Here is a 136,955-nt window from a genome sequence, read left to right on the forward strand (position 1 = left end):
CCTTTGAAAGATCAGTATGTGCTGTTAACCACTAATCTGTCTCTCCAGTCCCTTAAGTGGTTCTTCCCACTCCCAATACCCTGAGACAGGGTTTTGCTGTGTAGACATGGCTGTCCTGGGACAAAGCCATGAGCCCCTCTGCCTCCTGAGTGCTGGATTTAAAAAGCATGAGTCACCATGCTCAGTTCCTTAGTTGCTTTAAATTAATTTCTTTCTTTTTTAAAGCTGAAATCTTGCTATATAGCCTAGATTGGCCTCAAATTCACAAAGAGCTGCTTGTCTTAGCCTCCCAGTGGCTATGACAGAAAACATGCACCATCACACATAGACAAAACTGTAGGTTTCCATTTTTTCAAAACCTACTTTCATAAGGGTTCCTGGGCTGGAGAGATGGCTCAGCAGTTAAGAGCACTGACTGCTCTTCCAGAGGTCCTGAGTTCAATTCCCAGCAACCACACGGTGGCTCACAACCACCTGTAATGGGATCCGATGCCTCTTCTAATGTGTCTGAAGACAGCGACAGTGTACTCACATACATAAAATAAATAAATAAATCTTTTAAAAAGAGAAAGAAAGTTCTTTGGGGGCAATTCCGATCTTCGTCGTCAGGATATCAGCAGTGCAGTCAGAGACACAAATCAGCAGCTGTGGTCCAATCCACTCAGCAGACACCACACGCCAATCAGCTGTGGCTTCAGCTGTGGCAGCTCAATCCAGAATAAGCCTCGAGGCTCCGACAGACTGGCTTGATTCTGAGAAAGTGGCAAGCAGTAGCTGGAACAATATCACAAGAAGTTCTTCGGTGAGTTACTCTCTGCAAAGGCGTAGCAGGCAAAGATCAGCAACAAGGTCCAAGGCCGACCCGTGCCAGAGTGTGGTCAGCGGAGCCCAGCGAAGTGGTGGGAGGCAAACCAAAGCAGGAGCCTTGTCCCACCGTCTGTGGTCATATTTATAGTCTACCTAAACATCTCGCATCCTGTGTCTGCTTCAGCAAAACATCCTTTCACCTGTCTGCCCCAACAAAACATCATTATGACCCGAGGCTCCAAAGGAACCAGAAATTCCCACTTCACGAAACACATCTGCTTCTAAAGGCATTGTCCTTAGAAAACGTGCTATAATGACCCTGTTTTTGTAGGGATGAAAGGACAAGGTTCATGTGGCTGAGGTTAACCTTTAGCTCCTGATCCTCCTGCCTCTACTTTTGGATTTCTGGGATTACTGGCATGCTCCCTCACTGGGCAATGCTGGGGTTCAAACCAAGGGCTTTATGCAACCTAAGCCCTCTCCCAGCTGAGTCACACGCCCAGTCCTAATTCTCCTCTTTGTAAAAGGAAGGAGGAGGAATGTGGCTGGCTGATCTGATGTCTACTGTTCTGCATTGATACTGTGTTTCATACCCAAGGCTCAGTCTTCCTGAGTGTCCATAGGCTGATCTTTAAAACAGGAATCACCATTTAGGAGCCTCCTGCACTCACAAGGAGACAAAGCTCTGCAGAAGTGACTACGGCTGGGGAGATGCTCCAGATGTAAAGCACTTGCTGAGCAAACCTGCGGACCTGAGCTTGGATTCCCAGAAGCCATAGTGGGGCTCCAACCCCAGAGCTACTACACCAAGATAGGAGAATCCATTCATATTCTCAGAGTAGGACTGGAGAGATGGCTCAGTGGTTAAAAGCACTGACTACTCTTCCAGAGGTCCTGAGTTCAAATCCTAGAAGCCACATGGTAACTCACAACCATCTGTTATGGGATCTGATGCCCTCTTCTGGTGTGTCTGAAGACAGTGACAGTATACTCATATAAATATAATAATAAATCTTTTTTTTTAAAAAACCCTCTCAAAACAGCTAGCTTAGTTTACACAGCCCAGAAAAGCAGATTCTTTCATCAAACAAGATGGAGGACAAGAACCAACACCAGAAGTTCATATTCACACACACACACGAAGATGAAAGAGAGGAAGGAAGGCAAAGAGGGAGAGGGAAGGAGAGATGGGGGGAAGAAACAAGATAGGTTGGAGAAAAGGCTCAGAGGTTAAGAGCATTGATATTCCAGAGGTCCTGAGTTCAATTCCCAGCAACCACATGGTGGCTCACAACCATCTGTGATGGGATCTGATGCCCTCTGCTGGCCTGCGGGCACACATGCAGGCAGAATGCTACATACATAATACATCTTTTTAAAAAAAAAGGAAAGAAAAGAAACATGATTTGGACTGAGGGTATAGTTCATTGGTGTAATTTCATTTTTTAATTTTTAAGAATACATACCTTATATTTGTTTACATATTTGTGAGTATACACACAGCACGAGAGCAGAGGTCCAAAGATAACATGGGGGAGTAGGTGCTAACCTTTGATTGAACTCCAGTCATCAGGTTTACTGACAAGTGCCTTTACCCACAGAGCCATCTCGCCAGCCCAGTGGCAGAATTCTCAGTAATGCCTACACTGTGGGAAAACGTTGGCAGTTTCTCAAAATGGTAGAGCACTTGCCCAGAGTGTGTCAAATCATGGTTTCTATCCCTCTATGCTCTACACACGTGTATACATGTCATCCAGTGTGAGTTTATGTGCACCGTGTGTGGCAAGAGGTTTCTGAGGCTATGGAGAGTGTCAGGGCCTCAGGGACTGAAATTAGAGGCAGCTGTGAGCTGCACAGTAGGTAGTAGGATCCAAGCCAGAGTCCTATGCAAGTCCTCTGGTCTCCAGTGCCCTCTCCCTCCCTCCCTCCTTCCCTCCCTCCCTCCCTCCATTTCTCCTTCCCTCCCTCCATTTCTTCCCTCCCTCCCTCCCTCCCTCCATTTCTTCTTCCTTCCCTCCTTCCCTTCATTTCTCCTTCCCTCCCTCCCTCCATTTCTTCTTCCCTCCCTCCTTCCCTCCTTATATTCCTCCTTCCCTCCCTCCATCCCTTCCTCCGTCTTTGTTTTGGTTTTTGTTTGTTTGTTTGTGTTTTGAGACAGGGTTTATCTGTGTAGCCCTGGCTATTTCTGGGTCTCACTCTGTAGACCAGGCTGGCCTCAAACCCTCAGACATCTGTCTGCTTCTGCCTCCCCAGTGCTGGGATTAGAGGCATGGGCCACCACTGCCAGGCAAGCAGTAACTTTTAACCACTCTCCAGCCTCCATCTCTTGCACTTTAAAAACAAACAAAAAACAGAGTCTGCATACAACCAACCTAGAAAATCCCCAAATGTATTAAGTTGAATGAAAATCATCAGATTCACAAGCCTACATACTGTGTGATCTATCTACATGCTATTCTGAAAAGGGCAAGGATAGAGGGCCCATTGCATGCATGTGGTGCACACACAGACACACAGGCACATACGCATACATATATAATTAAATAAAGGATAGATACATAGATAGATACACAGATACATAGAGGGTAATACGAAGAGTGGTCACCAGGCATTGGGAGAGAGGAGGACTGAAGTAGAAAAGTGGGTGAGGACATACTGGGGTCACTGAGTTGTTTTTACCTTGACTGATAAGATAGCACAGTAATGGTCAGAACTCTGTCAGAAGACTGACCTATGGTGAACAATGCCTTGGGGATCTGTGAAGATGTGTTTACATTCAATGTATACGATCTGTTTATTCGGGCTGGAGATATGGCTCAGTGGTTAAGAACACTGGCTGTTCTTCCAGAGGTCCTGAGTTCAATTCCCAGCAGCCACACGGTGGCTCACAACCATCTGTAATGGATCTGATGCCCTCTTCTGGTGTGTCTGAAAAGACCATCAGTGTGCTCATATACATTAAATCTCTTTTTGTGTACGTTTGTTGGATGTCTGGACATGGCTATAGAACTCCTTCTGGTCAGTGGACCCTGAATCTGGATACGGCCTTTTGAATGGCTTTCATGCTTTCGCAGATACAAACTGTATTATATGACAGGCAATTGTGTTTAACTGCTCTGTCCTGAGAAGGTTCAGAGAAAAGGCTACTCTGTTAATAATATTTAGTATTGCTTACTGGAATTTATTGACATGTTTTTCTGATCATGTTATTCTGAACTCAAATAACCTTCCTTGGATCATTGCTTTCTTTGTTACAACCCCATGTTTTAAAAAGCACACTGAAACTGAGGTGGGTTTGTCTACCACATCAGACTCTAGTCGGCCCCATTCTTTCAGGTCCTCAGACCCCAGGTCTGGCAGACAAGATCTGTACGGGTCTGTGAGAATCGACAGTAGCTGTATGTATTTTCCAAGTTCACAGAGCTGTGAGCTGGAAAAGACTAAATTCCATCCTATGAAATTATATTTCCTTCACTATAACACTCCCTGAAAGCCTTATTTACAAAACTGTCAAGTCATGTAAATCAGGATGAAAATCGTGTGACTGTGATTTGTTGCAGAAGCAGAAGGATCAATCAGGTGTGCGGAGAAGGAAACAGTGGAGACACCAAACCGGAGCTGCCTGGGAAGATACCTGTCAAGTGGCTCAGAGTCCTTGACAAGTTCTGTGCTGTGTAAAATTTATATCAACAGAAACAATAAAATTAAAACCACCTGTAAGCAATTTGTATGGTGGTGGGCTTTTTTTTTTTTTTTTTACATAAATGGTAACAGGTTATATATACTCTTCTGTGCCTTAAAAATGAGAGCCAGGCAATGGTGGTGCACAACTTGAATCCTAGTGCTAGGAGGCAGAGGCAGGCAGATCTTGGAGTTGGAGGCCAACCTGGTCTACAGAGCTAGTTCCAAGACAGTCAGGCCTACATGGAGATCCTGTCTTAGGGGTCAGGGTGGAGCAAGAACAGTCTATTTAGTTTCTTGGGCAAGGCTTCTGGAACCTACCCCTTTACCACAGGGTCACATCAAGAGCAGTAATAGTCACATTGAACCATCACTAATTCGATGTCCAACTGAACTTAACTAGACTAGGTAGCATCAGAAAAAACGAGAGGGCGCCAGAGGCTCAGTCCTGAGGGTTTCCTTCCTAGGCTCTGTCCAAAGATGGATGAGCATCTAGAAGCACATTCAGAATATGACCGAGACCCATTATGTTTCTGAATGGAAAGTCTGGAGCTGGAGAGATGGCTCAGTGGTTAAGAGCACTGACTGCTCTTCCAGAGGTCCTGAGTTCAAATCCCAGCAACCACATGGTAGCTCACAGCCATCTGTAATGGGATCTGATGTCCTCTTTTGCTGTGTCTAAACAGAGAACTGCTGTAATCATTTACAATAAATGAATCTTAAAAAAAAAGAAAAGAAAAGAAAGAAAGAAATCTTAAAAAGAAAGAAGGAAAGAGAGAAAGAAAGAGAAGAAAGGGAAAGAAAGGGAAGTCCAGATGGGACAGGAGATACACTGTCATTACCTGTACCCAGCTGGGCCAGACATCTGCCATTCCAGCCCTCTGAATCCCAAGGCTGCTGCTGACGTGCTTACTGGATTTGGGAAACGCTGGCGTTATGCCAAGGATAGATGCCAGGCCAGGCTCCAGCAGCAGTGGGGTGGGGTGGGGGTGGGTTGAGTTGGGCACAGCAAACAAAGGACAAGATGTTCCTGGTGGCCAGAGCAGTGTAGTAGTAGATGGCCTTCTCCCAGTAGAGAGCATCCAGGAGGGGCAAGAATTAGAGATGAGACCACCTATCCTGCCTCCATTACTGCCCCCAAAATATAGAGTCAACAAAGGAGAAACTGATGTCTGGAGTGGATAGGTAAGAGTCAAGTTCAGGGGTCTGGAGAGACGGCTCAGTGGCTAAGAGCACTGGCTGCTCTTCCAGAGGTCCTGAGTTCAATTCCCAGCAACCACATGGTGGTTCACAACCATCTGTAATGGGATCCGATGCCCTCTTCTGGTGTGTCTGAAGACAGCTATGACATACTTATATATAATAAATAAATCTTTTTATATATATATATAAAAGTGCACACTACCACATACTTGTGGGTTCATGGGCTCACCTCAGAGCCTCCTACTTGTCAAGAAAGCATTTTACCAACAGTTATCTCCCTGACCCAGTCTCCCCCACTTTACTGGCAGAGATAGCAGAATACCTCCCTTTTTGGGTAGGCAGGGGTTGGTTGAGACAGGGTCATGCTAACCCTCCAATGCACAGAGATCTGCCTACCTCTGCCTCCCAAGTGCTGAGATTAAAAGATGTGTGCCACCATGCCTTGTGGGCCCTGGACTTAGCATAAACTGGCTCGTTGTGACTCTCTGACAACTGCATGGTCTTGAAAGTTGTCAACCAGCAAAAAGAGGTTTTGGGCTCTGGTGAGGAGCCGGAGGGAAGATAGAGTATGAATGGGGTTATCCTAAAGCCCTTAGGTAAACACAAGTTACCAGTTCACCTTCCTAGAAAGTAAGACCCAGAGATTTGAATGAAGAGTCTCAGGCCTTTCTCCCCACAAAGATGTCAGTTCTCAACTGACTGTGGTTCTAAGAGCCTGGGGCAGTCATAAGCCATAACTCCTCTGTAATAAATACTTAGCTTATAGCTCCGACAAGCGCTCCGCCCCCTACCAGCCCCACCTCAGCTGCCAAAGCATTACTACTTACAAACAGCACAAATAGAACCATACCATGTAGTCCAAAGACTACATGTCATCTCGTGGACACCCCTCCATTTGGTCCCCCACCATGCTGTCCCCTCCCCATTCCTAAGACGAAGATATTACTGTAGGTCCCTGACTTGGCTAGCCGGGCTCTCACTATGTAGACCAGGTTGAACTTGAACTGTGGGAATCCTCCTGCCTGACCTTCTGTAGAGCTGGGATCAAAGGCATGCTCCTGACTGGCTGCTCCCATTTTATAGATGAAGAAACTGTGGCTCCCGGGCTTGGCGACTCTCCACAGCAGAGCCAGAATGCAAAGCCCTCTACCCATGTCTCTAATGATCATGGCACACAACCCTTTACCCTAAATATAATCTACATGTTTGCTTTGCAAGCCGAGTTTCAACCAACCCCCAACAGCCCAGCTCACCCCCCACCCCAAGCAGGTGTCCCCTGGCCATACAAAAGGCCTTGCTTTCAGAGTTTTGAATCTACATGGCGGAGATCACAGTCTTAGCCCCGGGGTCTTAGAGAGTGTCTGCTCTTGGCTTCTTGTCCTGGCTCTGCTCTCCTGGCCAGTGGACTGAGGCACGTCAATCAGCCCTGAACAGCCAGGGCTGACTCAGAGGTTCCCAAGCTTAGGATTACTCAGGGTTAGCTCAGCTCCCCACCCCCAGAAAGGCCAGGCCAGGGGCGGGCCCTACCTTGCCATGTGGTAAATACTCTGTCCAGCACCTCCCCAGGCTTCTTGTCGCAGTCTTCCTGGTAGAGGTCCAACCACCATCAACCATGGTAAGTCTATCTGGTCCTTAGCATTCTCCCTGTGGGTGCCGACCCACGGTGACTGTTCAAGGACCCCCTTTGTCATAACCTCTTCTTATGCTTTTTCTTTGCTAGACAACCTACAGCAACAAAGGACCGAAGGTAAGCTGGAGCAGAAATCCAGGCTCTCGGTCTAGGGGGAGGGCAAGGTGTCAACACAGGAGAAATGTCAGTAGGTGTTGACGGAGTTCAGCCTTCTAAAGGAGCCCCTTCCGAAAGGCCTGGCATCTCTTAAACCTGGCCAAATCCCTGTGTCCCATACTGTTCTCACGCAAGCTTATTTCCTTCTGTGAACCCTGGGAAGGCCTCCAGTATGTGTGTGTGTGTGGGGGGGGTAGATTTCCCAATTCTGAACTGTTAAGGGACTCAAATCCTATGACAAGAAATGTCTTAGGAGGCTGGTCAAAGATAGGAGTGGGTGAGTTAACATTCTCTTAGGCTCTGGGCTTCAGGCTGGGGTGAGGTGTCAAGTTAACCTACTTCCAGGGATTCAACCTCACCCTTCTTCCCTCCCGCAGCCTGAGAGAGGCCGGTTCCTCCATTTCCACTCTGTGACCTTCTGGGTTGGCAACGCCAAGCAGGTAGAAAGTCTGGAGGGTGCAGGGGACAAGCCAAAGGGCTTCCTTAAGGGGGCCGGACCCAGCTGGACCTGGGATTGGCTAGTGCAAGGGGAGGATCCCGGCCAGGCTAGGACTAGCACTTTGGAACCTCATTACGCAACCAGGACCACAGACCCCAGCAAGGACGATGCGCAGGGAGGGGAGAGCTGCCTTTCTTCCCGGGAGGGTCTCCGAATGACAAACATGGGGGCAGACAGAAGACTGGGGCTCCCTTCTAGGGATCTTCAGGCTGGTCCCCACAACCCCCTGAGCCCCCTGCTGCTTTGTCATCTAGGCTGCCTCCTTCTACTGCAACAAGATGGGATTCGAACCGCTGGCCTACAAGGGCCTAGAGACGGGTTCGCGGGAGGTGGTCAGCCACGTCATCAAGCAAGGGAAAGTGAGTACACATCCAGGCGGCTTGGTGATGAGGACACCATCGTGTCCAGGATGTGCTATTGTGTCAGGACATACAAGATGTATGGCTAAGCTGTCACTGACCCATGTCCCGGGTCACAGGAATCTTCCTGGTTTCCTGCCTTTCTCAAACTCGCCCAGCATTGGACATAGAAGCTCTCGGAACCTAGAACCTAGGATGTTGGGAAAGGCATATAAATGGGCTCTGGTCCGTGGGGTTGCTGGAACCCTCTAGAATACAGGGGAGAACCCCCAAGCTTTGAGGACCAGGGTACAGCTACAGCAGATAAGGAACTGGAACACATGGTTCAGGGATCCAGCATGGCAGAGCCTTGTGTCCCACGAGGGGTGCCATAGAGCATGCCGGGAAGATGGAGGGCAGGCTCTTTTCCACCCACTCCTGGCACCCATCTCATCCCCTTGTCCCCTTTTTAGATTGTGTTTGTTCTCTGCTCTGCTCTCAATCCCTGGAACAAAGGTGAGGGACATCCCCCATCGGGTTTCAGCATGTTTGGATGGAGGCACGGGTTGGGGCAATGGGGGTGAGGCTGGAGCCCCGAAGGGGCCGGGGACAGGATAGAAGTTAGAAACTCCATTGCCTGCATTCTCCTGACGACCACAGAGATGGGCGACCATTTGGTGAAGCACGGCGACGGGGTGAAGGACATCGCATTCGAGGTGGAAGACTGTGAGCACATTGTGCAGGTGAGAGACACTTGGACTGATGTGGTGTACCTCTGCCCGCGAGGACCACCCCCTCCCCGCACCAGGCAGGGCTGGATGCAGCCTGAGTTCTGCTGACACATTCCCCGCCCCCTTCCGCGTGTCGGCTCTGTGAGCCCCTTGTCCACTTCTGCAAAATGGAGATGGCCGCTGCCTCACTGAAAGCTTGGAAGGAAAATGGATTGAAACAAACGTGTTTGGAGCATGGGGTCCTCAAAACCCAGCCATGGTGATGCTTACCTGGAGTCTCATAGTGGTGGTGGTGGGGGGGGGGGAGATCAGGAATTCAAAGTTGTCCTCAGATGGATAAAGTTCGAGGCTAGCCTAGGCTAGGCTACATGTGATTGCACTTGAAAAAGAGTTTCCTTGTTTATGAGTTGAGGAGCTCAGTGGTAGAGCACTTACCTAATACGCATCCCTAGCATAGCAACGCACTCAATAGAAGAAAAAGGAAGCTTAGGGCTGTGTGATTCTGAGTACCTGACTTAACTTCTCTGTGCTATTTCCTCCCTTACGGAATGGAGAGGGCAGTACCACCCCTGTGTAATTTCACTTCCGGGACTAGAGAGATTAGGCCCCTTGGAATAGTGTTCAGAGCACTGAGCACAGGACCTGACACACTAGATGCTCAATTAACAGCAGTTCAAAATTCGCTGTGTGACTACTCCTTTTCTAGGAGGGGGGACAGGGGCCTGGAGAGAGGGGCTGGTTCGAAGAGTCAGTTGGCAGAGGCTTATTTGCTTTGTCTCCTACAAGCACAACTCTGAACTGTTTCTCTACCTGCCAAATGGGCATGAGACCAGGTTACAAAGGATCCAGCTGCAGGTGGATAGCTGCACACACAATATTATGAGGGGGCCCCATCCCTCCCCCATTCACCCCACTTGGTCTTCCCACACAGAAAGCCCGAGAACGGGGTGCCAAAATCGTGCGGGAGCCATGGGTGGAGCAAGACAAGTTTGGGAAGGTGAAGTTTGCTGTGCTGCAGACGGTGAGTGAACGCTGACATCCTGCCAGGAGACACCAGGACCCCCCCCCCCCCGAGACCTCCCCACATACAACCCTATCCAGGTGCCTCAGGGTCCCAGCCTTCCCCAAGCCTGACCTTTGGTAACACTTGGCCGGTTCACAGAGGCTTCTGGGAGATTCCAGATATCTTCCCCAGTAGAAATAACAGTTTGGGGGTATAGAGGCTTCAGTGGGGGTGGAGTGGCGTCTGAGCAAGTCATACCCTACACTAGCCTGGAGTCTCTGAGCAAGGATTGTAGCGGGACATCCCATGGGATCTGGGGACATACTGAGTCACTGTATCTTCAGCTACACCCCTCCCACTTCAGCAGAGCACCTAAGAGAATAATATGGTCCACACAAGAGCAGCAAGTTTGTGAGACTGTCAGTCACAAGTCCCCCTTCCTTCGGAGTTATACTCAATGTAAAATTTGCTGAAATTGGCCCAATTGAGGACCTGTAATCTCAGCACCTGGGAGGCTGAGGCAGGAGGATCATAAATGCAAGGCGCCTAGGCTCAAGGTCAGCCTGGGGAACTCCATGAGACTCTGTGAGACTTGGTCTCACAATCCAGACAGTGAAAAGAGGCTCACAACCATCTGTACTGAGATCTGATGCCCTCTTCTGGTGTGTCTGAAGATAGCAAAAGTGTGGTTATATATAATAAATAAATAAATCTTTACAAAAAAAAAAAAACTAACAAAAACAAAAAAGGAAGTTAAAAGAGGGTTTGGATACAAGTCAGTGGTAGAGGACTTGCCTAGCATTCAGAAAGCCCTGTGCTCAGTAGGAAAACAAAACAAAACAAAACAAAACAAAACAAAACAAAACAAAACAAAAAAAAAAACAAACCAAAAACAAGATTAAAAGAACCTTCCACCCTTTAGTATAATTTAATCCAATGCTTTCACCTAGTTTGTTTTTCTGGGCACCTACTATGTACTAGGTACTGTGCTAGGTGCTAAAGATACTTATGAAAAGCAAAAGCCAAGCATGGTAGACCATGCCTGTAGTCTCAGCACTTGAGAAGCTGAGGCAGGGGGAGCTCCATGAGTAATAATAGTCCAGCTTGGCTTAATCTCAAACATAAATAAAGCCATGAGGATGGAAACAGCATCCTCCCCTCCTCCATCAGAGTTGCTGATCCTACAGGCAGACTCTCAAGCAAAATGGCAGGTAGTCCAGCATTCCAGAAAGGATCGTCCACTGAGTTAGGGTCAGCTTCAGGACAGAGCTCACAGCCGTGCTGGTGCTGAGAGGAGTGAGGCCTTGCTAGGGTTGGTAGGGTGCGGGCTTCTCCCTGATCCTAGCTGCTTCCCACCCCCAGTATGGAGACACCACACACACCTTGGTGGAGAAGATCAACTACACCGGCCGGTTTTTACCTGGTTTTGAGGCCCCAACATACAAGGACACCCTACTTCCAAAACTGTGAGTGTCCGTTGGTGTGGGGGATGGTAATAAGCTATAACCTCTTTCCACTCTGTGGAATGGGTTTCTCTGGTGGACCAGAAAATCTGTGAGCATCTAGTGGGGAACTTTGGGGAGCGGGACAGGCACCAAGCAGAGGCATGGAGACATAGAAGATGAAGGCCTGGGCCTCTAGCCGGACTGCCAGGGGTCACCTAACCGTTTAGCTTTGTGCAGGAGCTTCCCCTTCAGGTCTTTGTTATCTCATACGATGGGGATGGTAGCCAGGTGTGGTGGTGCACGTCTTTAATCCTAGCACTTTGGAAGGCAGAGGCAGCCCAGTCTCTGATAGTTGGAGGCCAGCCTGGTCTACATAGTGAAACCCTGTTTTGGGAAGAAAAAAAAAAAAAACAAAGAACAAAACAAAAGACTATTCACAATAGCTGTCATTTAACTATGGCTGAGGCATAGCAGGGGCTACTGCTCCAAGATTTGGGGGCTAGCCTTCTCACCTTAACTCCTTCCCTCTTCTAGACCCAGCTGTAACCTCGAGATCATTGACCATATTGTAGGCAACCAACCCGACCAGGAAATGGAGTCTGCCTCGGAATGGTGAGTCCCTGGCCTGCCCCTCTCTGCTGCAGGAGACGGGCCCTCTTTGCCTCATCTACTTGCTTTTGTTGTTTTTATTTTATTTATTTTTGTCATGTGCTTACATGGGAGGTCGTGCACATTCCATCCCATAGCACATGTAGAGAGGCCAGAGAACAGTTGGCAGGAGTTGGTTCTCTGCGTCTACCACACAGGTCCTGGGGATGGGCCCAGGTCATCGGGCAAGCACCTCTGTCCATCTAATGCCCTTACCAGTCCCCGCCTGCCAGCTCTACTGAAAACAGGTCCGAGGTGTTGGGAGGCTAACCTGAGGTTACATCACGTACTCACTGTGAAACACTCACCTACACTCATGGAGGAGCCCCACAACCTACCAGGATCAGTTTATTATTATACAAGGCCATTGAGAAGAAACAGACCTGCTCGTGAGAAAGATACAATCAAGCCCACTTGTCTGTCTATCTATATAAAACACATCTATTTATCTAACATTTCTATCTATCTACCTACCTACCTACCTATCTATCTACCTACCTACCTATCTACCTATCTATCTACCTACTTACCTATCTACCTATCTATCTACCTACCTAACTACCTACCTAATAATCTACCTACCTAATCTATCTACCTATCTGTCTACCTAATCTACCTATCTACCTAATCTATCTATCTATCTATCTATCTATCTATCTATCTATCTAACTAGCTACCTACCTACCTATCTTTTGAGACAAGGTTTCCTGGCTGTCCTGGAACTCACTATGTAGACCAGGATGGCCTTGAACTTACAGAAATCTGCCTGCCTCTACCTCCCAAGTACTGGGACTAGAAGTGTGCACCACCACACCCGTCACCCAAAATGGGGTTTTATAGCAAACTCCCGTGAGAACAAACCTAATCCCCGAGTAGGCTCTTGAGAATTGCTCAACTATTGAGAACTAACCTACCTGCACAGAGCAACGCCCACTCCTTGCACTAGTTAACCTGGAGCATTAACATGGCACAGCTGAGCCAACTACAAAAGCAGTCCAACATTGAGCTAAAGCCCAGCCTTTTAGGGGTCCTAGCTTTTCAAAACATCACAGTGGCATTTAAGTGAGTTCAGGAGCACATCTGAGCCACAGAATCGAACCAACACTGCCCTAATCTAAATCAGAAGCAAACACCTGACCCTCTGTCGGAGCATCAGCTAACCACCTATATTTTGTTACAAAACACTTCCCTTCCACTTAAAATTGTCAAAAGTACAAATCCATGATGTGCATGATGTCACTTCTTGGGATCCTACGTAATGGATATATGCTCAGTGGTGGACACAGGAAGAGGGTAGGAGGGTCTCCGTTCCACGGGCACTCAGGGGTGTGTCCCCTGGTCACTCTGCAGGTACCTGAAAAACCTGCAGTTCCACCGGTTCTGGTCCGTGGATGACACACAGGTGCACACGGAGTACAGCTCTCTGCGTTCCATCGTGGTGGCCAACTATGAGGAGTCGATCAAGATGCCCATTAATGAACCAGCCCCGGGCAAGAAGAAGTCTCAGATCCAGGTGGGGAAGGAGGCTTGCGGGCTCTTAGGGGGCAGAGGTCTGAGTGATAAATGATGTATGGTTAGATGGATAAATGATGGTGGTCTCCTTCTGTTTCCCCTCCCCCCAGGAATACGTAGACTATAATGGGGGTGCTGGGGTCCAGCACATCGCTCTCAAGACAGAAGACATCATCACAACGGTTAGAGCCCTGTTTCTGGCCCAAGTGCCCTCTGTATCAACTGCAGGGACAGTCTCTGCCAATTAGAGTGGCAGGTGGTGGCGGTCCCACTGAAAGGATGACAGGACTTTCCCTTTTAGCTCCTGCAAACTCAGTTACCCCCCCCCCCCCAACCATGCTGGAGAAGTTCATTCTGCAGAACAATCCGGTCCCAAGTCATGAGTCATAGCCCAGCTTCTGCTGGTATTTTGCTGTGTGTGCCCCAGGGGACTCAGTGCCTTCTCTGGGCCTCAGTGTGCCTCTCTCTAAAAATAAGATTAGACTAAAAGATTACATATGTCCTTTTAGCCAGATTAAACATGTTTTGCCTATGGATGCAGCCCGCAAGGAGGCTAATTCAGTCCTGGCCTAAGGACAGTGTGTGGGGTGTAAAAGCTGAGGGGAAAAGCTGGGAACTCAGGGAAGACAAGGCATAGCATATCTAAACAGGCTCATCAGGAGCGGGTTGTCTTGCTCAGGGTTTCCATCGCTGTGAAGAAACACTACAAGTAAATCAAGTTGGGGAGCAAAGGGTTTATCCCACTTACAGTGAACCCATCTCTGTTCATCATCAAAAGAAGTCAGAACAGGAACTCAAGCAGGGCAGGAACCTGGAGACAGGAGCGGATGCAGAGGCCGTGGAGGGATGCTGCTTACTGGCTTGCTCCTTATGGCTTGCTCAGTCTGTTTTCTGGACTACCCGCCCAGGATGGCATCACTTCCAATGGGCTGGGCCTCTCCCATCGATCACTAATTAAGAGAACACTCTACAGACTCAAAGTCCCGTCTTAGGGAGGTATTCTCTCAGCTGAGGCTCCCTCTTCTCTAATGACTCCGGCCTGTGTCAAATTGACATAAATCTAGCCAGGACGAAGGGCCACACGAAGAAGGCATTTGAGAAGAGATGTATACAGAAATGGGTAGTGTATCCCAGGCAGAAGGGACCAACAAGACAAAGATGAGGAAGCCAGGAAGGTTACAAAAGCAGCAAGAAGGGTGTGGCTCAGACAGAAGAAGGGAGGGAGATGGGAAAAGGTGGGAATGGGAGCAGGTTGGTAAAAGCCACCGATGCCACCTTTAATTTTGACACTGACTTTCGACATCATCATGGGCTAGGCAAAGAAGATGCATACTTGGTTTATGTCACTCCAGCTGCTATACTGACAGACAGATGCCTGCCTCAGTTTCCCCAGCAGCGCACAGAAAGGCAGGCACACAGTGCACATTCTGTGAGAGCAATCACTAGTATTCTGTGGAGAGGAGTCAGAGACACATAGGGAGAAGGACACGTGGCTTCCTGACAGAGCTTGGACAGGGACCCCGCCACCTCCTGCCCTTGCTGCTCCTCCTGGCAATAGTAATTGAACAAACCAAGCTGACCTTGACCCTGTTCCATGACAGATCCGCCACTTGAGGGAAAGAGGCATGGAGTTCTTGGCTGTCCCATCCTCTTACTACAAACTGCTTCGGGAGAATCTCAAGACAGCCAAGATCAAGGTTAAGGAGAGTATGGACATTCTGGAGGTGAGGCCTGGCTCGGTGCTTAGCCGGAAGAACATGAACCTTGAGTTCACCGGGCCACACACACACAGTGAAAACCCACGTCAGATCCCAGCCAGCTCGGGATATCAGAGACAGAGTCGGTACCATGCCGAACACTTGAGGCCAATTTGCAGAGAGGAACTGAGAAAGACTGATTGGTGACCTTCTTTCTTTTAAACATTTATTTATTTTACGTATATGAGTCCACTGTAGCTGTCCTCAGACACACCAGAAGAGGGCGTCGGATCCCATGACAGATGGTCGTGAGTCACCACGTGGTTGCCGGGAATTGAACTCAGGACCTCTGGAAGAGTAGTCAGTGCTCTTAACCGCTGAGCCATCTCTCCAGCCCCTGACTTTAATTCAAATCTGTATGAGAAGGTTCTGGCTACATGGAGAGTTAGGCAAAGAGTCATCAAAGAGAATAAGGGACACAGAGGCCCTGCCTGAGGCAGGCACAGCCTTCAAGTGTGTGAGAAACAGAAAGGATACATTTGAAGTGTGACAGGGGTCAGGTGGCTTGTCTGAGGCTAATTGTTACCATTGGGAAGTTTCTTTGTTTAATTTTATTATTTATTTGATTTCTTTTTTTGTTTTGTTTTGTTTGAGGCAGGGTTTCTCTATGAAGCCCCTGCTGTTCTGGAACTCACTCTGTAGACCAGGCAGGCTGTTTGCACGTGTGTGCAGATGACCAGAGGGGTCAGAGGCATCAGATCCCCTATGGTTGGAATCACCGGTGGTTGTGAGCCACCTGATGTGGGTGCTGGGAACCCACAGCAGCTGCTTCGACCACTGAGCCATCTCCCAGCTTCGGCTTTGTAGTTAGCAGTTTTACTAGAAGCCACGTGAAATACGTTTTAAGTTTTTAATTTTTGAGACAGGGTCTCACTGAATATGCCGGGGCTGGCCAGGAATCCCTTTGTAGAGCTGGCTGGCCTGGGTAGATATATATGACTGTGTGTGTCTAGATGTACACAGGCCCCGTGCTTGAGGAGGCCAGAGAAGGGTGTGCGTGTGTGTGTGTGTGTGTGTGTGTGTGTGTGTGTGTGTGTGTGAACCTATGGTCAAATCCTCTGCAAGAGCCGCCAGTACTCTTACCAACTAAGCCATCTCTGGGATGGAAGACATGTTTAACATTCCGAGAAACTCCCAGGCTGTTTTTCCAAAGTAGACCCAGCATTTTTATATTCTCCTCAGTGACAGAAAAGAAAGTCCCCGTTCCCACTGAGTGACATCCGTTGGGGGATATAGGAGAAAGGCCAGACCCCGTGCTGGAACGGCCGTTGGGGAGGCTTAGACTGGATAGCCAGTCTGGGGACATATTTGGAGAAAGCTGGAACTGCTAGAGAAAGGAGACTTAATTGGCTTCGGTGGTGCCGGAACCTTTACACTAAGGATCCCACAAGGATCCTACAAGGGTCAGTTTGCCTTCCTTTAACAGAACCCACTGTCTCCCTCCCAGGATCTGAAAATCCTGGTAGACTACGATGAGAAAGGCTACCTCCTACAGATCTTCACCAAGCCCATGCAGGACCGGCCCACACTCTTCCTGGAAGTCATCCAACGCCACAACCACCAGGTACGGCCTGCACCCAACGGGTATTCACCAGCCGCTTGGCAAGTTCTCAGCTCATACTTGCCTTCTATCTTCTATCGCCACAGGGCTTTGGAGCAGGCAACTTCAACTCTCTGTTCAAGGCTTTCGAGGAGGAGCAAGCCCTACGGGGCAACCTCACTGACCTGGAGACCAACGGTGTGAGGTCTGGAATGTAAGCGCCATGCACACCCAGACCGCGCAAAGCGCTGGACAGACACATCAATCATCTCCAACGGGCGGAAAGGCTGGACCTCAAGGCTCCACCCACATCATTGGCCACGCCCTCCTCTCTATCGCAAGGGTCCTTCTTGCCTGCTTCCTCGCTGCCAAGTAAAGCTACCCTCCCAGCTCCGAGGCTGCGTCTTGTGTTTGGGCCCCGCGAGGAGCAGTAGCGCCACTTAGCCGCCAGGGGGAGACCAAGACCGCTGAGCTGCCTGAGGCCTCGGTGTGGGGATTGCAGGTGCAGGGTGCAAGAATTTTTAAGTGGAACCCTTCTGGCAATACCCATCCTCAGACTGGGTCCTGAGGTGGGGTGGAATGTGGCAGCACTTCATCTGATGGCTTTAAAACCCTTAAAGATAGGCCCTTCTTTCTCTTCAAGTTTTATTTATTTATTTTTTTGAATACACTGTCGCTGTCTTCAGACACACCAGAAGAGGGCATCAGATCCCATTACAGATGGTTGTGAGCCACCATGTGGTTGCTGGGAATTGAACTCAGGACCTTTGCAAGAGCAGCCAGTACTTTTAACTGCTGAGTCTCAGGCCAAGATGGGTGCTTCTTAATGTCCTCATGAAAAAGGTCAAGGGACTTTAGGGTTGGCATCTTTCTTCATCAATTGCAGGGCATGGCTGTTCCCAGTGCATATGGTAGAGCACAGACCTGAGTGTTCTGAGCTGCCGAGAAGCTCAGATTGAGAGAGAGGGAGAGGGAGGGAGGGAGAGAGAAAGAACCCCACTTCACAAGAGGTTTTATTATCACTAGGGACAGAGTGGGGTGACTTTGGTTCCTTTTCCTTTAGTCTGATACCCTGCCCTGAGCACTAATCAACTTAGGTTCACTTTATTTTGAGATGGGGTGATGAGGGTGGTCTGAGTGTGGAGACCAGGCTGACCTGGAACTTGCTATGTAGATCAGGTTAGCCTGTAACCCTTGTTTGGCTTTGCCTCTGTCTTCATCTCCCAGAGGGCTGGGACTCAAAGGTGTTTGGTATCACACCATGGCAAAACTAGGCACACTTTGATCTCCATAAGGGGGAAAAAATCCAAAACGAGATCAGTATCACGGGGGAGAATCCAGATGGTTTCTATTTGTTTTTTTTTTTTTTTTTGTTTTTTTTTTTTTTTTTTTTTTGAGTAAGAGAAAAAAAAATCACGGTTTCTAAGATTATGAATTAAGAAACTGAAAAATAAGTTGGATCTGATGGTGCATGCCTCTAATTCCAGCACTCCAGAGGATGAGGCAGGAGGATCAGATGTTTGAGGACAGTCCCCATGATGTGCTGAGATTCAAAACAAAACAAAACAAAAACAAAGAACGTGGGAGAAAATGAAGAGGACCAAGCTGCGGCCCATGCAAAACACTTCCCTATTTCCATGGCTCATGCAAAAAAAAAAAAAAAAAAAGATTCTCTAACTTAGAAGGTTGCAGCCTACAGCTTGTGGGCCACATCTGGACATATTTTGTCTGTATGACTTGAGACGAAAGAGTCAGTATTTTTGGTTGTTTTGTTTTTGGTGGTTGTTGGGAGTCAGTCCTGAAGCCCTGGTTGGCCAGTGTGGAACTCTCTAGGTAGACCAGGCTGTTTCGATAACTCACTGTGTCTCTCTGGATCTGCCTCGCAGATGCTGCAACTAAATGCACATGCCACCATGCCCTACTTGAGCTAACATTTTAGAGAGCTGAACCATTTCACATACACATCTTGGGGTTTTGGTTCTTACAAAGACACCCTTGGCCTTGGCCTTAATTGGTACTAAGCCACAGGCACCTCTACACCCCGCAGCTGTCTAGGATTGCCAGGGCCACATCCCGCACCAGCTAACTGCTAGCTAGATGATCCTGGCTGGACAGGCTGATTACCTCTCAGTGTCTGTTTCCCCATCTACTGGAGAAAATATCTCTTAGCAAAGCTCTCTAGCTTTCACATTGAACACACTTAAAACAGTGGCCGGTACAACGTTAGATAAATTAGGCTTAAATTTGTAGCCTAGCCTGGCCTCGAGCTCAAAATCTTCCTTCCTGACTCCTCTGCATCCCCAGGTACTAGGATCACAGGCCTGAATCACCTCGCTTGGCCTTACGCCCAGGTTTAGTTTCTTTTTCTTCATATTATTGTGTGTGAGGTATACGTGTGCATGTAGGCACACACACCACACATTTGAGACTAGAGGGCAACCAACTCTCAGGAGCCAGCTGTCCCCTTCCTGTTGTGGGATCTGAGGACTAAGCCTGCAGCTTCCGGTTCTTCTTGATCCATCTCACTGGTCCTATTGGCCCAGACTCTTGGTCATCCCTCTACCTGCATCCAAGTGGGGGATTACTGAGTGTGGGCCACTGTGTCCAGCCTTGTTCTGGGTTTGAGTCTTCTCAGGGACCCCCGTGGAGACCACCCCCATTACCCAGAACAGGCCACAGCATACTTGTAGAGGCCAGAAGATAATTTACAGGAGTCAATTCTCTCCCAGCACTGGAGTTTTGGGGAAGCAAACTCAAGCTTTTAACTGCTGCGCCATCTTGCCCACCTCCCAGCCGTTTTTATACTGTTTTATCTTGAGGCAGGTTCTAAGTCGCCTAGGCTGGGCTAGAACTCACTGCACAACCCATGCTCTGAACTTGTGATCCTCCTGCCTCAGCCTCTGGAGTAACTGGGATGACAGGCCTGTGACACTGATTTTTTTTGCTTCATCACACATCATCAGCTGCTCCAGATTACCTAAGTGAGAGCTTAAGAAAAATTACCTAGAACAAAAAAACTCTCTTAAAAAAAAAAAACAAAAAACAAAAAACAAAAAAACCAAAAAATGGTGGGGTGTCTAGCTTGACTAGTCTGACCAGTTCAGAACCCACAAGCAGGCTCTGAAGCCTTAGGGCAAAATCGAGTGGAGAACTTGGCAGCCTGGCTTGGTGGCTCTTGATTACAGCCCCAGCATTTGAGAAGGCTAAGGACAGAGGACAGCTAGAAATTCTAGGCTAGCCAGGGCTAGATAATAAAACAATCTCGAAAGCAAACAAACCCACAATGTTCAGACTGGTCTATCACTTCTTCCCCTGCAGTTCCTGAGCCTGGCCAGCCCACCCTCGAGACAAGGGTACACTTTCACCATGGAGACGGGGTGGGGTGGGGGAGGGGAGAGCAAGAGAGACGGCGTAGCTGTAAGAAAAGTCAGTATATTTATGGTTTGCTTTATAAAAGTTACTATAATACAATGGTACATAGTATTGAATTCACAAAAATATGAACAAATATTTACAGCAAGACACACCCACAACGGAAACACTTCTCTTCAAAAACAAGTTACATACGGATGACAGAGTCTATACGCACAGACAACCCTAAAATTTATTGGTTCTCTTCTTTGCAGGGGCAGGGAGAGAAGGGGGGGGGGGGAGGAATCAGAAACCCCTGACCCTTCAAAAGCAGAGATCTATTCAATGATAACAAAAGCTTTCAAAGAAAAATGGGCCCGCATATCAGGATTATTGCAAACACTTCCTGGGGGGCTGGGGAGGAAGCCAGGAGTTTTGGGGAAGGGTCAGCTCAACACCTCACCCTTAACTGAAGTCAGCCAAGGATAATACATGCGGACCCCATAATGGGGTCCGGTGAGGTACTGCCAAGGACCTGGCTTGTGGGCATCTCCATCCCGTTGTGATGGATGTCAGTAGATGAAGATATCCCCCTAGTGGGATGGGCTGCAGAAATAACTCAAATTAGCCATATTTACTAGCTACACATTTCTTGTGAAAAATAAATCTTTTTCTCATTTGCACAATTATGCAGTAAACTGCATATGGAAGAGAAGGTTAGTGCTGTGCCCAGGTGCCCCTTGTGTCTTAATGCCAACGATCCTTTCGACCTTCGGACCGGTGGGCACAGTCTCAAACACAGGGGGCCTGTGGAGAATTAAAAAAAAAAAAAAAGAAAAAAAGAAAAAGAAAAGAAAGAAAAACCACAACAAAACCACCAAAGACAGAGAGAAAGGAAAAAAAAAATTCTTTGTACAGAATCTACATGATAAGGAAGCTTGACACAAGCCGAGATACCAAGAGGCGCTGCCGCCTGGTCCACGGGTGGGGTCAGCCCCACCCGGAGCACTTCATCTTGGTGAGGACTCTGGGTCACAACAGTCACAGACCAGAAGTATTTACATGCCTGCTCTGCTTTCCGGGGGGGATGGGACTTGCTGTTTTGGTGTGTGTCTTTTTGTTGTTGTTGGTTGGTTTGCTTTTTTTTTTTTTTTTTTTTTTTTTTTTTTTTTGAAGTACAAAGAAATGAGGGGAAAAAAAAAGTCTTCCCACTTGTTTCTACAAGAAACAAAGTTCCCAAGAAGAAGTCTGTTGTGGCAGTCTATCTACAGGGATTGGTTCTGAACGCCAAAATAATTTTCCTCCCTTCAGTTTGATTTTATCCACAAGGAAAAAAAATTCATGGTAATTAAACCTGAACAGGACAGGGAAGGAGGCTAATAGGATGGGTGGGGGTGGGAACTGTCCAAGATGTAGATCTGAATTTTAAAATCATTTCCAAGACTATCTTCCTTTCTCTAGGAGAAACAACCTGCTCACTATGGAAATAAATACGCCATGGCCTCCCAGGTGGGGGCCTCCAGCAGGGGTGACATAGGTGTGGGGAGTTGGGATAATGGGGCGAAGCTTATCAACAACAAAAAAATGTCACATGCGTACGGTCAGACAACCCGTAATGGCAGGGCTGGGGGCGAGGGGCCCTGAGGGCCCTGGCACCCTCTACACCCTGGCAGAGCCAAGGCTGCAAAGAGTGGAAACACCCTTTCCAGTGCACCCACAGCACTGGGGACACCCTGGGAGGCTCCATCGTTGCTGGCATCCGAATGAGAAAGTAAACATTGAACCCAAGGACTTGGGGGTGGTAGGGCAGCTGCGAGCACCCAGAGAGGAAGTTCCTGTCTGGGACCAGCTAGGCTCCCCCACGGTCTACCAAAGGGAAAGGGCACCCTCAACCACAGGGGAAGGAACAGACTGGGGAACAGGCCAGGAGAAACTGTGGGGTCTGCTCACTGCATCCACAGGCAGGGAGGGGCCTTCCGGGTATGTAGTGTTCTGAGATTGAGGCCGCTGGAGCCCCCCTCCTCCTGCAGCACCTTGTCCAGGGTCAGCCTGGACCCTGGGCCCACACACAGTTTCATTGAGGCCTCCAAGCTCCCACAGGGCTCCTCCTCTGATTCTGCCTTCACATTTTCAACGGTTAAAATGTCTTTTCTTCGGACAAGGAAGAAAATAAAGAGGAGACAACACCACAGAGCAGCATTCACGGGGAAAGACCGAGGCTGGAGACTGGGAGGGGAGATGGACGAGGGGGAATGGAAAGCCAGATACACAAGGATACAAAGCCTGCAAAGAGCATCTATAAAACGGAAAGACGCAGGTGGAGAGACAGAGAAGCCCTTTCCCGCTGCGGGGCTGGAGCTGCGGGTGGGTCCTGGGATAGTGTGGGGGGGCGCCAGGCCCTAGTGCGGCTGCTGGGGAAAAGGACAGCACCTGAAATGGGTGGGGGGTGGAGCCTGGCCCTGGGCGGGCGAGGCTGACATCCTTGGCCTTTGGCACCCAGGGACTAGTTGAGGGTCCCCCGGCAGTTCTCGGAGCCACAGAGGCAGGGTATCTTGACGTCCTCGATAGGGAACTTATAGTCGTACGTGATCTCCTCGTTGACATTGATGTGCTGCTTTGAGTAGATGACGATCTTTTTCTGGGACTCCACCGTGATCACCTTGGCGTAGCAGTTGGGCTGCAAGACAGGGTGGTGATGCGGTAAGACGGGGTCAGGGCCCTACCCGGCCCCACCCAGTCCCCCCGCCTTGGAGCTATCAAAGCCAACCAGGCCTGAGTCCTGGTTACCAAGCGCCACCCTCCAGCTAGCCCCTCCCTCCAGCTAGCTCCTCCCATGCCTGGTACTAAATAAAAATGAGGAGGGGACTCTTGCGGAGGACCAAGGTTTAGTTCCCAGCTTCCACCTCCACCGGGCGCCTCACAACCAGACCCTAACTCCAGAGTCAGGTGCCCTCTTCTGGCCTCTCTGGGTATCAGAACACGTGCAGTGTACATATATACACTGGGAAAAACATCCATACACGTTAAAAAAGTAATTATGTCTTAAGGATGAGCAAGGTTACTCCTCACCAGACACACTGCAGGAGATTCCTAAATCTGTACTTCTATGGGGGTGTTGTGTCTGAGCCCTGGATAAGGGGTTATGAACTGTAGGCCCTACTTGCCTTTAGTTACTTTAGCAAACAAAGTTTTATTGGCACAGTCTTTCCCTTCTTCATTGGCTTATTGCTTGTGGCTACTTTTGTTTGAAGAGGAAGGTGAACTTACTACAGAGATCAAGCTCACTGGGAGCCTGAAGGCAAAACCCTTTTCCAAGTCCTCCCTCCTCCCCAAGTCCTCCCTTCTGGCTCCTGGCCCTGGCTCCTCCCCATCATGTCCTTACTTCTGAAGCCACCTCATCACTCACCTGACTGGCAACAGTGATTAGCTAGGCCGGCAGGCCAGTGAGCTCAGGGAATTCTCCTGTTCCCACCTCCCCAGTACCGGTATCACATCACACCCTTTTTCTGTGGGTTCTGGGGCCTGAACTCAGGTCTCTGGGCTTGCAAGGCAACCCATTTACTGACCAATTGGCCAGGCTAGCCTCTGCCTCCTGAATGCTGGGCTTAAAGGTATGTGCCAGGCCTCACACCTGGCCTCAGCCCGCCTCTCGAGCACCTTCAGTCTTTCCCATGACTCCAGAATTCCCACTGCGCGCCCACTGTACAGACATAACAACTGAGCTCAGGAGAAAAGCTCCCCGTCTACTGGCCCTCCCTGCCACCCATGGTTCACAGGATCACAGTGCCTGGGACCCTGGGTCCTTTAGTTTCCAGGTGGAGCCACCTCGGTCCCTCACTGGGCACTTACATTGCAACTGTGGTTAATGAAGCGTGCAAAGTTGCCGCACTTGGTGGCGTCGATGATGGTGTCATGGTCAACCCTGAACATGTAGCTGCTACCAATGCCTTCGTCCTCATACCGTTTCTCCCTCATGTCTGCAATCACCTGGTGGCAAAGAGAGCCTTGACTCTGGGCCTGCTCCACACCCATGCCACCCCCCCCCACAGGCCCCGCAGGCGGCACCTACCTGGCGGATGTTCTGGCCCACGTACTCGATGACCATCTCATCAGCAGCAATGGGCTCCATGGCAAACAGGCCCCAGTCGTGAATGTGGCTCTTACAGAACTTGAGCTTCTTCTTCCGAAACTAGGGGACGGATGGGAGGAACAGGATAGGTGAGTACCCGAAGGTCCCGCTGCTGACCTGGCTGCCCCAGAGGAGGTCTAGCCTCACCTTGAGCTGGTTGAACTTGAGCAGGTCGCTGTCACAGCTGCCAGTGAAGGAGGACAAGAGGCGCCTCTGCTCAGACCGCCGTTCCGAGCCTGCCCGGGTAGAGGCGTGGGGCTGTGCTGGGATGCTCATACCCTGCTGGTACGACGGGGGGGGGGTGACAAGTCAAAAAGGGACAGATGTGGCCCTGTCTCACACACACACACACCTGGCCCTACCCCCCCACACACACTCCCTTTGCCCCCTCCTGGCTTTGAGCATCTCTGGCCTTTCCATTTCTTCCCATCAGACTCTTTTGTTTGTTTTGGTTTCTTTTGGGGCAAGGTTTAAGGTTTAAGGTTTCCCTGTGTAGCCCTGGCTGTCCTGGAACTTGCTCGGTAGACCAGGCCTGCCTGTGCCTCCTGAGTGCTGTGTTTAAAGAGGCTTGGGGCTGGAGAGGTGGCTCAGCGGTTAAGAGCACTGACTGCTCTTCCAGAGGTCCTGAGTTCAATTCCCAGCAACCACACGGTGGCTCACAACCATTTGTAATGAGATCTGATGCTCTCTTCTGGTGTGTCTGAAGACAGCTACAGTGTACTCATATAAACAAAATAAAAAAGTAAATCATTAAGAAACAAAAAGCACACCACCACCACCACCTATCAGCATGTGAAGTGCTTTTTCTTTCTCTCACAACCAAACCTCCCTCCCCCTCGTACCTTATCAAGACCCTTTTCTATTCTCTGTGGTCTCTTCCTATTGCTCTATGTGGCTTCCTCCCTCCTCACTCAGATCCAGCGTGACCTTCTCTGACCCCCTAGGACTCGCCAACCTCCCTCTTATCCAAGGCATTTGCTCCTGATTGTGTGTTTGCCTGAATGTTTCCTCCCACACCACTAGATGCTTAGTACACCATAGGTGTGTACTGAATAGAGGAGAGAAAAGCCAACTTTTTGGGAATGCACTTATGTCCAAGGTTAAAACCATTTGGACTCTCCCCACCCACAGAATAAAAGGCAGCCTTTTTTTTTTTTTTAAATTCTGAGACAGCATCTGCTTACATAGTCCAGACTACTCCAGCCTTGCCTTTCCCCTTTCACAGCCCAGAAGGATGCTGCCCGAGTCCCTAGGAGACCCCAACCTGACTCCGAGTCCGGACTTACACAGGCCCTGCTCACGGTACCTGGGTGTCCATGGGGGGCTCGTCCGTGCTGGCACGGCTGCTGTTGAGGTATCTCAGCTTGTCTTTCTTGTCGATGGTATAGAAGCCCTCGCTTCGGGCACAGCCTGTCACGTGCTCACGGATACCGTCCTCCCGTTTCTTTTTCTTGGCTGAGGAGAGGCTGGTGGGTGGGTGTGGGTCAAGGGCCACATGGACATTCTCAGAGATTTCCCCCTCCTGGTTTCTCCTCCCTGCCTCCCCAGCCTCAGACCCATCTCTAGGGGTAAGGAAGCCCAGGTCCACCACCCACCTCTGATGAGGATCTGTACCTAACTGCATGACAATATTCACATTTATTACTACTCTCCTGCCTGCTTCTCACCAGAAGATAGGGGCAAAGATAAATCTATAGACAGTTAAATATATTCCGAGTACTCGGTAGAGTTCCCGAGGCAGGCAGCAAATGCTCAAAATAGTGTGGACCAATGGGGACCGTCCTTACAGCAGGACCATATGTAACAACCTAGCTTCAGGATAGGATCACTGCAAAGAGCTAGAAGATTCTAGAGCAGGCTTCGTCTTCAATGCTCTGCTCTGCCACTCCCTAGCTGTGTGACTCTGGGCAGATCACTTAGCCTCTCTGAGCATCAGTTTCTTCCTGTGTTAAATGAGACTACTAACTACTCTGTATATTACTGGGCCACTGGGGACTCAGTTCAGCCAGGCAGAGCTGTGCTGAGGGATCAGCACAGTGTCCTCAACAATTATGCTTATGCCCTGCTTGGGCCTGAGATCGGCTCTGCTGCTTATGGGAGTGACAAAAGCCTGGCACGGCAACCGCTTGCTAGGTGACCATACCGCTACTTCCCTGGTACCATGACTGTGACCAACAAGGCGGGATGCCGAGAGGGGCTTCCTGCTCCTGAAGGATGCAGACCCCCAAATCTGGCAGGATATAGGGATGGTAGACCCAGAGTGTGTCATTCAGCCAGTCCATGCCATTGTCCTGCTGCAACAGGTGCTCGTAGGTGACACACAGGAAGCGGATGTCCTCCTCGTCGATGCCACCATTCCAGATGTCGTACAAGATGGTCATCTCCTCAAACTCTGAGCGGGGCCGGAAGAGAGGCTGGGGCGGTGAGGGTTCAGGTGAGGCCGATGGGGCCACCAGGTCTTCGTGGCGCTTCTTAGGTGGCCGTCGCCATGGTCCCCGCACCTTGGCCAGGTCCATGTACTCTTCAGTGACCTCATCTCGGCGAGGTCCTGGGGGAATAGCTTCAGAGGGCCACTGGTTGTCCAGCTCCTTGAAGGGCAGCTTGGTGGGCTCAACAGGTGGTGGAGGTGGGGGTGGGGGAGGCTGGGGTGGGAGGGGCGGCGGGGGGGCTGGGATCCCCGCGTTCCGGAAGTCCAAGGTCACGGCCCGAGGGTCATGTGCACTGGGGAAAATGGGGGCCTGTGGCTGGCCTGGCAGAAGCAGAAGGTCCCTCCCAAGGGCAGGCCCCGGTGGTGGCCGGACCAAAGGCCCATCCAAGGACAGCATAGACGGTGGGGATCGCCGGGGCCGGCCTGGCTTCCTCTTGATGGGGGTTGGGCAGGGAGCTAGGGTAGCAGGCAGCAGGGGTGGCAGCTGGGAAGGTGGCCGAGGCTGGGCCCTCAAGACCGGGACAGGCAATGCCAGAGGTAATGGCAGAGGCAGGGGGAGTGGGAGAGGCAGGCCAGTTTCCAGGAGCACTGGGGAGGCCAGGGGGCCAGCGCGCTCATCTCGTCGTCCAGTTGGGAGGGAACAGACAGGCAGGAGCAAGGGTCCACTAGGCTCAGGGAAGGTGGGTGTGAAGCTGAAGTCCCGACCAGGTGTCCGTGGAAGGCCCCCACTGCTCAAGCCAGGGGATGGGGATGGGTATGAGAAGGGGCTGCCAGGCACCTGCGGGGAGCTCAGTGACAGGCCACTGCTGCCCCCTGACAATGGAGGCTCCCCGCCTGGGGTGGCCGGCACTGTTTCTGTGCTCTGTGACTTGGCCAGGCTGCCACAGAGGCCTGGGGTACGTGGAGGCTGGTCTTCAGGGGGAGGTTCCATGGGGACAGGAGGTTTGGGGGGCTCTGGGGTCTCCGGCTCAGGTGGTGGGCTGGGTGGCCGGAGAAGTCGAGGGGGTGGCAATGGTGGCTGCAAGGGCAAGGAGAGCATCGGAGGGGGCTCAGGCTCCACTTCCAGGTCTGACTCTGTGGAGAGGTAGGCAGAACCGCCACATTGTTATTTAATTCAAACTCAGAGCCTTAGATTCTTACTGCCCTTCTATGTGCTTAACATACAGACACAAGTAACCGGCCTAGAGTCAGGGACTCAGAAGGGGTTTCTGTAAGTGCCAAGAGGAGCAGTGCTCACTTTCCCCCGTGTCTTCAAAGCTTTGTTCTTATGGCTAGAGCACAGCTTAGTGGCACATTACTTCCCTGGCATGTGCATACAAGGTCTTGGGCCTGGACCCCAGAGAACAAAATACTACTATGTCCCTGAGGCCCACCTGCTTCATGGTGGAACAAGACCCAAGCCTCAGCTGAGTCCTTGACAGTCTTCACAAACTTCTCCTGGTACTTATCTCCATTCTCTGGGGATCTGATTTGTCCGAATGCATTTGTTGTAACCTGTCTCTCTGACTTAGTCTGTTTGCTTCACATATCTTTGTCCATTTGATCTACTATTGTATTAACAACACTGAAATTAGTGCCGGGGCCAAAAGAACCTTCTGTTGAGTTACTGTTTAAAGAGCTGTGGTCTGTACCCAGTCAAATGGGACACATTACACAAAATCTACAGTTTGCTTTTTCCCTCATCTCAGAAAGGTACATGCTAAACACATTCAGCTATGTTACATATTCTGAAATATTAAAATGAGTTATAATGAACTAACAGTACTGCTTCCTCAGAAGGAACTTGGTGGCAACAGTGTGTCTGGCAGAGAGACCATTTCTGCCACCGCAGGCCCTCCCATCCCAAGGCCCTGGCTATGAGCCTTTTGCCAGCTTTGCCCTAACAGTGATGCAGGGTCAAGAGTCCACTGCCCTCTCACCTGACCTGGCACCCACAGGTTGTTCTACTTAATTGCCACTAAACAAACCAAAGGTTCCCAGTGAGTGTGTGTATGGGGATACCTCAGGGAAACATGGATTAAGGACCCTTGGTCATATTGGCAGTGAATAATGAGTTCATCCGTGATCCCAAAGAGGGGGTCTGCCGAGGCAACTTCCAGAAGACCCGGGACTGGTTCTGATGGCAAACAGACTACCCAGCTTTTTGCCACATGCCCCACCTGACTCCCACCCCAGAGGCTGCAGAAATACCTGGACCATGTTCCGGGGGTGATGGGGGTTGAGCTTCCGTCTCCATGGCAGCAAGTTCTGGAGAGAGCAACATGTCCCCTTGTGTGTGTGGACTTGGCTCTTCTGGGGGCTCTGGGCTCTCATCCATCTCCTGAGTACCCATAGGTACAGGAGTCTCCATCTCGGGAACTTCGTCCTCAATGTCCACTTCCTCTTCTGTGCCCAAGGACTCCCTTGTGGGGCCTCTCGGGTCCAGAGGCACTTCTGCCCCATCCTGCTCAAAGTCCTGGCCACCTGCTAGAGGCATGTTTTCATCGGCCATTGCCACTACCGTTGCTGTAGCCATTGCAGTCTCTTTCTCCTCTTCTTCCTCCTCCTCTTCCTCCCCAGGTATAGTCATCTCCTCTTCGTCCTCCGAGGATGAAGATGAGGATGAGGACTCAGAACTGGATTCAAACTCAGAGGATCCAGAACTTTCACTAGAAGACGACGACGACTCAGCCCGGGCCTTTGGGGTGGTGACGCTCTCTGTCTCCTCTGGGTGAGGGACACAAGTTGGGGAGGGTTAATTCACAGCGGGGCAGCTCCCGCACCCTGCTAGATATTTTCCCAAAGGCCTTGAACAGGAAGGCGTCTGAACACAGCCTTCAAATGCTGAAGGGGAGGAAACTACTCCTCAACAGTTGAAGAGCAAGGTGAAATTAACATAAGACTGTACATTTGGAAGTGAACAATCTCAGCACCTAGGGTTCCCAAAGCAGTGACCACCCCTCCACTTAGCTCTTAAGCACTCCCATCAACAGTTAGAAGCACTCCACCCAACACCCCTCCCCAACCCAGACCCTGGTCAAGTACCTACGGATCTATGGATCTATTTTCTGGGTCTCTGGACTGACCCATTCTGCCATTCGGTTTAGCTGGAATCCTGACACAAGGCGAGGTGTGTGCTTTAATGAGCACGCCTCTCAAAAATCCCAGAGTATCAGTGACTGATGTTTCCATCTTGGTCTGGAGCACAGGCTGGGGGCGGGCCAGGGTGCCTATCTCCCTGCTTACCTTCCTCAGAATCTCCATTGTCCTTCTCACTGGCCACTGACAGGGCTGTACCCTGATCATCGATGTCAGAATCCATCTGGTCATCACTGTCATCATCATCATCATCATCCTGGGGTACAGGGAGAGAGGGACACAGGTGAGCTAGAGGTCTATGTCCCAGCACCCAGCATCCAGCAGCCAAGAGCCTTTGATCCAGACCTTATCAGAGCTGGATGAGGATGAAGGCGAGGATATGTGGCTCCTGGGGCCCTCTTCCTCCTCCTCCTCCGCTTCCTCCTCATCTTCCTCCTCCTCCTCAGTGCTTTCTCCTCGTTCCTCCTCTTCCTTGTCTGAGGCAGAGGATGAGGGTGAGGTGGTGGAAGATCCCGAGGATGAGGATGCCGAGGAAGATGAGGACACTGACAAGGACTCCTTCTCGTCCTCCTCCCCGCCGCTGTCCAGCTCCAGGGGCCGTCCTGGCCGGCGTCGCACACCCACGCTTTTGGGGTCCCGCTTGGTGAGTTCGCAGGGGGCATCAGCCATGTCCCGGTCACGCTCCCGTTCCGACTCTGTGGGAACAGACAGAGTTCGAGCAGGGATGCAGAGACGGGGAGAAGGGGGAAAGAATGGCCAGCCGGCAGGGCAGCCGAAAGCACAGACCTTCATCTTCCTCATCCACAGAGGTTGAAGGCCGAAGCCGCTTCGGGTCACCGGAAGAGGCTGGGTCCGGCGGCTCCTTCCTCTTGACCTTGAAGGAGGGCAGACGAATGGCGCCCCGCAGTCCAATGCCCAGGCCTAGGCCCTCGTAACCCAGGCCCTCACCCTTGCCCCACGACTCCAGCAGACAGGAGGCGATTCGGTCCTTGGGCTTTGGCCTGTCCTCATCCTTGTGTTCACCAGACTTCACGGGGGTCAGTGAGGCCTGGGATGGGAGAGAAGGGAGAGTGACCACAGTCCAAGACATTGCTGCTGCCCCCTGCAGGCAGCTCTAGGTAATGGCACACTTTCCTCCCATATACCTGGCCACACCTCACTCACTCTTCCCAGGGTTCTAGAGCACACACTGGCCCTCCACCATGGCCTCACCAACCTCCCCACTCTAGCTGCAGTTTTTGGAGCTTAGCCTTCAGATGTGGAAGGCAGAAATGAGAGCCGTGTGCCGTAAGGACATGTCTGCATCACGACAGATATACAATGTCTTATTTCCCTGTGCTGTACAGCTCCAGTGAGTTACAGTCCAGTGTCTACACAGCTAACTCCATTAACCCATAAGAGAAGGAATGGGGCTTTAAAGGTTCTTCTTTCAGATACTGAAACCAATATTATTTCTTGAGCTAGTACTTAAAAACCTAGTCTATAAAGCCAGTACCAGGACAGCCAGGCCTATACACAAAGAAACGCAGTCTTAAAAAAAAAAAAAAAAAAAAAAAAAAGAGGGTGGAGTGGAGAGATGGCTCAGTGGTTAGGAGCACTGGCTGCCTTTGCGGAGGACCTGGATCTTGTTCTCAGCACCCATACGGCAGCTCACAACCATCTGTAGCTCCAGTCTCTGGGCATCTGATGCCTGCCTCTGTGTACTCACCACACTTACATATGGTCAAAAACACCCATTCATATAAAATACTACCACCAGACAAACAATGCTACAACAATGGAGCTTGGTCTGGTGGTTCACAATTGTAATCCTCACCACTTGGGAGGTGGGAGCATTTAGGACAACTTTGCTTGGCTAAATAGCAAAATTGAGGCCACCCTGAGCTACACAAGACAGGATCTCAAAATAAAAAAAAAAAAAAAAAAAAAAAAAAGAAAAATCAAACCCAAGTTCCCAGCTTTTTGAATTTGTTACATAATCTCTCTTCAAAGTTTATTTTTGGCCTGGAGGGATGGTTCAGTGGTTAAGAGCACTGGCTGCTCTTCCAGAGGTCCTGAGTTCAAATCCCAGCAACCACATGGGATCTGTAATGGGATCTGATGCCCTCTTCTGGTGTGTCTGAAGACAGCTACAGTGTACTTTGATATAATAAATAAGCAAATCTTTTTTTTTTTTTGGGAAGTTTATTTTTTATTTTATGTGTACTGGTGCTTTGTCTTCATATATGTCTGTGTGCTGTGGATGTCTGGTACCTATGAAGGCCAGAAGAGGGAGCTGGATCTCTGGAACTGGATTTACAGATAGTTTTGGCCTGTCATGTAGTTACTGGCAAACAAATATGGGTCCTCTACAAAAGTAGCCAGTGTTGTAACTGCTGAGATGTCTCTCCAGCCCACTTTTGTTGTTTAGGAAACTGTGTAGCTGAGGCTGGCCTTAAATTTCTGACATTCCTGGCAAGGACAGTGGGGGTGCCTCCCATGTGTGAGATGACAGATGTGCTCCACATCTGGCTCAGGCTGTGTCAGCAGCTTAAAAGAATTTACTCAGAGCCGGGGACACACCTCAGCTGGAAGAGCGCTTGTCTGGTGAGCAGGAAGCCTTGGGCTCTATCCCCAGAGTCCACTAAGCTGTGTGTGGTGGGGCATACTTGAAATCCTAATATCCCAGAGGTGGAAATAGGAAAATTCTCAGTTCAAAATTATTCTTTATTATAAAAGGGAATAGATTTTTTTCTTTTGTTTTGTTTGTTGTTTCTGTTTGTTCGTTTGAGACAGGGTTTCTCTATGTTGCCCAGGCGGTCCTGGAACTTGCTGAGTACACCAGGCTGGCCTTGAACCCACAGATTCCACCTTTCCTCTCTGTCCCAAGTACCAGAATTAAAGGTGTGCATCACCTGGCTTCAGTAACTATTTTACTTAAACATAAAGCAGATTTTAACTAAAGTGAGACCGTCTACAGTATATGAGTCAGGTGAGGTATCACACAGGCGAAAGTAAGTGGATCTCTGAGTTGGAAGCTAGCCTGGGTTACACAGCAAGTAACAGCCACCCAGTTACTTAAAATCTTCTCTTAAAAACCAACCACAACAGCCTGGCGGTGGTGGTGCATATGCACGCCTTTAATCCCAGCACTTGGAAGGCAGAGGCAGGTGGATCTCTAGGAGTCTGAAGACAGTAACAGTGTATTCATATACATAAAATAAATAAATCTTAAAAAAAGAAAAGCCAGAAAAATTATATATATACATATATATGTATATATATATATATACATATATATATGAAAAAATAAAACACAACAAAACAACAACAACAAACTACAGAGCACACCTGCACAGCTATTCTGTGTTCACCCACAGGCGGCCACTCAAGGCTCTGACATACCGGGTTGAAAGTATGAACAAGAACTGGACACAATGAGCCATCTTGAGAGGGGACCCCACAGCTTTAGTTAGCTGTAACTGTTAGAAACTGGGGGTGGGGGGGCAGCTGTAAAGAACTGTGTGGCAGGTAGTTCTCTCTGGTTGTATTACTCCAAAATATGAGTCCTGACAGTCCTCACCTACACTACAAAGAACAAGTTTCCAGTCACAAGGCTCCCTAAAGTGAAGTGCAGGGAGGGACAGCCAAACTGACAGGTCTGCTTTCCTGCGGCTGGAGTGAGGGGTATCGAGGACTAGAAGGCAGGGCAGCATCTGAGGTATTTCCTTTAATTACTTTTATCATTATTTGCTTTTCTGAGACAGGGTCTCACTGTGTAACCCTGGCTAACCTCAAACTCAGAGATCCTGCAGCCTTCTCCTCCCCACGCCCCACCCTCTAGTGCTGGGATTAAAGGTGTGCTCCACTACTCTCAGTCTGAGAGAATTTAAAAGCACTAAAGCCAGGCAAGTGCCTGTCCTGACAGCTACTAAGGCTGGAGCAGGAGCATCCTTGAGCCTTCATAGCTTAGGCTGAGACTCCGCCCCTTAAAGAAAAAGGATTCAAGAAAACGTCCCTCGGTGAGAAGGGGCAGTTAGGGATTGGCTGTGAGTGTCTAGACAGACAAGCCTCCCAGAACGAGGGTAAGTGGCAGTCCCAAGGCAGATCGTGTCAAATGTATCACAAGAGAAAAGGAAGGTGAGTCAGGTCTCAGAAGTCTTGGCTGTGGGACCACCTGGACTGGCAGCCGCTGGTCAGGAAGTCACTGAGCCCCTGAAACTCAGTGTGGGCCAATGGGGAACTGCTTCTGCTGTGCATTCCTGTTTCGTCTACTCTTATTTAAAGGGGAAGAGCCACATGCAACCAGTGGCCATGGGTCCAACCTGCTCAGCTTGCTCTCTGTCTGTCTGTCTGTCTGTCTGTCTGTCTGTCTGTCTACCTATGTTTCTCCAGACAGGGTTTCTCTGTGTAGCTCTGGCTGGCCTGAAACTCAACCTGCCTCTGCCTTCCAAGTGCTGGGATTTAAGGTGTGTGCCACCGACAGACACACCGCTTGTCAGCACTTTGTAAAGGAGTCTCGCGATGGCTGCAGAGGCAAGCACAACATCCAGTAACACACCTTCAGAGAAAGGGCTACCCAATCCAGTTCTTGCCTGCCCTCTCGCCACCCTAAGGCTCCCTGAGAATCCGCCTACATACCTTGGCCATTCGCTCCTTCTTGTCCCACCATTCATCAAAGGCCCGGAAGGCCACCACCTCTACCATCTTGCGGTTGAGATCACGCTTCATGATGGCCTTGAGTTCCTTGAGTACCACTAGCAGGACCCCATCCACTGTGGCCTTATGCGGATCCTCCTGGCGTGGTACGTAGCCCGGTGGCGGCACGGAGGGGTCAAACTTGGGCAGGGGTGGCCAATGCTGTCCACGTCCTGGGCCACTGTTGCTCAGTGAGAACGGGCCCCGGTAGGGGGGCAAGTTGACAAACTGCAGCCCAGCAGAAGCAGCGGCAGCTGCGGCGGCCATGAAGGGTGGGTAGGGACAAGTACCCTGGCCTGTCATGAGCCGGCTTAACATCTGGGTTTGCATCTGGAAGGACATGGGCATGCCACCCCACTGGCCACCCAGCACATGGCTCATGTCCACCTGCATCACAGGAAATAGTCCCGGTGGGAAGGGTGGCATTGGTGGAAGGATGGGTGGGGGTGGGACACCCGGTGGCGCTGGCAAGGGTGGCGGGGGCACTGTCACTGCAGGATGGGATGGTGGTGGCGGCGGTGGCGGTGGCGGTAAAGGTGGGGGCATGGGGAAGCCAGGTTGTGGTGGGGGTGGCGGTGGGGGTGGGGGTAATGGAGGGAAGCCAGGGGGTGGGGGCAGAGGCAGGTTTGGAGCCAGCACATTAGGGGCTGCCACAGCTCCTGCCCCTGGGGTCACCACCATGGGCTTGGGGCAATCAGCACTGGTGATGGGAGCTGAAGGCAACTCATCATCTGAGATCTCCATGTCCTCTCCAGAGGACTGCTGGTCCTGGAAGAGAGAGCATCGAGGGAAGACAGGCGTAAGCATTTCCCTAGCTAGCACCAACAACCTGAAGGCTTGGGATCAGAACAGGAAACTCCCAAGGGCAAATCAACCAAGCATTCCAAATCATACTTTCCCCTGTGTTCCAAGGCGGCACCAAAATAGCCACTCACTCAGCCCCTGTGTGCCAGGCAGGCACTGTTCTAGGTGTGGAGAACCCAAACGTGAGTAAGACAGAGGCAGTTCTTACTGGGTATGGAGCTGACTAAGTATGGTTGAGCTGAAGAAGATAACCTGAACCAAAGTTCAGCATGGGGAGAGGAGAGAGAAAAGAGGTGGGGAGAGGGGGAAGGGGGGAAAGGAGGGGGAGAGAGGAGGGGACAGAACTCTGCTGCAGCCTGAGAGATCACAGGAAAGAGTTTAACACTGGCAGCAGTTTCCCATGTGCCAGGAAAATTTACATATATTAGCTAATTCTTAGAACAACCCTGGGCAAAGTAGGTTGGTTCTCTCAACTTTTACTAAGGAGGAACTTGGGACACTCAAAGGCTTAAGTAACTTCCCTGAGACCATGCAACCAGTAAGAGACACAGTCAGCTCCCCCCCCCCCATTTGAAACAGGAAGTGGCTCCCCAGCCTGGGCTCAGTCAGTGTGTGGTCCACACTGTGGCCAAGCCAGGCCTTGTGCAAAAGGTACCCGCTGAGCAAGTGCTGGCTGCCAGGGTGGGGGCAGCCACATTAAGGACTCATTAAGTGGGGGGGGGGTTGTTTGTTTTTGACCTGCTAGGGACTGAGCCCCAGCGCTCTGAGCACACTAGGTAAGTGCTCTACAGCTGAGGATCTGGGCAAGCGTGCTTCCACTGGGCCCTTTTAATCTTTTCTTGGTCTTCTCACTTAAGTCTCCTTGGATTTTAGAAGGGGGCTGGCAAGGCTGAGAGAGTTCCAGATAGCGGTTGCATCCGGCAAAAGACAGTGGGACAGGCACTGACACCTGTCCAGTGAAGACCTGCAGTTTAGAGGGCAAAGGGGGTGGGAAGGGGAGGAGTCCAGGACAAGTTGGGTCAGATCGACAAGTTGAGGACTCTCTGAGACGTGGGTATTTGGGATGTTGGGATCGGAGCCTGGGAACTGGTGGAAAGGTGAGAAAAGATGAGGTCCAGTCCCACATGGGGCTCCTGGGTGGGTCAGACCCCCACACCTCACCCTGGGTGAAAATGTTAAGAAAACAAGCTTGACAGACAGTAAGTGCTTTGATTTGGAAGGCAGAGAGGGCGTGAGGTCAGAGGCCACACACCACCTGATGAGGAGGGCCCCAGGAGTCATCGATGGGGCAAGAAGTGTCCAGACTCTCATGTCCCTTGTACACCTATGTACTAGCTCACTCTCAAGGTACTCGTGTGAGAGAGGGCCAGAAAGCTGAGCAAGAAGAGAAAGAACGCCTTAAAGTCAGCTCCGGACAGCACCTAGCACCGTGCAGCAGCGCTCAGAGGGTTAACTCCGGCTGCTAGAGTCAGCCAATCACAGGGGCACAGGCAAACTGGCTCTGCCCCTCCCTCCCTGAGCACAGCGGGTGGGAACCAGCTGGCAGGCAGTTGCTATAGGTCAGGTGCACGAAGTGACTCCTGGTTTCTATGGAGATGGTGAGGCGGGACCCTTACTGATCCACTCAACAGATGAGGAAACTGAGACTAGAGCGAGAAAATGCCTTCCTCTAGGTCTCATAGTCCATGTGACAAGACAGCTAAGGCTTTGGGGTTGAACTTGTATTTTTTTACTCACCAGTGTCTGCCTATTCTGTCCCTTCCCACCGGTCCTCCCCAAGCTGCTGCTCCCTCTCTACCTCGGCCTGGTGGGAGCAGAACTATCTTACTCCATGCGCTACCAGAGAACCTAAGGACTGCTCTCCCAGCGGCCAGCAGGGGGCGCTGGAGGGCCGAACTGATGCTCAGCCCTACTCTGAAGCATCTGAGAGTCAGTCAGTCCTGGAGCATTTCAGACTCCAGCTCTCCCAGCCTTAGTTCCCTCTTCTCTGATGCCCGGGGAGGGAGGGAGGGAAGGAGGGAGGGAGTGAGTGAGTGAGAGGGCGGCCCCGTGCTCTCTAGCAACTCTGGGCTTCTCAACCCTGGACCAGGTGGCTGTCATGAAAAACATCCGCCAAACCTAGGAGGCCTAGAAGGGATGGGGGAAGGGCCTACAGCCTGGTTCGCTCCACTACACCTGTCAACTCCCTCTGCCTTGACCCTTGAAGCCAGAAACCACTTCCCCAGAGCGGCTTGCGGGCTCCCAGGAGCCTCAGCCACCTGCAGTCTCCCCTGGCTCCCAAAGTTGCGCTCCAGGCAGCCAGAGGGGCTTATTGAAGGGCTGGGGAATGGAGGACACAGTTCTGTATGGCTCTGTATCTGAGCTATTTGCTCATGCCTGCTAGGCCCAGTACAGGGATTCAATCTGTGAGCCCAGAAAGATGCCACAATGCTCCTCTCTCCCTGAAAACCTGGACAGTGGAACCTTCACCTGCCCAGCTTCAAAACTTCTGAGACAGGAGGTCTGGGTAATGAGATGGAGTGAGGAAAGGAAGGGGTAGGGGGCAGACACCTTCGCCTGATTTTACACTGTTCCCCCTCCAAAGCTAACCCTAAGTCCTTCCCCCTAAACTTTAGAGTCTAAAGGCACTGGGAGAAGGAAGCTGGACGGACAAACTGCTCCACCTGCCCACCTGTGTGCTTTCTAGTCTCAACAGTGCATCGCGCTCAGAGACTTGGCACTTGGGAGTTTGCTGAGCCAGTCTCACACAGCACCCTGGCCAACCTCCATCCAGTCTGCCTGAGTGACAGGATTGACCATTCCTCAATTAACAGAGATGGTGACCTAGAACCGCGAGCACAGCCCAGGGTCGCTCGCTGCAAAGCCCACTGTCACAACTTCGCCCAAGCTGAAAAGCCTAGACTCTTCCAAGGAGGACCGAGCTGTCACAGGGTCCCATTGCTCCTGTGCCTTAGCTAGTGACATGTAACATGGGGGAAGGAATGAAACACAGTCAAAATCAATCCCAGACACACAGACATGGTGGTACCTCATCCATCCGCTCTGAGATTGGGGTCCGGTCCCCTGCCGGGTCCAAATCTGCCTCGGTTGTCTGGCCTAGAAGACCCATAGGGTCTGGGGGGCCTGGCTCAGGTGGGGGCCGGGGTCCCAGACACAGGCCCAGGTCATCATCCTCATCAGAATCAGGCAGTGGCGTAGGGCTGATGTCCTCTAGGCCTGTGCTAGAGGGGCGTGAGGAGGGTGGCGAGGGACCACGGAAGCCGGGCTGCGAATTAGTGCCAAAGTGGGTGAGTGGGGAGAGCTGGGAGGAGGAGGAGGAGATGGGGCTGCCTTCCATCTGGATCTCAGTGTCCGAGTCCTGCTCACGCAGGAAGGGCAGCTTGGTGCGTTGCTCCTTCAGCAGCATCTCAATGCGGGAGTCCAGGCTGTCATGGGGCTTCTCTGGCCCCGCTGGAGAAGACTCCAGAGTTGGGGTGCCAGGGCTGTCACAGGGCTCAGGACTCCAACCAAAGGTAGGCCTACCACCCAGCTCCATGCTGTTGCTGTCAGGGGGTGGGGGACCAGGAGGTGTGCCTGGCTTCTCCTTGGCTGGAGGCTCAGAGGGTGGCAGGGGTGGGGGTGCAGGTGCCCTTCGGAACTCCCCACTGTCTCGGGTCCCAAAGGCTGCAGTGGCAGTGGGCTCCTCGGGGGGTGGCGGGAATGGGGTTGCTGGAGTCTGGTATGGAGAGAAAGCTGATTTGAATCCAGAAGCAGTGGCTGTTTGGGCAGGAGGTGGGGTATGGGCGAATGTGGTGGAATCCTGGGATTGAGTCTTGAAGGGAGTGCCGCTGCTGCCAACTGTCCCAAAGGAGAGGTCTGAGGAGCCTCGGAAAGAAGCTGTGGCTCCAGCCACTGCAGCCGCTGCTGAATTGTGGACATAATGGTGCTCATGCCGGCGGTTGTAGGCATCCGTGAACTTGGTCTCGTGCCTCCTTGCCTTGAACGTGGCTGTGGGGTCCTGGCTGAAGAGGTAGGAGGGTGTGGGCTGACGACTGGAATAGCTGGAATCCTGGGAGAAAGGGGTGCCCAGGCGTGGCGTGATTGGGGTGCCTTGTCCGTAGGAGTTGGGTGTGTCCAGACGGCAGCTGGAGTAAGCTGTATCCTGGGAGAAGGGGGTCCCACCACTATTGGGGGTGACAGAGGAGGAGCCGGAGCCACAGCCTGCAGACAGGCTGCCATCCTTGAGACGCTTCAGAGCATCTGATAGCTGGAGAGAAAAGAAATCATGGGATTGGAGGGAGAAATGCTCAGCGAACAGCGTAGGGGAATGGAGTTCCTTCCTGCTAGAACTCTGGCTATACTAGGGAGCATGGAGCCCACAACTTCCCAGCACAAGGAAAGAAATGGAGTGTCTGGAAGCTCTCAGGTGTTCTTTTGTTTGCTTCTCTTTTTCTTATTTTTTCCCCCTACCCCTAGGTATAGATGTTTACCCTCTGGACACGTGGAGGACTTTCTCCTTAATATAGGAAGAAAGAGAAGACCCTTACATGTTGGTGTAGGGAGACATTCCTTCCCTCCTCAGGTCATCTCACATTAAAGGGTGGGGCACAGAGAGGTGACCAGTGACTTCAGTCTGGGGTTTGATGGACAGTCCTTACAATTTCTACAGATTTAAACAGTGTGACCCCCTGATTGGCAAGCAAACAGACTTCAACCATCTGAGGGGTGGAGGGTGTGTGTGTGTGGGGGGGGGGGCACCTAAGTTGAAACTGTGGCTGAGTAAAATCTGCTAAGTAAGCATCCTGGTAGACAGTGGGCTGAGGGAGCAGATTGTTCTGGAAGAGGATCTGAACTCTGCTTTCTGGAAACAGGAGTACAAGGGGGTGCCCAGACACCAGACTCTAAGACCCAAACACAGGGATGCTTTGACACACATGTGGAAAAACAGGGCTTTTAGACCAGCTCTGAGCGCACAGCAAGTGTGGTCAGGCCTCTAAAACCAGAGGGGCTGAAGCAGAGCAACAGGGATAAACCTACCTGCAGAGTCTCGCTCACAATTGGAGAAATAGCATCCAGCTCGCCCACTGGGAGGGTCTGGGGGGTGTACCGGCCTGTGACCAACAGTTCATAGAAGCGCATGCGAGTTTCCCCTGTAACAGGCAAGGGACAAGGGTATCCATGGAGGCTCTGGCATGACACATCCCCATGGGGATTCCAACTCGCTTATTAGCATATTCATGGATCCCTTGTGCCTGCGACCACAGGCCTGAGGACACTGCAGTCCTGGGATCAGGTTCCTACCCTTTCTCACCTCATCCAAGAGTCTCCTCTTTCTAACAAAGCTGCAAAACTATGATCGTTTTAATCATGAGATTCTGAGGCTAATGCCTTTGTGGGACAGAGCCCTCCCCCTCCCCGACCCCTAAAGTCCCAAAATGCCATCTTCAATGAAAAGTTCTTTCCATTACTTAGACTATAGTCCCCCCCACAAAAAAAAAGTCATTACCACCCCACCCCCCACATTCTTTCACCACAGAATAGCCACAGTGTGTAGCAAGGAGAGAGGAAGTCTGGTGACAGAGGTGACTGGTGACTATCTGGGGTCAAAAGACAAGCAAAGGCTGTCAAACACACACATTACTGGGAACCAATGCACAATGCTTTCCACTAGCTTAAGCCCCAAGAGTACCTCAAGTCTGCCTGGGGATGACCTGGGGCCCACATGGTCCCAGTGAGCCCGATGCCTAACTCTCTACCCACCAGAGAGAGATTCTTATCAACCAGGCCCCAGATTATTGGTATTTATAGAGCCTTATAGCAGCCGCTTACATATGCAAAGAAGGTGTATTCCTTGAGCTACGATTTACCGGTCTCTTTCTCAAAATACAATCTCAAACATTGGTGGTAGTATCTGAGGACTGTGGTTTTTCTTTCTTTTTCCTTTTTTTTTTTTTTGACCCCCAGAAATAAAATTATAGTGTGACTTAGTTGCTTTTTAAGGTGTGGGTAGGTGATGGGGGAGGGGGACTGCAAGCTTCAGTCTTGGGGGAAATGGAACGTCATCTTAATGTAAGGCTAGGTGGTAGATTTAATAGTTTGTTTACACACACACACACACACACACACACACACACGAATGCACACATGCACACGCGCAGGGGGGAGACCGATTTACTAAGAGGTTGAGGAACTAGGGAAAAGAGCAGGAGGGCTGTAGACTGGACAGAGATGAGTAGGCCCAGGCTTTGCAAGTGGGCTAACCAAATCCACTCAAAGTTACCACAACCCACAACTCTGCACTACCCTGCTTGGTCAGAGGCAGCATGTAGCCACCATGTAGCAAAACAAAGTAAGTTGTTCTGTCTTGCCTTTGGTGTGCTTGGATACTAGGGTTCCACCCCTGGAATCCTTCAAGGCAGTCCCCCTCCCACCCCTATCCCACCTCCCTGCGCCACATGCACCTCCCTCAACTCCAGACTTAACATTAGGACCACAGAACTGCCTGGTCCCAAAGCACCCTGCACTTTCCCTTAGATCAGCAGGAATCTTAGAAAGGACACAGGTAAACGTAGGGGCACTGCCCTGTGTCTGGCCAGACCATTCCACCTGAGCCAGGACTCCCGAGCAGAGAGGGAGGAGGTGTGGCTCCCTAGCCTGACCGAGCAAACAGAGGTGCTGCTGTCTCTTTAAGAGAGAGGAGGGAAGACAAGTGTCAACCCATGAGCACCCAGAGCAGCCCGCCCCCAAGATCCACTATCAATGCTATCAGAACATTATCAATGAAACACTCCAGAGCTCAGATTGGTTCAGGGATGGGGCACTGGTAGGGGGTGAAGGGGCATGGCACCCCAGAACTTTAAGGAATGACTTTTATGAATTTAAAGGTACATGGTTCTTCCTCTGCCCCCTACAAATAAACAAACCCTCCCATCTCCCCTAACACTAGCAGCAACACTAGGGACTGTCTAAGCGGAGGCCACTGGGGCCCAGAGAGCAGCCCACGGGGGTGTCATGGGTGGGGAAGTCTCTGGGTGGTCCCTAAGGGTGCAGTGGCCAAGGACTGGTACATTTGGTAAATTATAGTCTGTCTCCTAGCAACAGACAACACATTTGGCTCCATGTGACTCTGCCCTCCGGAGGGGACAAAAAATAAAGGTGGTGGTGGTGGTGGGGAATCCCAAGGAAGAGACAACGGTAGAGGGGTTCTCCTAACTCTGAAGGGAGGAGGATGGTTCCCAGAAAAGGGGTGACACTGACAGGTGGCCTTCCAGCTCCTCCCCCAGTGGCCGCCAACAGGCCTCCACTAACCTTTGGTGTCCAGCTCCACGTGGATGATGTTGCCCATGACAGAAGTGCTATGCAGATGTTGGACTGCCTCCTTGGCGCCCCTGACGGTGGCAAAGACCACCTTGGCAATGCCCAGATGTTTCTTGGTCTTCGGATTGTACAAAATCTCCACCTCCTCAACCTCCCCATACTTTTTGCACATGTCCCTTAGGAAGTTTTCACGGATGTTGTCATTCAGCTTGGCAAATGTCACCTGCTTTGGAGGCACAGGGCCCACGTAGAACTCATCGATCTGCCAGGGGCCGCGGGGGGGGGGGGGGGGAGGGGAGGGAGTTTGGAAAACATTAAAACCAAAGAGAAAACACAACACTCCTTACTTGCCCAGCAGTTTAAGAAAAAAAAAAAGATTTATTTTTCTTTTAATGTTTAAAAACAAAACAAGACCAAAAAAAAAAAAAAAAAAAAAAAAAGCATGCGGGCGGGCCTGGGAAGCGGAGGATTAAATCGGTTGGAACCTGGAAGTCCTCTGGGTTCGAAAGGAAAGGGGAAAAAGAAACAGTTTCTTTCCCCAACCCCCTATTCTGGTCCCCTATCCTTACTGCTGTATCTGGGACGACCCTCTGGTCTAGAAAGTTGTCCCCTTTAAAGCCAAAGGGCTGGGAGGGGGGCGGGTCCCTGAGCCAGAGCCCTGGGTGCAAAGGACCCAGGTGGGGACCAGTAGCCCCCAGCTCTGCGGGCAGGATACAGTATCAGTGCCCTCGCTACAGTTTCTCCGAGTGTTATTTTGTTTACAGTGGTCGGGAGAGGACACCCCTCTCCCCCTCCCCGCCAAAACTTCCCAGTCCTGGACGGCGGGAACTCAGAATCCGGCTGGGCTTGGTCAGGACTGGCGTTATTTTCGAACTCGGGGAAAGGGGAGGGGGGGAGGGACCGTAAGACAGAGAGGAGGGGTCCTACCTTGAATTTGGGCACCGACAGCTCCAGCTCCTTGTTTTTCGTCCAGATTCCGACCACCCGGGGATCTTCCACGATTTCCACCGGGCGGTTGCTGGACATCTGTGGGCAGAGATAGGGGGCTCAGTATGTTAGGGCTGGCACCCTCCCCAGGGGCAGGGGCAGATCCCCCCCTTCCAGGCACCAGTCCCACTCCAGGATGAGGGGAAGGGAGCCCTGGCTGACAGTTGGCCAGGTGGCTGGGAGAGGGGGTCCCCCTCTGTTCGCCTCTGTCTGGGGGCTCCACCGGGGGTGGGTGGGGGTGGCGGGAAGGCGCGCCGGCTACTCACTGCCAGGCTGAAATGCTGCCCATCGTAGCGGTACAGTTTATGGTGCCCCTTTTTCAGAGCCGGGTCAATCATCAACTTGTAACTTCTCCAATGGTGGTTCCTCCTCTCGCCCGAAGGGCCGGGCTGCGGCGGGGGCTGCTGGTGGTGGTGGTGGGGGTGACTGTTCTCCATGCCGTTAACCCAACCTGAAAACCAGCAAGTTGTTGTCCTCTCCGCCGCTTCTACACATTCGCCAAAGAATCCAATCGGCTGGCCCCCACCCCCTCCCACCTTACCAGCGCTCCCCGAAAGCTTGTCTCGCTAGCTCTCCCCCCCCACTCCGAAAAAAAAAAAAAAAAGAATGGAGCGAGAGAATAAACCCTTTCCGGAGGGTTTACGCGCCCGCCCGCTCGGCCACCGTCTCCGGCTGGCAGCGAGGGGCTGCCCCGGGCCCCCGCTGCGGGCTGGCGCGGTCCGGGGCGCACGGAGGACGCGGGCTCCGGCCCATGGTGCCGCCGGCCGCCCGGCGTGGCGCTCGGCCCGGCTCGGGCGCGGGGCGCGCGGCAGGCCTGGCGTCGCCCGCCGGGGCGGGGGCCGGGGGCTCGGGCCGCCCGGCTGTTCTGACCGCGGCCTCTCTCCCTCCCCAGCCGCGCTTACATCCCCGCCGGGCGCCGGCCTCCCTGCGCCGCCAGCCAGTACATGGTGTCCCCCGCGGGAGCCGAGGCCGGGGCAGCCGGACCGGGGGCCGGGATGGGGGGGACGCCGCCTTAGCGGCTGCCGGGCCCCGAGCTGCCGCTGCCCTTGCTGCTGCTGCCCCTGCTGCTGCCGCCGCTGCTGCTGCTGCTGCCCGGGAGGCGGCTGGCGGCGGAGGCTCGGCTCCCAGTAGCCGCACATCCCACAATACACCGCTAAGGAGCCCGACCCGAGCGCTCACCCTCCTCCTCTTCCTCCTCCTCTTCCTCCTCCCCTCGCCTTCCTCGCCGCTTCCCCAGGCACTCTCCCGGCGGCGGCAGCTGCGCCGCCAAAGCCCCGGGCCCCAGCGGCCCCCCACCCCTCACTCGCGCGCTCCCACACTGCCTCCCCCCCCTCCCCGGGGGGAAGGCCTTTTAATTTATTTATTCTGCTGGGACTGAGGTGGGGGGCTTGGCTGGCGGGGGAGAGGGGGTCTCCACGGCTTCTACCTCCCCCGCGGCTGGGGCTACCCTTCGAGCTACGGAACACTCCACGGCGTGCGCCCCCAGGGCCTCCCAAACTGTTTCCAAACTGCCCAGACCGGAGGGGGACGCGTGGAGGCTCGGCTAAGGGCTGGGTTTCGAGTGGGGTGATTGTGTGTGCTTGACTACTAGGAGCCTGGGGAGGGAGGCAGACGTCGACCCCAAACGAGTTGCAATCGAGGTATCTCGGATCCCGCTTCCTCTTCGGCCCGCACACCCCCTCCCTCCCTGGAGCTGTGCTGGGGAGGGGAAACCAAGATTTGGAACCACCTTAGCCTTCACATTCCTGGGAGGATACAACCCTCGCCTGGACCTGGAAGATAGCTCTTTATTTATTTTTTCTCTTTTCCTTTCTGTTTTTATTTTTGGAGGGAAGCGCCCAGTAATTGTCTTGAACACATGCTTCTTCCTCCCTCCTTCCTCCAGCCACCAGCGACAGAGAGTCCCCTTTTTTGCATTTATCATTTTCCTTCCCCTTTCTTTATTAAAGGTCCGGGAGTGGCGGCGGCCAATCAGCGCTCGGCTTCCATTTTGTGAGTTCAACTCTGAGGCGTCCCTGGCTTTCGCGTGGATCTGTTTGCAGACCCCTCGGTCTCTCTTCTCGGGCTGCCGAGGCGAAGCAGCCGCCTCGCCCGGGCTTCGTGGTGGTGTATTTCATATTGGGGCTCTTTTCGGGGTTTGTAATTTGGCAGTGGGTAGGTAATTGGCTGGAGCAGGGCGGCAGGGCGCGGCAGCCAATCAGCACGCGGCTTCTATAGGGCTTGAGTTATTAGACGCTGATCTCAAAACATCCTTCATCAGACTCCAAGGAGAGGCCAACAGATGAGGGGAGCCATTTTTCTGCAATGGAATTAAATGGCCAAGTGGGTTTTTCCTTTGTTGCAAATAGGGGATGCTTTTCCTTTGACTCCACCATCCAGTTCAGGACGCCTGAATGTGTTTAACATTTGCCAAAGGACTCACACTTGGAAGAATGAAGAAGACCTTTTAAAAAGATCTGGATTTTTCCTTATGACTTGGAATCCATCTTTGTCTTGTATAACTAGGTCATAGCACACTATTAATGTCAGCAGTTAACAGTTTTGAATTCAAAAAAACCTAAGTAAATGACATATTTAATTTTTTTTCCTTTTTTTTTTCCTTGGGTGGGTGGAGTGGAGAGCTTGGAGCTGTCTTAATCTGTATTCTCTTGACTGAACAATAAATTTTTAAATATAGTTTCCTCTATTAAACACTTACGCCTGACCATCTTATTAACTCTGTTTTTAACAAGGTAATGTTTTAAATGTATAGTTGTAGCGAAATGGTAACAATAACAAAAACCTGAGCTGTTGTTACTGTTAAATTTTCTAAAAACCGTTTACATTGTAAGTACCCAATCCATTCTGTGCTTACTGCACTGGGGTTTTCGTGTTACTGTCGCCTGAGATGTCCTGAATTTTCGGAACCTTCATCTGCATGTGTGTTTTTGTCTCTGTCTGATGTAAGTCATTTAAAATGCTTTTAGACCTGTGCTTCTATAAAACTACGATTTTTTAGCTTCAAGCTTTTTGAAAAAATGTTTACAGCAGTAGGTGCTATTCAGATTCCTTCCCAGTAGCTGGTACACTTTCTTTGAAAATCGACCTATTTGAAGAAAAACTGCTGTTTTTCTCGACTTGGGTGTGGGGTGATGGAGGATGAGAGAAAGGAAGACCTTTTGTATCAAAAGACTGAAAGCCGTCACTGAAAACTAGATTAAAACTGGAAAACAAGCCCTAGCCGGTTCAAGCCAAACACCTACGTTTACTCGGTGGTATTTTCTTTGTTGGTTGGGATGGCTGGTGAGCTATTTTGCCTTTTGTTTGATTTGACTGTGTTTTTGCCTTTTGTTTCTTAATGACGATCACACCACTGGTAAATCCAGAGCAGTAAACAGTCCTCAGCGAAGCCGCCTTTTTGCCAGCCCAACCCTGGAAAGTTTGCAGTCGTGGAAGGAGCAGAAATACCATGATTGTAACTTACAAAAAGGTAACAAAAGGACACCATAACCCCAGATTTTCCCCCAACTAAACAACCAAACAACACCCCCTCAAAAAAAAAAACTTATTTTTATAATAATATCTCTCCAAAAACACCGCCCAGCTTTTTCTTCCAGACTTCAGGCACCGGGCTGAGCGGGTAAGTAAAGGAACTAAAATTTAAAAAAAATATTTTTTTAAGTGTCTTTTGCCCCCTTCGAGGAACTCTTGAGCAGGCCATGGGCGGCAGATTGGGAACTGGGGCTTCTTGAGGTTGTTTGGCAGCCGATTGTAGTGGGAGGGTGAGGGGACGAGGACTCTCCAGACCCCCTCTGCCTCTTTTGCCCCAAAGGCGAAGGGAACCTGTCCCCAGTACCCTGGGGCATCCATGGAGCTGCCTGCGCTAGTTCCTTTGGCTCGCCTCGGGTCTGAACCTTGATGGCAGAGAAGAAATTGAAGTGCTTTGGAGATGGAGGGGCTGAAAAAGCGAGGAAACCTTCCCACCCAGTCTATGGTCTCGTTCCCATTTGATTGTGGGGGTTTCTGCACCCGGAAGTCAGCTTTTCGGGGCTCCGGGGCTCGTCTGCTCTTCCAACGAGAAAAAGGACAAAAGGCCGGCGTCCATGTTGGGACCATGACGCAGCATCTCTCCCGCCTGCAGCTCGGCGCTGCTTGTCCTCCGGGCCGCGCTCGCTCCTCCCTCCCAAACACGAGTTTTATTTTCAGGTTTTCGAGCCGAGCCGAGGGCTGGGTCGGGTTGGAGCCAAGGCTGAAGCCGCCCGGCCGTTCAATACAGCTATGGCTAATGGCGGCCCGCTCTCCTCCTTCCTTCCGCCATCCTGCTTTCCCCGGTTGTCGCTGGGAGCCGGGGGGCGAGGGGGGGGGGTGAGCAGTCCCGGGCCCTAAGAGCCTGCAAAGCATGGCGCCCGCGGTCCTGTTGACGGGTCTCGAGGGGGGGCCTTAGGCCTCGGGGGGCGTCGCGCACCATAATCCCCGCACTCGCTCCCCCGCCACCCCTCGGGTGCGGCTCGGTCAGTGGTGGCCGCGGGGGGAGCCGCTGGAGGCGGGTTGAGGACCCCGATCTCCGCTGCAGCCCCGGACTCCCAAGGCCCACACGGGCACGAGGCCTCGCTCTGGCTGCTCTGCTCGCCGTTCTGTCTCTGGAGCCAGCAGTAGCCAAGGGCTAAGGAAGCTGCTCAAGCCTCCCTTTCCTGCCCCCTCGGCTTCAGGAGACCCACCCCGGCCTTCCCCAGCTGTCCTTTGATAGTCGAGCCGGAGGGGCGGATCTCCCCTTTTGTCCCCACTTTGGGTTAAAGGCCCTCGCCGTGGCCGAGTCCCCTCACTTGGACGCCAGGGGCACAGCCTCCAACCCAGTTCTGAGGGTTGGAGGTGTGTTTTGGAAGGGGGGGAGGCTTTGGGCCTGGGAAAGCCGATTGGGGCCTCCCCCTCGGGATCCCCCACCCTCACCCCCCGCCGCGATGGTCCCCCAGGGTAAAGCCTTAGATCCTGGCCTTCCTGGGGGAGGGGATGTGGACTGGGCGGGTCTTTGGAAATGCAGATGAGTCGTCTCCAGCTGCTTGTCTCTCGGGCTGAACTTTAGTGACTCAGCCACCCTCACCCCACCCCCACCCATTCCAAAGTGAGGGCCGCCTTGTCAGCTGGGAAAGGGGGGGGCAGCATTTCTGTGACTCCCTTCTTCTCCAGTAGACCCTGTTGGTTTGCATTTGGCCAATCCATTCTCTTGACCTACAAACTGTGGAACTGCCCTAACAGATCGTCCGAATTTACAGGTCTTGGCCGGAGACCGGAGCAATGTCTGTGTTATCCCCACTGTAGACAATCCTTGCTTCCTCTGGACATCTGGAGCAGGCCTAGTTTGACTTCCCACTAAGGTAGGTAAGAGCCCTTTCCCAAGTTGAGAGAACTGTTTCTGGGGTCTTTGACCCGAGGCCTTCGAAGGGCTGGTTGGGATCCCCAAACCCGCTGGGCTGGTTCTGCAGCCCCTCCCCCACGCTGATGTGGCGGTTGTGTGTGTGAAATGGGCGGCCTGCTGGGTCCATCCAGCCCCGCCTGTCAGTTTCTGCTGTCGGGAGTTTAGGGCGGGCGATTCTCTGCCGAATTTAGCAGCTTACTAGAGCAAGGACTACGAAGTATTTCCCAGTGGTGTGTTTTATGGTGGGTGGGAGGGCCTTGGAAGCTTCTGAAGACAGGGACCGCAGCCAGCCTGGCCAGTGGTGCTTCCGACATTCTTCCTGAACCCCATTGGGGTGACCAAATGAGCCACCTTCTGACGTCTGGCTTGCTGGATAGACAAAGAACCAAAAGACCTGAAGTGTTAGCCAGCTTCCCGAGAGAAAACATTTCCTTGGCTTCTCCTTTTCTTGGATCCCTGCTCTCGACAAGGCCAGGCGTCGCTTGTCTGGTCTCTAGAATGTGACAAAGCTGGACATGAAAAGTAGGCTGGCCCTTTACCTGTCTTTATCTTACATAGTCAATAAGGCCTGCGAGTAGGCTCCGAGCAGGTTCTCCCCAGCTGCACCGGCATCAGAAGCCAGTGCTGGAACCCATTAAACCCGACTGCCTGTTTCCCTTTTAGGCTGCTCATCCAAGAGCTTGCACTTCTTACAGGGTCCCAGATACTGCCAGGTTCCTAGACTCTCCCTAATAGGTTGACACCTGGGACATTGCCTGTCTTGGTCGCTATCATTTGCCTTGCCCTCCTCCCCGGCAGGAAGCTGCGCTGCTGAAATTGGTGTGGCCCTTGATCTCTGCCCCCCTGACCCCCCCCCCCAGTGTGTTTCTCGTTACGTTACTTTGATAAGCCATTTGGCCTCAGGTGCCGCGGATCCTGCTGGCTTCCCCTATTTGGGCCTCAGCTTCCAGCCTCTTGTCTTCCCTTTTCTCCTCACCCCTACGGTGATTGCTGACGTGTGGGTTAGGGAGGCTTCCCTACGTCGTTGTTGGGAGGCAAATTGGTGCCTAATCGGGGATGCTTCATGTCTGGCAGCTGTGGGCTAGATGTGGACCAAGCTGGTGACCTTGGACCAGTGTCTCTTCCCCTCCCCCGGTAAAAAGACCACAATACCTGCTGGCAAAGGTTGGTGGGAGGATTAAGTGAGATTAAGGGGGCCAGACTCCGGCTCTGACCTCACAACCAGTTGGCCTCCATTGTGATAAGCTTTGCTGCTGGGAGTGGCTGCTGGCTGTGCGGGTGGGGGCTGGGCTGTCTCCTGGGCTCCTCCCCGCCAGCCCACTTCCTGAAGCACGTGCTGGAGCCTCCAGGCGAAAGAGAAAGAAAACTGGCTCTGCTTGGAAAGGCAGCCAGCCCTGTTTTTCTGCCAGTGTTGGGAGTCCAGGCTGTTCCGAGCTCAATGGGCTGTTCTGTGGTTGGGTCATGATTTAAGGGCCACCTACCAATGGCCCCAAGAGAAGAAATGTCTCACCCCAGGTTATGAGGCCACCACAGGCAGAGCCTGGACGGGGTTCCAGGTGTCTTGATTTCCAGCCCAGAGCCTGCCCTAAGCCCACGGCACCCCCTTGTCCAGCTGTCTGGGTTATTTTAGGCTCCCTCCCGTGCCAGCTGTCTGCTTTTATCACTGCCAGAGAGCTGTCTGGTAGCAAGGAACCACAATGGTCCCGTGGCTCCTGCTGGTGCAGAGGGCCAGGCACCGAGTCCGTGGGCGAGCAGGCTTTATGCTGGGAAGGCTGAACTCCTCACCCCAATTTAGAAAGGGGACGGGGAAGAGAAGAGCACTTTCCTAAGTCGGTTTCCGTTCGTACTATAGATACCCGGTAAGCCTTCGAATACACTTGATCTACCCCAAGAGCTCAGGTTAGAGTCCTTGGGTCTGGGGTCTTTATCTCCTCCCGCCTCAGACTAATTGATTTAAGTGGCGCTGTCAGCTGTACCCTGGAGGGCCACCGGCTTTTGGGAGCAATTAGGCGCTAAACTGTGATGCGATGTTTGAAAGAGGAAGATGGAAGTGACCAGGCCAACTAGTGACTCTTTCTACTTCAGGCTTTTTCACCTCTTTTCTTTTTTTGGCACCTTTATCTCCTCCTGGGCCGTAGGGTGGGGCAGTTTGTCCTGCTGTTGTTCCTGGCCCTGAGGGGTGCCCCGCCTACTGGTCACCTACAGGGTTTGGGGCGGGGCTGCTTTGGCCTGCTGAGAGAGGGCCACGCCAGCGGAAGGCTTGCCTGAACCGGGAGGTGGCTGGACTAGCTTTACTACACGGATCCCAGTGTCCCCGCCCCTTCCGGCTCCTCCACCTGGCCTGGAGCCAAAGTTTGGAATATGACCTTTTAGACTCTGGAGTGAAGACGGCAACCAAGATGGGTCGGGAAACCCGCCATCTCTGCTTTCCGGGCCCCCAGTGGTTTCTCCCAATTGTTCCGTGCCCTCAGGCAACTTCTTGCCGTGGGGAGCCAGGAGGGGGAAAAAAATTGAACAAAAACCTTTTGAGCTATTACCAAAATTTTTGTTTGATGAAGGCGGGTCTTTCCATGTCCCGGGTTAGTCCTAGTGACAGGTTGGGACCACATGTACACTCCTTTGCACCAGCGTTAGCTCTTTTTCAGCCTGGCTTCCAGAAATGACTTGCCTTCCCATCCTCCGCTGGTTCCCTAGAGCTGTTAGGCAGCTGAGATCTGGAGGGAGACTGCCTAACCAGGTAGATAAGATAGCCGGGCACCCTGGGCTGCCTGGCTTCTCCTCTCTGCTTTATCTTAAGGCTCTAGCTGCAGTCTGTCTTTATCTCCTGCTCTTATTGGTACCATCTGCATTTGGATAGCTCAATAATTGATTTATGGGGCCTCTGAGAAAGGGGAGTGGAGGGTTCAGCCTCCCCCACCCACAGTTTGTACTTTGTCCTGGAAGAGGCATTCTGCTCTGCCCCCCTGGATCTGTGGCTTAAGTTGTACCAGTGACCAGCTGGCAGCTCCCTGAGGGGCTTTTGAAGCAAGACCCGGTGGAAGAAATTTCTTGCTTTCCTGTGCTCTCTGGGAATTCCTGGACTATCAGAGAGTGATCCAGACCACCCCCCACCCAGGACTTCTTGCAGATGAGGGAGTAAGCCACCCTGGGTGGGTGAGTATGTGTATCTCCTCAGCTGGGCTGGCCTGGCCCAGCCTGACCTCTGAGGAGGCTCTCAACAGCAGCTGGCTAGATTCCTGGGTATTTTTAGCTGCATACCCAGCTCCACCATCACCATGAGAGAGCTGAGTCCAAATCTAACACTCTAGGCCTGGTAGTGCTGGGGCTCTGCCAGCCTCCTGCTGAGGTGGGGCTGAGTGGGTAGGCAGGGCTGGAACCGGTGGCAGTGTAGTGCCTGAACCCACCCGAGCCACAACCATTGACTTTTGTCGTCTCCTCTCTGCATACTTGCTCTGTCACCATGGATGGAGCGTGGAGATGCGGGCGTGGGGAGTGTGTAGGAAGCCAGGAGCCCTCTCTTGGTTATATGTAGTAGAACAAGTTCTTTTTCTTAGAAGTGAATTCTCCCCCTGGCAAACACAGCCAGCCAGTCTCCTGGGTCGAGAGCCAAGCCAAAAGACGCCTGAGAGGAGAAACCTGGGGTCCTGCAAAGGTAAGTGGGTCCCAGCTCACTCCAAATCCCCCTCTCTTCCTGTGATTGTTATTCTACAGTGGAGTGGCCTGCTCTACGTCTTCTGTGGAACCTCACCTCTGGCATATCAATGGAAATTGTCCTTTTTTTTTCCCTGCCACTCTCATGGACCACTAAGAGATAGCCTTTCCCTGCCTGGTTTTCACAGGACTCCATTGAGTCCTGTCGTCTCTTTGCAACCCCCCCCCCCCCTTCAATCAGCACTTAGGCCCTCCCTGATTTAGCTGGTTACCTTGACAACCACTTGGGCCTTTCTCCCTCATCACCACTGAAAACCTGAAAAAGGTTTTCCAGCTGCGGTACATTGCCCAGGTTGGGCACCCCTCCAGCTTCTATTGGCTTGCCTTCTGTGCAACTGTACCCAATATAACAAACACAACCTTCCCGGCCCCTCAGCAGTAGTCTCAAAATTGATCTCACTGGTCCATCACACTGCCTCCTCCAGACAGCTCCTCACAGGCAGGAACATGGTTGTTTCTCAATAAACAACTTGCAAAAAGGAACGGATGAATTGCTGAACATTTGTCTATGGGGCCCTTGATCCAGGGACAAGAGGGGCTTCTCCCTAACAGCTGGAGTTTGGTTCGGGTTTCCACCCATTCCCTGTTGCCTTTGGAGTTTCCACGAGCGGTCGCTGCTGCCCCCTGGTGGTGTAGTTGTATATTGCCTCTCCTGGAGGAAAGGGGAGGGGGCGGGGAAAGTAAAATTTTCTTGATGTTTGCTGAGAACTTGAAAATCGGGAATCTGCATTATGAGGCTCAGGACAAGAAGATCCCTGAGCCTTGCCAACACTTCTTTGAAGAAATGAACTCTCACTAGTAGGATCATAACTCATCATCCTCAGGGTCGGCTTCCTGCCACCTGACCACTGGCCTGACTTTGGAAGTGGACCCTCAACACATAGTAACAGGAAAAGAATGGGTCATAGAGACGTGAACCAGCTGTACTGCTAGGACCTGCTTCTGTTACGCTCTTAGTCAAGAGCTATGTGAATGGGGATGAGAGTGGAGTTCCTGGGGTGAAAGATGGGCTAGAAGACACCAGAACACTTCTTGGTGGGGACGGAGCTTATCAATTTCCAAAATTTATGGAAGGGCCAGATATTCTCTACTTGTCACGTTTGTGACATGTCATGTTTAGGGTCGCCCTTCTGAGCCATGTTTTTTTTTTTTTTTAGTCTGCCTAAAAACAGGCTGTTAACCAGAAGTCAGTGCGGAAGGCATTTTCCGGCAGAGGGCGCCATGGCTCCACAGTGCGGGCCAGCAGAATGGGCGGGGAGGGTAGGTGAGCAGAATTCCTGCATTTGCACACTGACGAGGGCCACACACACAACTCGCTTTTTGGCATCATCTCCGGACGACAGCGGCTATAACCTGTGGGAATATAGACTGTGTCAGCCAACTAGCAGCAAGGGCTGGATGCGAACCCGGGTGCTAGGGTACAGCCCGCCAATCAACACATCTCTGTGGGGGTGGGACTGGCCAATCAAAGGGTCCTTGCCAGAAGGCGGAGCCTGCCAACCAAAGGCTGTCCCTATGAAGAGGCAGAGACTACCAAGCAGGGGGTGTGGGGGGTGCAGAGACGCGTGGTGATGGGGATGCGCTGCGCTTGCGGTTCAGCATCCATTTCTTCAGGTTCTTCATTTCCCCTGGGACTGCAAGACAAATACCCAGGGCCCGGACTCCAGCAGAAGGGAATTAAGACAGGGAGGTGAACCTGGGAGGCTGCCTGGCAGAGGCGCCAGCTGCCCGTAGGTGGAGCCTCGTAGCTCTGCCCTGTAGCCCCGCCCCCGCCCTGTAGCTCAACTGGGCTCCAGCCAGCGCGCAGCATCCAGTGCTGCGGGCGCTCCGGGCTATGGACGCCCCCGGTGCTCCGGCCCCAGCCGCCGCCCCCAGCTCGGCGAGGAAGGAGCTGAAGATTGTGATCGTAGGTGACGGCGGCTGCGGCAAGACGTCCCTGCTCATGGTGTACTGCCAAGGCTCATTTCCCGAGGTAAGGTCCCCTTGGTGGCAGGAGGGGTGAGGATGGGCTTGAGACCGCAGGGAACAAGGGGTTTTTCCCCAGACTGGACCCAAGCCTGGATCATGGAATCTCAGATGTCTCCTCCAGGTAGCCCTTTAAGAATCCTTGAGCTCAGTGGGTTGCTAAGTCTGAGATCGTTGGAGTGAGGGTGTTGTTAGTTGTGGGGGGAGGGATATGTCTGGGATTGTAGCCCTCCTTTACACCCCTTAAAAGATCAACCCGACCCCCTCTCTCACAGCACTATGCCCCGTCGGTGTTTGAGAAGTACACGGCTAGTGTGACAGTGGGCAACAAGGAGGTGACCCTGAACCTCTACGACACGGCTGGTGAGTGCACCAGAGCTCAGAGAGTCCCTGTGGTGATCCCCAAGTTTTCCCCTGCCTTCTGGGGTATTTCCTTCCTGACACCCTAACATGCCAGGTCCCTGCATCGTGCTGGCTGGCTGGGAGGTTCTGGAATCCAAAAGGACCTCTGTCATCTCAGCATTAAGTGGAGGTAATAGATTGAGGTGAACTCTGAGCCCCCCACCCCCGAACCCACAGCACTATGTACCGTCCCCCAGCTTTGTTCCTCTCCTGTGGTTCTAGGAAACGTGGGCTGTACTTCTTCCTCCCAGGGTTGCTACCGTCGTCTTTGCTTTGAGTCCCCTGGGGCTTGGATTCCAATGGGCTGTGTTTCTCGGCCCTATAATTTTAGGTTAGTGAGGTCTAGCTCAGAGCTGTGACTGCAGGATTCTGCGTATGGCTGGGCAGGTCAGTGTGTTGGAACCCCAGGGTCCTGTGAATATACCTTTCTTCCAGTATCCCTGGCTTCTGGAGTCCTAGAGTTTCAGTCTATTCTATGTTTTCTTGGTTTTTGTTTGTTTCGTTGTTGTTTTCTGTGAAGAAACAGACAACTTTAGCCAAGACTCTAAAGTCTGGATCCAAAATAAGGCTGCTGCCATCCCCTCAAAGGGGGAACTAATGTTTATCTCCCTGTGGTTCCCTTTGGGATGTCATCAGTCTTTACAGGGTAAAGGTTGGACCAGGTGGAGCCTCACCCAGCTCTGTGACTCAGTATTTAGTGACGAGTGGAACCACGTCATTGAGTGCCCCTTCTCTGCTTGACCATCCTTGCATGTGTGACAGTCGCTGATCTTAGTTGGAGCCCCAATCCAGACACTCTCTCCACCCTTCCTGGAGGTCAGGAGGGAGCTGTCGCCACCTCAGGCCTTTATCTCATTCCTGAAGTGGGCAGGTTCTATGGGAGAGACACCATCCCCTCTGAGTGACCCCGCTGAGGCTCTCCACCCATTCTTGCCTCCAACCCCAGGTGTATAAGGAAGGAATTCCTGAGGCGTGGCCTAGATAGCAGTAAAAGTCTGACTGGAAAACCCACTTTCTTGTGCCTCTTAAGAACCAGGGAGGGGCAGGACCATTGACCACACTTTGGGGCACAGAGGAATGGAGTAGCCACAGGAGAAGCCAGGAAGTCTGGTTTTTTCTCCCTCTATCATCATCCTTTCTTCTCACATCCCAGAGTTGTCCCCCCACCCCTGTCCAGGACACTTCCCCCACCAGACCAGAGCAGAGACCATTTTGGGCATTTTCTGGAGAAAGAAAAGATGCTCAAAGGACATGTCAGGGAGTCCTGTCAGATGAGGGCTCAGGAAGCTGCTACAGGGTGGGAGGATGTTTGTCCCAAGAGGCCGAGGAGGGATGGAGGGGACCCTGGTGCCTGTCGGCAGGAGGCTGTGAGGATCCTGTGGTGGTGTAATGATCTTGTCTATGGCTTTCCGTTACCTGCTTGGAAGCAGACTAAGACTCTGACTTGGTCTCAGTTGTACCACTGAGGGCTTCTGAGCCTCATTTTCCTCACCTCTCCTTAGAGCAAAAAGAGTCAAAAAGAATTAAATCAAATGTCATATACACAGTGCAGGGGCTGGCTCTTGGGCGGCTCAGTACACGCTGTTCTTTAGGCTTCTTTTGTTTTATGCTAGGGCTGGAAACAAGACTCTTGTGCACACTGAGCTGAGCTGCATCGCAGCCCCAGATCTCAGTCTCAGGGCGTCTGCCTGAGACAGGGTCTCTGTTCCTCGGGGCTGGCCTCAAAACATCCCGAGTGGCCTCTGCTGATCCTCCAGCAGCCTGCCTCGGCCTCCTGAGGTATGCACCACCACCCGTGGCTCTGGCCCCAGCTCTTTCTGTAGGGTTCGGAGACTCTAGATAGGCCCTCAAGAGAGTCCTCTGTGACTGGGGAAATTCTAACGGTAGGAGGAAATTCCCTGGCCAGTGAGCAGTATGCTTGTGAGGCTGGGTCATTCCTCCCCTGTGTGCAGTTTGTCAGGAGGAGGCTCTAGAAGTGACTGTGGGGTGAATGAATTCATCAGGGAGATGAGTCAGCTTTACCTGTGGCTGCGTCTTGGGCTAATGTGGGAGAAAATGATGGTCAGTGACTGTCTAGACTAGAAAAAAGGGGAGGCTGAGGGGGGTGAGAGCCATGGCTGAGTTGGAGATGAATCTAGTAAATGCCATAGAACCAGAACTGGGGAGTGAAACCTGCTGTAATCAGAATTACAGGACAGGAGTGACCCCAAAAGTTGAATATTTTCTAAACCCATAATGGAGTATTGACCATGGGCAATGCTAGATCCATGCCCACAGGGCCCATATGAATGGCCTGTCAGAGATACCACAGCCCTTTGGTGAGTACTGGGTGCTCAAGAGGTAGAGGGGGTGGAGCCCCAGCACCCTGACATCTTCAGACAGGAAGCTGCGGTGAGGCCGGAAGGTTCCTGGGCAGAGGGGTGGTGTCATGGTGGGGTTGTTTAGACACCACCCAAAGACTCTCATCTAGTATTGGAGGGACACAGAGGCTTGGGTAGCTGTGAGAGATCCAGTAGGAAAAACGTGGAGGGGGACTGGGGGGCATGAGCTGCGGATCCTAAGTTCAGGCCTGGACTTCCCTGGCTCTTCCTGTCCCTGGAGAGGAAAGGGGGTGGGGTGGGCTAGTATAAGTAGGTCCCTCCCTCCCTTGGCAACTTCCCCTTCTCTTGCTACCAACACCCCATCTCTAAGTAATGCTTTGGTCACAACAGCTCACCCCCTGAAGTGTAAATGACCCTCCATCAGATTTGGGGAGCATAGTGGCCAGTCTTCAGTACAGCTTTAGGACTGAGGAGCCCCATCCTGGAAAAGGAACTCTGTCAAGAGGACGCCCCACTTCGAAGTTAATATGTCAGGTGGGGCGACAGCCTCACTCCCCACCTGCCCCACAGACTGCTAGCTGCCAGGAGAATGGGTGCGACTTCAGGAGCGATCAGGTCCACAACCCCTTACTAGAACCAAGGGCATGCTTAAGGAGATGCCAGCAGCCTCTGTGAACATGGGTATGTGGCTTTTCGTCTTTAGGGTAATAGACCAACCTAGTGGGTGGGAGCCCCTTAAGGGGCTCAAAGATTTAGGGGTTAGATTTGCACCCAAGTCATTAACCTACTCAGAAGGTTCTGGTTCTGTAGGACTCACAATGGCAGTGGTCACACCTCTGCCCAGCCACAAAGTCTTTTTGTTTGACAAATCAGCATAGGACAAATCACCCTCTCCCAGATAAAGAAACTGAGGCTTAGGAAGAAAGGACTCAGGCCCTAGAATGTCCGAGCGCCTCATGCCTGGTCCCTGAATTTCTTGTCTTTTGTTCGTTTGGTTTTTAAATTTATTTATGTATATGAATACACTGTCGCTGTCCTCAGACACACCATAAGAGGGCATCAGATCCCATCACAGATGGTTTTGAGCCACCATGTGGGTGCTGGGAATTGAACTTAGGACCTCTGGAAGAGCATTTGATGCTCTTAAAAATTGAACCATCTCTCCAGCCCTTGTTAGGGGGTTTTTCTGTGTAGCCCTGGCTGTCCTGGAACCCACTCTGTAATGTAGACCAGGCTGGCCTTGAATTCAAAGATCACCTGCCTCTGCCTTTGCCTCCCAGGGCTAGATTAAAGCTAGATCACTGCCCAGCTCAGATTCCTTATCTTTGTGAAAGACCCTCACTGAATCCGAAGAGGCTCCCCCTTTCATGAGACATCCATCTGCCAATGTTTGTCGTCAACCTTGTCAGGGCTGGACTGTTGTCCTGAGTTAGTGGTCTGTTGCTGTAACAAAACAGTTATCCAAAGCAACTTTGTGGGAAGAAAGGGCTGGTTTGATTTACAGTTCTTCCTGGAGGGAAGCCAATGCAGGAACTCCAGACGGAACCTAGCTTAGTGGTTCTCTGTCTTCCTACTACTGCCACCCTCATGTGGTGACCCCCACCATAGTTATTTCACTGCTACTTCATAACTGTAATCTTGCTACCGTTATGAATCGTATCATAGATCTCTGATATGCAGGATATCTGATATGTGAAAGAAAGGGTTGTTTAACCCCTAAAGGCGTGGCACTCACAGGTAGAGAGACACCGACCAAGAGCTGAGAAATTGAAGCAGAGAGCATGGAGGAGCTCTGCTTACTGGTTTTCTCAGCTACTTTTCTTTTTCTTTTAAAAGCTTTATTTATTTAATGTTTATGAGCATCCTGTTGCTGACACACCAGAAGAGGGCATCAGATCCTATTACAGTTGGTTGTGAACCACCACGTGGTTGCTGGGAATTGAACTCAGGACCTCTGGAAGAGCAGTCAATGCTCTTAACCACTGAGCCATCTCTCCAGCCCCTTGGCTACTTTTCTTTTATAACCCAGGACCACCCCCTTGGGGGTGGTACTACCCAAAGTGTGTTTATCCGACCTCCACAATTAGCTATCAAGACAAGGAACCACAGCCATGCCCGCAGGTCAATCTGATGGAGCCAAGTGTCAATTGAGGCTCTTTCTTCTCAGACAAGTTAAATTGACAACTGAGATTAGCCATTATAGGTGAATAGCATGAAACTCTTCTTGCCTTCTGGGGGTAGGCTGAACAATACACACACACACACACACACACACACACACACACACCTCAGTACCTTTTATCACAGAGTCTGACTAGCTGTGGGGGGTAAGTCATTTTAATTGTCTGTATTTTGGCTTCTCTAGCTAGGAGGCAACTAGTACCTAACTTGTATGATTGTATGGAGTGCTAAATTTGGGGGAGGGGGAACAGCTCAGTGATTTGGAGTGTGTACTACGCTTACAGATGACCCCAGCCTGTTCACAGCATCCACGTCCAATGGCTTACAACTGCCTGTAGGTCCAGCTTTAGGAGAGCCAAAACCCCTGGACTCCTGTGGGCACCCACATTCCCAAGTGCAGAGATCGCTTTCCGGATGCACACATTTGTGCAGAATTAAATTTCAGAAAAGCATTTTGGATGGGGTCAGCATTCAGTCAGCATCTCTGTAACTGTCAAGCCTCACTTGCTTTTACAGTTATGGATAAGAAAACTGAATGTGGGGTTCTTTCCTAGTGGAGGCCTTTGAGGGCATGCTGGGTGCTTTTAGAGCAGCTGGGGCAGGCAGCCGACCTTGGCAGTGGGGACAGAGCTATTTGGTACTGTAGTTTACAGAGTGCCCAACTGTGACATTGACAGACTTGCTCTCCTGAGTCACCTTGTGGGTCTTGCTTGGATTAGCACAGGTCAGGAAGTGAAACCCAATGCTGAAGGGCTGTGTGGGCATCGGGCTGGATTTAACTAACCCTAACCCTTAGCTTTATCCTTTTGCTCGCTGCATTTTCATTGTCCTCACCTGAGTTCTAAGACTCGTGCAATGACCCTCTCCCCCTACCTGGGAAGGGAACATGGTCACAAGAATTCTGCAGCATCAGATAGTAAGCCGTATCCCAGAGCAAAAGCAAGAGAGAACTTTTGTTTTGGGACAGACCATTGGGTCGGGGTGGTCAAGAAAGTTTCCTGGAGGAGGTGACATTTCTGCTTAGACCCAGTGGTAAGGAAGGAGAGAGAAGCAGCCAGCTGCAACCTGTCAGGAGAACCTTCTAGAAGAGGAAACAGCCACAGCGGAGCAGAGAACACCCTTAGCCCCCTGTGATGCGACTTCCTCCAACCTCCAGCAACCTGACTCCGCCCCGTTTCCACCCAGATCTCTTGCTTTACTGTAATAGTGGAGTTGTAACTCAGCCCCTACCTCTGCTGCCTGTTGAGTCAAGGCAAGCCAACTCTTAGCCACTATTTCCTGATTGTGCCCTGGGGGCCAGGAATTCTTAAGGAGACAGTAAACAGGTGTATGTCTACTGGAACCTGTCCGGAAACAAACAGATGGGGACACACTTGGAAGTCATGCCGAGAGCGGGGAGGGCCTATCAGGCATGCAGAGGAAGCACCAGCCAGTATCTGGACCTCATTTTACAATTGAAGATGGAAACCTCTAGACAAGTGGTTCTCAACCTGTGGGTCGTGACCCCTTTGGGGGGAGTGAAATGTCCCTTTTACTGAGTGTCACATCAGACATCCTGCATACCGGATGTTCACACCGTGATTCATAACAGCACCAAAATTACAGTCATGAAATAGCAAAGAAAATATATTTATAGGATCACCACAGCCTGAGAAGCTGTATCGAAGGGTCACCGTTAGAAAGGTTGAGAACCCCTGCTCGGGACAAATTTTTTTGGAAGAGAGTGCTTTGTCACACCAGACATCACCCCCACAACTTAGGCCTCTAAAAGATAGGGCCTGTTTTTACCCAGTACAGAATGAGAATTGTTCATTTGTATTAATTCCACTTAGGATGGGGGTGGATGGGAGTTGGCTCCTTGCTCTGTGGCTCTGGGTAAGTTGCTTCTCTTCTGTTAACTGAGCCCTTAGTCCAGGAAATCTGAGCACAGTCATTTTTCAATACTCACGAGGATGGGCTCCAAGACCCTCACCACCACCAATAGTAAAATCCATTGGAGACTCAGATTCGATCCTTACATAAGGTGGTTCGCCATCCTCGGTATGACACATTTTTACATGCCCTTTCTGTTTCCCTGGGCCCCTCATGGTACAATATCAGCACTGTGCAAATAGTTGGTACCTGGACTATTTAGGGAACGGTGACAAGGAGTCTGTATCTGTTCAGTACCGATATGTTTCTATCTGAAGTTGTTTCTCTGCATAAAGGATCCAAAGCTACCAGGTTGAGTATATTTATAATTTTCCCTTTCATGTTAAGTTGTAATTAAGGACATCTATGGGGGGCGGTGTTTGAGACAAGGTGTCTCTGTATGACTCTGGCTGTCCTGGAATTTGATTTGTAGACCAGGCTAGCCTCAAACTCAGAGATCCACCTGCCTCTGGCTCCCAAGTGCTGGGACAAAAAGAATGTGCATTACCTCATATGGCAAGGACATCTTCTTTTTAAAAGAATTATTTTATGCATGTTTACCTACCTGTATGTATGTATGTGTAGTACACGTGTGACAGGTACCCATAGGAGGTCAGAAGAGGAAATCAGATTCTCTGGAACTAGATGGAACAGATGACTGAGCCATGTTAGTACTGGGCACAGAACTTGGGTTCTCTTTGAGAGTGGCAATTACTTATTAATTTTTATTATGTATGTGTGTACGTATATGTATTTGTATGTGAGTATGTGCAAATAAGTCCAAATACCTCTCAAAAGTCTGGAAGACACTGGGCCTCCAGGAGCTGGAGTTACAGGCATGGTAAGTACTCTAACTGTTGAGCCATCTCTCCAGCCCCCCAAAAGAACCCTTAGTGATGAACACTTAAACACTAGGAGCTGGAGAGACGGTTCAGTGGTTAGAGCACTTGCTGCTCTCATAGAGTACCCAGGCTTACATCCCAGCACCCACATGGCAGCTCACAATTTTCTGTAACTCTAATTCCAGGGGATGTGATGCCCTCTAGTGGCCTCTATGGGCACTAAATGTAAATAAATCTCTTTTTAAAAAACATACACTGGGGTTGTAGAGATGTCTCAGCAGTTTAGAGCATTGGATGTTCTTGCAGAGAACCAAGCTTAGGTTTTCATGGTGGCTCACAACCATATGTAATTCTCTTAGTTTCGGGTGATCTAATATATGCCCCAGTATCACACGATGCACGTATATACACGCAGGTAAAACACTCATGCCCACTGTGGTGGTTTGAATGAAAACAGTTCCCTTAGCTCATATTTTTGAATGCTTGGTACCTAACTGTTTAGGAAGGACTAGAAGCTCATGCCAGCCCTGCCTGCAACTTGCAACTTAGCTCCTTGTCCAGCACCACATCTGCCTGTGAGCTTCCAGGCTTCCACTATCATGATATTGGGCTGAACCTCTGAATCTGTAAGCCAGCCCCAACTAAATGCTTTCCTTTCAAAGTCAAGGTGTCTCCTGAAAGCATTAGAATAGTTACTAAGACATACGACATACAGCAATTGCCTCAGGGTGGTGTCATACGCCTTTGCTTCCAGCACTCAGGAGGCAGAGGCAGGCAGATCTCTGTGAGTTTGAGGCCAGTTTATTCTAAATAGTTAGACTCAGGACGGCCAAGACTATATAATGAGACCTTGTCTCAAATATTTTTTTAAAAAAAGGAATGAAGAAGCCACTGGTAGTTGGAAGAAGACAGCATGGGGGCAGGGCCACCAGCAAGCAATACACAGATCCAAGCTGTGTGTGAGGCTCTCTGTAGTGACAGCTACTAGCCCCATGTGACAACTAATCACTGGAAATGTAACTACTAGTACAATCAAGGAACTCAATGTTTTCTTGTTAATTAGTTGACATTCAGATAGTCACATAGGGCTGGAAGCTGCCCTGTTAGATACAGAGGCCTAAGAAGACATTGGAGGTCTGAAAGAAAGACTGTTGGGAGTCATATATAGGATAACATCCTGAGTCAGTGCCCCACTGTCCCACAAATGGTGTCTTCTGTTGTAGTGAGGAGGGAGGCTGTAGAGACCACTTCTCCCGTGTTGAGGGGACTTGGGCAAAAGGACATCATAGGTCGTTTCCCTGGCTCTTACGTGACAGCCCATGCATACACAGATAAACTCCACATTACAGGGATATTGGTTGGTGGCACCCGACAGGGCAGGTTTTATCTTGCCCATGTCCCATGCTGGGTGTTGGAAGGGCTATGTGCCAGGGCTTGGAAGTTGAAGGCAGATGGGTCTAGAGCTCTGGACCAGTCTGGGATACATGAAACATATCTCAGAAAACAATACATGCAGCTAGGCAGCAGTGGCGCGCTCCCAACACTCAGGAGGCAGAGGTAGGGAGAGCTGTATGTTTGAGGCCAGCCAGAGCAAGGGAGTTCCAGGAGAGCCAGGGCTATACGAAAGAAACCGAGTCAAACCCCTCATACATGAATTCACTCACGTGTGCACAAGTGCTGACCTAAAAAAAAAAAAAAAAAAAAAAAACAAATGAGAGAAAGAAAGCCAGACCTGGTGGTTAACTCCAGCATTTTGGGCACAGAGGGAGGAGAGTTAGAGGCCAGCCAAGGCTTACAAAGTGAGACTGTTTTAAAAAAAACAAAACAAAACAAGGAAATGGGCTGAAGAGATGGCTCAGTGGTTAAGAGCACTGGCTGCTCTTCCAGAGGACCCAGGTTCAATTCCCAGCACACACATGACAGTCACAACTGTCTGTAACTTTAATCCCAGGGGACCTGATACCCTCTTCTGACGGCACTGCTTGTATGTGATACACAGACATACATTGAAGCAAACATTCACTTATGAGCATGAGCAGCCAGTGCTCTTAACGGCTGAGCCATTTCAGCAGCCCCATTAAAATTTCTTAAACTAATTAACTAACTAATTAAAACCATTTTTTTTCTTTGTGTAGTCCTGAGTGTTCTGGAACTAGCTCTGTAGACCAGGCAGGTCTCGAACTCACAGAGATCCGCCAGCTTCTGCTTCCCAAGGGGAGTGCTGGCACTAAAGGCTTGTGCCAACCATCACCCACATTCCTGCGCATGAAATAAGTCAATTTTAAAAGTCAGATGCTAGGTATCGAACCTGGGTCTTTTCTGTAAGAGCAGCCAGTGCTCTTAACCACTGAGCCATCTCTTTAGCCCCCCAAATAAGTTCATTAAAAAAAAAGTTGTTTAGATTTACATGTATCAGTGTTTTGCCTGCACCCGTGTGCCTGGTACCCCGCCCCCCGAGATCAGAATAGGGTCAGATCCCCTGAAACTGGAGTAATGGAGAGTTATGGGCTGTTATGTGGGTGCTGGGAACAGAACCTGGGTCCTCTGGAAGAGCAGTCAGTGCTCTTCTGAGCCATCACCCCAACCCCAATAAATCAATTACAACACTACCAAAGAGTGAACGGAAACCTAGTCACTAGGGTTAAGGTTAACAGGTGAACTGGGGGACAGTTTTCTACAATACAGTGGCACTGGTATTCGTGACACTGCAGGACAGGCTTCATGTTCAGGAGGAATTCACCAACATATAATGGGCTCCACTGGGATTTTTTGTTGGGTTTCTTTTACTTGGGTAGATGTGGGAGGATATGGCTTTACTTTGTTTTCTTGATTTTGGGGGTGTTTGTTGCTGTACCAGGTTTTTCATTTGCGTGAGTAGGAAGGGCGAGAGAATTTTTTAAATTTAAAAACGGTTTTAACTAACGAAAAAATACAGTAAAGAATTTCCCAGGTAACTAATAAAAATCTAAAACTCAAAGGAAAATAAAAAGAAAGAAAGAAAAATTGAAAGATGTCCGTGTTCTAGGTGGAGACTCTGGCTCCGCGGGTGACATGTCTGAGTGAAGGTCACATAGCAAGTGAGGAACACAGCTAAGGTTTGAACTTGTGTCTAATCTGGCTTTGGTGCTTAAGACATTAACAGCTGTGTTTTGGTGGAACTGGTTGAGGGTTAAGACCAGGCAGGCGAGAGGGACCTGTGCCTGTACCAAGGAGAGATGAAGAGTGTATATCCTGACTAGAGGGCAGGCACCCAGAAATATGGGGCCAGGGCCGGATGAGGGCCTTCTGAACTTCCATGTCCCTTGTACATGGACATCATGTTGTGCAGAGGTGGCTGAGGATCACCAGTAAGTCCCCAAAGTGCTCCATCCTTACTGGTAATTTTTTTAAAAATACCTCTGCATGGTTACTCTTGGCTGGTATCTGGACTAGGAAAAAAATATTCTGGTGAAATGGGTGGAATCTGAGTTCGGAATGGATCAAGGAATCGGTGTGGCTTCCCGGGATTGACACCAGGACCACCACAAGACAAGGGATGGTTGTGCTGAGGCCCTCTGTTAGGAGAGCTGTGAGGGGAGGTAGTGTGTCTGCAGTTCCTGCTTCAGGGATGGATCGGGCGGGTGAGTGAAACATCCACATGGAAGCTCGGAAGAGTGCCCTGTGTTCTCCCTTGCAGTATCTCCCCTCTGGGACTTTAAAACTCTTGATGAGAAGTTTCCTCCATGATGGTGTATGCTCAGCACGTAGGAGGCAGAGGGAGCGAATGGCCATGTGTTTGAGGCTGGTTTCTAGGTTCTGACTGGACTGGGGCTGAGGAGGGCCGGGTCTGGGACTGTCCTGTGTCCACCCCAGTGGGTGTCAGGTGCAGTTAGGCGCTGACTGCCTGGTGAGATGTGGTCATAAAGGTGTCTGTTCCCACCTCATTAGCATTTGCAAGAATGGGCAAGAGAACTGTCCAATGGCAGCCTCAGAACCAAGGAGGCTGGAACCCAGCACCTGCTTCAGGCCCTGGGGATGTCTGAATGGCACACTCCAGATCTGAGGCTTGACAGGCAGGGTAGCGGATCCATCATTGATAAGATGGCCACGGTGTACAGTTCTTCTGTTTCCGGTCTAGCTGAGCACTGCGTGAGTCTAACCACACACAATTCGTCTCCCCTTCCCCTGTCCCACCCATTTTATCCATGAGCAAACTAGCCCTGAGGTCATCCCACCATCAAAGGCCAGACAGGGACCTCAGGCAGCCAGAGATTCACGCCTCTGACACCCGCTGCCCCGATTTCAGGGCAGGAAGACTATGACCGGCTGAGGCCCCTGTCCTACCAGAACACACACCTCGTTCTCATCTGCTATGATGTCATGAACCCCACCAGTTACGACAACGTCCTCATCAAGGTAATGTCCTGCCTGCCTGAGAGAGGGCTCAGCTTCAGAATGCCCTCTGCCCTGATACCCTGTCTTCTCCCCCTCAGTGGTTCCCTGAAGTCACACATTTCTGCCGAGGGATCCCCATGGTGCTCATTGGCTGCAAGACAGACCTGAGGAAGGACAAGGAGCAATTGCGGAAGCTCCGGGCAGCCCAGCTGGAGCCCATCACCTACACACAGGTGGGCCAGGGTCCCAGCGACTGCAGGGGTTCACGATCCCCCAACGCCATAGCCAGAAAAAACTTAGGCTGTACTCTTCTCAACTGGAGTGTCTTACCAGGATTTTGGGGGAGCTGAAGCAAACAAGGGTCTGAGAATCATCTTAAAAGAGAGAGAGAGAGAGAGAGAGCGAGCGCATGGTGGTGCGGTGCCCACCTTTAATCCCAGCACTCAGCCTGTTCTACAGAGTGAGTTCCAGGCCATCCAGAGCTACATAGTGAGACCCTGGCTAACATAAAGAGGCACGAATAAGAGTGACCAAGGTCTTCACCATCTCAGTCACCTAAGTTGCACCGACAGGAACAGAAACGTGGGCTGCAGATACCCTTAGCCCCATCCTCAGAATTCAGCTCCTCTCTCCACTGAAAGCTGTGGGGAGAAGGGAACAGGTAGAGGGTGGTAAGGGGGCTTCTTCTATCCATCCATACAAATACCAAACTGGCCAGTGCCGGAATAAAGACGGGTCCCCACCCACTCTGGAGAGCCTCTGAAGCTAGCCCCAACCTCTTAAGACTCTGAGGGGTACCAGAAACCCCCCCCATCTAATTAACACTGCTTCTATCCCCAACCCCAGGGCCTGAATGCCTGTGAGCAGATGCGAGGCGCACTCTATCTGGAATGTTCGGCCAAGTTTCGGGAGAACGTGGAAGATGTCTTCAGGGAAGCTGCCAAGGTGGCCCTCAGTGCCCTGAAAAAGGCGCAGAGGCAGAAAAAACACAGGATCTGCCTGCTGCTGTGACCCTGGAGTTGAACTGTCATAGCCAGAGACCCAGGCCCAGGCTCCTCCTGAGGTTCTGCCCCATCACAGCCCTACAGTGTCTTGCATCTGGGGCAGACTCTCAGAACATTCTGGAATGGATGGCCCCTCTGTGAATGAGGGTGCCAGACCCACCAATGTTCCTCTCTCCTGGGACTGACACTTGTTCCAGGCCACAGGGGGTGGGGGGGGGGGTTCTTGTCACAGATCCTCTTTGCCCCAAGCCATGAGTGTCTCCTTTTCCAAACCCAACTCGTGCCTGAAACTCAGAACGGCACTGAGAATTGTGGGTAAACACGGATATGCACCGCTGTTCACGAGAGTCCCGAGCCTGCTGTTTCTGTCACTGTCCCCCTGAGCGCCTGAGATAGGCTCCGCTACATCCTCCAGCTCCTTCCTGCTTCCCCTCAGGAACCTGGGGACCACAGCCTATCAGGAGAACACAGGCATCAAACCGGACATGGGCCTGGCTCCAGCCTCTCCCTTCCTACCACACTGAGGACTTCTGTCTCAGGCTGGTCACAGCCTGGACACATGCTCAGAGAAGAAACAATCTCTCAAGACGTCAAAATATACTCGGACCAGCCAGGCCGCCCAGATCCCTGCTCCAAGTCTAATCTCCAAACCCCGGGCCAACTTCCACCTGCAACTCCTGATGGTCAGAGCTCATCCTACCTTCAGGGGCCTCAGGCAAATGGGCTCTCTCCCTAGATTATGGCCAGGTTTGGGTCACTTAGATAGTCAAGCTTCTCACCACCCCACTCCGTGTCTGCTTCTCCTAAATGTGGAGCTTCATTCCAGAACTGACATGACCAGCCCCGCCCGCACTGGACAGTCTCTCAGAACTAGTCTGCTGACCACCACTGTCAAAATTGCTGATCCTGACACTCTTTCTGGAAGGTCTAGAGTCTGCCTTTCAGAACTGTTCAATACCAGGTAGGTTTGGTGCCTCCAAGATAGAGGCATCATCCGGGAAGAAACCATGGTCCTGGCTGGCCCATCTGCCCCAGCAACACGTGACTTGGCCCCCAGCACCAGATTGCCAAGGAAAAAGATGTCTGGTCCCCTTCCCCAAATGCTCCAAGGCCCTGCTGTCCTCTGTGGAGCCAACCAAGGACCTTTTGTTCTCTCAGAATCCAAGGCCTTATGGACAGATTGTGGTCTACAGCAGCAGTCAGCAAACCACAGCCTGTGGGCCACATGTGGCCACTGCCTGTTTTTGTAAATAAAGTTTTATTAAACAGCCACAATTAAGTAATGGCAGTTTTTGCTCTGCGGCTGCAGGCTGGAGTTGCCACAGGACTAGCCCACAGAGCCCCAAACCGTCTTCTGGGCTTTGGTGGGGAAAGTTTGCTGATTCCTCATCTGTGGCAATCCCAGTACCTGCAAACGACAGACCAGGTGATCCAGGGACAGGAGACCAAGGACAGAAAGAGGGCAGGGATGAAGGGAAGGGCAGGCTGCGGCAAACAGGAGCAGGTGCCTGATCTTGCCCTTTGGGAATGCTGCCAGGCCTTCCCATTGTTTGTAAGGTACAAATCTGTATTCTTATGTGGAATCTCGCCATGGGGGAGGCAAGATCTCATTTTTATCATAAAACTAAAGAATTTTAAAGTCCTGTGAGGACCAAGTGACACGTGTCTGGGGAGGCCAGCTGTGATGACCGTCTGTCAGCAGGTGAGGCAGCTGAGGCCCATGGGCAGGAAGGGACAGAACACTCAACTGGACATGTCTGCCCCTCCACTCTTGCTGCTGCCTGCACCTCACAGGGTTGCACCCTGGGCTGAGCCCACTTAGATTCCCCACCCCCACGACATTCCTCCCTTTCCCACACAAACGAGAGCCTCTGAGGTGAAGAGAGGAAGGGAATGGGTGACCTCCAAATGGCTGAAGTTCCAGTCACAATGAGAATCTGGGTCCTGTGCCAAGGACTCTCAGCAAGTTACCAGTGAGAAACTCCAACAGCCCAGAGACTGGGCGCCCTCTGCTGGAAGCCATCCCTAAAACCCCGCCGCTCCGCTCCAAGGGGAAAAGATATGGAGCTCCCAAGGAGGCTGCATCACTTTCCCCAAGGCGGTTCAGGAGACACAAGGCAAGAGACAAGACAGGTAGGTTCTCTGAAAACTTAAATATTTCCCCACCACAGAGGGTGGGGGCTGTGAGAAGCTTACAGCAGAGGTGGGGCCCAAGGCAGGGGCGGTGGGGAGGGGCTCCACAGGATGCTGAAAGTTTCATTCCACCCGGTGCCTGGGACACAGTAAGTAGCAGGTCAGCTAAAGCCAACCCCAGTGAGGCACATCTAAACCCCAGTGAGGGATTCAAATGATAGGAACAGGGAGAGAGAGGTTCCCTGAGGCTTTCTGCTTCTCCCTGGAAGACAGACATAGACCTGCCCACTGCCATTACAGAGCTCAGGGGAAGGCCTCGGATTCCAGGGAAGCAGGGAAGACCCAATATTAAATATGTTATAAATAGGGAGCTGGGACAGGTTAATACTGTGCGCACAGGCGGCCTTCACATTCCTCGTGTCTGCTCGGGACCAGGGCCTTGGCCCTGCTCCCAGAGATGCTGCTGGCCCCTGAGATGCTGCTGCCCATGGCCACTGATGACTGGCCGCCAGGGTGCTGACTGGAATCCCCAGCAGCCTTAAGTCCCAAGAGTCCGGAGGTTCATGGCTGCTTTGTCTTGTTCCTGTTCTTCTGGAGTTTGGCATGCACGACTTTGAGTGTGGTCAGGAAATTGCCGAGGAAGAGGATGAGGAAGGTGAGAGCCAGCACAAATACCTGGTCCGTCCAGAGTACAGTGTCCCGCAATGCCCAGGGCAGGGGAGGAAGGAGAAGAAGTCAGTTTCTCTGTGGAAGAACCTGCCACTAGCCTCAACCCCAGACTCTCAGTCAAGCTACAGGAGTGATCGGCAAATGGTTAGAAGCAGGTGAATGAGGTGGGCCCCCAATCAGGTAGAGTGTTCAATGGTATAATCCTTTGTTCAGAGACACTGAGGACCCCCTTCGATATTGAATCCCTTCCCGCTGTTTCAGGCCCCAGCAGCAGAGAAACGGGACTGGAGAGTCCTTCCCAGGGAAGCCCTGCTCTCTCTAAGCTCCCTGCTCCCTACTGCCAGGCAGACAGACATACAGACACACGGGGAGGTATGGTACCTGCCATTCCTTGCATTCCTCGTGGCTGGAGAGCTCAAACAACGTGACGGCATTGTAGAGCTGCCAGAACTGGAGACAAGGAGACAGGCACCATTCACCCATCAGTTTCCCTGCAGGTCCATGTGGAAAAGCCAGGGAGATGGACCAAAACCCCCCTAGCATCCCTGACCAACTACCCAAGACATGGGCATCCCTACCCCGAGACTGCAAGTATCTCAAACACAGCAAGTCCTAGATCCCAAGGAAATGGGATCACGGGGGCTACCTGAGGCTTACCACCTTTCTTTCAGAGAGAAGGCCCCATCCTGTGCTACTGCCGCAAGCAGAGGGGAAGCCCTCAGACCCCCAGGAAGCTGTGAGGCTCAAGCATTAAATAAGCCATAATAGGAATCTAGATGTGGTTGGTTATCTGTATGGACAGGCACCTTGTCACAGATACCCGAGACAGAAACCGTGGGGGAGGGGGAGAGCTCCTGTTCTCGGGAGTCATCCCTGACAGTGGTACCCACAGCAGAAGGACTCACATGGCCGCAGAAGAGGAAAGGCAGGAGGAAGGTGAGACCCCGCCACATCCAGGACTGGAACCCTTCTGTGGGGGAAGAAGTAAGAAAGTATGTATGGTGTGTGCCTGTTTTTTAAAAAACAAACAAACAAACAAAAAACCACAGTCTCTCTGTTGCCCAGGCTGACCTCAAACTTCTGGGCTCAAGGGATCCTTCCAATTCAGCCTTCCAAGTAGCTGTGACTTGATATGCCCCACCACAACCAGCCTAACCCTATTTACTTGTGTATATTACTAGATTCAGACAGGAAAGACAGGCATTCCAAAGGGTAGGGTCAAGGCCCAGCACTTGGTGGCTGAGACACGATCCCTGATCAATTATGAACAGCAAGTTGGGGAAGAACATCAGCCCCGGCTCTGCGGCATGGAGGTCTGACGCCCTTCTGATGCTGTGTCTCCGCTGGAGGGGGGTTGACCGACTACTCACCCACTGTGAGGTCCAGGTGATTCCTCTCCCCCAGGGCCCGCAGTCTGTAGAGACAGCCCCTCTGGTAATAGTACTGTAGGAACTGAACACAGCCTGTAGGGGGAGCACAGCACCCACGATCAAGGAAAACATCATACCCAAGGCCTTTCCCCCAAATCCTAGGTCCTTGAAGTGTGGCCTAGTGTGGGTGGGCTGGGCAGAGGGGGCGAGGAGAGCATACTGGCCACCTGCTTTAATTTTTACTTTAATAATTCACCACAACTATACTTCTGTGTGACTACCTCACTCCCCCCCCCCCCCCCGTGACTGTTTCCCTCTACACGGAACCATTTCTTTCCTGTCTTAAAGTTGCCCAGTTGCACCCAGCATAAGCTTGCTTTCCAAGAAACGGTTATTGAGTGCCCACTGCAAGCCTAGGAAAAGTCCAGAGGTTTCTAATCCGGTTAGTGCTTTGTAGGGTCATTACATATCTGAGCTGTCCGTCCACTGAGGGATAAAGCATGTTAAGACCAGTATGGGGGGGGGGGGGGATAGAGGGGATCTTGAGAAACCAGGTCCCTCCCCCTCCCGCTAAGCCAGGCTTGAGAACTCACTCTGAAAAATGGAGAATGCTAAAAACTGATTTCGAAACTTCTGATAAATGAGTCCGTTAGGCCTGAGGAAAGAGAGAGAGAGAGAAAGAGAGCGAGAGAACCAGAAAGGGGGATACACTGTAAAACCAGGCATTCACCCATACCCCAAAAGGAAGAGAACATTTCTGTCCTTTGTCCTCGAGCTGATGGGGCTACACCCATCCCCCTTTCTAGAATGAAGGGACATCGTGGTCACTGGTTCCCCGTGCTGATCCCTGTCACCTCTGCCCCAGCCAACAGAAACTATGAAATAGTCTCCAGAAAGCTCCCAGCTGGCTCCGCAGGGCCCTGGCAGCCAGGCCTTCAGCCCAGTTTTCAGTTCACACTTGCTTTCGTGACCCACAGGTCAGTTCTGAGAACCCCGTCCCCATGTACCAGCCCTCGCTCCGACTCCAGCAGACGGAGGTGACAGGGAAGACTTACCAAGTCAACATCACTCCAGACAGGAACGTGGAGACATAATGGTGAGACACCCACCAGCCCTTGATTCTTGATAAGAAGAAAGAAAGGAAGGAGCTCAGAAGGAGCAAGGAAGGCAGGCAGCTTTCTGCTTCCTAGCCTCCATGAGCAGAGGCTGCCCTGTGACTAAGAAATGGCCAAACCATACCTTAACTCTTCCTGCACAGGAACACAAACCCAAACAAACTACTTGCAGCTTAGTATGGGGACCTGTTCTGGTGTCTAGGAGTTTCTGTGATGGACATCCTTACCCACACAGCACCCTCAAGCCCCACCTTCTTCAGCTCCCCAGCACTGAGATACCCCAAGCCTATGCTGGACCGAACTACGTGATTGAACTTCTACGTTGCAGTCGAATCCCCCTGTCCTTCCAGCATGACTGTCTCTGTGTCACAAGGCAAAGGATGGAGGGACCTAGTGTCTCTGTAAGAGTCGACCAGGAAGATCCGAGCACAGGGGAAGGGCCGTACAGAACACAGGATGGGAAGGTAGCCATCTGCAGGCCAGGAGAGAAGCCCAGAGGCCAGCACTGATGATGCCTGATCGAGGACTTCCAGCCCCCAGAGCCACAGGAAAGAAATGTCTGTTGGTTAAAATGCCCAGTTTGTCCTCCGTATACGCTGTCCTTTCCTTGCTGGGCTCTGAGGTCCCAATGTGAGTTTCAAACCAAATGTTACTTCCCCCCAAAGCCCATCCCTGACTACACTGCCTAAAACATCTCTTTAACAGACATTTTACAACAATGGAAGTCTGATTTTCATTTTGCTTTTTGTTCCTTTTTTTTTTTCTTTCTAAAAGAATTATTTATTTTATGTATGTGAATGCACTGTAGCTGTCTTCAGACACACCAGAAGAGGGCATCAGATCCCACTACAGATGGTTGTGAGCCACCATGTGGTTGCTGGGAATTGAACTCAGGACCTCTGGAAGAGCAGCCAGTGCTCTTAACCACTGAGCCGTCTCTCCCGCCCCCTTTTTTCTTTCTTTAGACAGGGTCTCACTATGTAGCTCACTGTGTAGACCATGATGGCCTTGAACTCAGATACTCAGGCCTCTGACTGACTGCCAAGTGTTGGGATGAAAGGCATCCTCTCCACCACATCAGGCGACAGTGGCTTCTTCCTCTTCCTCCTCCTCTTCTTCTGTTTATGAGGGTTTTGTCTGCATTATATCTATGTACTTTGAGTGTGTGTGTGTGTGTGTGTGTGTGTGCAAGCTAGAAAAGGGTGTTAGATCCTGCAGAAGTAGAGCTACAAACAGTTGTGAGCTGCCATGTGGGTGCTGGGAATTGAATCCAGGTTCTCTGAAAGATAGTAGTGTTCTTAACTGCTGAGTAACCACTCAGCCCTGGGTTCATTTTCTTTACGGTGTTTATTATTGTTTCTTATCTGTAATCTGAGCTTCTTTCCTATAGAGATATAAGCCCCAGAGGAACAGGAGGGGGTGTGTCTGTGTTGCTCATCTGTGGCAGTGGAAACAAAGCAGCTGCTTAGTAAATCTGTAAATACACATCTATTTTCGCCTGTGTGTGTTCATGCACACACATACATGCGCACACACACACACACACACACACACAGTCACAAATTCAGCGTCACCCCATACAGGCACAGATAGAACACTATGGTGGGGTCTCCCATATACCCCCAGTTTATCTGCTATCATCTGTCAAAGATCTAGGCCTGGCCTTGCATGTAGTTAAACGTTGTGGGAATCTTACTGAGAGAAATTGGGGCTCCTTCAGCTTGGGGTTCCTGAACTTAGTTATATCCACCTCAGCCTCAGAGCCAGCCCAGGATAAAGGAGCTTACCTCTGGGAATTCCTATCCAACACACTGTAGCAACCTGCTCTGCCCAAAGCGCCATAAAGACCCAGCAATGGGACCAGGGAGCCCTCATCTTCTCTTCAGAACTATCTTCAGAAAGGATTAAGGAGATGGATTCAAGTACTGCCCCCCCCCCCCAAAAAAAATTCCAGCATTCAGGAGGCAGAGGCAGGCTGATTTCTGAGTTCAAGACCAGCCTGGTCTACACAATGAGACAATGTCTTAATTTATAAAAAAGAGTCGAGGAGACCTTGAGGATCTGCTATTGCAGAGGGGGTGCTAAGTTGTTCTTCTCAACAGGAAGAAGAATCTACCATGTGCCTCTGAGGTGGTTCTATGTCACTACCACTCCTGATGGCAGGTTAACACCATGGATGAAATAATGACCAAGACCTGTGGCTGTTGAGAGAATTAGCCTGAGGCCAGGCATGGTAGCACAGGCCTGTAATCCCAACATACAGACGGTCAAGACAGGAGGACCTTGTCTCAAATATAAAAGGAGCTGGAGTGATAGCTCAGGGGTTAAGAGCCCTTGCTGCTCCTCTAAAGGACCAGAGTTCAGTTCCCAGGATCCTCGTTAGGTGTCTCACAGTCACCCAGAGCTCAAGCTCCAGCAGATCCAACACCCTCGGCCTCCATAAGCACCATTTACGGATGTGCTCTGTTCCCCTACACATGTCTGGATGTCATCTGTCACAGAGGAGGTCAGGTCAAGACATTTGCTTCTTTGTCCCCAGCAAGCCTGATGTACTTTCAGCCTTTCAGCATCTAAAGGACTCTGGCTCCAATTTCTTAACAGTAAAGGCAGTTAGCCAGATTTCAGGCTTTCCACCTAACGAGCAACCAAAAGGTCTGACTACAACCTCCCCAGAGCTTTGCAAGGCCACAGCTCTCAGGTCTTGGCTGCCCCTGGGCTCCTTTGTCCTACTCCCGGCTAAAGCTCCCCTGAGAAACACTCTCTCCTGGTGACGGAGCAGCTTGGGCTTGATGCAGACCCTGGGCAACAAGCCTGACTGAGCAGCAGCTTTTAATTTCATAGCTCGCTGTGCCCAGAGCCCAGCTCTGACAGATGCCACCAATAAACACAGCTCGGCGACATCGGGGGAAACTAGGAATCCACCTTCTTCCCCAGCTTCGCATTTATGAGCACAGTCATCTTCACAGCCCAGGGCTCTAGGCTGGTTCTCTGCATATGTGTTTATGTAACAGTTTCCACTGTAATAGAATTTAGATACTGTGCGATTCTGTGGGGTTAAGTAAATTTCTTTCTTTCTTTCTTTCTTTTTTGGCTGAGCTGTGCAAACCATCATAATCAATTTTAGACCTTTGTTGTTTCACCCCAATTAGACCTGGACCTGTTGGCTACAGACATGCAGCTTGCAGGGGCATTGTGGGCTCCAGGAAAAGCACATACATCTGCATCTAGAATGTAGGGACGGAATGTACTGGTTGCTGGGCACGGTTGGGGGAGAGCTTTCACCGCTTCTCCCAGCAGGACACTATGCAGAGGGTGCACCAGGCATACTGCTCAACACCAGGTGGCCTCTGGCTTTGTGCTCCGGATTTGCAGGAGAGCCAGTGGAATGAGTTCTGCTCTGAAGACTCTCTCCCTGCCCACCACCCTCGGGAAATGTTTGTTCTAAGTCTAGCCCCTAAAAGACCAGTGGGAGCCAGGGACGGTGGCTGGCTCCTTGGAGTCATTCTGACCCACAAGGAAAGGCTGTCAATCAATTGCCATCTGTCTGGCTCCAGGGCCTTGGCTTCCTTGTGGGGCAGCACCTCACCCAGTCAGGGGTTTGGACGGAGAGGAGGAATATATGGGGACACACAGCTCAGAGCCAGCCTCCAGCCACAGTCATTGGCTCAGAAGTCAGCAAGTGACTCAAGGCTAGCCAATCAGAAGTCTGTCTCAAGACTCCCACTGGCTCTGTGGGACTGACAGAAAGACTTCCTGTTCAAAGTGTTGGTGGATGAGATAGGAAGGCAGCCTGGGCTGTAGGGATCGAACTAGGGAAAAACGGGTATCCAGTGGGACTAACATTGCTGGGGCCCTTCTTGTCTCCTTAAACCTCACAGTTAAAGAGGAATAACCGCCCTTCAGATTTGGTCCCTGTGTGGGTTTCCAATATCTGCAAAATGGAAGGGGAAAGCTAGCTGTTTATTGAGCCAATAAATGACACCCGTTAGGAAAGGTATCAGACCCACCCCGGATGTCTCCATCTCAAAGTGGGACAATCCCCAACCCACCACCCCAGACCTACTTTCCATGTCTGCCCTTCTCCCCTTTTTTCAATTCTGCCCCCAGGTAGAAAGCAGGAACATGGATAGAGTGTGTGTTTGTGCTTCAAGGAGCCAATCACAGGAGGCCTGTGTGGTTCAGGTCTGCCATCCCAGGACACCTAGGTATCCCCCAAAGACCTCTCTGCACTGAAGGGCCCAGATTTCATTCATCTCAGCAAAGCACCTCAACAGGCCCTGTGGTCCTTAAGGGGTGAAAAACCAGAGGGATGGCTTGGTGGGAGAGGCATCAATCTCAAGAACCTTCATGGTGGAGAAGACGCTGACTCCCACAGGCTCTACCTCCCACGTACACACCGTGACATGTGTGCATACCCAAATACCATAAATAAAACACATTTTTAAAAAATGAAGACATGGGCTGGAGAGATGGCTCAGTGGTTAAGAGCACTGACTGCTCTTCCAGAGGTCCTGAGTTCAAATCCCAGCAACCACACGGTGGATCACAACCATCTGTAATGGGATCTGATGCCTTCTTCTGGTGTGTCTGAGGACAGCAACAGTGTACTCACATACATCAAATAAATAAGTAAATCTTTAAAAAAAAAACGTAAGATGAACATGGTTGCATATGCATTTCAACATACACACAAACAATGCATAAACAGACTATAAAACTAATATAAAAGAATAAGATGAATGGAGTAACCCACCTGCCTTGCTCTATCTCCCCAGTCTGGCCACAGCTCCTGCAAGTCATTCTGGGAGGGGCCCACTGGTCTATCCTAGGCTCTCCTCCCCCAGTCTTGAGCTCTAGCTCCACTATTGTGTGGGATTATGTAGGAAACCCTCTTTTTAAAAGTCTGTGAGTGATCCCTAGAGGCAAAGAGTTACCTCAGAAACTCTTACCCAGTGTCTGGTGCTGAGGGAACAAACCCAGTGTGTGCTGAGTGGGTGTGGGGGTGTGGGCAGGGCCGACCCACAAACAGCAAAAGCAATCATCCCTGTTCCAAGGAACCCAGAAAAGTTCCTGCTAAACTTAAGCAAGTGAAGTGTGGTCTGCAATTCCACCAGCTGACATTTTAGTGCCCCTGATGAGCCTTATCTTTCCAGGGAAGCCTCTCTTGTAATCAATTCTGTTCCTTTCTTTCTGATGACGGCCAGTCTATAGTTAAACATACTAAAGCAAACACAAAAACAAACTACTACCAACATGCTCTCAGTAGTCCTTTATTATTTGTCTGTCTCTTTGTCTGCCTACCTATACCTATATCTATCCATCTATCCACCCACCCACCCATCCATCCATCTATCCATCCATCCATCCATCCATCCATCCATCCATCCATCTATCTACCCATTCATCCATCCATCCAACCATCCACCCACCACCTGACCTACCCAACCATCCATCCAACCACCACCCCACCCACCCACCCATCCATCCATCCATCCATCCATCCATCCATCCATCCATCCACCCATCCATCCATCCACCCATCCATCTACCCATCTATCCATCCATCCATCTACCCATTCATCCATCCATCCATCCATCCATCCATCCATCCATCCATCCATCCAACCATCCACCCACCACCTTACCTACCCAACCATCCATCCATCCATCCATCCATCCATCCATCCACCTATCCATCCATGTGTGCATGTATGTGGCTATGTATGTGCATTTGCCCAAGTGTTGAATTCCCTGGAGCTGGAGTTACAGGCAGTTGTGAGCTGCCTGATATGAGTGCTGGGAATCCAACTCCAGGTCTCTGCAACAATAATACATGCCCTTAACCCCTGAGCCATCTCTTTCCATGCCCTTTCCTCACCCCATACTCTTAATGTGTTCAACAGAAAGAATGAGACAGCAAGCCCATGGGGACAGGAAGTAAGCAGGCAACCAGAAAGTTAAAAAGGGGGAGGGGGAAGATGGAACTTGGTGTGGTGGCCTATGCATTTAATCCTGGCATTTGAGAGCCAGAAGAAGCTGTGAGTTCAAGGCTAGTCTAGTCTACGTAGCTAGTTCCAGGTGATCCAGGGCTACATAGTGAGACCCTATTTCACAACAACTATCAAAAAAAAAAAAAAGAAGTAGGAGAGCCTGTAATCTCAGCAACAGAGGAGGCTAAAATGGGGAGAACCCAGTTTGGGCTACAGTGAAGACTGTCTCAAAAGAAAAAAAAAAAAAAAGAAATGAACAAATAAAATGGGGAGGGGGTTAACTTTTGATGTGAAGAACTCATGACCCAGACAAAGGACAAGGACTGATTGAGAGTCACTGACTTCATCTACAGGCTACAGGCTAAGTCCCTGAGCACTGCTGTGCCCCTTGGTGGGATGGCAGCTCTGGTCCTTACCTCTTAGCTCAATGTTCAGGGTGAGAACACGCAAGGGAAGAACCTGCCGCAAAAGACAACCAGGGTGTCAGATGACTTGGAAGGTGGTTGGCAGATGATGCCCCATTTTGTCCCCAACCCACAAGGAGGGTCGGTGGTGAAAGGGTGACTGTGTATCCCTGGCTGTCTTGGAACTAGCTTTGTAGACCAGGCTGGCCTCGAACTCACAGAGATCCACCTGCCTCTACCTCCCAAGTGCTGGGATTAAAGCTGTGCTCCATCAGGCCCAGGAGAAGAACCAGGCTTACAAACCCAGATCTAGGCTGATCCTCACTAGTCCTCAGGAGGGTGGGCCCACAGGATGGCCTCGAGGGTAAGGGAATGCTACTCCAGGCCTAACCAATGTAAACTCAGCTCCCAAGAAAGAACTGAGGGCCACAAACTATCCCTTAGCTCTACACCCATGAGACAGTGTTACACACACCCCGCCTGAGGTAAAGGAATAATTTTCAAAAGGAAGTAGGGTGTAAGAAGTTAAGAGTCACCATAAAAAGGAATCAATTTTAGAAAACAGGTCCTACGGGTGGCAAGTCATGGAATTTGTTTTTTTTCTTGAGACAGGATCTCACTATGTAGCCTTGGTAGGCCTGGCCTGGAATTCACAAGAGATCCACCTGCCTCTACTTCCTGAGTGCTGGGAGTAAAGATGTATACCACTCTTAGCATATTATAGATCTTTTAAAATATTTACATGTGTTTATTCATTATAGGTGAGAGAGTATGGAGGTCAGGAAAAAAAAGCTTTATAGTTGAGTCTCTCCTTCCACTTTGTGTGTCCCAGGGTCAGGTCAGGTGGTCAGGCTTTGTGGCAAGAGCCTTTACCCACCACAATCTTGCCAGCCCCAAATCATGGATCTTTTAAAAATACTTTTTTTAGTATTTTAAAAACTTAGTTTTATTTTATGTGTATTGCTGTTTTGCCTACATGTATGTATGTATGTATGTATGTGCTTCAGATGTGTGCCCAGTGTCCTCAGAGGCTAGAAGAAGGTGTTGGAACCTCTGGAATGGTTGTAGGTGCTGGGAACCAAACATGGGACCTCTGCAAGAAAATGCTCTTAACTGCTGGGCCATCTCTCCAGCTCCCAAATCATGGAGCTTGACTGGGGTCCCAGGACTCTGCTCAGAGGCAGGCAGAGCTGCTAGAAGATGAAGAAATCAGGAGTCTTCCTGAATTCAGGACCATTGGGATCCTCCTTCTGCCTAGATTAAGACACTGGTGCTGAATTATGTCTACTCTCCCAAGGGATAGTGAAACAGTCCATCTCAGGCCATGGCCTGCAGTGCTCCAGAGCTGCTCAGAGACACCCTGGGAGACCCTTACCCCTTATGCAAGGTGTTCCCCTTCTTTCAGCAAAGTCCATTTATCCCACCAGAAACAATGTTCCTCTGGGGACCCACCCACTCCTGGCACTTGCATCTATGTTGCTGATATATCTACCTTCAGACCCAGGAGGAAACAGCAAATCCATCATGAGCTGGGCTCAGAGAAATTACAAAGCCTTCCCTCCTTGTCCAACTAAGAAAGATGATAATATGTGTAGGAAATGTCCCCCATAGCTTTCTTCCCCTAGAAATTTACAGACTGAAGACTGCTCCCCTGCAGAAACTGTTCCTACTGAGATCAGCTAAACCTGTCTCCTTGGTCCAGCGGTATGCAATAACTATACATCTGTGTTCCACTCTACATTATAAACACACTGGGCAGGCTGGTGAGATGGCTCAGTGGTTAAAAGCACTGACTGCTCTTCCATAGGTCCTGAGTTCAAAACCCAGCAAACACATGGTGGCTCACAACCATCTGTAATGGGATCTGATGCCCTCTTCTGGTGTGTCTGAAGACAGCTATGGTGTACTTATATATAAGTAAATAATCTTTAAAAATAAATAAATAAACACACTGAGCTTCTGGTGTGTTGCAGATTCTCCATCAGAGAGCCCAGTCCACATAAATCTGGTCATTTCTGCATGTCCACGTGTCTGTCTGTGTGTCACTGTGACTGTCTTTGTCTTTTCTTCATTCCCCCGGTGTCCCAGTCAGCTTTGCATTCTCTGGTAACAAAGACTAGTTAAGAGTTAGGCACACAATCCAGCCAGTGCCTGCTCCTAGCCAGTGAGGCAAAGCTGGTGAGACTTATCAGAAAAGAAACATGCCCTGTTTGCTGTTGGATCACCTTATATAGAGCCCAAGAACAGACAGTACTGAGTGGAAGGGAGAGAAACCGAGGATCGCTCAGTGTCTGAGTGCTTGAATGAACCCTACCTGAGGTCAGTCCCAGTGAACCTCCTGTATTTTTATGAGACGACAGATTCCTAATGACAGTAAATCAGCCTGACTTGGGGTTTCTGTCACTTGTTACCAAGAGACTGACCATAAAGTAGGTGAGATTACGCCCATGGCATCAGGCATGGTCTCTCCCACCCTGGATGTCAACATTTCTCTTTGGCTCCCTGTTCCTCCAACTGACTGTCCCCACAGGCCATGCCTCTAGTTACCTGGAACCATTGCTGATGAGGATGCTCTCCCGAATGGTCAGGGTGCAGTAATACCACACAAGCAGGAAGTTGAAGACTTCATCTGTCACCCTGGTTGGAAGAAACAACCCCCAGGGAACAGCTTGAGCTCTCCCCTTGCTGAGGACCAGAACAGCCAGGACCAGAATGCATAGTGCTCAAATCAGTTCTTGGATGTCTCCTCTTGCCTATGCCCAGACCCTGTGCCATCTCTACCTGGCCCCTCTACATCCCAAGATTTGACAGAGGCTCCCTCCCTAGCCCTCCAGCCCACACAGAACTGGGGTGCAACAGGTCTGAGCTATAAAACACCACTGACTGATGAAAGCAATGAGAGGCATGGAAGAGCTTTCTCGGAACTCAGCCAGCCTGGTCCTGCAACATCCTGACCTCTCACTTCAGCCTCCCAAGTGGAGACAGACTATGTTGCTGTTATGTTCTCTAGTTGGCAAAACTTCACTAGAGATCTTAGGTCTTAGACTCCTGGATAAGCAGAGGGCAGAGATAGGAAACCGTACAGGCTCTGGGGGGAAGCTTAGACTCTGGATTAGGACAGGACACATCACAGGCTGACCCCGGAGAAACCCAGAGGCCTCAGTGTAAGTGCCTGTGACGGCATACCAAGAACCCCAACTCTTTTCCAGAAGGGCAGATGAGCAGGCATTACTGGTGTGCGCAGCCTTTGCCCTCCGGGGCATAAGCCAGACAGTGGCAGCAGGCAGGCATGGGCTAAGAGCCTGCAAGGGCCTTTGTTGGGAAATTCAAGTAGCCAGAACAGCAGCTGGACTCTCTCTGGAAAGTGTATGCCAAGAAATAAACCCTTGACATTTAAGCCAAATGCCTAAACCATACTTGGCTGCCTCCCTGCTTACAGCAGAAAACCCAAGCAGAGAGGGGAATGGAGCAGACCCTCTTGGTGATATGGCTCCTTTCTCCATTCTCAGCTCAGCACTGTCTGCCCCACCCCCCTCGGTTCCATCAGTGATGGGCAGACACTGGATACTATCACACACCCCGTGAAGTGTGGCTTGTTGCCACTGTCTGACATAAATGGAGAGGCTGGGGACCGTAGGGAGTCTGCCCATAGATACAACCATTCTGCCTCAAGGCCAGGATTTAAATTCAGATGGCCTGTGGCTCATTTTGTTTCTTGTGCATCAAGTTTTTCTATGTATCAACTGTCCCATATATCCTACGCTGGCCTCCAACTCTCTTGTAGTCAGTGATGACCTTGAACTTCCGACCCTCCTGCCTCCACTCTTACAGGGGTGTACCACCACACCGGGTTTATTCTGTGCAGAAGACTGAACCAAGGACTTCTTGCATACCAAGCAAGCACTCTCCCAACAGGGTTACATCCTCAGCCCTATTGGTTTATTTATGGTGTAAATGAGATATAATTCGCATGCCATAAAAAAAGTTTCCCTTTTAAAGTACGTAATCTAAAGGCTGGGTAGTACCAGCCTTTAATCCCAGCACTTGGGAGGCACAGGCAGCAGATCACTGTGGATTCAGAGTCGGCCTGATCTACCGAGTGAGTTCTAGGCCAGCCAGGGCTACAAAGAGACCCTGTGTCAAAAAAGCAAGCAATAAATAAATAAATACTGATAAAGAAATTTAAAAGCATGTGGTTTGGTGTCTTTTGCTCATTCTGCTATACTGCTGACTAATTCCAAAGCATTCCATCACTCTCAAAAAAAAAAAAAAAAAAAAAAGCTGGTACCTTGAATTGTTATCCCCCATTCCTGTGTCCCCTGGCTAGTTCTGCCCCACTGCATGTGTCTGAACCTGTCCTTCTAGACATTTCATACCAATGGACCTGTGCATGTGTACCTGTGTTCTTTCACTTAGTGTGATGCTGTCAAGGCTCACCCATGCCACAGCGTGTCAGTGCCATGCTCCACGCTGAGGCTATGTCACAACCTAGCGCATGCACAAACCACACCAGGAGGCCCTGCCAGGCAGCAGCTATTCCATAAAGCTTGCTAGACGGATGGGGTGAGCAGGAATGCTGCTTCCTGTCAAAACTGCTTCTTCCCCAGCTTACAGTAGCCATGGGGTAGGAAAACAGAAAAGACCGCTGCCCTGAGGACCCCCTCCTCATGTCCTCATGCCCTCCCTCACACCCACCACCGTGCCCCATTACCTGTAGTGAAGGAAAAAGCGACACGCCACAGCACCCAGAAGCAGGATTATGGTCAGGTAGAGCTTGAACTTCTCATACTCGTCCTTGTAAGCGAACCTGCCAGGACAGACACCCCAGGAATGTCTCACATCCCATCACTACCATCCCACTGTGCCCCCCCCCCAAGCCCCTAGCACTGCCTCTGCTGCCATACCCTGCCCACTGAACTACAGGGGAACCTGACCTTCAACTGGGGATGCCTAGTGAGGGAAAGAGGACCAACTACAGAAGGGCCCTGTCCCTGGGCTTTGAGGCCATGTTGGGGACAAACATGGTTTACAGAAAAATTTTCTCTACCCTTACTTAAAGACTGCAGCAAAAACAAGGGCTAGTGTCAGCTGGAGATGTCACCTAGATTTGTTTAGACAGGACTCTGTTGCCCAGGACAGATGCTGTGATAAGATTTGGGGTAGAGCCGGTGTCGCTCTCATAAAAAAACAGAATAATCCTAGCCACAAACAGACCAACCCTGTGAAAGTAAGAAAGGAGAGGTTCTCCCCAGTGCTCCCCCACTGAGGTGGGCAGGGTCAGAAAGCCCATAGTCAGGGCCTCAACTGCTAACAGGTTTTTATCCATGCAAAAGCCCTAGCTTCCATCCATTGCTCACAGATAAAAAGAGCGCGCTGGGATCCAGGCATATACTCACTTGGCCTGATTGCTGAGCAGGGTCACGTTCACATTGCCAAGAACCAGATTCAAGTAGAGCCTGGAAGGAAAGACCTGTGAGGGCGCAACTTTTCAAGCTTAGTGAATGCACGCTGAGCGTCTCACATCAAAAAACAGGCTCTCTAAGCTGGTGGTCCAATGGGCCCCACAATAGCTGAGAACAGTGGTTAACTACGGAGCATAGTAACTACACACGTGACAACATGCTTATCTATTTCCCCCCACTGGAGCTAACTTACAGGCCTTCTCTCCCAGCCTCCTCTGTAGCCAGATGTAAGCGTGTCACTAACCTGTAGCCCAAGTATGACTAACTTACAGTCAATGAGTCAAAGGCATTTATTTATCCAACATCCAAGTCAGTTTAAGAAAGATCCTAAGCCAATGTGAGCTAGTGGTTAAAAGCGCATGGGTTAAGCCTGATGTTCTGAGTTCGATCCCTGGAACCGACACAACAGGAGAGAACAGATTCCTGTGAGGTGCCATCTGGCCTCCACGTACACGTCAAGACATGTATGTGTGCACAAGCATGCTCACACATACAGATGCAGGAACGTGAGCACTCGTTTCTACTGGAAGGATATGTTTGGGTCACAGCGTATGGCAGCTGGCTTGTTTCTTTTTAAAAGAAGAGATCATTTTCTTCTCCCCTTTTCTTTTCCTTTCTGAGACTATGATACGGGAACTGTCCTTGAACTCATGAAAGAAGACAACTTCTGGGGATAGAAAATCATCGGCCAGAGGAACTATGAGCCCCTTGATGATCTCATGAGCCCTTGGCCTCTTATCTCTGATTTTCCATGACAGAGAGAAGTCTATTCTCATAAGCATTCTCTTTCTCCCTCCCTCCCTGCTGCCCCCACATGTATGTGTGTGTGTGTGTGTGTGTGTTTTACTCATATGTATATCTGTACTCCCATGTGTGTACTGCCTTCAGATCCCAGAAGAGGACATCAGGTCCCCTGGAACTACAGTTACAGTCGCCAGCCATCATGTGGGTGCTGGGAATTGAACCCAGGTCCTCTGCAAGAGCAACAAGTGCTCTTAACCACTGAGCCACCCCCTCCGGGCCCAGGAGAAGCTCGCTTATGTGAACCACAGCACAGCTAGGCTGCTCACCAGCCTGTGCTCTAACACTCTAACAACAGTACAAACGAAGGCTCCTAGAGACCTTGGGAGAGGAAGAGCACATTCCAAAGATAGACAGAGCTTTGGAAAGATCTCACTGAGGTGATGGCATCTGAATAAAAGAGAGAAGAAATGAGAGCAGGGGTCCTTCTTTGTCCCAGGAGTGGCTCTCTGGGCACTGCCTGTCTGCAGTGAAGACCTGAAGTATTAAGAGGACAATTACATCTCCTACCTAACACTCCATCCCTCCATTCTGTAAGGGCAATGTGATCCCTTCAGAGAGCAGCTTATATCCCAAAAGGCACATGGACAGTGTATTTTCCTGCTTGGGCTAAGAATGGTCATGGGGAGAGGCTGGAGAGATGGCTCAGTGGTTAAGAACACTAGTTAATCTTCCAGAGGACCCTGGTTCAATTCCCAGCAACCATAGGGTGGCTCGAGACCATCTGTAATGGGATCGAATGCCCTCTTCTGTCATGCAGGTGTGTGTGCAGAAAGAGCACTCATAAGCATAAAATAAATAAATATTTTTTAAAAAGGGAGAAAGAAAGAAGGAAGGAAAGAAAGGTCACGGGACACAATCTAACGCAATGAAAACCCACCCTAGGTTTTTAAATCCTCTAGAGCACCAAGGAACCAGACATTTTTCTATTTGAATGGCTGGGTAGGTAGAAGCAAGCCTAGCATTGCTAGGGTTGGGGGTGGGTGACAGCTTATAGAAAAGCCCTGCCTATGAAGAGAATAAATGTACACAATGGAAAAAGCAGTTATAAAAAGAAAGCTCAAGGGGCTGAAGAGGTGGCTCAGTGGTTAAGAGCACTGACTGCTCTTCCAGAGGTTCAATTCCCAGCAACCACATGGTGGCTCACAACCATCTGTAATGGGATCTGATGCCCTCTTCTGGTGTGTCTAAAGACAGCTACAGTATAGTCATATAAATAAATAAATCTTTAAAAAAGAAAGGAAGAGAAAGAAAGAAAAGAAGGAAGGAAGAAAGCAAGTTCAAAGAGAAGTGGGTTCTAACAGCATCTAAGTGGCAGGATTCATCCCTGGTCTATATTTATACTAATATCTTAGCTACAAAGCCCTCATTTCTTCTTGAGCAACTCTGGGTTATCTAGCCTGTGCAACACAGACTCCCAACTAACGCAGCACCCCAAAAAGGCTGTTGAAAGAACAGCTACAGAGAAAGAATTTGAGCAACACACTGCTAGAGGGTCTCCAGTGATGGAGGAGATGCTGTGAAATGGACTGCCAGCTGACTTGGGAACTTTTTAATCTAAATACAGCAAAAAAAGACCAAAAGAATGGATGGGTGATAATGTCCCGGGGCTGCTGTATAATGCCCATCTAGCTGAGGCTTACAAGCAACCTTTCCCCACGAAAGAGCTGACTCCATGCCAGGCCGAACCCTGCTATGTAAATAAGGGCAGAATGTAGCACACACCTGTAATTCCAGCACTCAGGAGGCAGAGGCAGGAGGATGACCTTAAATTCAAGGGCAGCTGGGTCTACAGGGAGTTCTAGGGCAGCCAGAGCAAAATAATGTGGCCCTGCCTTAAAGGATTTAAAAACAAACATGTAAACAACAGACAGCTGGGGTGTAGCTGAGTTCAGAACACTGCCTGGTGTGCCAGGGTGCCCTGGTTCCAATCCCTGAGGGAAACAAAAGGGGAGTGGATGGGAGGCGGGGGGAGGGGGGACTGCAATGTAATACAGCAGATTGTTGAGGATAAAGTCACTGCTGCCAACTACATGCTGGTCCTCTTGAGAGAGAGACTTTCCTTCTACCTCAGGTGGCACACACAGGTACCAGGTGCCAGCTCAAAAGAGTTGCCCTAGGGACGTCACTCCCAGCCACAGGGGAAGGACTGCAGCTCCTCCTAGATTGGGAGAAACAGGCACAAAAGTGCCCCCCCCCCCGTCCTGTTCTCCCCTGCCCTGTTAATCTCACACCCCAGCAGGCAGGGAGTGGGGGTCTGCGGTAGGAAATCAGAGGGCTCGTACCCATTCTTCTTCGGTAGGTAGGCTTCCATATCGAAGAAGATGTTCTGCCGCTCCTTAATGTTGGCGGTCATCTGCTGGATGAGTTCCGCCTCCTCTTGGCTGGAATGGCGCTTGTACCTGTAAGGGGAGCGATGCTGAGTTCCTGTAGCCCGAGACCCCAGTGATGTCCTCGCATCTCTGCCTCCCTTCCCACACCCGGCAGATGAGGATGACATCAGGGTACTTCCCAAACAGCAGCTATGTAGAGGTCACATAAGTAGATGGAACTAAGCATGTGGAATGGTACTCAGCACACAGTACCCATCTGTGCGCAGCTGTTTTCTTCTACGGTGACAGAACTTAGAAGATTCCTAAGTGGACTGACTGAGAGGCAGGAGGTGGTATTAGCCGTCAGCCCACGGAGGTCTTCCCGTTGCCCTTCGGAGAGAGGCAACTCTCAAAACTAGAGAAGCTGGAGGTGGGTATGGTGGCATGTGCTTGTAAACCCAACACTCGGGAGGCAAAGGTAAGCTCAAAAAAAAACTAGATAATAATAACAACAACAATAATAATAATGAGGCGGAGGAGAAGCAGCGGCGGCGGCAGCAACAGAAGTACTTGGGAGGTTGATGAAGGACAGAGTTCAGGTTGTGCTTGGATAGAGCCAGTGTGAGGCTAGCTTCGGCTACGTGAGACCCTGTCTTTAAAAATCAAGATAAAGAGAACCATATTGGGAGACCCCCATGCCCTAAAATGGGAGGGTTCCTCAGTCTAGGACCCTAACTCATGGGTCAGCCTTCTTCAGCTGACGCTTCTTCGTGGTAAAGCCGAGCAGTCTCTGCAGATATTCCAGGTGTCTGGGAAGCGCTGGTGTTTATTGGGGGTTCTGATGAATACCCACAGTGTCCAAATTATTAATTATTAGTCAGACCAGCAATTATTAATTAGACTGAGAGCCCCAGATTCCTCAGTCAGGAAGACTGAAGACTCTAAGCTCAGCTTGCAGACGGCCACCTAAGTGACTTACCTCAGTGACCAAGAGAGCACAGCCAATCTAGGGGAAAGCAGGATTCAGAGGGAAAAAACACACTTTGACCCCAGGGTCCAGTGATGCCTGAAGCCACCTCTGGTTTTTTGTTTGTTTGTTTGTTTTGTTTTTCCACTAAAATTTCCATTTTCTTCTTAAGCCAGTTTTGAGTTGGGTTTCTGTCCCTTAGAACGTGGGGAGGGCTGTGGCGTCCCTCCGTTGACAGAGCGCACGCCCACGAAACCCTTCGGCTGCAACTCATCGAACCCAGCACTGTTCCAGATACAGTGGCTGACACCTGTAACCCCAGCTCAGGAGGGGAAAAAGAAAGGCCTCCCTACGAGACCCTGGGGGAACTTTCGAGCCTCGGCCCTCTTACCTCTGGAGTGCGTGCTTCAGGTCTTTGAGGTGCCTCTTCTGCTTGCTGATGGAGGTGCTGCACAGTGCCTGCAGTGCCGTTAGCTCCTCCAACTTCTGCTTGTAGATCCTGTGTGTCTCCTGGAGGGCGAAGAAGTACAGCGAGAGGGTGAACCCAGGAAGAGACTGGAGAGGTCTGGGGGATGCTACGGTGGTGCGGCTGTCAAGGACGATGCTTTGAAAGTTAGGACCATCACTGATGGAGGAGAACCTTGTTAAACTCACTACGTAGCTGAGGATGAACTTAAACTTTTGAGTCAATCTTCTACCTCTGCTTCCTGAGTATGAGGTTTACAGTCATGTGCCAATGTCTATGTGGTAGTGGGAATCAACCCCAGGGCTTTGTGCATACTAGGCACACACTACCAACTGAGCTACATTCCCTCCAGCCGACCTTGGGTCATTAGACACACCAGAAGGTGGTGGCGTTAGATCTTATTACAGATGGTTGTGAGCCACCATGTGGCTGCTGGGACTCGAACTCAGGGCCTCTGAAGAGCAGTCAGTACTATTAATTGCTGAGCCATCTCTCCAGCCCACCTCTTGTCAGTTCTTATGGCCTACATGGTATGGAAGAAAGCAAGATGCTTCGGGCCAGTGGTCACGTGTCCAGTCCCAGCCAATCATTATCCCCCAGTCTCCTGATTGGTTCAGAGGCAAACACATGGTTCCTACTGACCCAGTGAGAGCCAGTCCTGGGACTACAGAGGAAAAGGTTAGATGAGAGATGCTTTTGTCCCCTGTGTATGCTCACTGGGTAGAAAGAAGCCTGACCTCTGGTCCAAGCGGCTCAAACGGGAAGAGAGTCAGAGGTGATAAAATGAAATTCTCACAGCATGTGCTATGGCAAGGGTTTGCTGTCCAAAGATGCTTGTGCTGGGTCTTCAATGTCATGGTATCGAGATGTACTAGGATCTTTAAGAGCTGGGAATGGCTGAGAGGTGACTAAGGGACAGAGGTTGATGGGCTAAGTCTCACGGGAACGGATCAGTGTTCACAAGAACAGACTGTGACATTAAGTCGGGTGCTCCTCCCTCAGTCTCTCAACACATGCTTCTTTCATATGCGCCCACTCGTCCACTACTTTTGATCATGTTCCATACTGTCTACCGTATGATGCGCTTAGTGACCGTTGCCAGATATGGCCCCTGACCTGGATTCAGCCTTCAAAACCAAGAGCCAACGCAGACCTCTTTTCCTAACACGGCACCCAGGGTCAAGGATTTTACAGTGACCACATTACATGGATGCCAGCTCTCAGGCTTGCGTCCTGGGTTGTATGGACTGTAAGCTCTTTCCTACTTACTGTTCACTTTGGGTTTCTGATCTTCGCTGGGAAGAGAAGGCTTGCAAAGCCCCCATCTCCTTCCTAAAAGCTGTCTTCCCTCCCCAGACACCATCACTCAGTAAACATGGTATTTCATTCTTGGAAATAACCCTTCTGAGTCATAACATATCCCAATGCTGGGAGAACAGAACACAGTAAGTTCCCAAACTGCTGCCACACTCAGCTCCCAATACGTAATGACCATGGAGCTGACGGGAGAACCCAGAACGTGAGGCTAAAATCAGTGAGCAGTAGACATAGTGAAAGACCCACTTCTCTTCTTTCTCCCTTTTCTTCCTTCCTTTTACTTCTCAAATGGAGTCTCACTGTAGAGCCCTGGCTTGCTCTGTGCAGATAGGAATGGCCTCGAACCCAAGAGATCTGGATGTCTCTGTGTCCCAAGTGTTGAGATCAAAGGCATATGCCACCATGCCTGGCTTAAACAGTCGTTTTCTTAGCTGACACAGAAGCATTTTCAGCAGAGGGGGGAAGGAGTGGGTACCAGGCAGAGTCTAAATTATTATGCCTGCCAGGCAAAGGAGGAAGTTAAAGCAGAAAATTAGGAAGAAGTAAAGGAAGAAAAATAGAAAACAGAGCATGAATGCTGGACATACCTTCAGTCCCAACTCTCAGGGGGCAGGGGCGGGGTGGGGGCGGGAGCAGGCAGATCATCAATAGTTTAAGCCAAGCTTGACTTACATAGCAGGTTGTAGGCCAGGCAGGACTGCATAGTGAGACCACATCTCAAAAAAGCAAAAAAAAAAAAAAAAAAAAAAAAGAAAGTAACAAAGAAAGAAAAATTGGGGGAGGGGAGAACAAGTAGCAAGGACATCCAAAAATGCATAAGCCAGTTACCCTGGACCATTCATTTGCAGGGGCGGGGGGGAGAGCCAGCAGTCCCCTCTCCTTCCAGGGCCTCTCAGACAGGAAACTCGAGTTTTCCTAATATGTTTATTTATTCTAAAATGAGTCCAAGCTTGCAGACCTACAAAAGCTGTGTGAAGAACATCACGCTCTAGAGAACCCCCCTCCCCAATAATAGGCATCTCAGGGTGTGCTACCTCCTGGGCCTGTACCCATCTTTTTCTTTTTTCTCTATCAGGTGTCAGAGACCTGCAGGCAAAGCCTGCCGTCCAAGTCTGTGGAGGCCGTAAGACAGAGGTGGGTGTTGAGGGGTTGAAAACAGTAAAAGTTTTAAAACACACACACACACACACACACACACATACACACGTTTTTACTCCTGCTCCGTCACGCACGGCCTTGTCACTGCTTTGGGACTGCAGTAGCCGAGTTAGCAGCAGTGGCACAGACCATATATGGCCCTTTGCCAAGGAAGTTTGCCGCCCCTGCGCCCACCCTTTAGGGAGTTGGCAGTAACTGTCATACTCCTCATCAGTGTGTGCAGCTGGGAGCAGCGCCGTATCTGCCACAGTCAGATGCAGTGACTGAACCTTGATATATGTAACATGAGGCTTCCATCCCAGACACCACAACTCACTGTTGCCAACTGTCTTTGTTAAATGTTTCCCCGATTACATGTATCTGTGCGTTACAAGCCACAGTGCACACTTGGATGTCAGAGAGCAATGTGCAGGTGGAGTGGTTCTGTCCTTCCATCACGTGGGTCCCGGTGATAGAACTCAGGCTGTCGGGCTTCTCGGCAAACACCTTTACCTGCTGAGCCATCCCTCTGCCCAAACTGTTTCTTTTGCCAAATTTGTTCCTCAGATCTCAAATCCCATTCAATCTCACACTGAGTATTTGTGTGTGTGTGTGTGTGCGTGTGTGTGTGTGTTTTAACCTAGGACAGAGCATCAACCTTCAACTCTTTTGAACTCCTCTGCCTCCCGGGTGCTGGGATTTAAGGCATACGCCACCACTGCCTGGCCTGAACTGACATCTTTAAAGCCCATTCCTATCACTTAGAAGATACCTCTCAACCTGGGCTCAGCCTGATGCTTCCCTAGGACTTGACTGATTCTGATTTCATAGTTGGCCTGGATGTGATGTTAGGAGCTTCCTGTCAGGAGGGACGTGGTGTCCATGACCTAGGCCTCAAGTGCCTGGTAACGGTGTCCCTCGGAGGATCTACTGTAGAGTGATCAACTTTTGCTATTTGTAACTAATAAGATTCCTCAGGGCTGGGCGTATAGCACAGTTATGTGCCCGACTTGCAACAGAAATGAATAAATAAATACAGTGAAGGAAATTCTTGGAGGAAGAAAGGCCATGAGGGGATGAGTTTCTGAAGCTTCAGAGCAGCAAACGGGTGTAACAAAGGAAAGGTTCCAAGACATCACAGGAAGGGCGGGAACCAAGATCGCTCTCTAGAAGATGGGGCCTCAGCACAGCCTCCTGGTGCTCTCTAGTGTCAGGTTCTACCTTGGAGAGATGAGACAAAAGCTGCGAACTCAGCAGCCAGAGGCTGGCCAGGCCCCTCTTCGGTGTGAATTAATATTTAATTTCACAAGTCAAACATGAAGACGTTATCCTTGTTAAAGATTAAAATGCCCGAGGTCGACTCTAAATAGTCCCTCAATCCAGTGGTTCCCAAACCCTCGGAAGTCTCATATCAGGGATCCTGGGCGTCACGCATACTATGGTCCGTAGCGGTGGCAAAGTTACAATCGTGAAGTAGCAACGGCAGTAATCTCATGGCTGGGGATCACAACATGAGGAACTTGAAGTCATGAGGTCGCCGCCTTAGGAAGGGTGAGAACCGCCATCAATCTCCTTCGCCAGAAGCCACCGCTGTTGCCAGCCTTTCCCTTTCGCTTTTGAGGCAGGGTTGTGCTATGTAGTCCTGGCTGACATCGCTGCTGCGTCACAACTAGTCCACGTTGACCTTGAACTCCTCCTCTGCCTCCCAAGTGCAGGATGATAGGTGTGCTCTACGACTACGGACTTCATCTCTTCATCTTCTAGCCATTCTTCCCCCATGACCTTCCAGGTTGTAATCTGTGTGTCTGCGGTCTTCCTTTCTTTAAAAATCCAATGTGTGTGACGCCTTGTATTAGACACCCGGCACCAAAATAAAACACTTTATTGTACGGCTGGCATACAGAGACAAACAGCAAGCAAATTTAACGTCTACAGTGAGACTAGAGTGTAGATTAGTGTACAGCCATAAGACCGCTACCCACAGTCTATGCCAAAACCCTGCCTTGCACTTCCTCCCACCCTCTTACTATTTACTTCTGTGTAAAAGAATGTTCAAGGCAGGTGTGGTGAGGGACCTGCGTGGTCCTAGCACTTAGAGGCAAAATTACCACAAGCGTGAGGTTCTGCCTGATCTATTTAGCAAGTTCCAGGCCAGCCAGGGCTACAGACAGAGGGAGTTAGGTAGAAAGAAAAAAATTAATAGCTGACATAAAAGCTACCCTTGTGGTAATCTTATCTTATTTTCTATTTTTAAAATAATATGTAAATTTTAAAATAATATATAAACATATAAATTATATGTGTTATATAAAATATTAAAAATTATACACAAATATGAGTTTTGTACACACACACACATATATACTTTATTCATTTACTTATTTTTTTAAATATAGGGTCTCCAGGTTGGAGAGATGGCTCAGCAGTTTAGAGCACTGACTGCTAATCCAAGGCTCCTAAATTCAAATTCCAGCAACCATTTGTAATAGGATGTGATGCCTTCTTCTGGTGTGTCTGAAGACAGCTACAGTATACACATGTAAATAAATAAATCTTAAAAAAAAAAATAGGGTCTCACTGTATAGCCCTAGCTGGCCTGGAACTCTCTATGGAGAACAAAATAGCTTTCAACTCACAAAGATCCTCCTGCCTCTGCCTTAGTGCTGGGATTAAAAGTGTGTGCACCACATTTAGTCTGGTGCTCTGGAGCGGCCCCTCCCCTCCCTCCAAGTGCCTGAGTGCTAGAGTGGAACCTAAGACAAGCCTCTATTGTACCGAACTCACTCAGTAGAACTGAAACCTGTACGCTTGAGTAATATCCCCTCCTCCTCCTTCCCTTTATCTGCCTGTTTCTGTGCTCAGGATAAAGCTATTTCTAAACACAAAGAAAGAGAAATAGATACTGTTGCAAAAAATAATTGTCCCTAATAGTTTTGAGTGTTTTGCCTTGAGACAATGTCTCATTATGAAGATCAGGCTGGCCTAGAACTCACGAAGATTCACTTGCCTCTGACTCCCAAGTGCTGGGATTAAAAGCGTGTGCCACCACAGTTGACTGAATTGTTTTAAGAGAAAAGAGAGCAGTGGAGACTTGGCTCCCTCCACCTCCATCTGAGTATCCCTGCAATGGTGGCCAACCAAAATGTGGCACAGGTAACACCAGACAGATTCTAAGAAAAGGTCACAGAGGCCCACAGAGCTTCTACCTGATCCACTGGAACATCTGATCTTAGAACAAAGAGTCCAAACACCCCGAGGCCCTAATTACACCGAGAATCCAAAAGTCAGAATGGCACTGACATAAAGACAAGTTATTCCGGCCCGACACCGGCAAAACAGAAAACTCCCTATGGTTCCGGTCTTGGCCACACTTGTCATTAAAGACTTTCAGTTGAAACCTTAGCGGTAAGGCCTAGCCAGGCCTCTCCACCAACTCTAAATTCCTGTCTAACTTCCCAACCCCTGACAACCCAAGAGCTTGGGGCAGTTACTACTACTTGGTGGCACATAGTTACAAGACAAAAAATGGTGACAAGCCACTCTAATAACAGTATCTGCTAAATGGAGTCTGAACAGTCAGGGTTCAAAGGCCAACCAGCTACACAACAAGTTCAATGCCCCATCTGGATACAAAAGACCCTGTCCAAAAAAGTAACTGGGTAGAGTGGTGCTTGCCTTTGATCCCAGCACTCAGGAAGCAAGATGGATCTGTGAATTTGCGGCCAGCCTGCTCTATACAGAGTTCTGGGTTAGCTGGGGAGAACTGAAACCCTCATTCATGTCCCCGCCCGGAACCTACCTCAGTCCCGTGGGGAAGGAAGGGAAGAAGAAGCCCCCTTGGATCTTGTTTTACTTGAGGGACCTCTGTTAGAACAGCACAGCCTTCAAGCAGGGGACACAGCACCCCAGCCACACAGCCTAACCTCCGGGGCACCCGAAGCCTCAGAGAAAGACTCCATATTTCTTCAATCTTCCAGCACCACAGGGGTGACTGGCCAAGTACCACAGCCAACTGGGATGCACCCTGGGCTCCCCTTGGGCCTTTAGCAGCTTTTATTCAGTTGCTTCTCAGGAGGCCTCTCCTTAAAGGCTCTTATCCCCTCTCAGCACCAGTCTTGGCTACCACATGGATTTTCCTGGTGCTCTTTTTCTCTGCAAATTATACATTTTGAATTTCTTTAGGCCCCACTTGCTCTTTTTCATGGTAGACCTGCATATGAGTTGTCTATTAATAATAACCATGCCACAGAGTCAGCACACTGCCCTGAAATCTGCCTCGGCCAAAGAAATTTGGTTTATACTTTTTAATTTTAGCCTCGGGCAAGTCCCTAAGTCGTGAGCAGAAGGCCGCCAGATTCTTTAATAAGGTAGTACAGGAACGACCTCTAGCCCGGTGCCTGAGATGGTTCCCCTCTTCTGTGACATTAACCAAAATAAAGCTTCAGAGGAGTCCTCTCATCATGGCAGAGAAGGCATGGTGGAGTTCATGATGGTACACACATCAAGGATGCATATGCAGTCGCTCATACCGCTGAGGATCATGAGGTAGAGGGGACTAGAGGGGAAGCGGGGCTGCTGTGACAGTTTGAGTAAAAATGTCCCCATACCCCTAGGAAGTGACACTATTAGCAGGAAGTGTGTGTAGTGGTTCAAATAGGTATAGCTTCCCCCCCCCACCCCGCCCCAAGACTCATGTGTTTGAATGCCTGGCCATTGGGGAGCTGCACTATTAGGAGGTGTGGCCTTGTTGGAGGAAGTATGTCACTGTAGGGGTGGGCTCTGAAGTCTCCCATGCTCAAGCCATGCCCAGTATGGAACAGTCTCTTCCTGGCTGCCTGTGGATCAAGGTTGTAGAACTCTCAGCTCCTTCTCCAGCACCAAGTCTGCCTGCTGCCATGCTTCCTGTCGTGACCACGACAGACTAACCTTCTGAATTGTAAGCCAGCCCCATGAAATGTTTTCCTTTATAAGGGTTATCAGATTCATGGTGTCTCTTCCCAGCAACAGAAACCCAAACTGAGACAGGCGGGTATAACCTTCAAAGTCCCACCTCTAGTTACCCACTTTCTACCAGCCAGGCCCCAGCTCCTAAAGGCTTCACAGCCTTCAAAACATCATGACGACTACAGCTCCAGTGTCCAGAAGAGAACTGTGAGGGACACCGGATTTAAATGACAACAGTGGCCATAACTTCCTTTCCCCCAGCAATCTATCTTGGCCTCCTCCAGTGAAGCCAGCTGGCCAGAGACCTTCTGTTGGTTGTTGTGTTTTATTGGTGAGATAGGTTTCTACTTCTGTAGATTTCTTTAGAGACTAATCTCTCCCCACATACCATGCACGAGATCTCTCTTGGGATGGGACTAGTCCTGCCTTAGACTCAAGGGCATATGGCCTGGGTCTAGCTAGAACTTCAGCCCTCCCACCAATCCAGCTGGCTAATACAAAGACGGGCATCCAGGACTAAGGATAGTTAGTGTGGGGCTCAGAAGAGAACTGTTGGGATGGAGTGGTCTTGCTCCCACTAGGAAGGTAGGTAGATCGAGAAACTGAGCTAACAGGGCTACCCTACCAGTGTCTGGATCCTGAGGAGGGAGGAGAGCTGAGAGGAAGATGAAGGCTGAGTCCTCTGCTGCATCTGCTTCCCCTGAGAGCATGCCCTTGAATTCCCAACTGCATAAGCAAACACACTCCTGCCCTGCGAGGCATTAGCAGTTCTGTTTCTTCACTGCAGAGGCAGGTGCCAGCATCCACACTAACGGGACAAGGAACGGAAGGGAGCATCTTGCCAGCATTAACCACATTAGGTAAGAAGAGAAGCCACAGGCCTCAGTCTAATGACCTGTCTCCTACCTAAAGGTAGTCCTCTAAAAAATGCCACAAATAAGGACTTTAAGCCAGTTGAGTGGTTCCTTCATTAGGCCATTAGCTAAGGAGACAACCAAACATGCAGATCCCTAGACATCCAGTGGGATAGCTTTTGCACCAACCTCAGAAACCAAAGCATTCCTTTCTTTGAAAACAACTGTGCTAATGTGCAAAGTTACATACTGACAAACATTCATATACCACAGACCCCCCCACACACACACAAGCTCACAAAACCAGAAACACTGTACATGAATAGTTCAGTGACTTCGGTTAGCTTTAAATGTGTGTGTGGTGTGGTGTATGTGTGTGTGTAGGTCAGAGGGCAACTTTATGGAGTCAGTTCTCTTTCACCTTTATGTGGGCTCAAAAGATCAAACACAACTTGTATAACACTGCACCTCCTACGGCATCTCCCTGGACCAGTTCCGTGACTTTTAGGCATCTACCAAGGTGTAATCCAGTTTCAGACATCCCATCACCCAGTAAGACCCCTGTGTTCTACTAGCAGTCATTGCCCTTGTCTTTTCTCCCCAGCCCCAGGTTACCACTCTCTTGCCTCTACAGATGCATCTTTTTGTAGGGGATACAGTTTTACTGGGAGAATGTTTGCCCAGCAAGCAAAAGGCCCTGGATCACATCCTCCTCCACACTACTGAGCAAGGTGTGGTGGCCGAATGAATGGGACCATGACCGACCCAAGGCATGACTCAGAGGAAGGTTTTTTACTCTAAGTATGTATGAGGGAGAGTACAGCCAGAGACGCATCTGGAAGAGTCCAGAGTGGGGAGAGAAAACAGTAGACTGAGCATGCCAGCAGACTGAATGAAGCCATGATAGAAGTGGGGAGCAGAAGAGGATGGGGGGGGTCTGCAAAGAAGAGAGAGGGGGCTGAAGAGAACTGAGAGAACGAGCCAAGTGTGCAGAGAGGGTGCATGGCTGATTGGCAGAGCTCTACAGGAATGAGAAGCTGTGGGAAAGGAGCCCAGGTGCTGGAGTTTAGGGCAAGGGTGGGGTGAGGAGAGCTGACTTTGGTACGCTAATAGGCACCACAGTTTCCTCCCCCCAACCCCCCCTCCTACACACACACAGTGGTGCACACCTCTAAGACAGTCTCAGGATTCCAGAGGTGGAGGCCAGAATATCAGAGATTCAAGATCATCTGGGTGTGGTGAGCTTCTGAGTAGCTTCTTAGTAATAGGTTGCTGGGCTGTGAAGTAAATCCGGCCTCCACCCAGCCACTTCTTTTATAGCTCGGGTATCATCACCCTGTGACTTTGGCAGGCTTGAAAATGTCGATAAAAACCAGGCTGGCCTTAGAACACCTACCTTTGACTCCCAAGCGTTGGGATGAAAGGCTACTATGCCCAGATTTTTCTCTTATAAATCTCTAACTTCTAAAGAAAATGCCCAACAACTGAACTTCAACTTTACTTCTGACTTGAACAAGGAGTTGGGACATGGGAGATCTCACCCCAAACTGGGAGCAAGTTCTTGGCAAACATCACCATTCGCTTCTTAAACCAGCTTATTAAACATGACTGACTCCCACATTAAGTTGCTACTTCTAAAAATAATCCAGAGTGTTGGGAGTCGCGTGGCAGACAGCTGTGGAAAGGACTCTCTGCAGAAGCTCAGAGCAAGCCCAGGTCTCCAGTTGTCCAGTTCCAAACATGAAGGAAAGCATGCAACCTGTCATAGAACACCTAAAGATGGAGGTGTCCGGAGGGAGTAAAGAGAAAAACCTGCTGGTGAAGAATCAGATGCCGAGACACTTATTCCCCAAGAACAAATAACTAAAGGGACTGAGAGACGGCTTGGAGCGCAGGAGCTACTCTTCCAGAGGACCCGAGTTTGATTCCTAGCACCCACACGGTGCCTCACAAGCATCTGCATCTCCATTTCCAAGAGATGCTATGCCCTCTTCTGATTCTGGAGAGCACCAGGCACGCACACAATTACATACAAGCAGGCAAACACCCATACGTATTAAATAAATAAGTGAGTCCAAAGATAATTGTTAAAAACACAACTGCAGACAATCCCATCATTAGCAACTTCCACCCTCAGTGGAACAGTATTACTGTGTACCTAGAATCCCTGCACTTGGTAGGTGGAAGCAGGGAAATTAGGAATTTAAGGTCATTCTCGGTATACATCAGATTTAAAGATATACTGGGCTATGTCAATGAGCTCCTGTCCCCAAAACAAAAACCACCTACAGAGCGTGGAGAGTTGAGAAGTGTCACATCCTTCCTTGATGGGATTCCTTTTGTCCCCACACAAAGAAGTGACTCACTTTTGCTGGTTATCTTTGTGTCCCACTCTTATCCAAGACCATTTCTGCTTTTCTTTGACCCCCGTATGTCGCTCACCCCGGGCTCTCCTGCTCAGCACCCTTGGCCTTAGTCGATGGGTCTGAGCAAGAGCAGAAGGAAAGAAGCTGGATGTTGGTTCCTCCTGCTTCCTCCTTGCTTCAAGCATCCCTCACCTATGACAGCTCCTGATTGACAGCTCCATCCGAGGTTAGATGACAGGATCTTTACCCATTTACATTTCAGACTAGACATGAGCTCTATCTAAGCAGGAGGGAGAGCTCCATTTGAACTACACACACCTGAAAACAAACCCCTCTCTCCCTTTTTAATCACTGATACTCTTAACAGAGTCATTTGCTTCTCTTTCCAGCTCCCTCTACACTAAATTTGGTGCTTCCGTTTTTGAGGCAGGGTCTCAGGTAGCCCAGACTAGCTAATACAGCTGAGGATGACCTTGAACTCCCCACTTGCTCCTGTTTCTACTTACTGAGTGCTGGGATTTCAGGTATGTGCTACGCGATTCCAAGCTGAATTAGGTCCCTACCATCACGTACAAGTACCTGAACTACATACTCAGCATCATTAAACAATACAGGATATTGTTCTGAATAGTTTTAGCTCTATTATAAATGCCATGTTCTGGGCCTCTGAGGCAGCAATACGAAGATAAGGCTCAGTAATAAAGATGCTGGGGCTGGAGAGATGGCTCAGTGGTTAAGAGCACTGACTGCTCTTCCAGAGGTCCTGAGTTCAAATCCCAGCAACCACATGGTGGCTCACAACCATCTGTAATGGGATCCGATGCCCTCTTCTGGTGTGTCTGAAGAAAGGTGTACTCATATACATAAATAAATATTAAAAAAAAAAAAAAAGATGCTGACACCAATCCTGACAGCCTGAATCAATTCCCAGGATACACATGGTAGAAAGGGAGAATCTACTACCACAAGTTGTCCTCTGGTCTCCACATATGTGCTAAAACACACAAGGGTACTTGTGTGTGGATACCTATACACATACACACACACTCTACAAGTACACTATAGCAGACGCCTCCCTAGCTCCGCAATAAATTTAACAAAGCAACACACGTAACAACAACAAAATGTAGAAAAAAAATGCACTTGGATTAAAAACAAAATGAAAAAGAAAAACAGCAAAGGCCAATAACATGAACTCCATGGGCCGGGGATGCCCCTAGCATCTTTCCATCCCGCCTAATTACCACCTGCCACATGGAGAAGTCACAAACAAGCAAAGCACCAATCCAGGCCACCTCTCTCATCCTCTGAGGCCCCGTGCTCTGCCCCAGTGGGAATATGAACTTAATGAATCCAGGTCCCAGCAGATGTGAAACATCTGGCACCTCCTTCTTAACACATCCAGAACAGGGAGTCAGACCTCCTTAACAGATGAATCTCACGGCACTCCCAGGCAAGCTCTGGCTCAGAGGCATTGGAACTTGGTGGCGATCCAGCAGACTGCAACAGAGCCAGAGCCACCACCAGATTGTAGACTGCCTTATATCTGTACCACTTGCTGGTCGTCAGCTTGCTGTCCAAGAGAGTACCCTTGAGTAGACTTTCTCTTGCTGACTGTCCCTAAGGAGGTCCTATCACCCTGAAGACACAACCAAACACGGCAACTTCCCCTCCACCTCAAGCGTGTCATTCCCTTATGGGGAAATACTCTGAGTCATATGTCAAGGTTGAAAGGTGGTGTCTGCCATAGGACATGGAGTAGGACTCCATGCATGGGTGCTCAGCAAGGGAGACGGGGTCAGATCATCGCTAAGTGATTACATTTTGCAGTCAGACCAGCCAAGTTCAGATCTGGCCTGCCACTTAGAAGCTGAGTTAGGTAATCGATCCTGCCTCAGTTTCCTCAGCTGGGAAAAGGCTGCAAAGGTGGGGTCTGTGCAAAATGGTTTTATGCTGCTACCAAGATATGACATCATCAAGAAGAATGACAGGTTGCCCAGGATCTGACATTTCACTGTTTCCCTGGATATTTTTAATTATCCTTATTATGGGGGGTGGGGTGGGCTGCCATGATACAGTTTGAGAATCATATATAAGAACAATTTCTATTAGATGGCTTTAGTAAAAAAAAAAAAAAAAAAAAAAAAAGCTTATTTACCATCCCTTTCTGTTTTTGTTTTTTGTTTGTTTGTTTTTTAAAGATTTATTTATTATATTTATATGAGTAAACTCTAGCTGTCTTTCAGACACACCAGAAGAGAGCATCAGATCCCATTACAGATGATTGTGAACCACCATGTGGTTGCTGGAAATTGAACTCAGGGCCTCTGGAAGAGCAGTCAGTGCTCTTAACCAGTGAGCCATCTCTCCAGCCCCTTTTTGTTTTTTTAATTTGTTATTTTGGTTTCTGTTCATGGGGTCACCCTTCTCTGGTATTCTACTGATCCCACTCGGAGGCTGCAGAGGCAGACAGACCTATGACCAATCCCTGGAATAATCATATGAAACAAGCTGGACCTACCCACCTCCTTCTCCCCAGTCAGAGCTCTCCCAGAAAGTTGGTCTTGAACTCATATGATCCTCCTGCCTCAGCCTTCTAAGAAGAGATTAGAAGTGTGTGCCACCAGAACTAGCCTTAGTCACCTTCATTGATCTCACCAAGGAGGAAGGGAGCTGCTAATGAAATTGAAGAGAAAGAACAAAGAGAAACACAGACAAACATAAACTGAGCACCTGGATCCTTGTTTAAAGTCATTTCAACTGGACTTCCTAATTCAAGAGTCCACGAACTCCCTTTTCACCTTAAAACCAGTAGAAATGGGTTCCATCACCTTAAATTATAACTGAGTCTTAGCCAGGCATAAAGAATTTGAAAAGAGACTCTGTAAGTTGAAAACTTTTCTTCTAGGGGCCAGTGGGAAAAAAAACACTTTCCATAGAGCCCAGCCTCCTAAACTTAACCCCTGGAACCCATGTGGTAGAGAGAACTGACTCCTGCAAGTTGTCCTGACCCCCACACGTGTGCCCTGGCACACAAGCTCTCTCATGCACATAAATAAATGAAAAAAAAAAAAACCTACTGTGTTAGGAACACAAAAATCCAAATCAAAGAACAGACCTGTGTTCATATCTAATCTGATGATTTTCTTTTCCTCTTTTTTTTTTTTTTTTTTTAAAGACACAGTCTATGTGTCTGTATAGTGCTAGCTGTCCTGGAACCCGCTAAGTAAATTAGGGTGACCTCTCAAACTCACAGCTGGTCTTGAACTCATGATCCTCCTGCCTCTGCCGCCTGAGAGCTGAGATTAAAGGCCTGTATCTCCATGCCCTGCCAACTTGATGATTTTCAACTTCCTCAGCATTTACTCTCATTATGGGAGGGGAGGGGCTGTTGCTTAGATTAAAGGGATATCCATGTGTCAATCAGTTCGCTGTGTAACATCACTGTTACACAGTAACGGTAACTAGGTAACATCCCCATCAGTCTTGGTCAAGCTCAGATGCTTGCTTGCTGTGGGCCAGATACTACAACATCCATGGAGCAAGGAATGCTGACTCTCTGACTGGTGCTCTTTCTACTTTACCTGCTTCTAAAGCCAGAAGTTCCCAGGACAGCCGAAATGAAAGCGCAACCAAGGGTCACATGAATCTGCCTTGTACGGTGGTTAAGAGTACACACTTGGCTGGACATAGTGGTGCATGCCTTTAACCCTAGCACGTGGAAGGCAGAGGCAGGAGATCTCTATGTGTTTGAGACCAGCCTGGTCTCCCTGGACAGTTCCAAGACACCTAGGGCTACATAGAGAGACCATGCCAGGAAGAGATAGAGGAAGGGAGGGAGACAGGGAAAACGACTGCAGAGAAACCCCATGACCTGAATTCAATCCTCAGAACTTTAAAGTCCCACAGCTGTCCTCTGACCTCTCTACACATGTGCCGTGGGGTCCACATACATACACACATACAAATAAATGCATGGTTTTATAATTAAATAGAGGTGGGGGAGACATTTCAACCATTTATAGTGCTTGCTACCCCTTCAGAGAACCCTAGTTCAGATCCTAGTACACAGCATGTTGGGCAGCTCACGGCACCAGCTCTGGAAGATCCGACACCCTCCTGTGGACCTGATGAACTCCTGTACTCCCATGTGCGCACACACACATACACACAAACACGTAAATCTTTGCAGGGAGGAGAATGTAGAATGGTGCTCAACAGTCCTCGTTCAGACCCTGTCCCCAGTATCCATGCTCATGAGCCACAAGACTCTAGCTCCATTCCCTGGGGTCTTGCTGAGATAACCTTGACTTTGTTTCTAGGGTCACCCCTCCTTTTTATTTCTTGTGATGCTGGAGCCGGAGGCATACATTTCACTGGCTGTTAAAAAAAAAAAAACTCCCACTTTTTACAATGGTATCCAAGATCTCACTTATCCATGAAGCCAGGCACTGAAAAAGTCCTGTGCTTGGGAGGATGGGGTCAGGTTTCCAGTGACATAAAGCAGGAACTGATCATTAAGTCCTCAGCCCCAATGTCTGTAGGTGACCTTCTGTGATCACATCACAGGCCAAGGGGTCAAGCACACACGCTGATCTCTGACTGATGCTCATTTCAACCACTTAAGCGCCCCATCCTTGTGGCTTCCCCCAGAGTCCAGCAACACCCCAGGAAATGTAAATCAGTCCAGAGAAATCAGATCTTTCCTGAAAGCTCAGGGCATTACTCTCTGGCTCTCTGTAGGTGAAGGGGAATTCCGAAGACCTTAAATGTTCCAGGGTCTGAGATACAGGCTTCCTCTTTCTTCCACTCCAAACGGGGAAGGAGACGTAAAATGTGGACACAATTCATCTCCCCAGAAACAAAGAAACCCAGCAAAGCTGAAACCCACAATCCCAGATTCTTAGGCAGCTTAGGAGAACTGGCTAATCAGGATTTCCTGATGACATAAAAAAAAGTCCCTCCTATTGTTAAAAAAAAGTCCCTTCTATTGTTGACTTTTCCAGTTGCAGTCAGACCTCCCCACACCCTTGTGCACACACAGCGACAGACAAACTTACATACACAGACACATACATCACATACACACATATTTCACACACACTTATACATACACAGAGACACACAAGCTCACATGCATACAACACACAAATACTTGTGCACACACACAACACACATTCACAAGACACACAAACTCACATACACACACTTGTGTACACATACACCACACACACTGACACACAAACTCACATACACACACACCTGTGCACACACACAAACTCACACACACACTTGTGCACACACCACACATTCACACAAACTCACATACACATACTTGTGTACTGTACACATACACTCACACACACTTGTGCACATACACAAACTCACACACACACACACACACACACACACACACAGCTATATCATCTCCATGTTTCCCCACAAATGTCTCATCAGAATCTCTGTTCAACATATACAGCATACACCTAGGACTTGGACACTTTCTTCCCAGGAATTTAGAAGTCCCATGTATGCAAAGAACGGGCAGACTCTAGACATTTCCTGAATAAATAAATCTAGCACCAACTTTCAGCACAGAACAGCTGGTGATCCCAACTGGAACAATCAGCATGTCTAGCTTCCTCTCTTAGAATAAAAATTGTAGATGGACCTCTTGGCCAGCGTGGGTAGCACACACCTTTGACCCCAGCACTTGGAAGGCACAAGGAAGCTGATTTCTGTGAATTTGAGTCCAGTAGAGTTTACATAGCCAGCCAAGGCTACAGTGAAACACTGTCTCAAAAGAAAAGAATGTTACATAGTATAACTCCAATTCCAGGGATTCTGAAACCTTCTTCCTCTTCTGGCCTCCACATGCACCCCACACACAGACACATACATAAATAAAACTAACTAACAAGTAAATAAATAAACGGGCAGGAGAAATGGCTTAGTGGTTACAGGCACTAGTTACACTTGCAAAGACCTGAGTTTGGATCCCAGAACCCACATGTGCCTCACAACTGTCTGTAATTCAAGTTCCAGAGGCTCTGATAAAATCTTCTGGATTCCTCCAACACTAGGCATGAATGTGGTACATACAGAAACATGCATGCAAAACACCAAAACACATAAAACAACAAACCTTTAAATATATATTTATAAGTATATATTTACATGCAAATATTGTATATATTAAACATATTATGTGTGTTATAAATATATATTTATATGTAAATGTACATAAATGAGTATATATACATGTGTGTGTATCTATATATAGATATAGATGGAGAAAGAGATGGTAGTTTTGCTCCAGTCTATGACCCTAACCACCAGAAAGCCATTTACTAAAAGCACTCAGACCCAGCAGCTGACCATCAAACCTCTTCCTAAAAGTTGGGTCCTTCTTCCTCTAAGGAAGATCTAGTCTGGCCCAGTTGTCCTATCTGAAGGAACCAGGTCAGAGACTTCACCGTCTCCACTCACCCGGCCCTTCTATAGCCCTTGCTGCTCACCACCAGACGATGGGCATCCAGATCAACCCATAACCCCTCTGCCCCTCACCACCCCAGCACCTGACACATTATGGCATCTTCCTGTCCAAGCTGGATCATAACAAATCAAAGGACTCCTTTGCAACACCTGCCTGCCAAGACTTGCCACCTAATAGTTGATAATTGCATTAATTGCATAGTTCTGCAGTGTTAGGCTCCTCCTCGTCTTAGTTTAAAGCAAGCCAAAAGGAAGGAAATATGAGCAAAAGCCCTACACAAGAAACCTCCTCTTCCACTCCCAAACCTCTAAGACCCAATCACTCACTGGCTCTGTGGCTGGACATGACCTCACAGCCCAGTGGGACAAACTGTTAAAATATGGCTGAGTGGCTGTAACCAAAAGGATCCTCTGGGAACTATGAGGGACCCAAGACCTAATCTGAAATAGAAGGCACCAACCTATTCATATGCTAGAGGGACCACAAAAGGATGACAGCCCTGGGTATCTTAGTCTCTGCCCATGCCTTCCTGTTCAGGCTCACCAGCATTCCCCTGTAACTACATCAGGATCGACAGCCTCACTTTAGAAAGACCCATCACAGACACCCCTTGACCACATCCTCCTCTGAACACTGTAGGAGGGCAGCTCAACGGATAAAGCTATAGGGATGAGGGATATGACAAGAGGGGTGTGTGAATGAAGTGAAGCCACCCAGGGGCATTCGAGAAAGCCATGCACTGTTCCTCTTGGTCATCCCCAAGGTTTCCTGAGTCTCTAGTCCCCAAAGCACACAGCTGAGGCCTCTCTCGACCCTCCTGATAGGACCTGGTGACAATGCCATTCTCTCAAGAGCCAGCTCTTACAGCCACCTTCGACCCACCTGGTGGAACGCTCTGAGCCAAACGGCTGAGGGTTGGGTGCAGCCCTCTATCACTCGGTGAGGTAGCCAGCTGTCAGAACTGACAGATGCCTGCCATCCTCAATGCCAAACTCAGCTTGCAGCAGCCTATACGTAGAACCACATCAGGGCCCCCAAAGACAAGGGGAGTCTCTGATACTTAAGAACTGCCTAAGGGGCCAAGATGAAAGCAGCCAAATACAACTCTCAAACCGCAGTTGCAGGAGAGAGCTGTCCCCACCAGCACAGAGCGAGTAGTAGTTGAGCAGCCAACTGCAGCTGGAGAGTAGCAGGTTTGGGGGGGAGATCCCTGTGTGGGGGTTGGTCTGATGTCCTTTGAGTGTGACTGTTTCCTCGTGAACACACCTGAAACTTGCCTCGGGGGCCAGAGACCAACTTTCTGCAGCGAAGGGAGAGCGTGGAGCAAAGAGCGGGTGAGAGGGCGCGAGAATGGGGGCGCCCCAAGAGACAGAGGAGCCAAAGCGCTGAAAGATAGAAAGGGACTGTGCCAGGTCACCCACTAGCCCATCGGACGCTCAGCCTGGGCCATTCTCTGGGTCCTATCGCCCCACCTCCGGTACTGGGATGGTTAGATGGGGAAGGCACCGCACCGCAGGTAGCAGAGTTGCGGGACCAGGTGGCCCGGTCCTACCTGCAGCTCCTGAAATTCTCCTTCCAGCTCATGCCACTCGCGTTCGCAACGCTCCAGCTGGCCGGACATGGTGCAATGGTGCAAGGCGGCGGCGGCTCCCGCAGCGTGGCCCCGTCCGGCCACCAGCAGCCCACGCCCGCCCGCTCGCTCGCTAGCCGCCTCCCGAGGCACCAGCTGTTCCTGCGCAGCCGGAGCCACGCGCGCACCTGACGTCACGAGCCCCGCCCCGGCGCCAGTCCCGCCCCTCGCCCGAGGGTGGGGCCCGCGCGTGCGCACACGTCTCCCCGGCTCTGGCCGCGTGGAGGGCGCAGCTTTTTCAGCCTTACTTGGGTCTCTCTCTTCATGCCTCTTGTGTAGTACGTTTCTCTTCAGCGTGGGTGGAGGGTTTATCTGTAAGCTGCATTTAAGGCTTCTGTCACTTAGATGGTCTTTGTGAGAGAGTGAGGTGGAAATGATTTGGGGGAGGTAAAGGAAAATGAACATATTCCTTATCATTGCCTGACCTAGGCCAAAGCCAGTGCCCTAGAATGACAAGATTTGACTGTGACTATGTAGTAAGGTCGAGAGCAGGATGGGAAAATGCAGACTTGGTTCTGTCATCTCACGCTGACGCTGATATGTAGGCAACCAGTACAGCCTAGATCCCTGTCCTCTAAGAGGCCGGGTGATTCTTGATACGATCGATCAGTCAAAAGACACAAGGACCAAGTTTGTGGAATGCAGTTCCGGCCCTTTCCCTGCAAAGTCCCTACAAAGTCTCTGCACCAGCCTGGCTTTTCCAATCACACCTCCTATCTTACTGCCCTGAATCCAGCTCTCTGGCTTTTTTTTTTTTTTCATCCTGACTTGGCATTCTTCTCTCTGAATCATCATGCAGTGGCTTCTTGCTCATCCCTGGAACTTCATTCAAATGACACCTGCAGCTGGGTGTGATGTTGCATATCAGCCTTGACAACGTGGTAAGACTTGTCTCCAAAAAAAAACTAACTAATTAAATAAATAAATAAAGTATCAAATGATGCCTGTGGGGCTGGAGGAAAAACTTCAATGGTTAGGGGTGCGTTCTGCATGCAGAGCTTGGGTGGCACATGCCTTTAATAGGAGCACTCAAGTGGCAGAGGTAGATAGCCTCTCTGTGAGTTCGAGACCAGCCTAGTCTACATAGTGAGTTCAGGGCCAGCTGACTCACAGTAAGACCCTGTAAAATTAATTAATTAAAAAAATTTAAAAGACACCTGTATTGGTTTCATAGTATCGGAGACCCTGGGTGGTCTCTTGCCTTGCTACCTAGCGGTTAGCTACAGGGCCTCTCTTCGTGCCCTCTCTTATGAAGACACTGTTAATGAAAGATCCTGAGAGATGGCTCAGTCTCAGCAGTTGAGAGCACTGTCTGCTCTTCCACAGGTCCCAAGTGCATTCCCAGCACCCACATGGCGGCTCACAACCATCTGTCATGGGATCTGACTCCCTCTTCTGGTGTGCATGAAGACAAGGAACTCATAAACATAAAACAAATTTAAAAAGAAAGAAAGTTTCCATTAAGAAGGTACATCTTCAACGGAATCTCCTGCAAGGCTGGTTGGCTGATTAGAACTTCAGTAATTGTGTAGAGGTTAGAATGTTGCAGGTCCTTTCACCTAACAGAGAGAGGTTAGTGATATGTTTGCAGATCCACAATACAATAAAAATACCCTCAGTTACCTGAAGAAAAAAAAAAATGTTGCAGGTCTGGTGCCTGATTACAGTTCATCTTGGGTTGTGAGGGACCTAACATTCTGTGTAATTTTTGAAATGTATTAATAGAGCCTTAGTTTTTGCTAGCCAAAAGACTAAACGTGTTGTCAAGTATCACCTCAGGCCTAAAACTGGGATGTCTCCATTTAGGTGTAACCCAATGGTTTTTTTGCAGTGTGTTATATCAAGTGTCTTGATTTAAGACTTTCCTTGTTCAGTTACTATAAAAATGTCATCAAACTATTACCACTTTGGAACATGGACTGTGGGTTACTAAATCTCTATTCTTGTGCCATGGGCATTCATATTTGGCTCCAAAATAATATATCTCTCTTTAAAAATTTTTATATGATGTGTATGAATGCTTTGCCTGTATGTTTGCGCACAGTGTGTATGCCTGACACTCAAAGAAACCAGAAGAGGGAGTAGGACCACCTGGAACTGGAACTGTGAGACACTTCATAGGTGCTGAGAATGAAACCCAGGTCCTACAGGAGCAGCAGGTGCCCTGAACTGTTGTTAATCCATCTCTCCAGCCCAGGATAAACTCTCTTTCATCCCCTTTGATGTATGAGCTGTGTTTCTACACGGACAATACCTTATGCTAATACAGCCTCATTGCAACTAATCACACCTGCAAATACCCTGTTTCCACAGAAGGTCATCTTGTGAGGGGTGGACTATTTGCACATCGGAACATTTTCCTCTGCATAGTAAAGACTCTCCAAAAAAATAGTCACAAAACAGGCAGGAGAGAATGGCTCAACAGTGAAGAGTACTGGTTGTTCTTCCAGGGGGCCCAGGTTTAAATCCCAGCATTCACGTGGCCGCTCACCACCATCCTTAAGTCCAGCTCCACGAGATCTGATGCCCTGTTCTGGATCCTCAGGCACCAGACATGTGCCTGTGCATGTGGTGCACAGACAGGCAAATACATATAAACATAAAATAAATTTTAAATTAAAAATATAAGTCAGAATCAGGTGGTTATGACATATGCCTTCAAAGCTAAGTACTCAGGAGATAGAGGCAGATGGATCTGTGAGTTTAAGGCCAGCCTGGTCTACAGAGTGAGTTTCAGGACAGCCAAGGATACACAGGAAAAAAAAACTGTCTTGAAAAAAACAAGCTATACCTTGTCTTGATTACTTACAAACCATCTGCTTTATTTCCTTCGTGCAAGATGTCATTTTCTGAAGTGTTTTGTTCTGGTTGAGTGTATGTTTCTCTCCAGGGGTAAATAATCTTTCTGAGACAGCAAAGCACATGTCTCTGTCTTCTTTGTTATTAGATCCCAAGAGCTTAGAGAATAGCTGACTCTCAGTAACTATTTGCTGAATGCCTACAAGGAATGAATTATAGAATCATCTACTGAGGAAGCTCTCTAGTTCTGGGGTTCACATATCACTCACGTTGAGAATTCAGGAAAAATGCATATAAGTGCAAAGGCACATACAATTATTTTTAGGGAGTGAAGAGAGATTGAGACAGGGAGTCATGTAGCCCAGGCTAGCCTCAGACTTGCATGACTTTGAACTCTTAATCTTCCGGCTTGCACTTCCCACTGTGAATACAAGCGTATTCCAGTTTTGGGGTAGCTATTTCTTCTGGCCTAAAATGAGACCTGTGAGGCGTTTACAGACCTCAGGAAGCTCCTGAAACGTACAAGATTCACAAGACACTACTTTCCCCATATCAGTGTTATAGAATAGCAATGGCTGCTGAGAAGGCCTTCCAAGCAGCCCAGCTGCCTGCCAGTCTTGCAAGTGCTCCAGGGATGCATCTGGGTTTTTACCTGGGCTGGGCTACAGCTGCCTCGGAGTCATCTGTGCTCTCCTAAGTAACGTCTTTCCTAGACTCCTGTAAACAGCCTCAATAAAGTCACTGCTTCATCAAGCTAGACTTGAGTGGAATCCTTTCTTTGGTCTGTCTTGGTGCTCTAACTAGAATGAGGAGAGGTTTGGCCATGTCTCTTAGGAAAACATACACACACACAGCATAACACTGCGACTAGCTCCTAACTTGCAACTCTGTTTGTTTGTTTCTGCAAGGAGAGGAGGGAGGGGAACAGAAGAGAAGGGACAGAGGATAGAAGAGAGAGTAAGAGCACAACTCAGGTTTGTTTTGAGACAGGATCTCTTTTTTTTTTTTTTTAATTTTATGTATGAGTACACTGTATATAGCTGTCTTCAGACACACCAGAAGAGGGCATCAGATCCATTACAGATAGTTGTGAGCCACCACGTGGTTGCTGGGAATTGAACTCAGGACCTCCAGAAGAATAGTCACTGTTCTTAACCACTGAGCCATCTCTCCAGCCCAGGACCTCATATTCTAAGCCAGGCTAGTCTGGAACTCCTGTGTATCCAGACTGGCCCTGAACTCACTGAAGTGTTCCTGCTTCAGCCTCTGAGTCCCAGGCTAAGCCACCACGACCAACTCTAATTTCAAATTTTAAAAGATTTATTTATTATATATAAGTACACTGTAGCTGCCTTCAGACACACCAGAAGAGGACATCAGCTCTCTTTACAGATGGTTATAAGCCACTATGTGGTTGCTGGGAATTAAATTCAGGACCTCTGGAAGAGCAGTCAGTGCTCTTAACCTCTGAGCCATTTCTCCAGCCTTAATTTCAATTTTTTAATGTATTTATTTTATGAGTATTTTACCTGTGTTTGTTGCATACCACATTTGCACAGTAGCTCTAGAAGCCAGAAGAGGGTAATGAGCCCCCTGGAACTGGAGTTTTGGATGGTTGTGAGCCACAATGGATGTGCTGGGAATTGAACCTGGGTCCTCTGCAAAAGTAACAAGTATTCTGTGGAGGTATAAATGAGAATGGTCACCCATAGGCTCAGATGTTGGAATTCTTGGTCTTCTGTTATGGAATCTGTTGGGAAGGATTAGGTGGTGTGGCCTTAGTCGAGGATGTGTCACTGGTAGTGGTTTTGAGGCTTTAAAAGCCCATGACATTCCCATTCAGCTGTCACTCTGCCTCTCTGTCTGTCTCCCTCCCCTCATGCTTGCAAAATAAATGTAATCCCTCAGTTACTTCTGGAACCATGAGCCCCAAATTAAGTTCTTTCTGCCTTCTTTGTTTATGTTGTTGTCTCTCTGTGTATTACTAGATGGCCTGGAACTCCATCTGTAGAAGAGGCCTTGAGAATTCAGAGATCTGCCTGCCTCTGCCTCCAGAGTGCTAAGAGCAAAGACATGCACTGAGTCGCCAGGCGAAATTCCTCAAATTGCCTAAGTTATGATGTTTTATGATAACAATAGAAAAGTAACTAATCTCTTAAAAACAGAGTGACAGAGCGATCGATCAGGCTGGAGAGATGGCTCAGAGCTTATGAACATTGACTGTTCTTCCAGAGGTCTTGAGTTCAATTCCCAGAGTGCTGGGATTAAAGGCTGCACCACCACCTTAGGTATATTTCAATTCTTATTTGAGACCAGCAGGGGAGTGAGCTGTATTCAACATGAAAATGCATGACCCACTTTGAATTTTAGTTCTTAACAGAGTCCTAGCCTGGTGTACCATCAGTAAATGAGGGGTTCCTAAGACTCAGAAGTGGGCTGTAAACAAGCCCAGAGAGGCTGGAAAGATGGCTCAGTGGTTAAGAGCCCTGACTGCTCTTCCAGGGGTCCTGAGTTCAAATCCCAGCAACTACATGGTAGCTCACAGCCATCTGTAATGGAATCTGATGCCCTCTTCTGGTGTCTCTGAAAACAGCTACAGTATACTTATAATCAATCAGTCAATTTATCTATCTATCTATCTATCTATCTATCTATCTATCTATCTATCTTAAAAAGAAAAAGAAAATCAAGTCCAGAAGCCATTTATTACACTGCAAGTAAGAGTTGAGTCCCTTCCCGGAGCAGGGAGAGGCACTCAAGGACTTGAAGATTGTTTTTTTTCTTTAGGTGGTCTAATGTTGGAAGTGAAAGTTTGAATAGAAAATGATTATGGTGGGACACACCTGTAATTCCTACATTGGAGAAGCTGAGACTGGGGGAAGGAGGGTCTCAAATTCAAGACCAGCCTGGGTATATCATGAGACTTGCAGATGGATGGGTGGGTGGGTAGATGGGTGGGAGGGTGGGTGGGTGGATGGATGGATGGATGGATGGGTGGGTGGATGGATGGATGGATGAGATGGCTCAGTGAGTAGAAGTACTTGCCAAGCAGGCTTAACAACCTGAATTTAACCCTCAGTACCCAGAAATTCACATAAAAGCCTGGAGTGGTGAGTATACCACAGTCATCCCAGCATTCTTAGGGTGATGAGATGGGTAGCTGAGAAGGAATAGTCTGGAAGCCCTTAGGCCACACAGCCTGGAGCATTCATGGTCCAGGTACAGAATGAGGAGAGACCCTGCCTCGAAACAAAGTGGATGAGAAATGAACACACACCCTCAATGTCCTCTGAGCCCTACATATGTGTTGTAAGTTCATACATGCACACTAAATAAATTAAAAAATCACGTACTTGGAGACTGGAGAGATGGCTTAGGGGATAAGAGCACTGACTGCTCTTCCAGAGGTCTTGAGTTCAATTCCCAGCAACCACATGGTAGCTCCCAACGGTCTGTAACTTCAGTTCTAAAGGGATTTGACACACTCTTCTGGTGTGTCTGAAGACAGTTACAGTGTACTCATATACATAAAATAAATACATAAAATCATTTTTTAAAACCCCAAGTAATTGAATAGGAATAATCCTTCATTTAATAAAACATAATTGGAGAGATAGCTCAGCAGTTTAGAACACTTGAGTTCTTGCAAAGGACCCACATGTCCTCAGGGGCTAATAACCATATGTAACTCCAGTTCCAGGTGAACCAATGCCATCTTCTAAGTGCACCAGGCACACACATGGAACACAAACATACATGTAAGCAAAATTAGACCGAGAGGTGGACCTGGAACTCACATTGATCTGCCTACCTCAGTCTCCTAGGTGCTGGATTAAAGATGTATGTCACTACACTTGGCTGATTTTGTTTTTAGGAGAAAAAAAAAGGAATTAAGAAAAAAGAAAAGAGGGAAAGATTTACTTAACAGAATTAACTGAGACAAAAAAAAAAAAAATCAAACGTTAAGGGTCTTGGGGCCAGACCTTTATGCCTAGCACTCAGGAGGCAGAATCAGGTAGATCTCTGAGTTCAAGGTCAGCCTGGTCTACAGAGCGAGTTCCAGGACAGCCAGGGCTATATATGGAAATTCAATGACGCAAGATGGCAGCCACCACAGGTTCAGGGGTAAAGTCTCTCAATTTTTCCATTTGCTGGAAGAGCTAGAAGAAAGCCAGAAAGCAGCAGGCGAGGGCACGGTTGGCTGGGATCTAGAGGGTAACAAAGACAAGACCCCCCCACAAGATGGACCCAGATGGTAACTGGGCCTTCAGGAACCATTTAAGAAAACTGAATATACAGGCCTAAAAGAGGATGTGGGCAGGCCTAACTACCCAGAATCTCATCTGTAGCACGTGTAACAAGAGTCAAGATGAACGGCGTGAGTAGTTCAAATGGAGTGTGGCTCCAAGAGCCACAGCAGCGCCGGTGAAATAACAGACTTCCCACAGTATCAAAGTTGTCCTGTGGGAACTTAGGCCCTTGGTGACATACAAGAACATGAAGCTGCCACAGCCACCAGAAGGAAAGTTACAACAATCTGTTACCAAGGCCACAGCAGTCCTTGATGGTTCCCTCTGGAATCCAACCTAAGTCTCATTTCCATGATAATCAGTTTTCTAGATTCATCTGAAGACCTCAAGTACTGGAGAAAAAAAGCTCCACTCAGACTTGACCCTGAGACTGTTCTGATGCTAACTTCGTGACCAGTTGTGCTGTGTAACATCTTTGCAGTATAACCACATTCTTGCCTGGTTAAACTTCTGGGATCAAGAAGGTGTGTTGAGATCAGTTTCCTCTGGGTGGGCACAGCTAACATCTTCACACAATGGCCTGCTGCTGGCACCAAGCCTGCCCCACCCTCCTGCCCGAGCTCCATGACAGCCCTCAGAATAGATAGAAAGGATTCAGGTGGCTGCCCTGGGATGACTGCTGGATTTGGGGCTGCTTTGGCTGTACCCCTGCTTTCTTAAGATGATACCCCATCTAAGCCATGGATGCCCCCCCCAACTCCTCCATTCCAACCCTTGGCCAAAGCTTAAACTGTAACCCTTCCCAATCTGAAATACACCATGGGTGAGAGATTCAGGGCTTCCCGTCTCCCCACCTTTATCAAGGGGTGCTGCGTTCCCCTTCCTTTGCTCCCTTGTTGCCCACCCAATACTCGCTGTGGCAAGAAGCCATCAGATGAAGCTGGAAGAACCTCACTTAGCTCCAGATTATCTGTTCACCTTCGAACAGCCTAGGGAGGGTGGTGCCCGGTCCTTCCACTGCCATCAACCTCTGTGCTTTGAACCCAGATCTCCAAGTGAAGAGAGCAGTCACCACAGGGCGGCTCACACTAGCCAATGCTCAGGGTCCTTGGTGGTTCCATTTAAAGAGTATTGGGAGAGTCCATTACTGTTCTCCAAATCGCTCTGATTCTACACATTGAAGGGGTCTCAACAGGGCTCCCGTATCCCTGTGACCACCCTTCAGGTCTGGTGTGGAGCCTGATGGCTGGAACACAAGGCCCTGACCCTGCAGACTCGGGTTTCAGTATTGCTGCTGCTCCTCAGAGGACCAGGAGGTCCAGGGACCAGGAATAACTGTGTATCACAGCGTTTTCAGATCGGTGGGGCTGGTCTCCTTGCCAGGTTCCCTAATTTGTTCAGGATGACAGAATGTTGAAACTCGATGCATAATGAAATAATGGTAATTCATTGTATTGTCAAAAAAAAAAAGTATGTAGTCCAGGATGACCTTGAATTTATGGAAATCTCCTGCTATACCCTCCACAAATCCATGGCTTCTCTAACTTTTAGTGTACCTTGAGTCCCCCTAGTGGGAATCTTGTTAAAATGCAGAATCCTAGCATCCCATAGTCTCCCAAATAGTGCTTCAGGCATAGCCAGGTGATAAAACTTACCCAGGCGCTCACATTGCAAAATACCCAGAGTCCTTTCTGCAAGCACAGCTGTCCAAGGTCAAGCTAAAATTCCAGGGACAGTTCCTTTGTCCACTTTCCACAAACGCACTTGCTCAAAATAGTCCCAAAGATGACACCAAGCCGTTTTGCAAGGGTATTTATAGCAGCACAGACTAGAAACATCCCAAATACCCTCATGATAGGGAAACAGATATAGTCTGAGTCTAGTGTGATGCGCTTGCCTTTTATCCCAGAATCCAGGAGACAGAGGCAAGCAGATCTCTGTGAGTTAGGAAGCAGACCAGGGATAGATACTAAGACCTTGTCTCAAAATACTGTGCCTCTCCCCCAACGTTGTAGAACCAAAAATAATACTGATATATGACAATTCATATACCCTGAAAAAAAGATCAGGTAAATTTAATATAACAAAAGTGGTCTGTTTTATAAAATTATGGAACTTTTTTCCCCTCAAAATCACTCAGTAGTTTGGTTGAAATTAAAAGCCCCACTTTAGGCAAGCTTGCTGGTTTTACTATGTAGTCCTGGCTGGCATAGAACTTGCTCTGCAGACCAAGCTACGTTAAACTCAAAAGGCTTGCACTGCTAAGCCCATTCCAACGCTGAACTCTTGACCCTTCTGCCATCTGCCAAGAATCACAGGCATGAATGTCCAGCTAATTTAAGACTTTAAACTGCATGATATACTAACCCAACTCCCATGGTCCTTCTGTTTTGGTGCTGGCCATAAAGAACTTCTCTGATTCACCTGACGTTTAGATCTTCTAGCCTTCCTCATTCCAGAGGATTCTAGCCTTACGCCCTTGGGGGAATAATGCCCCAGGGCCAAGAAACATCTGGACAGACATCCCTTGCTATGCCTCCCCATCTACAGAGTTTATTAACAACTGTGCCTATGCAATGGATGTCTGAACAGTAAATGTTTTTAATGGACCAGGTATGGTGACAAGCTTCTATAATTACCCCATGCTTAAGGTAGTTTTTTTTTAAATGTACATTGGTGATTTGACTGCATGTATGTCTGTGTGAGGGGGTGTCAGACCCCCTAAAGCAGGAGTCACAGACAGTTGTAAGCTATCACCATGTGGGTGCTGGGAATTGAACCCGGAAGGCAGTTTTAAAATCCACATTTCATGGCTTTTTAGAACATTCACAGACCTCACAGCCACCACTGGTACTCCTATTCTATAACATTTTTATCACTCCAAACAACTCATACCCATTAATGCTCTATTTAAAACGTATTGTTGTCTGTGCACATGATGTAAGTTCTGACCTACGACCCTTTGGTTCCTGGCACTCATACAGCATCATATGACCCCATGTAACTCCAATCCCAGATGATCCCATGTCCTCTTCAAGCACTGACGTGGTGTACAGACACACATGCGGACAAAGTGCCCATACACATAAAATAAAATATTTTATAAACTAAACACGATGTGGAGAAGAAGCAGTCGATATCTTACAGGCTCCCTCATCACTAAGGGAAACCGAGGCACAAACGTAAGCTGAAGCAGAGGGTGTGGAGGAAAACTACTTACCGGCTTGCTCCTTCTGGCTAGATCAGCTTGACCTATTCTTTCTTTCTTTCTAATAAACATGCATAATATGTCTTTCTTTTTAAAGATTTATTTTATGTATATGAGTACACTGTAGCTGTCAGATACACCATCAGAGGACATCTGATCCTATCACAGATGGTTGTGAGCCACCATGTGGCTGCTGGGAATTGAACTCGGGACCTCTGGAAGAGCAGTCAGTGCTCTTAACCAATGAACCATCTCTGCAGCCCTCAACCTGAATACAACCCAGGACCACCTGCCCAGGTGAGGCATTGCCTACAGTGGGTTGGGCACTCCCACATCAATCACTAACCAAGAAAATGCCCCAGGCCAGTGTAATGGACACAATTCTTCAGTTTTCTTCCGAGGTGACTCTAGTTTGTGTCAAACTGACAAAAAATTAACCACCACAGGGCTGGAGAGATGGCTCAGTGGGTAAAGGTGCTTGCTGCTAAGCCTGGGAACCTGAGTTCAGTCCCCAGGACACACATGGTAAAAGGAGCAAGCCAACTCCTGCAAACTGTCTTCTGACCTCTACATGTGTGACACACACGCAAGTGCTCGCGCACACACACACACTAATAATAACAATAAATAAATGTTAACTCAGCGGTAGAGAGCTTACCTAGATGTACAAGGCCTTAGGTCCCATCAGCAGGACCACAAAAAAAGGAAGGGAAGGAGAGAGGAGCATAAAGATGTGTTTATAGATGGCAAAACCGTTGCTCTCCTCATTGGCTACAGATACAGGAAGCCTTGGATCCAGGACCCCTGCCAAACCCATTTTGAAGCAAAATTCAAGCAACAGAGAAAACACCAAAGTGTCTATAGTTTTGTCTTTGCTGCAGAATTAAGAGGGATGGTTCTCCAATTGAAACATATTTCAAGTGTCCTTTTGTACAATGGCAGATGCCTCTGGGAAATCAAAAAAAATTTTTTTTCCAAACACAAGGGCCAAGGCTGGGGCCCACACTTGTAATCCCAGCACTAAGGGGCAGGAAGATCAGGAGTGGTCTCTGGTCACCCTGGGTCAGGCTACATGAAACCTTATATCAAAAACAGGCAAACAAAAAACAAGGTAGAGTGTTGGCTAGGCTCTTGTTCTTTTTTTAATAAGGATACCAGCTTAAATCTTGGTTCGTTGCGCCCCCTGCTGGCAATTTTGTATAATTTATTTCCTATCAACAAAAAGCAGTGTTATTCAACACAAATATATTCCTAAATAATCTGTAAGGCTGAGATTGAGTCCCAGTACAAGAAAAAGAAACTAATTCATTTTCTCCCCATATTTTTATTGGATATTCTCTGCATTTACATTTCAGATGTTATCCCTTTCCCACAATCCCATCCCTCTCCCCCCCCCCCCATTAACTCCATGAAAGTGCTCTATCTCCTAACCACCCTCTCCCACCTCAGCACCTTGGCGCTCCCCTATACTGAGAAATGAGCCTTCACTGGACCAAAGGCCTCTCCTCCCATTGATGTCAGACAATACTACTTGTATGATTACACTGTAGCTGTCTTCAGACACCCCAGAAGAGGGCATCAGACCCCATTACAGATGGTTGTGAGGCACCATATGGCTGCTGGAATTTGAACTCAGGACCTCTAGAAGAGCAGCTAGTGTTCTTAACCGCTGAGCCATCTCTCCAGCCCCTCATCGTTATTCCTGCATTTAACAAATACATTCTGGTTGGGCCTTTAATCCCAGCACTCAAGAGGCAAAGGCAGAAGGATCTCTATGAGTTAAGGACATGCTAAGACTCAATCTAAAACAAAACAAAAATCACAAATGCATTCTGAACTCAGCATCAATAGCCATTTGGGAAATACAGACCAAACTGCAGTGAGATGCTAGTTTATAACCACAAACAAGGTGAAAGGCAAGTCCAACCTGTGAAAGAGAGAGAGAGGAGCTGGAAATATGGCCATGTGGTTAAGAGCACTGGCTGCTCTTCCAAGGGACTCAAGTTCAATTCCCAGTACCCCATGGGAGCTCACAAGGCGTGCATGGAGTGCACAGGTAAAACACCACCTATAGTTTGTGGCTGGAGAGGCGGCTCAGCAGGTAAGAGCACTAACTGCTCTTCCAGAGGTCCTCAGTTCAGTTCCCAGCAACCACATGGTGGCTCATAATCATCTGTAATGGGATCTGATGCCCTCTTCTGGTGTGTCTGAAGACAGCCACAGTGTACTTATATATAATAAATAAATAGATTTTTAAAATACCCAGAGTACATTTTTAAAAGCAGATATAAATGAAAGCACATATACATGTCACTAACACAAATGGAGCATAGCACAGTCACTTTGGAAAACAATTTGACAAATTTAAATATAGGACACATAAATTCCACTTCTAACTGTAGGCATGCTACCAAGAAAAAAAGAACACAGATATCCCTATGATAACTTGTGTGTGTTATAAAAGTATCTTTGTTTGTCTGTTTGCTTCCAAGACTCGGTATCCTGGCTGTCCTGGAACTCCTTTGTAGACAAGGCTGGCCTTGAACTCAGAGATCCACCTTCCTCTGCCTCTGGAGTACTCTGAGAGTAAAGGCCTGTGCCACCACTACCTGGTAAAAGCATTTCTCTCTCTCTCTTTAAAAGAATCATTTATTGTATGTATGTGAGGACACTGTAGCTGTCCTCAGACACAGCACAGAGGGCATTAGATCCTCTTACAGATGATTGTGAGCCACCATGTGGTTGCTGGAAATTGAACTCAGAACCTCTGGAAGAGAAGTCAATGCTCTTAACCTCTGAGCCATCTCTCCAGCCCCCAAAAGCATCTTCTATGACAGTTTTTATGATAGCATTTTTTTGTGACGGAAAGAGGAAACAACTATTGGATGCAGAGATGGCTCAGCAGTCAAAAACACTTCCTGCTCATGAATGGACTGTTCCCCAAGCCAAGCCCAAAGGTTCACAGCTTCCTATACCTGCAGCTCTAGGAGATCCAACAGTCTCTTCCGGCCTCTCTGTCATTAAATGGAATGATGAGATATGCATACTACCCCACTGGAAAGCCGTGACTGTGTTAGTGAAGGTCAGGCTTTGTGCAAGCACTCCCACCCCACTGAGCCGCCCGGATCTCCCCAAGCAGCCCAAGCATTTTCCTCATAAGGGAGACTTCCTGAAGTCTATTTTGATTTATGTGAAGGAAGATTGTCCAACACATCCGTGGGTTGGATCCCCTGGAGCTGAAGTTTCAGGAAGTTGTGAGCTGCCCCATATGGGGTCCTCTGCAAATGCAGTGTGTGCTCTACACCGCTGAGCCATCTCCTGTCTGCCTGCATGAGTCTGGCTTCCATTTTCCTTTTGCACTGTCAGGCCTATGCCCTGTCACACAGGTCAGCAGATCTCTTCCACAGCTGAGATTCTCTATGTGGATCCCCACCCCTGACAGCCCCACCCCACCCCCACCTCCTTGACCATTGTCATAGCTGGGTGGTTTCCACTGTCTCTTTCACCTGGTCCCTAATTGGAGACAGGCTTCTCCCTTTTGACATTAAACTGCCGTTTATGTCGATTCACACTCCCCAGAGGACCCCAGCCTAATTACCCTTCAAAAGCACATTACATTTTGGTTAGTGGTTTTTCAAAAACATCCGAGTGTGTTTTCCTGAAAGCTGCCAATGGGCTAATTTGCACTAAAGGAGAGAAGCACCACTTGCCAGAAGAAAAAGCACTTGGAAGGCTTGAGGGAACGCAGGCCTCTTAGCTCGCCCATTTGACAACAGGGCAAACACCATGGCCGGTACATTTCCCACACACCTTCCTGTAAATAGCCTTTAGCTGTTTACAGTAAGCTACACACACACACACATATACACACACACACACACACACACACACACACATACACACACACACACACACACACACACACACACACACACACACACACACACGAGCGCGCACACTTAATCCCTGTAGCTGGCTGGACAGGTTGGAGTGATGGCTGTGTATTTTTAGGATGATGAAAGTAATGGTCCAAAAAAAAAAAAAAAAAAAGAAAAAGAAAGTAACCATCTAAGCGCAGCAGCTGTCCAATGGCTGCCATGTCAGCTGAGATACAATCTTCCAGCCCAGAAAATACTACTTTTCTAGTTTGTTTTCGAGACAAGCTCATGTAGATGCCAGTGGAGACCAGAAGGGGGCACTAGATCCCTTGAAACAGGAGTTACAGGCAGTTGTGAATGACTTGAGGTGGATGCTAGGACCTAAATCCAGAATCTCTGCCAAGAGCAGACAGTTCTGTAACAGCTGAGCCATCTCCCCAGACTCTCATTTAGGTATCTTGTGTTAAGATCTGAATCTTTGTGCCCCCCCCCTATATTCCTCAGGGTTGTGGTGGTTTAATGTAAAGCAGTCTTGGGAGATAAGAAACAATATCAACTACATAATTTGTCAGGGCCTAGGGCAAAATGGCACTGAGTAAGTCCATGAAACCAGTCTGTCCCGTGTATTCTATGACATGGTGGATTTGTTGATACATATGTGAGTTTCCTTTTTAATTAATTATTTTCTGTGCTACTTTAAAAAAAAGATTTATTTATTTTTATTTATATGAGTACACTGTAGCTATCTTCAGACACACCAGCAGAGGGCATCAGATCCCATGACAGATGGTTGTGAGTCACCATGTGGTTGCTGGGAATTGAACTCAGTATCTGGGGAAGAGCAGTCAGTGCTCTTAAGCACTGAGCCATCTCTCCAGCCCTCTGTGCTACTTTTGAAGTATTTTGCAAGTTTATTCTCTTGGTCTAGCAATCTTATAAATCCCTCTTTGTCAAGGCATATATAACTTAGGAAGATGGGACATATACCAATAGGAAAATCTTTTCTCCCACAGAATGTCTGAGCAGCTTCCTCAGGGCACCCAAGAATCCCTAACCTTCCAGCTTTTTAGGACAGTGATTAGGATTCATACATCTTATCCGCCTGAAGGGATTCTGGCCCAAGAATGTATCAGTTCAAGACTTTCTTAGGGGGAGTAGAGAGGGGGCTCAGAGAGGATTTGCCACCAAGCCTGAGGCTCTGAGTTCAAAATACCTAGACTTGCAAGGTAGGAGAGAGATAGCTCTGGAAAGTTGTCTTCTGAATGTGATGCTCACCCAATGGCATGGGCGCGCGCGCACACGCACACACACACACACACACACACACACACACACACAGATAAATACATGGAAACATAAAAATGCAAATAATCTTTCTCAGACAGTCTTACTAATCTCTCCCTTTTGAAATGGGTGATCTTGGTCTAACAGTCACTTCCTGCCTCATTCCCTCCCACCACTGAATATACATACACAGTTTCTCACCCTTCACTTTGGTCCCCATGTCCTCTCTTGGCATCTAGGCTTCCTCTCCCCAAGTCCATTGTATTTAAGGAATATTCGAAGATGTCATTCCAGCAGATGTCACTCCGACCTCCAAGACTGCCCCTACATCTGAACCATTTGATCTTCCCCAAAAACCTTTTAAGAACAGACTTCTTAGTGTCTCCAGCCATCAGAACGGTATTCATACGCTCAACAGTATCTGCTTTCCATACATGTTTATGGAAACACGTTGATGAACCAGCAACCTTCAGGACACAAAAACCACACACACCTAGTTCTATGCAGATTTCTTTACCAGCCTTTCTTTATGCAACGAATCTGTCTAACAGACAAGAACCAGACTTCTACTTACTAATACTTGTTCATCTGCTTGAACACTCGGAAGCTTCCGAAGTGAGTTTGGCTTTGAGGCTTGGCCGCCAGTATTAGAGGCTGGTCTCTAGTTCTCTGTATAGCTGAGGGGTTTGAACTCCTGAGCGTGCCTTTTCCTTTTACCTCCCAAGTGCTGGCCTGAGCTACCACGCTCGGTTCCTAAAATGCTTCGTGACGTTTCAAGCACATTAAAATGTTAAGAGATTATTAGGGATAAATACAAAACTAAAGAATTTCCGACTGAGCTGGGACGGGCTTGTAATCCCGGCGGTTGGGAAGCTGAAAGAGGCTTGGAGTTCGAGGCTTGCCTGGACTAATAAAATGAACTAGTCCCAGAAGCACAAAATAGAAAGAACAAAGTTCCTCCACATAGACAAGGGTAATCTTGTGAGACCTTTTAAAATCGAAAATATTTTCTGCGCGACTAAATCCCGGCTTCCACGTGACTTGACAGAGCGGCACAGGCGGAGTCGCGAACCTTTACCGCACAGTCTGGCCCGCCCTCCGCAGGTTGCGCGTGTAAACGCAATTACGGCCCTTCTCCCACCCACTTCCGCGAAGAGCACCCAGAGCGCAGACGCAACTCTGGGCGCCTTTTTAGAGGCTAGTGTTGGTGAGTGCGCATGTGCAGAAGGGCTACGCTCGGTAATTACGCGGGAGCAGGTGGGTCTCGAGAACTCACGCGACTGGCTCCTCCCACCTAAAATAAGCAGGCGGAGCCGAGAGCCAAGCTGGCTTCCTCATGCGCACGCGCACTGAGTTCAGGACGGTCGCGTGGTTGAGGCGAGCTTTACGCATGCTCATTTAAAACCAGCGAGGTTTATGACGTCAGCCACCCCATCCTTCTGTTTGAATCCCGTTCCCTACAATTCCTCTTTTAAAGAGCTAGAATGTAGTTCTGGTTGGGTTTTGACTTACAGTTTTATTGTGATTGAAAATTCACTCTGATACTTGGAAAAATTGTAAGTTCGCGTAGTGTGGTTGGCTAAATACAACAAAGTGTTTCGTTTCATATTTATATGTGTATTGGCTGTTTTGCGAGTGTGTGTTATGTACCATGTGTGTTCCTTGTGCCAGAGGAGGCCAGAAGAGGGAGTGAGAGCCCCTGAGTAACAGACAGTTGTGAGCTGCCATGGTACATATTATGATTGGTTCTTCCTCCCAGTCCCATGTTCCCAGAAATAAGACTCAGCCTCAAAAACTGATTTACCAATACCCTGACCAGATAGCTGGGCTGCATCTCTGACTAGAATCATAACGTAAGAGAACCTATTTATTTTCACCTATATTCTACCACATGGCTGGTTACCTGTGCTCAGGTCTGTTTCCTCACATCTTCCCAGGAAGATCTCCTGCTAAACGATAAGCCATCCGATCCACTACTGACAGGTGTTACATCCACGTACACCATACACAGCTCTCTACACGGCGCGGTCTCCTCAGCTTTTGTTTTTGTTGTTTTTTGAGGAAGGGTCTGTTGGGATTCTGTAAACCCCACCCCTCAGTTACTTAGCAACAGCCAGGTATACCCCACCTCTCAATTACCCAGCAGTGGCCAGGTATGCTCCGCCCCAGTGGCCTGACACTATAAAAGAGCTGCTTGACCCCTCCTCTCTCTCTTGGCCTCTCCTGCCCTTGTGCTCTTGCAGCCTTGCTCTCCCATTTCCCTTCCCCCCTCTCTCCCACGTGCTCATGGCCGGCCTCTACTCCTCTACTTCTCTCTCTCTGCCTCTACCACCCTCTTAACTCTCCCATGACCTGAATAAACTCTATTCCGTACTATACTGTTGTGTGGCTGGTCCCTCAGGGAAGGGATTCCCAACATGGACCCCTCAGAGGCATCTCCCTTGCCCTCAGGCCTCGCCGCACCTCCATGGGCCATATGCCCCCCACTCTCTTCATCGTTCCCCTAACATTGGTGCCGTGACTCGGATCATTATCCTTTCACAACATTGGTGCCCTGTGACTTTTCCTTTCATTGGTGCCCCGTCATCTTTTCCTTACAGGGTCCCCTCTGTAGGCCGGGCTGTCCTTCAGTTTACGGTACTCCTGCCTTAGTTTCCCGGGTGCTAGATTGACCACCATGCTTGGTCTAAAATGCTTTTTCAAATTAAATATTCAGGGCCGGAAATATGGCCCAGTGGTTAATAGTACTAGGTGCTATTTTAGAGACCTGCAGTTTGATTCTGAGTACCCACATGGTAGATCACGATGGTCTATATCTCCTGCAAATCTGATATCCTCTTTTGGTCTCCATTAGCACCGGGTATGCATAGGTGCATAAACCTGTTACCCATACACCCATATATCAATAATAATGATAATAATTGTTATTAATAACAATGCATTTATTAAGGTCTTATTGTGTATACTAGGACAGACTTAACGTCTCCCATGTGCTTTAATAAATTTTTATACAGTCTGTACTGCGCGCTGGCAAAAAGGCTCAGCAGGTAAACATGAATGCCTTCAAGCTGAGGTTGATCCCTGTAACACACATAAAAGGAGAGAAGAGACTCTCACAAGTTGTTCTCTGACCTGCATGTGTGCATGAATGTGTGCACACAGTAAAATGAATATTTTAGAATGTGTAACAGCTGGGTGTGGTGCTACATGCCTTTAATGCCAGCACTCAGAAGAGAGAAGAAGGTAGGGTCCTGTGGATTAGAGGCCAGCCTGGTCTACATAGTGAGTTTCAGGGCAGCCAGAGCTACATAAGACCCTGTCACAAAAATAAAATAAAACAAAGTAAACCACTGAGCCTAAGGGCAAAATGCATACAACACCCACCAGTCTCATAGAAGTAATTGTGTTTTTAATTTAATGTGTGTACATATGATTCCAGGTTGCCCTTGGAGGCCACAAACATCGTATCCCTTAGAGCTGGAGTTATTGGCAGTTGTAAGCTACCCACCGAAGATGCTGGGACTTGAACCTGCGTCTTCTGCAGGAATAGTATATGCTTTTGTTTTGTTTGGTTGGGTTTTTTTTTTTGTCTTGTTTTGTTTGTTTCTTTTTTTCAAGGTGGGGTTTCTCTGTGTAGCCCTGGCTGTCCTGGAACTCACTCTGTAGACCAGTCTGCCTCTGCCTCCTGAGTGCTGGGGTTAAAGGTATGCTACCCCTGCTTGTAAGTGCAGAATATTATGCCTCATTTTAATTATCCATTATAGTATATTCACTGTAATATATATATGTATATATATATATATATATATATATATATATATATATATATATATATATATATAATAGTAGTCCATAAGTTGCATTCTTCCCTCAGAAGATAGCAGTACCAGCTGCAGGCTTCCAGAAAACTCCTCATAAGGGTTTACCTAATTGCAAGAATGGCCAGGTATGTAATGGTCTCTTAGGCCATAGGGCACCCATCATTACAGTCCTCTTTTTTTTTTTTTTTTTTTTTTTTTTTTTTATGTACTTTCTCTAGTCTAGACAGTGTGTAATAGCATGGCAGGGTTACTTTAACTTTCATTTCTTTAATTGCTATTGAGGCCATGCATATTTCCCTCCCTTGGGATAATGTATTAGTACTATTACTTTGCCTAATGACTATTTTTGGACACTGTAATCTTCACTGGCTTCTCCCTGTAGACAATCATTGCTGACGTTATTTTTATTTTTAGAGTGTGGGCGGGGCCAAACGTGATGGCAGCAGTCTTTGTAATCCCAGCATTTAGGAGTTAGAGCTGAGAGAAACTAGTAGTTCAAATCCATCCTCGGTTATATAGTGAGTTCAAGGCCATCCTGGGCTGTATGAAATCCCATCTTGGGAGAGGGAGAGGGGAGGGGGAAGGTGAGGAGAAAGGGAGGGGGAGAGACAAAGGCAAACATGGAAAAGGGACAGAGGCTAGCAGACAAAGCTCATCCCTCGAAAGCAGTTCTGCAGAGTAGAACTTTCTGAGATAAAGGACAGTTCTAAGCCTGCCCTCTCTCATAGCACCAACATCACAGAGATTAGTAACAAAGGAATCGGGGTGGGGAGGGTGGGGGGAATCTTCAGAGTTACTAGGAGGAGGCCCACATAGCCGAAAAGGAACTCAGAAGGACGACTTCTGACATTGGTCTTGAAGGAAAACGTTCCAGAGGGAGCGAGTTTTCACGAGAGGTAATAAATGGAAGTGTATGTCCCCACACATGTTGCACACAGCTGCAACCCAAACACTTGGGAGGAGACAGGAGAGTCAGGAGTTTAAGGTCATTCTCAACTATAAAATAACGTTGGGCCTAGTGTGGGCTATGTGAGACCTTGTCAGAAAGTTTAAAAATCTACTCTCATATTCAGTAGAATGTTATAAACAATGGCTTGGTCTGGAATTCATAGATAGAACATGCACTTAGCATGCTCAGGGTCCTGGAGTCCATCCTCGGTATTAAAAAAAAGACAATTGGGGGGAGGGCAGAGCATACACTTGTAACCCTAGCATTCAAAAGGCTCCTGAGTTCCAGGCCAGCCTGGGCTACAAAACAAGTCTCTCAAAAAAAAAAAAACTACACTGGATTTTTAAAAAAGATGTATTTATCCTGTATAAGTAGTGTCTTCAAACACACTAGAAAAGGACATCAGATCCCATTACAGATGGTTGAGCCACCATGTGGTTGCTGGGATTTGAACTCAGGACCTTTGGAAGAGCAGCCAGTGCTTTTTAACCACTGAGCCATCTCTCCAGCCCTAAACTGGATTTTTTTTAAGTATTTTTTTAAAGATTTATTTATTTATTATATATTAAGTGCATTGTAGCTGTCTTCAGACACACCAGAAGAGGGCATCAGATCCCATTATGGTTGGTTGAGAGCCACCATGTGGTTGCTGGGAATTGAACTCAGGACCTCTGGAAGAGCAGTCAGTGCTCTTAACCACTGAGCCATCTCTCCAGACCCTGCGATTTCTTTTTAGTAATAAACCTCAAAAAGAAGAAAGGTGGGAGGAGATCTAGGGCTGCAGCTCAGTTATAGCAGTCAGCATGTGAAGGGTTCTAGGTTCTGTGCTTAGCACCATAAAAAAAACAAACAACACCCCCCCCAAAAAAAAAAAAACGGACAGGGCATAGCTAGTGATGAACACTTTTAATACCAGAACCCAGGAGGCAGAGACAGTCAAATCTATTTCTGTTTAATATGTTGTACAGAGAGCTAGAGTGAGTTCTGTCCCAAAGCAAAGCCAAACCAAACCTCTAAATTCTGAGCCTCTAGGGGGCGTTCCTAACGCACTGAAGACTTGAGAAACAGCTTTATTGAGATATAATTCCTATATCATAAACTTCACTCACTCAAAGTATACAGTTGGTTTTCAGTCTTCTCACAGAGTTGGGAAACCATTACAGTCAGTTTTAGAGCAGTCTTATCACCCCTAAAAGAGAAGTCCTGATAAGCCTGACCTGTCACATATTTCTGATCCCAGATCCCTGGAAGCTGGGACAGACGGGTCAGAAACCCAAGGTCATGTGCAGTTGCATAGAGAACCTGAGGCCTGGCACCGTGGCACATGCTTTTTAATTTCAGCACCCGGAAGGCAGAGGTAAGCTGATGTCATGAGACTCAGGCTAGCCTAGTCTACATATCAAGTTCCAGGCCCTCTGGGGCTGCAGTGAAACTCTGTCAAAACAAACAAACAAAACCAACAACTTGTGTTCCTTAGGCGTTACTCCCTGACACCCACTGGTCTACTTTCTGTTTGGATGGATCGGCCCACCAAATGAATGACGTGATTTGTGTCCTATGGTGACCAGCCGCTTTCGCCCAGTAGCAGCATGTCTTTAAGTTTCATCCACGTTGCACTACGCTTAGTGTCATGACTCCGTTCATTTTATAGCCAAATAATATTCCATTGTACAGACAAACTGCTTTGTTTATGTGCTCACCCATTGATGGATACTTGGGCTGTTTCCACTTTCTGTCCATTGTATTCAACGAGACTGGCTGGTCCAGACGGTTAGGTCTTTCCTGGTACTTCTGGGAAGGCTGAGGCCCAGGTTATTCTGATACTGGAAACCCCACACTCTGTCATTTTAGGCTAGACACTTAGCATGAGTGTTACCCATTGAATCTGGACAATTCTGAATGAGGTCTTAGGTGTCTTTGCTAGGACAGATCATCCAGCCTTAGGCCAAAGCTTTGGAGTGGGTTAATGTCTACAGGACCACGACTCCCCGAGGAAACCTTAATTTATTTGTGGTGTGTGTGGGAGTCTCTCTCACTTCACATCCCATGGGAACGCCCTTCTCTCAGGCTGTAAATGAAGTCTTTCAGAAGAGTCTAGTCAAACCCTGACCTTGCAGATCTGGCAAGTGACTGTTACAAAAGTATTTAAGGGCTGGAGAGAGGGCTCACAGGTGAAGGGCATTTGTTGTTCTTATAGAGGACTGGGGTTTGGATCCCAGCACCAACGTGGAGGCTTATGGGGCATAACTCCAGTTCCAGGGCATTTGGCACCCTCTTCTGGTCTCTGCAGTCAGTAGACAGGACTGCAGTGCCTTTTACACAGGCAGGCAAAGCACAACAAATAAAAACCTCAAGAGTCTTTAACAACAGCAAGAGAAGGGCATTTGAGATAGACCATTGCAAAGGTCACCTACTGACTGGTCAGTCCAAGCAACCTACTTATGGTCTTTTGAAAAATCCGACGCTCATTGGTTAAGAGCCCTGGCTGCTCTTCCAGAGGACCCGGGTTCCATTCCCAGCAACTGTCTGTCTGTAGCTCCAGTTCCAGGGGCTCTGACATCTTCTGGCTTCTACACTCACATGGTACACAGACATGCACGCCGGCATAAGCACTCATGCACATAAAATAAAAACAAATAAATCTCTTTAAAAATTCGATCAGATTCCGACCCCCATATGGAGTACAATCTCCTATGCTTACAGCCTGCCCCCTTGGCTGGCTTGTAATACAGATAAACCGTAGTTCAGATCTTTCTCTTCCAAACAGAGCAACTTCCTCTGGATTTTATTAAAAAACTGTACAGATGGGCCATTCACACGGTGAGGAACTGAGAACTGAGATGCGGCATGTTGGAATGTAGTCTGGCCTAGATAGGAAGCTGCTGGCCCAGCAGGTGGCAAGGAGGCTCGGGACGGGGCCACCAGCCAAAGGACAGTTTGTACCCAGGGTAAAGGCTGGCTACAGCTGCTGGCCAGGTGCCTAAAGGGAAAAGTAGAATGTTATGAGGAGAACCAGAGGCAGCCAGCGCAGGCTCTAGAACCCAGCTGGGCTAACCAAGTACTTGAGATAGGAATTTGGAAACAGTTAATTCCTGTAATTAGAATCACAAATGTGCCCAGGTAGTGGTGTCACAGGCCTTTAATCCTATTACTTGGGAGGCAGAGGCAAGTGATCTCTGTGAGTTCAAGGCCAGCCTACAAAGCGAGTTCCAGGACAGCCAGGACTACACTGAGAAACCCTGTATTGAAAAACCAAAGCCAAAACCAACACCAAAATCAACCAAACAAACAAACAAAAAAGACACAGCGAGGAGCAGGTTCCTTTTTCTTTCTTTTTCTTTTTTAAAGACGTAGATTTTATTTATTTATTTATTTATTTAATGTATGTGAGTACACTGTAGCTGTCTTCAGATACACCAGGAGAGGGCATCGGATCCCATTACAGATGGTTGTGAACTACTATGTGGTTGCTGGGAACTGAACTCAGGTCCTCTAGAAGAGCAGTCAGTGCTCTTAACCTCTGAGCCATCTCTCCAGCCCTCTTTCTTTTTCTTAATTAATTAATTTATTATATATAAGTTCACAGTAACTGTTTAAGACACACCAGAAGAGGGCGTCAGAGATGGTTGTGAGCCACCAAGTGGTTGTTAGGACTTGAACTCAGAACCTCCGGAAGAGCAGTCAGTGCTCTTAACCACTGAGCCATCTCTCCAGCCCATGGTTAGCTTTTTTTCAATAAGAACATAAAAAGGCTGATGGTGGGACGAGAGTCTTCCTGGCTCATGTCTTTGATCCCAGCACTTGGAGGCAGAGGCAGATAGATCTCTGTGGGTTCCAACAATAAAAACCTACAAAACCTATCTCTGTTTCCAGATTAGGCAGAATGGCAGCGCCTGTTCCATGCAGTGAGAGGAAATTGCAGCTCTTGGTACAGCTACGTCTTCCTGAGCGTTTGAAAAGTTTATTCTGCATGTGCGCGTGCACCAAGTGTCGCTCAAAGACTATGTGCAGGAGCCAGTTCTCTCCTCCCACAGTGAGCACCAGGGATCTAATTACTTAGGTGTGGCAGCGGTGCCTTCATCCACTGAGCTATCTCTCCGGCCACCCTTTCATTTTTTGTTTTTTAATTTGAGAGAGTTGTTGTTGTTGTTTGTTTTTGAAAGCGAGGTTTCCTTTAATTCCAATACTTGGGAGGCAGAGGTGGGCACATCTCTTGTGTGAGTTCCGCCAGATCTACATAGTGAGTTCCAGGACAGCCAGGGCTACATAGTGAGACCCTGTCTCTAAACAAAAACAACCTTTGTCTTTAGAGATGAAAAATAGCTACAGTGGGCTAGGGGATGGGCAGGTAGAAGACTCAGCAGCTGTGCTAAGTGCTTCGACCGAACAAACGGGAATAAAACACATGATGATTCCAATTTTTGCATAGAGCGGTTCTGAGAACTCCTGAGCGACGAGCCGCTGTCTGAGCAAACCTCTGAAGGGAAAGAAGGCAAGATCCACGCTCTCCAATTCAGGAAGAGATGTCCTGGCAGCTGTCCCAGAGAGCCCAAGGCCTGTGGCAGGAACGTGGCGCAGTTTCCAAGAACAGGAGAGAAGGAAGTGTGTAGTAGCTCAAAGGCTGAACGGGGAGACGTAGGGGGACCAGACGAAGAGAAACGAGAAGGCGCTGGGCAGGTCTTCCAGGATCTTCAAGGCAGCGTTGTGAGCAGAGCAAGAATTTATATTTGTAATAGATGCGCCATGCAACTTCCCTGCAGACGGTCTCCAGAGATACTCAAAGCAGCCCTAAGACTAAGAACAAACCGGACGTTTCCCTGACCTTAAAATTTCCCGCTCCCCTGCCTCTGCAGGAAGGGGCGGGCACTGCCAGTCAGCTTTGGTGTTGCCATAACAACCTCCCTGGGCCCAGACTCTCAACTCCAGCTGCCCGCTGAGAGCGGAAACCCAAGGCTGCTGTTCCAGGTGAGCCGGGTGGATGCAGCAGGGCTGGAGATCCGGAATGACCCTAGCTGTCTGTCCCTCCCCTTCAGGGTCCACAGAGCTCTTCTTCGTTCTTAAGAAACAAAACAAACTTTTCTTCTCCTGTCCCCTTGAGCCTCTCCTTAAGTTCTGAGAAGTGGAGGGAAGAACGGAATCAATGATGACACAGATGGAGTAATGCGTAGTGACGACGTGACGTCACTGGAGCCTAGTGCAGGGTTCTCTTCCAGTTGTCACTTGGGGGTTATGGCACCAATACCTCCCTTAACTTTTTGCTCATCTCTCATTTCTTTTACTTTTAAATTCTGTGTGTATGGGTGTTTCGCCTACATATAATTCTGTGCACAATTCATGTGCCGCTACTAGATTCCCTAGAACTGGACTTACACACATTGGGAGCTGCTGAGTGCCTTTAACCACTGGGCCATCCTCTCCTGCTCTGGTTTCTGCTTTTTTTAGGGGGTGGGGTGGGGGGAAAGGGTGATTCTTCTGCCTCAACTTTCCAGCAGTTAGGACTACGGGTTGCATTATAGCTCCCAGCATCTCTTTGCCCTTAGTTGAGGACCTACTTAGTGCAGGTACTGGGTGCGGTGGGAAACAGAAAAACACATGGCCTCTGTCATCTTTGCTGAGAACGGCGGTCGGAGCAGAGGTGCTTTTAGAGGGAAAAGGCACTACCAAGATCCTTCTTGAAGGACATATGAAGATACTGCAAATGCAGATTGGTAGCCCCAGGACTCTGCCAGCAGCAAAATCCTTCCATGCCATGGTTCCCCTGTCATGGCCTCCACTCTCTGTCTGAGGCCCTGCCAGGAATCCAGATATCTACACGAGAACTAAAGGGCATGTGGAGAACTGACTATGTATGGGGTGAAGAGATGGCTCAGTGGTCAAAACCACTCACTGCCTGAGGACCAGTAGAGAGAGTACTTGCTTGGCATGCGTGAAGCCCTGGGCTGATCCTAAGCACTGCATAAGCCAAGCAAGATGGCCAGTGCTTGCAATCCCAGCACTCTGGAGGTAGAGTTGGGAGGATCACCAGTTCAAGGTCATCCTGTGTAGTGAGTCTGAGGCCAGCCTGGGTTCTGTGAGATCCTGGCTCACAAAAAAAAAAAAGCAAAAAGTCATTCTCAGATACATTAGGAGTCTAACCTGTGCTACACTGACACCCTATCAGAAACAGAGAGAGGCAGAGAGAATGAATGAATGATTGAGCAAATGAATGGATGGATGAACTTGAGCATAATGGTACATGTCTGTTGTCCCAGCACTCAGGAGGCAAGAAGAATAATGCAGCTCTGAGGCCAGCCTGGTCTACATATGGAGTTCCAGATCAGCCAGGGCTACAGAGCTATAACAAGACTCCATATTTTTAAAAAAGCCCTTTTGTTTTCAGAACAGGGTAAACGATGAGGTGTGAGCCAAGGGTAGTCCCTTCTGTGGGGACAGAGGCTGTATGACTTTCACAGGTGGCAGGCAGTATCCAACCTGAAGCACATGTGTTTGAAGCTGACCCTGTAGGTAGATGCTGAGATACCGTGATCTCCAGAAACTGACTTGAACATTAGGATGTTTTGATTGGCAGTACCTGTCTGTATGTGCTGCTGGTGCAAGATTTAATGGGAGTGGATGTGTACAGACTCAGAACCTATAGTTGTATTTGTTGAGGGAGAACAGGGTCCCCAGGATTTAGACAGAAACATTTTTCATTACCCACGAGCAAACTGGAGACAGACGGAAAGACATGAATGTCCCTAATGGAGATTCTGGGATGTAAAGAACACAGGTGGGGGCTCCCAGACATGGGAGGAGGCCATTAGCCACCCACTGTTTATAGATTCTGTGGCTCTACCAGAGAGTGTGTCACAGGGCTCAGATGTGGAAGGGTGACCAGCGAGCTGAGGACTTTCCCTTCTGCGTTTGTTTTGAGACAAGAACTCACTGTGTAGCTAGACTTTCAGTCTCTTTGACTTGTGAGATCTCCCCAGCTGAAAGGTAACCCCTAAGCTTCATCTGTCCCGTCTACCAGGTATGTAGGGCAAGGGTTAACAGTGTGGGTGCTGGATCAGGGATGTTTCTGCTGTTTGCACAGAAGGCAACTCTCTGCCCGATACTCTCTGATGCCACCCTCTCACCCTTTCTACTTGGCACCTCTTCCACCTTCTGATCGGTCCTTCTAGTCATAAAGTTTGTGAGCATCATTTTTTCCCAGGGGCAGCTTCTCTTCAATGTCATCACAAACCATGGGTTCCTATTGGTCTCCCTGGGTTCCAAAGGAATTGTGCCATCATATCCCCGACAGATGGACCCAAGGAGAATGCAAGGGAAGGGACTGTCCTGGGTCAGTCCAGCACAGAAGGATCCCCACTGAAGGCTGCTCCCCTGCCCTGGGGACTCAGAACACACATGACCTGCCCTACTAGAACTCAGGCAGGCACCTCCCCAGGAAGCCCCAGGCTCCTAAGGATACACAGGATACACTGAGCCCCTGATGCCCCTACCTCCCGCCAGCATCCCCCAACACCACAGACGCAGCCAGCATGCCAGTCACCAAGTGTCCGAGGAAATTAGAGCCGCTGTGGAAAGGGTGGGACCGGAAAGCCCAGAAGAATGGACTCAGACACCAAGTGTTTGCTGTGAACGGTGACCACTACGTGGGTGAATGGAAGGGCAACTTGAAACACGGTAAGTAGGGAATCCGCAAGGGATTAGTGGGCGGTGTGGGGTCGGAGTGGGTGGGCAGTGCAAAACTAAACAAAAGGCGCTGTACAGAGACCATTGAGGACATAAGTGAGACGTTAGGACCAGCAGGGGGCCTTCCTTCCTATGCTGTGGCTTGGAAACCCAACTCAGCCCTGACATCAGCTGAGCAAGAGTCCAGAAATGGGATAGGGTTCATCAGAAGCCAGCCCAAAGCTGAGGTTCTAGGAATGTGGGTTGCTCTCTGCCTTCTGACAGGGTGACTGAGCCTGGGGCTGGTTGGCAGGTGACATGGTCAACACGTTAAGAAAACGACTTGCAGTAGTAGGGCATTGTGGGCTTCAGACGCAGCCCTGTTGCTCTACAGATGGTGGAGAGCAAGGTCTGGGCCTCAGGGCACAGGTTGGACCTGTCCAACCCCTGAAATAACTGGGTAACTATGATTACTCCTCTACACCTGGACTCTTAACCAGCAGGGGGCGAATGGGTTCTGGCCATACAATGCAAATCCTGATCATGGAGGAGAATTGGGGGGAGCAGGAAATGTCAGGACTTGGAACTCCAGACTTGACCATCCTCTTCTCCTGCGTTCCTGGGTTACCTGCACTAGAATCCCTGAGCCTGTACTGTTAGAAACCCACTTGGTCAGTTTTCTCATCTGTTATGTGGCAACAATGTCTCTTTATAAAGATAAGACCAGTGGGTGCACAGCAAGATAGCTCAGAGCTTAAGGGCGCTTACAGAGAATCTTCACGGCAGACTAGCGTCGTCACATTTCCCAAATAAGGCAACTGGGATCCAGGGAGAAAAAGTAACTACTCAAGAGGTGGTATTAGGCTATAAAAGG

General features: G+C 49.4%; 5 protein-coding genes across 6 annotated transcripts in view; 3 read left to right on the top strand and 2 right to left on the bottom strand.

Annotated features, from left to right (window-relative positions):
- The first annotated feature begins 7,272 nt into the window (after nt 1-7,272).
- On the top strand, nt 7,273-17,263 carry HPD (4-hydroxyphenylpyruvate dioxygenase). Its single transcript, XM_080941306.1, has 14 exons — nt 7,273-7,306; nt 7,412-7,438; nt 7,855-7,917; nt 8,231-8,335; nt 8,788-8,830; nt 8,975-9,057; nt 9,977-10,066; nt 11,411-11,514; nt 12,028-12,105; nt 13,492-13,654; nt 13,764-13,835; nt 15,255-15,377; nt 16,858-16,974; nt 17,058-17,263. Exons 1-14 carry the CDS (start codon nt 7,304-7,306, stop codon nt 17,166-17,168), a joined length of 1,182 nt encoding a protein of 393 aa, XP_080797432.1. The 5' UTR covers nt 7,273-7,303; the 3' UTR covers nt 17,169-17,263.
- Nucleotides 17,264-20,429: 3,166 nt separating this feature from the next.
- SETD1B (SET domain containing 1B, histone lysine methyltransferase) lies at nt 20,430-44,899 on the bottom strand. The gene is made up of 17 exons (XM_080941290.1): nt 44,603-44,899; nt 43,967-44,151; nt 43,641-43,739; nt 42,705-42,975; nt 40,434-40,546; nt 38,446-39,663; nt 34,557-35,381; nt 30,723-30,984; nt 30,282-30,631; nt 30,084-30,192; nt 29,049-29,564; nt 26,673-27,932; nt 25,737-25,903; nt 24,578-24,709; nt 24,371-24,490; nt 24,151-24,288; nt 20,430-22,978 (listed from the first exon to the last, which is right to left on the bottom strand). The coding sequence occupies exons 2-17, from the start codon at nt 44,135-44,137 to the stop codon at nt 22,805-22,807; spliced, it is 5,925 nt and encodes a 1,974-aa protein (XP_080797416.1). The 5' UTR covers nt 44,138-44,151; nt 44,603-44,899; the 3' UTR covers nt 20,430-22,804.
- Nucleotides 44,900-54,637: 9,738 nt separating this feature from the next.
- On the top strand, nt 54,638-67,870 carry RHOF (ras homolog family member F, filopodia associated; the record flags this gene model as incomplete). The annotated part of the gene is made up of 5 exons (XM_080940441.1): nt 54,638-54,775; nt 55,044-55,131; nt 66,711-66,820; nt 66,898-67,032; nt 67,646-67,870. 5 exons carry the CDS (start codon nt 54,638-54,640, stop codon nt 67,808-67,810), a joined length of 636 nt encoding a protein of 211 aa, XP_080796567.1. The 3' UTR covers nt 67,811-67,870.
- Nucleotides 67,871-69,941: 2,071 nt separating this feature from the next.
- TMEM120B (transmembrane protein 120B) lies at nt 69,942-108,351 on the bottom strand. 2 transcript variants are annotated; one of them, XM_080940402.1, is made up of 12 exons: nt 108,159-108,351; nt 89,418-89,536; nt 88,033-88,149; nt 84,881-84,940; nt 84,196-84,291; nt 82,032-82,121; nt 73,031-73,096; nt 72,569-72,630; nt 71,976-72,068; nt 71,511-71,575; nt 70,987-71,055; nt 69,942-70,611 (listed from the first exon to the last, which is right to left on the bottom strand). In XM_080940402.1, the coding sequence occupies exons 1-12, from the start codon at nt 108,225-108,227 to the stop codon at nt 70,498-70,500; spliced, it is 1,020 nt and encodes a 339-aa protein (XP_080796528.1). In that variant the 5' UTR covers nt 108,228-108,351; the 3' UTR covers nt 69,942-70,497. The 2 variants fall into 2 exon arrangements, with proteins under 2 accessions (XP_080796528.1, XP_080796527.1); XM_080940401.1 differs by lacking the exon at nt 69,942-70,611 and having other exon boundaries at nt 70,984-71,096; nt 108,159-108,329.
- Nucleotides 108,352-135,948: 27,597 nt separating this feature from the next.
- Nucleotides 135,949-136,955, top strand: part of MORN3 (MORN repeat containing 3) — a gene marked incomplete at both ends in the record, with an annotated part of 8,144 nt that continues 7,137 nt past the window's right edge. Inside the window, one exon of the mRNA XM_080941237.1 lies at nt 135,949-136,093. Coding sequence (XP_080797363.1) covers nt 135,949-136,093 — 145 coding nt within the window. The remainder of the gene's footprint in view (nt 136,094-136,955) is intronic.

The sequence above is a fragment of the Micromys minutus genome, assembly GCF_963924665.1.
Source record: "Micromys minutus genome assembly, chromosome: 29".
Classification (NCBI taxonomy): Eukaryota; Metazoa; Chordata; class Mammalia; order Rodentia; family Muridae; genus Micromys; species Micromys minutus.

What these genes read in the sequence shown, in the direction of transcription:
- TMEM120B (XM_080940402.1), bottom strand. Translation starts at nt 108,227, where the DNA reads ATGTCCGGCCAGCTGGAGCGTTGCGAACGCGAGTGGCATGAGCTGGAA. An exon ending in CTGCTCAGCAATCAGGCCAA is followed by an intron (nt 84,292 to 84,880) that starts GTGAGTATATGC and finishes CTGTCCTGGCAG; the next exon opens with GTTCGCTTACAAGGACGAGT. An exon ending in CTTTCCTCTTCTGCGGCCAT is followed by an intron (nt 71,056 to 71,510) that starts GTGAGTCCTTCT and finishes CCTTGTCTCCAG; the next exon opens with TTCTGGCAGCTCTACAATGC.
- HPD (XM_080941306.1), top strand. An exon ending in ACAGCAACAAAGGACCGAAG is followed by an intron (nt 7,439 to 7,854) that starts GTAAGCTGGAGC and finishes TCCCTCCCGCAG; the next exon opens with CCTGAGAGAGGCCGGTTCCT. An exon ending in CAGAAGACATCATCACAACG is followed by an intron (nt 13,836 to 15,254) that starts GTTAGAGCCCTG and finishes GTTCCATGACAG; the next exon opens with ATCCGCCACTTGAGGGAAAG.
- SETD1B (XM_080941290.1), bottom strand. Translation starts at nt 44,137, where the DNA reads ATGGAGAACAGTCACCCCCACCACCACCACCAGCAGCCCCCGCCGCAG. An exon ending in AGCCCCCCATGGACACCCAG is followed by an intron (nt 24,710 to 25,736) that starts GTACCGTGAGCA and finishes TCGTACCAGCAG; the next exon opens with GGTATGAGCATCCCAGCACA. An exon ending in TGGGCCAGAACATCCGCCAG is followed by an intron (nt 24,289 to 24,370) that starts GTAGGTGCCGCC and finishes CTTTGCCACCAG; the next exon opens with GTGATTGCAGACATGAGGGA.